Source organism: Bombina bombina, chromosome 3, assembly GCF_027579735.1.
Source record: "Bombina bombina isolate aBomBom1 chromosome 3, aBomBom1.pri, whole genome shotgun sequence".
Classification (NCBI taxonomy): Eukaryota; Metazoa; Chordata; class Amphibia; order Anura; family Bombinatoridae; genus Bombina; species Bombina bombina.
Genome location: NC_069501.1, coordinates 843,085,316 through 843,229,494, shown reverse-complemented (window position 1 = coordinate 843,229,494; position 144,179 = coordinate 843,085,316). Strand labels below are relative to the sequence as shown.

The 144,179-nt window shown below is 38.4% G+C and overlaps 1 protein-coding gene across 1 annotated transcript; it reads left to right on the top strand.

Annotated features, from left to right (window-relative positions):
• The first annotated feature begins 25,393 nt into the window (after positions 1 to 25,393).
• Positions 25,394 to 140,566, top strand: POGLUT2 (protein O-glucosyltransferase 2). Its single transcript, XM_053707796.1, has 10 exons — positions 25,394 to 25,854; positions 42,756 to 42,961; positions 56,022 to 56,227; positions 61,297 to 61,374; positions 79,134 to 79,303; positions 88,048 to 88,285; positions 101,634 to 101,843; positions 107,740 to 107,829; positions 138,813 to 138,917; positions 140,370 to 140,566. The coding sequence occupies exons 1-10, from the start codon at positions 25,688 to 25,690 to the stop codon at positions 140,385 to 140,387; spliced, it is 1,488 nt and encodes a 495-aa protein (XP_053563771.1). The 5' UTR covers positions 25,394 to 25,687; the 3' UTR covers positions 140,388 to 140,566.
• Positions 140,567 to 144,179: the final 3,613 nt, after the last annotated feature.

Genomic DNA, 144,179 nt, shown 5'->3' with positions numbered 1-144,179 from the left:
TACTGTTCATGTCCTACTAATTTCCTGAATGCTTTGTAACTCATATTTGCATTGCTATCCAGGGGCCCGATCCGATATGCAGCATCGCCCGCAAAAGCCGGCGACGCCAAATTTTGCGCGGGTTTGGTATCACATATATGGCGTAACATAGAAGTTACGCTCGTATATTTCTGCCTTCGGCCGTAGTTTTTTGGCCCATAGACAGGTATACCAAACCCGCGCAGTTTGGTATCCAATATACAGCGTAAGGACTTACGTGGCGAAAATTGAGAAATCTTACTCCATTTTCACCTCGCCACAAATTGCAGGCGTAGTAAGCCTTACGCTTAGTATTGGATCCCTGTAACTCCCTAAACTGGCTGCAAAATAAAACCTAACACCTAACGCATGGGCAATGTCTATCTACCTGTCAACTGCAATCCCCCGCCGCAATCCCAAATAAAGTGTTTAACCCTTAAACCGCCGCTCCCGGACCCCGCCGCCAGCTACATTAAATGTCTAACCCCCTAATCTGACCCCCCAACACCTATTGTAAAATTATTACCCCCTAATGTGAGCCCCCTACCCCGCCGCCACCTATATTAAAATTATTAACCCCTAATCTAATCCCCCTACACCGCCGCCACCTATTTTAAAATTATTAACCCCTAATCTAACCCCCATACACCGCCGCCACCTATTTTAAAATTATTAACCCCTAATCTAACCTCCCTACACCGCCGCCACCTATATTAAATATATTAACCCTAACACCCCCTAATGTAATTATTATTATTAAAATAAATCTAAATAATATTAATAATATTAACTAAATTATTCCTATTTAAAGGGACACTGTACCCAAAATATTTCTTTCGTGATTCAGATTGAGCATGAAATTTTAAGCAACTTTCTAATGTACTCCTATTATCAAATTTTCTTCATTCTCTTGGTATCTTTATTTGAAATGCAAGAATGTAAGTTTAGATGCCGGCCCAGTTTTGGTGAACAACCTGGGTTGTCCTTGCTGATTGGTGGATAAATTCATCCACCAATAAAAAAGTGCTGTCCAGAGTACTGAAACCAAAAAAAATCTTAGATGCCTTCTTTTTCAAATAATGATAGCAAGAGAACGAAGAAAAATTGATAATAGGAGTAAATTAGAAAGTTGCTTAAAATTGCATGCTCTTTCTGAATTACAAAAGAAAAATGTTGGGTACAGTGTCCCTTTAAATCTAAATACTTACCTATAAAATAAACCCTAAGATAGCTACAATATAATTAATAATTACATTGTATCTATTTTAGGGTTTATATTTATTTTACAGGTAACTTGGTATTTATTTTAACTAGGTACAATAGCTATTAATTAGTTAATAACTATTTATTAGCTACCTAGTTAAAATAATTACCAAATTACCTGTAAAATTAATCCTAACCTAAGTTACAAATACACCTACACTATCAATAAATTAATTAATTAAACTACAATTATCTAAACTAAAATATAATTAAATACACTAAACCAGTGTTTTTCAACTAGTGTGCCATGAGAGATCCTCAGGTGTGCCACGGCAGACTGACAACAGTGTGACATATTTTTTAAACTTTGCTTGTTTTTTACTCCCAGTGCAGGGGTAGTTAGTAGGAGGCATGGCATAACAGCACAATACATACAGTATGTGTGTGTTTGTGTGTATTTGTATTTGTATATATATATATATATATATATATATATATATATATATATATATATATATATATATATATATATATATATATGCTGTATTAGGCTACAATGTGTGATTTTTTTAAAATTTTGGGATGGTGGTGTGCCACAGGATTTTTTAATGTAAAAAAGTGTGCCACGGCACAAAAAAGGTTAAAAATCACTGCACTAAACTATATTACAAAAAAAACAAACACTAAATTACAAAAAATAAAAAAAGATTACAAGAATTTTAAGCTAATTACACCTAATCTAAGCCCCCTAATAAAATAACAAAGCCCCCAAAATAAAAAAATGTCCCTACCCTAAACTAAATTACAAAAGTAATCAGCTCTATTACCAGCCCTTAAAAGGGCCTTTTGTGGGGCATTGCCCCAAAGTAATCAGCTCTTTTACCTATAAAAAAAAAAGAACAACCCCTCCATTACAACCCACCACCTACACACCCCTACTCTAAAACCCACCCTATCCCCCCTTAAAAAAACCTAAGTGTAACCCCCAAGTGGTCCTTACCTGTCCTGAAGACCGGCGGAGAAGGTCCTGTCCCAGGCGGAGAAGTCTTCTTCCAAGCGGCAACCTCTTCTTCTTTTAGGAACCAGCTGGCGCAGAGCGGAGGAGTTGAAGACAGATGACCGCAGAGCTGAAGACCGTCCTCTCTGGAACTGAAGACCGGTGATGCAGGAACTAAAGATCGGCAACGCTGGAACTGAAGACCGCGGAGCCATGGAGCGTGGAGGATCCTCTTCATACGATCGCCGCTGTACACTGAATAGGAATTCAAGGTACACGATTAAAAATGGCTGATTAGAATAGCCAATATAATTACAGTAGCTCTTATTCTATTGGCTATTCAAATCAGCCAATAGAATTAAAGTAGCTCTCATCCGATTGGCTGATTTGAATTTGAAGGCTCAAATCAGCCAATAGGAATTCAAGGGACGCCATTTTTAATCGTGTACCTTGAATTCCTATTCAGTGTACGGCGGCGATCGTATGAAGAGGATCCTCCACGCTCCATGGCTCCGCGGTCTTCAGTTCCAGCATCGCCGATCTTCAGTTCCTGCATCGCCAGTCTTCAGATCCGCGGTCATCGGTCTTCAACTCCTCCACTCCGCGCCGGCTGGTTCCTGGAAGAAGAGGTCGCCGCCTGGAAGAAGACTTCTCCGCTTGGAACAGGACCTTCTCCGCCAGTCTTCAGGACAGGTAAGGACCACTTGGGGGTTAGACTTAGGTTTTTTTAAGGGGGGATAGGGTGGGTTTTAGAGTAGGGGTGTGTGGGTGGTGGGTTGTAATGGGGGGTGGTTGTTCTTTTTTTTTACAGGTAAAAGAGCTGATTACTTTGGGGCAATGCCCAACAAAAGGCCCTTTTAATGGCTGGTAATAGAGCTGATTACTTTTGTAATTTAGTTTAGAGTAGGGATATTTTTTTATTTTGGGGGGCTTTGTTATTTTATTAGGGGGCTTAGATTAGGTGTAATTAGCTTAAAATTCTTACAATCTTTTTTTATTTTTTGTAATTTAATGTTTGTTTAATGTTTGTTTTTTTTGTAATATAGTTTAGTGTATTTAATTATATTTTAGTTTAGATAATTGTAGTTTATTTAATTAATTTATTGATAGTGTATTTGTAACTTAGGTTAGGATTTATTTTACAGGTAATTTGGTAATTATTTTAACTAGGTAGCTATTAAATAGTTATTAACTAATTAATAGCTATTGTACCTAGTTAAAATAAATACCAAGTTACCTGTAATATAAATATAAACCCTAATAGATACAATGTAATTATTAATTATATTGTAGCTATCTTAGGCCTAGATTTAGAGTTTGGCGGTAGCCGTGAAAACCAGCGTTAGAGGCTCCTAACGCTGGTTTTAGGCTACCGCCGGTATTTGGAGTCACTGAAAAAAGGGTCTAACGCTCACTTTTCAGCCGCGACTTTTCCATACCGCAGATCCCCTTATGTCAATTGCGTATCCTATCTTTTCAATGGGATCTTCCTAACTCCGGTATTTAGAGTCGTTTCTGAAGTGAGCGTTAGAGCTCTAACGACAAAACTCCAGCCGCAGAAAAAAAGCAGGAGTTAAGAGCTTTCTGGGCTAACGCCGGTTCATAAAGCTCTTAACTACTGTACCCTAAAGTACACTAACACCCATAAACTACCTATGTACCCCTAAACTGAGGTCCCCCCACATCGCCGCAACTCGATTAAATTTTTTTAACCCCTAATCTGCCGACCGCCACCTACGTTATACTTATGTACCCCTAATCTGCTGCCCCTAACACCGCCGACCCCTGTATTATATTTATTAACCCCTAACCTGCCCCCCTCAACGCCGCCGCCAGCTACTTACAATAATTAACCCCTAATCTGCCGACCGCAAAGCGCCGACACCTACGTTATCCTTATGTACCCCTAATCTGCTGCCCCTAACACCGCTGACCCCTATATTATATTTATTAACCCCTAATCTGCCCCCCTCAACGTCGCCGACACCTGCCTACACTTATTAACCCCTAATCTGCCGAGCGGACCTGAGTGCTACTATAATAAAGTTATTAACCCCTAATCCGCCTCACTAACCCTATCATAAACCCTACCCTACCTGCCCTCCCTAACATCGCCGACACCTAACTTCAATTATTAACCCCTAATCTGACGACCGGAGCTCACCGCTACTATAATAAATGGATTAACCCCTAAAGCTAAATCTAACCCTAACACTAACACCCCCCTAAGTTAAATATAATTTACATCTAACGAAATTAATTAACTCTTATTAAATAAATTATTCCTATTTAAAGCTAAATACTTACCTGTAAAATAAATCCTAATATAGCTACAATATAAATTATAATTATATTATAGCTATTTTAGGATTAATATTTATTTTACAGGCAACTTTGTAATTATTTTAACCAGGTACAATAGCTATTAAATAGTTAAGAACTATTTAATAGTTACCTAGTTAAAATAATAACAAAATTACCTGTAAAATAAATCCTAACCTAAGTTATAATTAAACCTAACACTACCCTATCAATAAATTAATTAAATAAAATACCTACAATTACCTACAATAAAACCTAACACTACACTATCAATAAATTAATTAAATACAATTCCTACAAATAACTACAATTACATAAACTAACTAAAGTACAAAAAATAAAAAAGAACTAAGTTACAAAAAATAAAAAAAATATTTACAAACATAAGAAAAATATTACAACAATTTTAAACTAATTACACCTATTCTAAGCCCCCTAATAAAATAACAAAGACCCCCAAAATAAAAAAATGCCCTACCCTATTCTAAATTAATAGAGTTAAAAGCTCTTTTACCTTACCAGCCCTGAACAGGGCCCTTTGCGGGGCATGCCCCAAGAAAATCAGCTCTTTTGCCTGTAAAAAAAAACATACAATACCCCCCCCCCAACATTACAATCCACCACCCACATACCCCTAATCTAACCCAAACCCCCCTTAAATAAACCTAACACTAAGCCCCTGAAGATCTTCCTACCTTGTCTTCACCTCAACAGGTATCACCGATCCGTCCTGGCATCCGGTGCTGAAGAGGTCCAGAAGAGGCTCCAAAGTCTTCCTCCTATCCGACAAGAAGAGGACATCCGGACCGGCAAACATCTTCATCCAAGCGGCATCTTCAATCTTCTTCCATCCGGTGCGGAGCGGGTCCATGTTGAAGCAGCCGACGCGGATCCATCCTCTTCTTTCTGCGTCTCCCGACGAATGACGGTTCCTTTAAGGGACGTCATCCAAGATGGCGTCCCTCGAATTCCGATTGGCTGATAGGATTCTATCAGCCAATCGGAATTAAGGTAGGAATATTCTGATTGGCTGATGGAATCAGCCAATCAGAATCAAGTTCAATCCGATTGGCTGATCCAATCAGCCAATCAGATTGAGCTTGCATTCTATTGGTTGATCGGAACAGCCAATAGAATGCAAGCTCAATCTGATTGGCTGATTGGATCAGCCAATCGGATTGAACTTGATTCTGATTGGCTGATTCCATCAGCCAATCAGAATATTCCTACCTTAATTCCGATTGGCTGATAGAATCCTATCAGCCAATCGGAATTCGAGGGATGCCATCTTGGATGACGTCCCTTAAAGGAACCGTCATTCGTCGGGAGACGCAGAAAGAAGAGGATGGATCCGCGTTGGCTGCTTCAACATGGACCCGCTCCGCACCGGATGGAAGAAGATCGAAGATGCCGCTTGGATGAAGATGTTTGCCGGTCCGGATGTCCTCTTCTTGTCGGATAGGAGGAAGACTTTGGAGCCTCTTCTGGACCTCTTCAGCACCGGATGCCAGGACGGATCGGTGATACCTGTTGAGGTGAAGACAAGGTAGGAAGATCTTCAGGGGCTTAGTGTTAGGTTTATTTAAGGGGGGTTTGGGTTAGATTAGGGGTATGTGGGTGGTGGGTTGTAATGTTGGGGGGGGGGGTATTGTATGTTTTTTTTTACAGGCAAAAGAGCTGATTTTCTTGGGGCATGCCCCACAAAGGGCCCTGTTCAGGGCTGGTAAGGTAAAAGAGCTTTTAACTCTATTAATTTAGAATAGGGTAGGGCATTTTTTTATTTTGGGGGTCTTTGTTATTTTATTAGGGGGCTTAGAGTAGGTGTAATTAGTTTAAAATTGTTGTAATATTTTTCTTATGTTTGTAAATATTTTTTTATTTTTTGTAACTTAGTTCTTTTTTATTTTTTGTACTTTAGTTAGTTTATGTAATTGTAGTTATTTATAGGAATTGTATTTAATTAATTTATTGATAGTGTAGTGTTAGGTTTTATTGTAGGTAATTGTAGGTATTTTATTTAATTAATTTATTGATAGGGTAGTGTTAGGTTTAATTATAACTTAGGTTAGGATTTATTTTACAGGTAATTTTGTTATTATTTTAACTAGGTAACTATTAAATAGTTCTTAACTATTTAATAGCTATTGTACCTGGTTAAAATAATTACAAAGTTGCCTGTAAAATAAATATTAATCCTAAAATAGCTATAATATAATTATAATTTATATTGTAGCTATATTAGGATTTATTTTACAGGTAAGTATTTAGCTTTAAATAGGAATAATTTATTTAATAAGAGTTAATTAATTTCGTTAGATGTAAATTATATTTAACTTAGGGGGGTGTTAGTGTTAGGGTTAGACTTATCTTTAGGGGTTAATCCATTTATTATAGTAGCGGTGAGCTCCGGTCGTCAGATTAGGGGTTAATAATTGAAGTTAGGTGTCGGCGATGTTAGGGAGGGCAGATTAGGGGTTAATACTATTTATGATAGGGTTAGTGAGGCGGATTAGGGGTTAATAACTTTATTATAGTAGCGCTCAGGTCCGCTCAGCAGATTAGGGGTTAATAAGTGTAGGCAGGTGTCGGCGACGTTGAGGGGGGCAGATTAGGGGTTAATAAATATAATATAGGGGTCGGCGGTGTTAGGGGCAGCAGATTAGGGGTACATAAGGATAACGTAGGTGGCGGCGCTTTGCGGTCGACAGATTAGGGGTTAATTATTGTAAGTAGCTGGCGGCGACGTTGTGGGGGGCAGGTTAGGGGTTAATAAATATAATATAGGGGTCGGCGGTGTTAGGGGCAGCAGATTAGGGGTACATAGGGATAATGTAAGTTGCGGTGGTTTACGGAGCGAAAGATTAGGGGTTAATAATATAATGCAGGGGTCAGCGATAGCGGGGGCGGAAGATTAGGGGTTAATAAGTGTAAGGGTAGGGGTGTTTAGACTTGGGGTACATGTTAGGGTGTTAGGTGCAGACGTAGGAAGTGTTTCCCCATAGGAAACAATGGGGCTGCGTTAGGAGCTGAACGCTGCTTTTTTGCAGGTGTTAGGTTTTTTTCAGCTCAAACAGCCCCATTGTTTCCTATGGGAGAATCGTGCACGAGCACGTTTTTGAGGCTGGCCGCGTCCGTAAGCAACTCTGGTATCGAGAGTTGCATTTGCGGTAAAAATACTCTACGCTCTTTTTTTGGAGCCTAACGCAGCATTTTTTTGGACTCTCGATACCAGAGTTAAATTTATGGTGCGGCCAGAAAAAAGCCTGCGTAGCGTTAACAACCCATCTACCGCCAAACTCCAAATCTAGGCCTTAGGGTTTATTTTATAGGTAAGTATTTAAATTTAAATAGGAATAATTTAGTTAATATTATTAATATTATTTATATTTATTTTAATAATAATTATGTTAGGGGGTGTTAGGGTTAGACTTAGGTTTAGTGGTTAATAATTTTAATATAGATGGCAGCGGTGTAGGGGGATCATATTAGGGGGTAATATTTTTAAAATAGGCGGCGGCGGTGTAGGGGGATTAGATTAGGGGTTAATAATTTTAATATAGGTGGCGGCGGTGTAGGGGGATCATATTAGGGGGTAATATTTTTAATGTAGCTGGCGGCGGTGTAGGGGCTCACAATAGGGGGTATTCATTTTAATGTAGCTGGCGGCGGTGTAGGGGCTCACATTAGGGGGTATTCATTTTAATATAGATGGCGGCGGTGTAAGGGGATCAGATTAGGGGGTAATCATTTTAATGCAGTTAGGTGGCAGCGGTGTAGGGGGATCAGATTAGGGGGTTAGACATTGGGAGATTTAATATTTTAGTCATTTTTTGAGGCAGCGGCAGTTTCTAAAGTGCCGTAAGTCACTGGCGACTCCAGAAATTTGTACTTACGCAGATTTCTGGACATCGCTAGTTTGTCAGACTTACGGCACTTTAGCAACTGCCGGAGCTGTATATGTGATAGCTCGCTGTGCGAGCTGAAACTACGGGCGGCGCAGGTTTCCACGCTTGCGCCGAAACCTGCGCCGTATATCGGATCGTGCCCCATACCTTTATACTATTCCTTTTTTGCTCATTTGTAATGTGTATTCTGTGTTCATCTTTGTAAATTTATTAACTCAAAATATTTCAAAATAAAATGGCTGTCCGGAGTGATAGTTGTGCAAAAATTGTGCCACTTCTAAAGGTTGTTTTTTTATTACACAGTGTATTTATAAGTCATTGCAAAACCGTTTTATGGCAATATTGTAGCTGCTGGCCTGTAGTTCTGTTTCAACTTAACAAAACAGCTGTTACAGCTACATAATAATTAGTAGTGTTTGAAGTTACAGACTATGGTATTTCAATAAAAATGAAGGAGATTCTATACTACAGCAGTGCTACCTAGTGGACACTTTTGAAATACAAGTTTTGCAAGTGGGGTAAATTAAATATTTACTAAATTTAGATTTGTAACTGCATTCCATCCCCTAACACTGAAAGAAGCTGAATGTTACAAAATAAAATGGTTTAGTGCATTAAAGCATATTATCAAATACATTAATATTTCTTACTGTGTGTTTATTAAAGGGATATGAAACCCCAAAATTTTCTTTTGGGATTCAGACAGAGCATACAATTTTATAAAAAAAGTTTCCAATTTACTTCTATTATCAAATTAGCTTTGTTCCTTGTTATTTTTTTGTTGAAGAGATACCTAGGTAGGTGTCTGGAGAACTACATGGCAGGAAATAGAGCTGCCATCTAGTGCTCTTGCAGATGAATAACATTCTTGCAAAACTGCTGCCATATAGTGCTCCAAACATGTGTAGGCTCCTGAGCTTATGTCCTGCTTTTCAACAAATGATACCAAGAAAACAAAGAAAATTTGATATGCATGCTCCGTCTGAATCATGATAGAAACATTTTGGGTTTCATATGCCTTTAAATTTACTTCACTTTATAACCAGTGAGTGTAAGCTGTATAAATACATGTAATTAATGTCTTGCGCCCTGGTAGGTTCTTTAATCAATGCATGACAATGTATTTGGTAGTTGACATGCAAACTATCACCAGTTCTAAAGGGTTATATAGATATACATACATATATATATATATAATATTAACAAAGTGACCGCACCACCTAATGAATGTTAAGTGCTCAGGCACGGGATGGAGTCTGGTCCATGACTCAATAATAATAAAAAAAACAATAATCCCAGCCAATGAGTCTTAGAAATTACAGCAAAACGTTTTTATTATTGGATTCACACTATGTCATAATTTATCTGACATTCCTTAGAAAACCTTAGGAGAAGACCAGAGATCTACTCATTCAAATTCACACAAACCCCTTCCACCACACACATCCGCACCATATAATATTTGCTGCATACAATACATTGGATACAGTTCATTCTTTTTTCAAGAAAGAGAACTATTTTGTGCTTTTTTGTAATGAAATTGCTATAAGACTGTTTACAGGTTATGTGACAGGTGCTTTTGTCCTTCACTCCCTGGGGACGCCCTGGGGGTGTTTTTCTTTTTTTTCTGTGTTTTTTTTGTTTCTTGATATTTTATGTTTCATTTTGCTACTTTAGGATTATATGGTGCGGATGTGTGTGGTGGAAGGGGTTTGTGTGAATTTGAATGAGTAGATCTTTGGTCTTCTCCTAAGGTTTTCTAAGGAATGTCAGATTAATTATGACATAGTGTGAATCCATTAATAAAAACGTTTTGCTGTAATTTCTAAGACTCATTGGCTGGGATTATTGTGTTTTATATATATATATATATATATATATATATATATATATCTATACTATAATCGCGTTTGTAACGCGTCGATCACCGTCGCCAGTTGCACACACATCCTCAAAGGAATGTTGGCTGTGCTCGCAGCCAAAAAGAATCCACCTGGATGCCCTCAAGAAATAAAAAAAAAAATGAACCGCCTGCACAAAGTATTGAGAAAAAAAACTAACCGCCCGCACGAAGTATAAAAAAAATAAAACTAAACTCCCGGACGAAGTATTAAAGAAAACCTAGTAAAAACAAATGATAATTGATTGCGCAAGAGGGTGCTAAAGGTGGATCGGAATATGGTTTACATGTGTCTAGGAAGGGATAAAGTGATTTTAATACCTAGGTAGAGGTATAATTTTTAATCATTTTTAATTTTTAATAAAATCTTGTGATATAAATTAGGACGTGTATAAATCTAGTTATGGGTTAATAATACCTTACTAAGGGAAGAACTCAATGTTGGTTTAACTGATATATTGATTTCGGAAAATCGATTCGATTATAAAAAAAAAAAAAATATTTTGGTGAAAAAAATATTTTTATGAAAAAAAAATATTTGTGAAAAATATATATATATGTGTGATAAAAATTTGTGTATATAAATCAGTTTGTGTCTAAATCATTTTAAGAAAGAAGATAAATCTAATATATTGGTTTCTATAACATTCTGGACAATCAATACATGTATCTTCCTAAATAGGTTAAAATCTTTTTAATAAAATTCACAATTTACACATATAAGCGGCCGCATTAAAAAACTAAAATAATATAAAAAAGAGATAAAATACAATCGTACTAATTTCTACAGCAGTACGTGCTAGATCATATAGCAAAAATTAAGGACAAAGTTCTCAATAGTCTCCTTGGTTAGATCTTACGAAAGGGATCTTCCATAAACAGAACAGTTCGTGCCTAAGAGAAATGTTCAGTCAAATGAAACGACCAAATCCGGAGCCTCTTTGGTGTGTTGGACACCCTCAGAGTACCGCCACCGGGTTCTGTTAATGGGAAAGAGGATCTCCTTAATGTAATACCAACAGCACAGATTTGGATGTAGTTTCAGAGCAGAATACCATTTAAGTCAAAGGCACTGCATGGCGGTAAAGATTATCTCGTATAATTTGTTGTAACTCGTGGTCTGGTGATGCTTTCTGAAATCTTTGATTCAGATAATGTCGTAAATCCTTGTTTAATCTGCTTCCTGTATTCCTTTTTTGCAAGACCAGTCTCCCCTTCCCTGTATCTTCTGTAACGTCTGTTAAAAAAATAAAAGTTTTTTTTAAAAAACTAACCACCCACAAGAAGTATTAAGAAAAAAAAATAAACATAACCGCCCGTACTAAGTATTAACAAAAAAACTAACCCTGAAATCACTAAAGTCCCACAACAGAAACTACCTAACCCTTACACCGCTAACCCCCCACAAAGCCAACTAACTAATTATAATATTGACCCCTAAACCGACAAACCCCCATATTGCAATAAACCTAATTAACCTATTAACCCCAAACCGCCAACCCCCCACATCGCAATAAACCTAATTAACCTATTAACTCCTAAACCGCCAACCCCCACAAAATGCAAATAACTAATTTAATTACTAAGCCCCTAACCTAACACCCCCTAAATTAACCCCAATTAGTACTAAATTACAATTAAAATAAAAAATCCTAACATTAAATTACAAAAAATTAATCTAACATTACAAAAAATAAAAAAGTGGATGAAGATAGTAGATGATGGAGCCGTCTGGAAGAAGACCTTCTACACCGGACTTCAGGAACGGTGAGTACCTATTTGGGGCTTAGTCTTAGGCTTTTTTTTATTTTTTGGGGTGGCTTTTTATTTTTAGATTATGGTTTTGTTGGCTGGAAAAAAAGCTGATTGCCCTTTTAAGGGCAGTAAAAGAGCTGAATGCCCATACAGATGCCCCTTTAGGGGCAATGGGTAGTTTAGTTTTTTTTAGTGATATTTTTTTTTATTTTGGGGGGTTTGGTGGTTGGGGGGGATGTACTGTTAAACTTAGGGCAATGCCCTACAAAAGCCCTTTTCAAGGGCTATTGGTAGTTTAGTATTAAATTAGGGGGTGTTTTTATTTTTGGGGAGATTTTTATAGGGGTATTAGTTTAAGCTTTAATTATTTATTTTGGATAGCTTTGTTTATTATTTTCTGTAATTTTATATTTTTTATTTTGAGTAATTTTAGCTTTGGGGTTTGTAGTTTTTTTTAAAATAGACTGCCCTCTGGGCAGGCTTACCACAGCAGCACTCACGGTTTCTTCAATCATCTACCAAGGGTGCTTCCACGATATAGATACAACTTGCCAAAGAACGGATGCACTCACTAGGATTTTTAAGTTTGTTACCATTTATTGTATCATTTCAAGGTGTCACCCCCTTTGTCAAACATTCAAAAATAATGATATCTACTTACTTACCACCATGACTTTTGAGTGATGCAGAGCCAAGCCACAACCAGAAGCACCACTCCCACCGGCTGACGTCATCCGGTGGCGACCCGGGATCTGTACTCCCCAGTGCTTATAAAACTAACAATAATAAACCACTAAATCCCAATAACAAAGTGAGAAAATCTGTGTACAGTAGAGCAACAGAACTGGAGAATACCAAATGCAAGCGAGTGGCGTGCCATAATCCAAATCGGCTGTCAGATGGTTGTCATAGCAACCACAATACACATACAGCCTGTACACAAAGGTAAATAACCAACAGGGTATGACATCGATCAGTCACTCACAAAGCGAGAGCAAGAGAACCAACCCACTCCCAAAAGATCAGATGGAGAAGCAGTAACTAACAATAATACACAATAATAGACACAATAAACATATCTTTGTAACTGGACTATACCACAGGACTCATCAAGGGAGTCACGGCTACCACATACAGCCGATCCAAGACTCCTTCCCATAGGGGAATACTGCGGTCAATACATACGCTCAGCCAAAGTTAATGTAGCGTGAGCAATAAAATTATGTATATTACTACTGTGAACTTCAGAATCCTATATCAATCAATTGAACAGTGTTGTCACAGCCAGCCAGAGGATCCGAAAGTAGGTGGGTAGTCATAGCAACCGGAAACATTTCAGCTCGCCAACCAAACAGCATACAACCAAACGAAGGTATGGCAACATTGTCCAATCACATATCATTAAATGCTAAGCTAAACGGAACCTAAATTGGTAAAACAAACATAAACATAGTCACTGAAATAAGATCACTAAAATAAAAGAAATGGTGGATATATTGTATGTTAGCAAAACAACGAATGTTAGTAAAAAATATTAAATGCTAGCAAATTTTTTTTTTTTAAATATTAGCAAAAAAAGGCAGAATATACTAAAGCCCTAACTAAAGGACCCAAATTTACCAATTAATCATAAGATACATAATTAGAGAAAGACAATCCACACCCTACAAAATCAATAGAGTACCATTTAAGCAGAATCTATAAAAAGCAGACATTACATTTTTGGATGTGAGGGCTTATATTTCTGGCTAAAGAATCTCATAGCATCCGAACATGGCTTATAAAAAGCAATGCCAATCTAAGTGTGAGCCAAAGTCTCCAATCTATAGGTCTATCTGGCTTTCTTTTGGAGCAGGACCCTCCCTCTATCTCCCCCTCGGAGGAGGGGTGGGACATGATCAATAATTGCATATTTTAAGTCAATCACAGTGTAGCCCATCAGGACAAAATGTCTGGCCACAGGTTGGTCTGAGATCCCCTTCTGGATGGCCAACCATATAGCAGATCTATGGTTGGCCATTCTGGTCTTCAGATCGTCAGTGGTTTTTCCCACGTAAAAGAGGCCACAAGTGCAGTGCAGAAGGTAGACCACATATGTGGTGGTACAGGTAAGTCTATACTTGTATTTATATTTCATCTTTCTTGTCGGATGGGTGTAATATGGGCCAGTCTGTAGGGCACTACAAGTTGTGCAGCCCAGACACCTGAAACAGCCAGGTTTGGTGTTATCTAGCCAAGTCTTATTTTGATAGCTCAAACGAGGATCCGTCTTGACTAACATGTCTCTTAGGGATGTGACTGTCCGAAAGCCCATCCGGGGTGGTCCCATCTCCCTAAACGGGAGAGTTAGATCACTCTTCAAGATGTCACAATGTTTGTCAAAAGTGTCCCTGATATGTTTCTTGTCGCTTGTGAATGTCGTTACAAAGGTCAGTTGTTACTGGGCTGTCCTGATATTTGGGATATCAAGTTTGATAGGCACTGGGGAGTACAGATCCCTGGTCACCACCGGATTACGTCAGCCGGTGGGAGTGGGGCTTCCAGTCGAGGCTTGGCTCTGCATCACTTGAGACAGCTTAAAAGTCACGGTGATAAGTAAGTAGATATTGTTATTTTTGAATATCTGATGAAGGGGGTGACTCCCCCACCCTAAACATTACAATAAATGGTAACAAACTTGAAAATCTTAGTGAGTGCATCCGTTCTTTGGCAAGATATATATATATATATATATATATATATATATATATATATATATATGTATACGGGCTGACTGCTAGAGTGCCAGGAGGGAAATATGTGAGGGACTCTGAGACGCGGTCCGGAGCTGTCACATATGCAGCACAGTCAGGCTGTCAGCACACAGACCAATCAGTCCATCAAAGGATGCAACTGGATCATGTATGTCCCTGCACAGCAGCACAGCAAGTGAGTGAAGTCTGGCTAAAAACGTGTTTTCTTTTTAAAGGAGAAAAATCCAGGGAGGAGAAAAAGGAGGACACTCCATTCAGCATATTCACATTATCTTAAGAGATTCCAAAAGGGATTCAGAGAGCTTGACCCTATTACACACATCATACATCTTCCCAGTTTGTGACCTGCTGCTTGTACAGCTTCACTTTCAAACTGCATATCTGCCGCTCAGTGCTGTATGTTAATGAAACATTTCTAAGCACTGTTAGAGGTGAGATAATTTAAAAAAAAAAAATATTCCTTTAATATACAAACACATTAAACATGCCAGTAAGTTAGGAGCAACGTTTTTGGCCAAGACACTATACTAGACTTACCATAATTTTTAGAGGTGAAACTGGGACCACCTGGTGCGGTGCCAGTGGGGGTGGGGTCAGGAGCGTGGTCAAGGGGGCGTGGCAATAACCGGTCCTTTTAAAGTAGTAGCTTTTATGTGTGAAATGTTTTGTGGATACACTACCCTTCCTCAGTCAAACAAGTGAATCACACAGTTTAAATAGACCATAACACCACCCCCTTGTGAAAAAGGCACCATTACATTGTTATGGCAAATAAATCATTAATCTAAATCTCAGATTCTAAATAATGCAAAACATCAAGCATAATTATCACTTTCATAATGATCAATTTCCCAATTTAATATCTGCATGGTAATATGGGTTTTATTTGTCTAATTAAGGAACAGAGCCAAATACTGATAAGGCATAAATACAACATTGAATGAAAGTAAAAAAGAAACACGTACATGCTAAAGCTGTTTAAGAGGCTACTCTATACCATAATGCAGGAAGATTATAGCCAAAATGCTATCCTGCATGAAGTAAAGAAAAGTGTAGGACCTATTTAGGGACGAAACAAATTAAGGGGGAATTTATGCTGAAGGAAGGAAAGAGTGGAAAGGGTTAAAATGGGAGTGTAGTTTGCTGACAGTGAGAGAATAAGGGGAGGAGATTCAGAAGTGATAAAAGGAAAGTAAAACAGAAAGTAAATCACTGACCTGTTTCTTGTCTTGCAGGTGACACCATGGAGAGATCCAAAAGGTCTGCTAAGGCTCCAAGGAGGTTTGATGAAGAGGAGGATTCATCTGGAAAGAAGAAGAGGGCAGTTGTTACAGCAGCTGGTGATGTTGTGGTCATCTGTGACCCCCCTATTGTCTTTACGCTGTCTTCTGTACCCATTTATATTTCTTCCCCTGCAGACTTTTCTGCTGCTGGGGCCTTTCCTGTTACTACAGCTTTTCTCCCTATCTATTCTATCCCTGTTTCTAGTCCTTCTTCTGGGCCTATCTTTTCTGCCCCTGTCTCCCTTCCTAGCCTGGTTTCCTCTTCTGTTACATCTTTCCCTACTCCTACTTTAACCCTGGGGCCTCTGGACTTTCCCACCCGTTTTTCTATCCCTAGCCTTTCTGGTTTTTCCCTCCCTGCTCCCAGTGTTCCCCCTCCCAGGTCCCTGGTGGCAGCATTTGCTTCGGACCTGGTGAGGGGGGCAGCAGATGACCTGCTGTTGCACTCACCGGAGCTCCGCTTTTCTCAGCGGAGCCCGGTTAGATCACCCTCACCAGCATTTATTTCTGGTCAGCAGGACATGGAGGGTAGGTCGGGGGCTCCGTTCCTGGAGCCACATGGCCATCCGGGTATTTCCTCCCCTGCTGCCTGCTCTGCGCGCGCGCCCGGCTTTGCTCCACCCTCCTCTGTCTCGGCCGCCATCTTGGATCCTGTGTCTGCGCAGTCACATCGCGAGGAGGCAGCGGGCATGTCGGGTGCGGTGCAGGTCGCAGGTGGACCGAGTTCCAGTCAGGTAAGTGGAGCACCGCAGGGAGGCAGGGGGTCCCGCGGGTCTCTTACCCACTCAGTTAGGGCTGATGCTGGGGGTGTTAAGGGAGGGAGGGGTCGGAGCAGTAAGAGAGGGGCGGGAAAGGGTGTCGCAGGACGGAAAACGTCTAAGTCAGGCGTAGATAAGCCTGTTTCCCCTACGCAATGAGCAGTTGATGGGGCTGGATTGTCAAGTATGATACATGCGAGTGCAGGCGTAGATAAGCCTGTTCCCCCTAGGCAACGAGCATTTCAAGGGAAAGAAAGTTTAAACTTAATTGAGAGGGAGTTAGGAGGTATAGCAGGAAGTGCTAGGAGACCTGTTGCAGGCGTAGATAAGCCTGTTCCCCCTAGGCAGCGAGCAGTTCAAGGGAAAGAAAGTTTAACTTTGGAGAGGGAGTTAGGATGTCAAGCAGGAGGTACTATGAGAGCTGTTGCAGGCGTGGATAAGCCTGTGTCTAATAGACAAAGAGCAGTGAAGGGGCCAGTAGGGAATTTTGTAACACCTAGGAGAAGTTTGGCAAGTGTTAGAGTGGGGCACATGGATTTAATGTCTAGCCTTCAAAAAAGGCTGCTAGCCAAGAATAGGGTTAGGAGATGTAATGTGGGCACTGGTCTTGCTGAGGAGGTGGCTGGGGGGTCCGCTGGGCTGTCTGCTTCTGCCTGTGGTGCTCCCTCTGTTTCTTTTGTTTTGCAGGTAGGAAACAATAACAGGCCCATGGAGGAGGTGAATAGTGGCGTGCAGGAGAGGGCGATGTCAGCGCACAGTGAAGCAGCCTTGGGAAGCGGGGTAGCAGTGACAACGGCAGGGGCGGCAGCGGCAGCAGCGGTGCCAGGAACTGGTAAGTTGTTAATTGCACCACACCTTAGGGAGAGTGAGTCCTCCACGTCTGGGGATTCGGATAGCTCCATGAGCCTTAAGGATGAGGGACATAAGAAGTTGTTTAAAAAAATTCATAGATTGGTGGGTAAGATGCCCAAAGTAGGTAGTGCGGGCAAGGGGCCGTTAGGTAGTGAAGTCGTGGGGTCTTCAAGTTTGACAGTAGGGCAGGAGCCTAGTAAGGGAATGAAATCCAGGGTAGCAGGGACAGCGGACACTTATCCCTGCATAATTAATTTGTTGCATTCCCATTTGAAACCTAAGATAGCTATGAAGATTAGGGAAGGGCGGTATGTTAAAATTTTCGAATTATCTAGGGCAGCGTATCAGGTTAGGGAAATGGCAGAGGACGGGACAGGCGATAAAAAAATAAGGAGGCCTGAGACCTATCAGGAATGAATGAGGTGCTTTAGAGTGCTTGCTTCTTGCTATATAGAAGCAAATCCAGGCCAGGCTGTGAATATACTTAAATACATGGAGGTCATTGACGACATCCATGAGCGTGGGAAGGGTACTGCTTGGCGTCAATATGACGCCCAGTTTCTGCGAACGTTAGAGGCGAATCCAGTCCTGACGTTTGGGATGAAGGAGATGGACTTATGGTCCAATCTTGATCTTATGGAAGGGTCAGCGGCAGTTGCAGAGAAACCGATGGTTTCTGGGCAGCAGATTTGCCCGTTTCGTAAGAGAGGGGGTAGGGAATGCTGGCGGTTTCAGGAGAAACTGTGTGACAGGGGTATGCAGTGTCTTTTTAGGCACGTATGTATATATTGCGGGGGGGCACACCCGGGGAATGAATGTACTCGGAAAAGGGACAGTTTTAGTGGCGAGCAGCAATCCAGACAGGGTGCGTCGGGCAGGGGAGCGTTCTCCGGTGGGCACCGTAGCAATAGTTAAGGTTCTGGTGTTTAAGGAAAGGGGCATCCTTAGGATCTGCGGTTGTTTGAAGTTGTGAAGTTAGGCACTACTGGTGTTCAAAGTTTTGAGTTGTTTCATAGAGGTTAGTGTTGACGTTTGTTTGGCGTGTTTTAGATAATTTTGGGGGGTTTTTGGAATAAAGGTTAAATATGCCGGCGGTGGAGAGGGAGGTAACGCTTGTCCAAACATATTTCTGGCAGGTGGCGAATTCTGGGGAGCGGCGTTAAGACTACTAAAGGGCGCATTGGCTCCTAGGACTTGGCAGGCTTACAGCGTTGCTTGGAGTGAGTGGGGTACATTTTTGAGGGTTTATAACGCCACATGGAGGACTCCTTCGGTGCCATTGTTTATTAGTTGGTTAGGGGCGCTGGAGATAGTGGGGGTTTCTCCTGGGGCTATAGGAGGGAAGGTGGCAGCAGTTGCGTTTTTCTCAAAGTTATATGGGGTGGAGGATGTAACCAGAAGCTTTATAGCTAGGACAGCATTAAAGGGGGTTCGTAGGTTAGGGGGAAGAAGTAGGGATCTGAGGGAACCAATTACCAGGACTAGGTTGGCGCAGCTGATAGGGCAACTAGATGAGGTTTGTGATTCCAAGTTTGAGGTGTATTTGTTTGCAGTAGCATTCTCTTTAGCATACTGTGCGGCTCTCAGGATAAGCGAGTTGGTGTCCAGATCCAGAAGTTTACAGGGTGCAGGACTGTTGAGGGAGCATGTGAGATTAGAGGATGGGGCAGTGTTAGTTTTGGTTGCTAGATCTAAGACAGATCAGGCAGGAAAAGGTAGATGGCTCAACTTGCTGTTGCAGGTGGAGCCGTCTATTTGTCCGGTACAGCTATGCAGCAGGTTTATGGCAGTTAGGCCCGATGTGAGTGGCCCCTTTTTGGTACATGAGGATGGCTCTTACTTATCCCAATTTCAGTATAGGGCGGTTTTCAAAAGGGTAGTGAGTAGATTGGGATGGAACCCGGCAGTTGTGGCGCCGCATTCGTTCCGTATAGGTTTGGCCACGGACGCTGCTATGGCAGGACAGTCTGAAACTCAGATAAAGGCGTTGGGGAGATGGTCGTCAGCACAATACAAGAAATATATTAGGCCACTTAGTCAGTGTTAGTTTAGATTTAGAGTTACTTTGGGTTTTGAAATGTTGTGGTAGGGTTGGGTGTTGGGGAAGCCAGGACTTTATGGTTGTTAATGTTTTTCAGGTCAGGTTGCAGCTTGCAGGCGGATATGGATTGTCGGACATTCCTATATCCATTGGGCGGCTAATCGGGCTGCGTCACAGCCGGGAGGACAGCAGTTGGGACTGCCGTCCGTGAAATTGTCAATTAGGTGGTTAGGCAGGAGAGGCATGATGTGGCAGCATTTACCAGAACAAGTGGCAGAGGCTAGGAGAAGATGGGGCAAGCCTCACGTCATTCTTCTACATCTAGGTGGAAACGATGTAGGGACAATGCCTATGGGTGATTTGTCGGACATTATGGTGTCGGACATTAAATGGTTGCAGACTCAGTTCCAGGGAGTAACTATTATTTGGTCTTAGATTGTTTCACGAAATGTGTGGAGACACATGGCTACCAGGAAGGCGGGTTTCCGGGTGAAACTGAAACTTAATAGGGATGTAAGTAGGGTTGTATTGGCAACAGGTGGTAAAGTGGTGGCACATGAGAACATCAAAATTGATGATGTGGGTCTGTTTAGAAGGGATCAGGTACACCTGTCAGATAAGGGTACAGACTTGTTTTTGGAGAATATCAGGCAGGTCCTGGCTTCCTGTGTGTGTTAGTGGGGGCAAGAGTACCGTGTCCTCTTTTGGGGTGGCGGAAAGGGGTGTGGCAACAAGGATAATTCTTAGGACAAGGATAGAGGGAAGGGACAGTGAGCGTTGAGGACCCTAGTCGCCGAGGGGCTAGGGATTGGTCGGCTCGCTGGGCGATCTTCCTTGAGCGAACAAGTAGGCGGAATAAGGGCGCCCCTCATTCCCAGGGCGGCCACACCCCTTAGTGGGTTGTTAGGACAGGGTATCTTGCCAGCTAGTAGCAGTTGTTATTTATTTAATTATTTAATTCTGTTAATAAAGCAACCCCTCCCCCCGTTGGGGGAGGTTGTTTTTTTCTTCCCAACCCTGAGTGTTGTGTCTTTATTGATGGTATGGGTTATTAAGTTGTTGGGTTTGTATTATCTTGTATGGATTCAGGTAAGAAATGTATCCCCTTAGAAAAGTGTAGGACCTATTTAGGGACGAAACAAATTAAGGGGGAATTTATGCTGAAGGAAGGAAAGAGTGGAAAGGGTTAAAATGGGAGTGTAGTTTGCTGACAGTGAGAGAATAAGGGGAGGAGATTCAGAAGTGATAAAAGGAAAGTAAAACAGAAAGTAAATCACTAACCTGTTTCTTGTCTTCCCTCCCAGCCCTCCCTGGATTTATGTCATTCCTTTACAGGCGCTGATGCAGATGGACGGTGGTTTGTGATTTAAGCTGGCTTAGTTTCCCTTGGCAGGGGGCTGCATAGTCATGTGGACCTTTGTAAGCCCAAGGGCGGTAATAGTAGTATGGGGTCTCCTGTCGGGACTAACAGTCTTTTGGCTGGGGGACCGATGTCTATCCAGTTTGGAGACCCGCAACCCGGTAGGTAGTTGGGAGTTTGCATGGCGTCATGCTTTCTCAGGGCGGAAAGGGGTGTGGCAACAAGGATAATTTTTAGGACAAGGATAGAGGGAAGGGACAGTGAGCGTTGAGGACCCTAGTCGCCGAGGGGCTAGGGATTGGTCGGCTCGCTGGGCGATCTTCCTTGAGCAAACAAGTAGGCGGAATGAGGGCGTCCTCATTCCCAGGGCGGCCACACCCCTTAGTGGGTTGTTAGGACAGGGTATCTTGCCAGCTAGTAGCAGTTGTTATTTATTTAATTATTTAATTCTGTTAATAAAGCAACCCCTCCCCCCGTTGGGGGAGGTTGTTTTTTTCTTCCCAACCCTGAGTGTTGTGTCTTTATTGAGGGTATGGGTTATTAAGTTGTTGGGTTTGTATTATCTTGTATGGATTCAGGTAAGAAATGTATCCCCTTAGCAAGATTCAGGCCAAAAATCCTGCCTGTCTGTACTTCCTAGTCATACCCATATGATTCCCCTAAAGGTGTATTTCTGGCAATGTCACCAGGGGTCGAGGGGTGGGGGGGTGTTAAATTCTTAGAAAAATAAACCAAGTAGTACTACAAAATTAAAAAAAACCTATGCTGCTCACTAAGCCTGTATTACTAAATGTAAACTTTGAAGGACACAAACGTTAAGCTAAGCAGGGCTGTATGTAACAAAGTACCAGCATCCAACTATGCTGGAGAGCCACAGTCCAGTCATTTTGAATAATGTGTCTGGGTTTCAGGTGGTCTGAAACCTGGGCACATGATTTGAAACCTGGAGGTGGCAACCCTACTGGGACAGAATGAACAACTGGGTGGGGCACTGGGACAGTGCCTCCAAACTGGGACAATCCCAGTAAAAGTGGGACTTCTGGTAAGCCTACACTATACCCCATGTGGATTTTCCTAAACCTGTCACAGAGAGCTGCACGGTCTGAAATCCCATCCCCCTTCTTTCTGCTTGAGAGCCATGCTGACTCTCTCACAGCAGAACGGCAAAGATGTAATAAACACAGACAAAGATCAGAGGTAAGAGGACCAGAGGTTATCTGTTTATGATGATTTTAGTCTGTGTTTAAATCGTTCTGCTGTGAGACCCTCAGCATGGATGACATCTGCTTCTCTTATGTGCTGGCCTGGGCAAGTGCTGTCAGTCTCCCTCTCTGCAGCTTACACATTGCTCAGTTTATGTAATCAATTTGCTCCTACAGGTTATGAGCAAAATGAAATAAAAGGCAATATTTGTGTGTAAAATGTACAGTGTCCTATATATATTTGTAGCAAGTGACTGTTCCTGTGTTTTTTTTATTTATTTACAGAACATTTATATTTTAAGCTTTGTATTTAGTTATTTTAACTGCCCTGAAACTATTGCCCATGAAATGCATGCTATAAACCAGTCCCAATAGCTCTGCTGCTCAAACATATTTTTTTATTAAATGTATTCCTTTTTAACCACTGCATGGAAAGCAAATGGTGGAAACTCACTTAAGTAAAATTTCAAAAGATAAAATAAATTTAAAAAAACATAATTGTTATTTATTTTTTGTTTAAAACTCTTCTGTTATTGTGTAAAATAAAAGATTAAAAAGCTAACATTTCCTGTTTCTTTGAGATATATATACACCAAGAAAGAAACCAGGAAATGTGTTTTATCTTACTTTTACAATAGTATGTATAATACACTAGCACTTTAGAGTACTGTTGTAGCTGATACACCTCCTTGCTTCATATACATAAAATCAGAAATTTGTGAGACAGGCTTTTAATTATCAAAGACTGTGTAATGTGTTAACATTATGTTCACAGTAACTGCCTACATAATGTTAACACATTATGCAGTCTTTCATTATCAAGAACCTGTCTCACAAATAATTGAATTTTATGTGCCACAGTTTAATCACCCCCAAATGCATCCCTCCCTTTTACTCTTCCTCCCTCCTCTCTTCTTTCTTCCTCCTCCTCATTTACTTTCCAAAACCCATTAAATTTTTTATATATATAATTATGGCTAAAAAATGGGGGGTGGGGCAGCACAATTTTAAATGCCTAGGTCAGCACAAAACCTAAATATGCCACTGTGTGGAATTATATATATATATATACAGTATACTTTTATATACTCCCTCTCCCCCCTCCCTCTCTTTCTCTCTATATATTACACCTCCCTCTCCTCCCCCCCCCCCTCTCTCTCCCCCTCCTTCTCTCTCTCCCCCTTCTTCTCTCTCCCCCCCCCTCCCTCTCTCTCTCCCCCCTCCCTCTCTCTCTCCCCCCCCTCCCTCTCTCTCCCCCCCCTCCCTCTCTCTCTCCCCCCCTCCCTCTCTCTCTCCCCCCCCTCCCTCTCTCTTTCCCCCCCTCCCTCTCTCTCTCTCTCTCCCCCCCTCCCTCTCTCTCTCTCCCCCCTCCCTCTCTCTTTCCCCCCTCCCTCTCTCTCTCCCCCCTCCCTGTCTCTCTCCCCCCTCTCTCTCTCCCCCCTCCCTCTCTCTCTCGCCCCCTCCCTCTCTCTCTCGCCCCCTCCCTCTCTCTCTCGCCCCCCTCTCGCTCTCTCCTCCGCCCCCCTTCCTCTATATGTTCTCAGGAGTATCATAGCCAGCGCCTCACCAACCTGTGACCTCACCGCACGTCACTGTTTCACTTATATGCAGTGGAACTCCGCAGTATGTAATTCGATGACCAGCTGCAGCAGGGGCAGCACCATCACCATGGACCTCAGCAGCAACTATAGAATCAGCATGTGTAGACATAACAACAGGGGATTGTAGGGCTTCCAGCACCCCTTGTGCCCCATGATGACCCCTTGTGCCCCATGATGACCCCTTGTGCCCCATGATGACCCCCTTTGTGATTGGTTTGACAAACTTGCAGGGGCAGGAATAATAAATGCTTTTAAGAGGTTAACTATTTGTGATCTAGCTGCTGATATGTATGTTGTTAAGCATGCACTTGTTAGGCCTTCAGAGAGTTACGTTGGTTTCTAAGTCAGTGCAAGGGTTCCTGCGGCTGAAATTTGTGGCGAGATGAGAATGGAGTAGATTTTCTGAAATCTGCGCGCATAAATACTTACGCCGTATATTGAATACCAAACTGCGCGTGTTTTGTATGTCAGTCTATGGGCCAAAAAACGACGGGCGAAGCCAGAAATATATGCGCGTAACTTCTAAGTTACGCCGTATATAGGATACCAAACCCGCGCAAATATTGGCGTTGCCGGCTTTTGCGGGCGACGATTTATATCGGATCGGGCCCCAGATTTGGGGGATCAAAATTAGAAAAAGTGTGTTTTTTTCCATTTTTTCCTCATATTTTTTTTTTTTTATAATAAATTATAAGATATGATGAAAATAATGATATCTTTAGAAAGTCCATTTAATGGCGAGAAAAACGGTATATAATATGTGTGGGTACAGTAAATGAGTAAGAGGTAAATTACAGCTAAACACAAACACCACAGAAATGTAAAAAATAGCCCTGGTTCTTAAAGGGACATGAAACCCAAATTTTATCTTTCGTGATTTAGAAAGAGCATGCAGTTTTAAACAACTTTCTAATTTACTTCTATTATCTAATTTGCTTCATTCTCTTGATATCCTTTGCTAAAAAGCATATCTAGATAGGCTCAGTAGCTACTGATTGGTTGCTGCACATAGATGCCTCATGTGATTGGCTCACCCATGTGCATTGCTATTTCTTCAACAAAGGATATTTAAAGAATGAAGCAAATTAGATAATAGAAGTAAATTGGAATGTTGTTTAAATGTGTATTCTCTACCTGAATTATGAAAGAAAATGTTTAGGTTTAATGTCCCTTTAAGGGAAAGAAATTGAAAAATGGCCTTGTCCTTAAGGGGTTAACAAAGCTAAAGAAAATTGCATAATCACTAAAGTATGCTACAAACCACGGGTAATAATGCTTACTTATCTCAGTATACAGAAGCATGGCGTATAAAGGGTTAAGATCCGTGGGAATTAGCAAACAGATGTTCCTTTGCAGGAGCAGCTATGGGGGTGGGCACTAGCTGCCTCAGACATTAGCTTGTAACATGGGAATGTCTCTGAAAGTTTGTTGCAGATTAGCAAGTCTAGACCCAGCATCCCTTTTTAGCTCTTATTTGCTGTTCATGGCTAGTTTGCGTTATAACCCAACGTGTACAATATAACTCATGCTTGTTGTACACCTCAAGGCTCCGCAGGATAACTGACACTATAATAGTAAATAACTCCTTGTCCTGCACCGGGCACTGTTGTCCCTCCCATATCCTCTGCACACTTCCAGGGCATTTGGAACGCAGACAGTTCCTACTGCTTGGCATTGACATGAGAGAAATACAGCTTTAGCCCAACATACAGCATTTTGGAGGTGACATAGGTGACCATGATTTGGCAGCTTCTGCTTGTGGCAGCCCCCCTATGCTGCTGTGACACCGGTGTCTCATCTGTGAGTGCACAGCTCAGCCGGGTATGGGGTCCTGGGCTCAAGGCACAAGCAGTGCTTCCTGCACGGTATTTCTACATCCAGACTGTGGACACAGAGGGCAACAAGTGAGTAGGCTGTGGGACTTTATTTATTTATTTTTTTATGTTGTTCTTTCCAGGGATTCCTGTCCATGAATGATCTCTTCCGTAGGGGAAACGCTGTAAAACACACACAAAAGCTACAGCAAATCAGTATTTGGCAACAATTCTAGATTAAAAAGAGCACACTATGTATGAAAAACAGAGGCAGGGTCTGTAGCTCATTTTATGTAAATAGGATGTTAAACAGGGACTTCTTAAAGTAGTAGTACATCTTAAAGTGACAGTAAAGTCAAAATTAAACATCTGAGATTCAGGCAGAGCATGTGATTTAAAACAACTTTCCAATTGACTTCTACTATCAAATGTGTTTTGTTCTCTTGATATCCTTTTTCAAAGAGTAAAGCTGGGTGGTCTTATATGAGCTCAGGAGTATGCAAGTGTATTAAGTGTGCCAGATCTGAAGAGTAGACTTCTCATTGCCTGTGTACAGTAACCCCTAAAACTTCTCAGTACCTTTGTACAGTAATACCTAAATGTGCCAGAGCTACAGTAAGACTTCTCAGTACCTGTTTACAGTAATACCTGAGTGTGCCAGAGCTACAGTAAGACTTCTCAGTACCTGTGTACAGTAATTCCTGAGTGTGCCAGAGTCACTGTAAGACTTCTCAGTACCTGTGTACAGTAAACCCTGAGTGTGCCAGAGCTACAATAAAACTTCTCAGTACCTGTGTACAATAATACCTGAGTGTGCCAGAGCTACAGTAAGACTTCTCAGTACCTGTGTACAGTAAACCCTGAGTGTGCCAGAGCTACAGTAAGACTTCTATGTACCTGTGTACAGTAATCCCTGAGTGTGCCAGAGCTACAGTAAAACTTCTATGTACCAGTGTACAGTAATCCCTGAGTGTGCCAGAGCTACAGTAAGACTTCTATGTACCAGTGTACAGTAATCCCTGAGTGTGCCAGAGCTACAGTAAGACTTCTATGTACCAGTGTACAGTAATCCCTGAGTGTGCCAGAGCTACAGTAAGACTTCTATGTACCAGTGTACAGTAATCACTGAGTGTGCCAGAGCTACAATAAGACTTCTATGTACCAGTGTACAGTAATCACTGAGTGTGCCAAAGCTACAGTAAGACTTATCAGTACCTGTGTACAGTAATACCTGAGTGTGCCAGAGCTACAGTAAGACTTCTATGTACCAGTGTACAGTAATCCCTGAGTGTGCCAGAGCTACAGTAAGACTTCTATGTACCAGTGTACAGTAATCCCTGAGTGTGCCAGAGCTACAGTAAGACTTCTCAGTACCTAAGTACAGTAATTCCTTAGTGTGCCAGAGCTACAGTAAGACTTCTCAGTACCTGTGTACAATAATACCTGAGTGTGTCAGAGCTACAGTAAGACTTCTCAGTACCTGTGTACAGTAATCTCTGAGTGTGCCAGAGCTACAGTAAGACTTCTCAGTACCTGTGTACAATAATACCTGAGTGTGTCAGAGCTACAGTAAGACTTCTCAGTACCTGTGTACAGTAATACCTGAGTGTGCCAGAGCTACAGTAAGACTTCTCAGTACCTGTGTACAGTAATCCCTGAGTGTGCCAGAGCTACAATAAAACTTCTTAGTACCTGTGTACAATAATACCTGAGTGTGCCAGAGCTACAGTAAGACTTCTATGTACCAGTGTACAGAGTAATCACTGAGTGTGCCAGAGCTACAGTAAGACTTCTATGTACCAGTGTACAATAATCCCTGAGTGTGCCAGAGCTACAGTAAAACTTCTCAGTACCTGTGTACAGTAATCCCTGAGTGTGCCAGAGCTACAGTAAGACTTCTCAGTACCAGTGTACAGTAATCACTGAGTGTGCCAGAGCTACAGTAAGACTTCTATGTACCAGTGTACAGTAATTACTGAGTGTGCCAGAGCTACAGTAAGACTTCTCAGTACCAGTGTACAGTAATCACTGAGTGTGCCAGAGCTACAGTAAGACTTCTATGTACCAGTGTACAGTAATCCCTGAGTGTGCCAGAGCTACATTTAGACTTCTCAGTACCAGTGTACAGTAATCACTGAGTGTGCCAGAGCTACAGTAAGACTTCTATGTACCAGTGTACAGTAATCACTGAGTGTGCCAGAGCTACAGTAAGACTTCTATGTACCAGTGTACAATAATCCCTGAGTGTGCCAGAGCTACAGTAAAACTTCTCAGTACCTGTGTACAGTAATCACTGAGTGTGCCAGAGCTACAGTAAGACTTCTCAGTACCTGTGTACAGTAATCCCTGAGTGTGCCAGAGCTACAGTAAGACTTCTCAGTACCAGTGTACAATAATCCCTTTATGTGTGAGCCCCAGTGATCCAGGAAGCAAAGTGTCTACTTAATTTTGTTGCTTGTCCCTGAGTTTTCAATTGCCATTTGACAAAAACTACTCTGCATCATGCCTTATGACAAAGTTTGTGCTTAAAGCATGGGTGTCCAAAGGAAGTGGGGCAAGAGGAGTCAAATGCCCCCTGATTTTTTTTTACTTATATCTAACCCTAAGCACTTACCTGAATAGTATTTTTGATGGCAATCAGGCACCATATTTCAAATGATGTGCAACTTGTGTACAATAATCAGCTCCCATACATCACATGTTGCCATGGACATTATTATGTTTGAGTCATCTTATTTGTTTTGCCCCATCCTGTAAATCAAAAAAAATCTCTGAACACCCATGACACAGCGTTCCATTACTTTTTACACTGCTCCTCTCTTTGCACCCAGACTTGTGTTGGATAAATTATTCTTAAATTTAACAGTATCTGACTTTTGTTTATATGAAAAATCTTACTGGCTGGTTCAGTGCTCCCAGGCTGAGAGATGGATATGCTGTTGAGTTTGGGGTTATTACTGCACCTTAGTTTGTATATTTGCAACACTTATACAGATTCCTAGTAATCTGATAGTTGTGTGGCAACAACCCTTTTGAATATATAATGGTTTTGTGTAGCTACTAAGTAGCAAATACAGTTCAACACACTGAGAACTATGGAAAGCTACTATGCAGCACAAATAATAAATTCACTTTAAGAAGAAAAAAATATCCTTAATGCAATAATGACTTGTACACTAAAGAAAAAAGTAAATAAACCTGAATGTGCCAAAGCTACAGTAAGACTTCTCAGTACCTGTGTACAGTAATCCTTGATTGTGCCAGAGCTACAATAATACTTCTCAGTACCTGTGTTGTGTAATCCCTGAGTGTGCCAGAGCTACAGTAAGATTTCTCAGTACCTGTGTACAGTAATCCCGGAGTGTGCCAGAGCCACAGTGAGACTTCTCAGTACCTGTGTACAGTAACCCCTGAATGTGCCAAAGCTACAGTAAGACTTCTCAGTACCTGTGTACAGTAACCCCTGAATGTGCCAAAGCTACAGTAAGACTTCTCAGTACCTGTGTACAGTAACCCCTGAATGTGCCAAAGCTACAGTAAGACTTCTCAGTACCTGTGAACAGTAACCCCTGAATGTGCCAAAGCTACAGTAAGACTTATCAGTAGTACCTGTGTACAGTAATCACTGAGTGTGCCAGAGCTACAGTAAGACTTCTCAGTACCTGTGTACAGTAACCCCTGAATGTGCCAAAGCTACAGTAAGACTTCTCAGTACCAGTGTACAGTAATCACTGAGTGTGCCAGAGCTACAGTAAGACTTCTATGTACCAGTGTACAGTAATCACTGAGTGTGCCAGAGCTACAGTAAGACTTCTCAGTACCAGTGTACAGTAATCACTGAGTGTGCCAGAGCTACAGTAAGACTTCTATGTACCAGTGTACAGTAATCCCTGAGTGTGCCAGAGCTACAGTAAGACTTCTCAGTACCAGTGTACAGTAATCACTGAGTGTGCCAGAGCTACAGTAAGACTTCTATGTACCAGTGTACAGTAATCACTGAGTGTGCCAGAGCTACAGTAAGACTTCTATGTACCAGTGTACAATAATCCCTGAGTGTGCCAGAGCTACAGTAAAACTTCTCAGTACCTGTGTACAGTAATCACTGAGTGTGCCAGAGCTACAGTAAGACTTCTCAGTACCTGTGTACAGTAATCCCTGAGTGTGCCAGAGCTACAGTAAGACTTCTCAGTACCTGTGTACAGTAACCCCTGAATGTGCCAAAGCTACAGTAAGACTTCTCAGTACCTGTGTACAGTAACCCCTGAATGTGCCAAAGCTACAGTAAGACTTATCAGTACCTGTGTACAATAATCCCTGAGTGTGCCAGAGCTACAGTAAGACTTCTATGTACCTGTGTACAGTAATCCCTGAGTGTGCCAGAGCTACAGTAAGACTTCTATGTACCTGTGTACAGTAATCCCTGAGTGTGCCAGAGCTACAGTAAGACTTCAATGTACCAGTGTACAGTAATCACTGAGTGTGCCAGAGTCACAATAAGACTTCTATGTACCAGTCTACAGTAATCACTGAGTGTGCCAGAGCTACAGTAAGAAGAAAAAAATATCCTTAATGCAATAATGACTTGTACACTAAAGAAAAAAGTAAATAAACCTGAATGTGCCAAAGCTACAGTAAGACTTCTCAGTGCCTGTGTACAGTAATCCTTGATTGTGCCAGAGCTACAATAATACTTCTCAGTGCCTGTGTTGCGTAATCCCTGAGTGTGCCAGAGCTACAGTAAGATTTCTCAGTACCTGTGTACAGTAATCCCGGAGTGTGCCAGAGCCACAGTAAGACTTATCAGTACCTGTGTACAGTAACCCCTGAATGTGCCAAAGCTACAGTAAGACTTATCAGTACCTGTGTACAGTAATACCTGAGTGTGCCAGAGCTACAGTAAGACTTCTCAGTACCTGTGTACAGTAATCCCTGAGTGTGCCAGAGCTACAGTAAGACTTCTCAGTACCTGTGTACAGTAATCGCTGAGTGTGCCAGAGCTACAGTAAAATTTCTCAGTACCTGTGTACAGTAATCCCTGAGTGTGCCAGAGCTACAGTAAGACTTCTCAGTACCTGTGTACAGTAATCGCTGAGTGTGCCAGAGCTACAATAAAACTTCTCAGTACCTGTGTACAATAATACCTGAGTGTGCCAGAGCTACAGTAAGACTTCTATGTACCAGTGTACAGTAATCACTGAGTGTGCCAGAGCTACAGTAAGACTTCTATGTACCTGTGTACAATAATACCTGAGTGTGCCAGAGCTACAGTAAAATTTCTCAGTACCTGTGTACAATAATACCTGAGTGTGCCAGAGCTACAGTAAGACTTCTATGTACCAGTGTACAGTAATCACTGAGTGTGCCAGAGCTACAGTAAGACTTCTATGTACCAGTGTACAGTAATCACTGAATGTGCCAAAGCTACAGTAAGACTTATCAGTACCAGTGTACAGTAATCACTGAGTGTGCCAGAGCTACAGTAAGACTTCTCAGTACCTGTGTACAATAATCCATTTATGTGTGAGCCCCAGTGATTCAGGAAGCAAAGTGTCTACTTAATTTTGTTGCTTGTCCCTGAGTTTTCAATTGCCATTTGACAAAAACTACTTCGCATCATGCCTTATGACAAAGTTTGTGCTTAAAGCATGGGTGTCCAAAGGAAGTCGGGCAAGAGGGGTCCAATGCCCCCTGATTTTTTATTTTTTTACTTATATCTAACCCTAAGCACTTACCTGAATTGTACTTTTGATGGCAATCAGGCACCATATTTCAAATGATGTGCAACTTATGTACAATAATCAGCTCCCATACATCACATGTTGCCATGGACATTATTATGTTTGAGTCATCTTATTTGTTTTGCCCCATCCTGAAAATAAAAAAAAATCTCTGAACACCCATTACTTTTTACACTGTTCCTCTCTCTTTGCACCCAAACTGGTGTTGGATAAATTATTCTTAAATTTAACAGTATCTGATTTTTGTTTATATGAAAAATCTTTCTGGCTGGTTCAGTGCTCCCAGGCTGAGAGATGGATATGCTGTTGAGTTTGGGGTTATTACTGCACCTTAGTTTGTATATTTGCAACACTTATACAGATTCCTAGTGATCTGATAGTTGTGTGGCAACAACCCTTTTGAATATATAATGGTTTTGTGTAGCTACTATGTAGCAAATACAGTTCAACACACTGAGAACTATGGAAAGCTACTATGCAGCACAACTAATGAATTCACTTTAAGAAGAAAAAAATATCCTTAATGCAATAATGTCTTGTACACTAAGGAAAAAAGTAAATAAACCTTAATGCAATAATGACTTGCACATTAAAGGGAAAAGTAAAATAATCCTTTATATCAGCAAAAGGTTTTCAGCAGAGGCTTGAATGATACTTGCAGTTTTAGTTGAATTTTTCTTAGGTCTGTGCAGCCGAATTCTGAATGAAAGCTGGAGGATGGATCTCAGGATTGCCTTTAAGGAGTGATTGAAGAAATTTAAAAGATATCCTTGTGCAGCATGCAAAAATAGTTCCAAAAATTGTTAACTGTTAATAAGAAACAGAGCATTCCCAGACTGGCAGTTGTTTTCTCACTGTAGCAATGGATCAGAATATAACTCAAACTGGGAGTCTTTATTACTTCAGGAAATAGATGGCTAGCTTGCCACAAACTTGCATTCATCAAGCAATGAATCAGGTGCTTGCTGGTGATTAAGTACCTGTCTGCATACTTTGAACTTCCCCTTTTCTTAAAGGTGTAGTAGTCTCTATTTTCTGAATATTACAGTATCCCCTCCTAAAGGAATCTTCTATGAAGATTCATGTTTAGGTTTATAAGGATGTAAACAATGGAATCGGGATGTAAGTCTAGGAGCATGGACTTCAGAATAATGGACCCAGGAATCCTCTTTTGGACCATAACCTTGCCAATGTACGAGGTAATTAAGACTTCGATTTTTTATTCTGGAATCGAGAATCCTTTCTACTTCATATTCCCCTTGGTTGTTAACTAGAAGTGGAGGTGCTGGAATGAGTTGACGTGCTGGACAGATATCTTTTTTGCATGGTTTAAGCAAGGAGACATTCCACGGACGATTTGGAATAGGAAGTGGTGTAAGAAACCTGAAAGGCTTTTGATGTTTAAGCTTATTCCTGGCACAAACTGTACAAACTGTACAAGTAGATACATATTAATAAATACTTTTATTCATCAAGTTCCAAAGTTTTGGTGATTCCAGGATGTCCTGATAATGGAGAATCATGGCAATGTTTGAGAATTTGGTTGCGTAATGAAGAAGGAATGTATAGAAGATCAATGTGGTAGTACAATCCTGTGTCATGGTGCTGTGCTGAGCTATTAGGATCTCTTCTTCGAATGACGTTAGAACCCCAATTATTTTCTCAGGTGGTATTATAGCTGTAGGAATTTCTGAACCTAAAGGAATTTCATATTGCTGTGAGAGAGAGTCAGCCTTTATATTTTTTGCTCCAGGCCTGTATGTTATAAGAAAATTGAATCTGTCAAATAGAAGACTCCATCGCACTTGTCTAGATCAGTGGTTCTCAACCAAAGTGACCTCAAGGCCCGGTAAATTTTAGCTAGACATGTCCATGGCCCGGTAGTTTTATATATATATATATATATATATATATAAAGTGTGCAGCAGGTGAGGACTGATCAGCCAGGCAAATAGGACCTGGGCCGAGGGACCAGCAAGTAGGGGGGCCCACAAATGGCATCTCCACGGATCCTGGTGCATTCCTTAAGCTGTAGTTTTCAGTTGCCCTATCAGTAACTAAGCAAAAAAGTGTGGGTTTAGAGGGGCCCTGGCAGGGGTCTGTCGCTGTGAGGGCCATGGAGTGTGGGGTCTGGCCCTGGAGGTTGGGTACCCTTTCTCTGGACCTTAATGTTGGGGGTCCTGGCTCTGGAGGTTGAGGGGCCTGTTGGGGGCAGGGCAGGGAAACTACTATGTTCATTTACATAATGTACATTTTGGTCAGTGTGAGACAGTGTTCCTGGGACCTTGATTGGTATCAGTCTGCCCTTGGTGTGCAGTGGGGTAAGAGTGTGCAGTGGGGGCATGACAGGCCGGGGCCCACCAGCAGGGCTATCACGGCCCGGTACTGGGCCACGGCCCGGCTGTTGAGAAACCAGGGTCTAGATGACAGAGTTTTGTTGCTTTTAAGATATTGCACATTTTTATGATCTGTGAAAATAATGAAAGGTAATTTAGTGCCTTCAAGAAGATAACGCCAACATTCCAGGGCAGACTTAATTGCTAGTAGCTCCTTATCTCCGATGGTATAATTTAGTTCTGCAGAATTCAGAGTTCTTGAGTAGTAGGCTATTGGGTGTAGTGCTGATGAAGAATTTGATCTTTGAGAGAGAACTGCCCCAATGCCACAACTGGATGCGTCGACTTCTAGAATATACTGTAGTTATGGATTTGTTAGCTGAAGGATGGGTGCGGAGATGAATTGAGATTTAAGATGATCAAATGCAAGTTGTGCATCTGCATCCTATTTAAACTTGGTATTGGTTCCTGGTAATCTAGTCAAGGGTCTAACAATACTAGAGATTTTTTTTTATAAATTTGCGGTAAAAGTTAGCAAATCCCAGGAAACGTTGTAATGCCTTGCATGTGGTAGGTGCAGGCCAAGTGGTAATTGCTGAAACTTTTCCTGCATCCATTTGTACACCCAGTGGTGAGATAACATAGCCCAAGAAGTGGATGGTATCTACATGGAACTGGATTTTTTTTTTTCAGTTTGGCATATAGACGATGATCTTGAAGTCTAGCTATTACCCATCTAACATGCTTTCAATGATCTTGTAGAGTTTTGGAGTATATTAGTATGTCATCTAGGTAGATGACAACGTAGACATCAAGTAGATCTTTTAGGAAGTCGTTTATGAAGAATTTAAAAGTGGCCGGGAGTCAGGATGCCAGGAATCAGACTGAGACGAGAAGTGCAAAAATAATCACACCTTTATTAATAGCAAAAAATTATAAAATGTCCACAAGTCAAATAACAAGCCAGGAGTCAAAACCAGAGCTGGTAGTCAGACGAGCCGAGTCAGGAGCCAAAGCGAATAGTCAGATGAGCCGGAATCAGGAATAAGGAGAACAGCAGAGTCAGGAACAAGCCAGAGATCAGGAACCAGGAAGGACGTCAGGCAGCCAGGTAATACACAGGAACACTCACAAACAGGTCTCAGACAACGCAAAGGCAAAGCATACTGAACAGAGGCCCTTTAAATAATAAATGATGACATCACAATTCTGAGACTGCATCCTGTCTCACATGGATGATTCACAACAGTCTGGCCATAAAAGGAAGTGCAGGAAGTGAGCAGCATCCCCCACAATGCACCAAGTCAGGAAGAGAGGTGAGTAAAATGGCTGCCAGCAGCACATGGCAAACACAACAGGGAAAAACCCTGACACCGGGGCGTTGCATAAACTGAACGGCATCACTTTATAGTCGAATAAGCCGTAGCGAGTCCTGAATGCCGTTTTCCACTCATTCCCCTCCTTGATACGTATGAGGTTATAAGCCCCTTTTAAATCTAGTTTGGTGAAAAATGTTGCCTCATGTAAGCGTTCCAGGAGCTCAGGAGTCAGTGGTAGAGGATAACAATTTTTTATGGTTAGGTTATTCAATTCTCTGTAATCACTTATGGGTCTGAGAGTTGCGTCTTTGTTTCTCACAAAAAATATTCCAGCTTCAGGTGATGATGTGGATGGATGGATGAATCCTTTTCTGAGATTATCATCCAGATACTGTCTAAGATGCTGAAGTTCAGGTTGTGATAGAGAATATATTCTTCCAAAAGGGATTGTTGAACCCGGTTTAATATAAATAGGACAGTTGTATGACCTATGGGGAGGTACATTTTCAGCTTCTTTAAGATCAAATACCTCAGCAAAATCTTGATAAGCAGTAGGAATGGAGTTAACAATGTGTAAAATTGGTACATGTGGAAAACATGTTGATGAACAAAAAGTGGACTAAAATGCAAGACTGTTTTCAGACCAATTAATTATAGGGTTATGCTTTTTTAGCCAAGGGAAACCCAGAATTATAGGATGGATAGAGGATGGAATAACATCAACTGATATATATTCTGAATGTCCAGTATTAGTGGTTACCTGAATTGGAATAGTGTGATGCGTGATTGACTCTTTTAGGAAGTATGAACCATTAATTACTTTCACAGGGATAGGAGTAACTTTTTTCACACAAGGTATTTTATTTGTTTTAACAACATTAGCATCAATGATCAAACCAAAAGTTCCGGAATCAATCATAGCTTCGGCCTTGACCTGGACTTGATCCCATTGCAAAGATAGCAAAAGAGTTAGAGACTTGAAGAGAGAAAATTTTACCCTGCTTCTGACAGGTTAGGTTGGGACAGGTAGCAACAACATGATCCTTGCTAGCACAATATAGGCACAAATTTGCTAATTTTCTTCTGATTTTCTTCTCTTTAGAGAGAGGCCCTTTTACAGTTCCTAATTCCATAGGTTCAGATGGGGTAGTAGTCTTTTCAACTAACATATTAGATTGCCTTCTTGTGTAGAATTCAGGTACATACTTTTCAGCACGTCTTTCTCTCAGACAGAGATCCATGGTAATAGATAATTTGATGAGTGAATCTAAAGTATTTGGAAGATCAACTCATGATAACTCATCTTTAAGCTGTTCAGAGAGACCTAGGCGAAACTGATTTTTGAGACTGATTTGATTCCATTGTGAGTCAGATGACCACATTTTGAATTCTATCACATAGTCCTCAACAGGACGCCTGCCTTGTTTTAAAGCTCTCAGATTGGTCTCAGCAGTAATCTGCCTATTGGTATCCTCATATAAGGCTGACATGGCAGAGAAAAAAGCATCCAGTGAGTTAAGAATGTCATCTTTATTTTCAAAAAATGTGTTAGCCCAAGCTCTTGGCTGTCCCTTTAAGTAGGAAATGGCTGTACAAACTTTTATTCTATCAGTAGAGTATGTTCTGGGTTTTAGTGTGAACAGGAGCATGCAAGCATTCTTAAACTCTGTATATTCACTACGAATTCCTGAGAAAGGAGTAGGTGGGTTAATATTTGGTTCTGGGAAATCAGCAGAATTAAAGAAAAGCTGATACTTCCTTTGTGTTTTTAAGGTTGAATTATCTTCCTGCACTTCCCTTAACCCCTTAATGACCGGACCATTTTTCAATTTTCTTACCCTTAATGACAATGGCTATTTTTACATTTCTGCAGTGTTTGCGTTTAGCTGTAATTTTCCTCTTACTCGTTTACTGTACCCACACATATTATATACCGTTTTTCTCGTCATTAAATGGACTTTCTAAAGATACCATTATTGTCATCATATCTTATAATTTACTAAAAAAAATAAATGATAAAATATGAGGATAAAATGGAAAAAAACACACCTTTTTCTAACTTTGACCCCCAAAATCTGTTACACATCTACAATCACCAAAAAACACCCATGCTAAATAGTTTATACATTTTGTCCTGAGTTTAGAAATACCCAATGTTTACACGTTCTTTGCTTTTTTTGCAATTTATGGGGCAATAAATACAAGTAGCACTTTGCTATTTCCAAGCCACTTTTTTCAAAATTAGCGCTAGTTACTTTGGAACCCTGATATCTGTCAGGAATACTGAATATCCCTTGACATGTATATATTTTGTTTTAGAAGACATCCCAAAGTATTGATCTAGGCCCATTTTGGTATATTTCATGCCACCATTTCACCGCCAAATGCAATAAAAAAAAAAAATGTTCACTTTTTCACAAATTTTGTCACAAACTTTAGGTTTCCCACTGAAATTATTTACAAACAGCTTCTGCAATTATGGCACAAATGGTTGTAAATGCTTCTCTGGGATTTCCTTTTTCAGAAATAACAGACTTATATGGCTTTGTGGTTGCTTTTTGGTAATTAGAAGGCCGCTAAATGCCGCTGCGCACCACACGTGTTTTATGCCCAGGAGTGAAGGGGTTAATTAGGTAGCTTGTAGGGAGCTTGTAGGGTTAATTTTAGCTTTAGTGTAGTGTAGTAGACAACCCCAAGTATTGATCTAGGCCCATTTTGGTATATTTTATGCCACCATTTCACCGCCAAATGCGAGCAAATAAAAAAAACTTTACATTTTTCACAATTTTAGGTTTCTCACTGAAATTATTTACATACAGCTTGTGCTATTATGGCAGAAATTGTTGTAAAAGCTTCTCTGGGATCCCCTTTGTTCAGAAATAGCAGACTTATATGGCTTTGGCGTCGCTTTTTGGTAATTAGAAGGCCGCTAAATGCTGCTGCGCACCACACGTGAATTATGACCAGCAGTGAAGGGGTTAAATTAGGTAGCTTGTAGGGAGCTTGCAGGGTTAATTTTAGAGATAAGCCTCCAACCTGACACATCCCACCCCCTGATCCCTCCCAAACAGCTCTCTTCCCTCCCCCACAATTGTTCCCGCCATCTTAAGTACTGGCAGAAAGTCTGCCAGTACTAAATAAAAGTTTTTTTGTTTTTTTTTAAATAAAAATAATAAAATATTTTAGTTGTGATGGACCCCTGCCTTAGCACCAACCTCCCTGATCCCCCCCTCCAGCTCTCTAACCCTCTCCCCTACCTAATTACCGCCATCTTGGGTACTGGCAGCTGTCTGCCAGTACCCAGTTTGGCCCCACAAACCAAAGTATTTTAATTGTATTTATTTTTATTATAACTTTTATTTTTATTTTTTATTATTTCTGTAGTGTAGCAGCCCCCCCACAATACCCCCACCCCCTCCCAGATTTTTTTATATGTAAAAAAAACCCAAAAAACTTTTTTTCCCCTTCCTTCATTGGTGTCAGTGTGGCTAATGTGTGCACGTGCACGCGCGCCCTTGTGCACGCCCCCCGTGCACACGCACCCCCGTGCATGTGCGCACGCATCGTACACGCGCACACACGCTCCCTCCTCCCACCCGGACAACGGCACCATCGGCACCATCGCTACCGGTGCAGAGAGGGCCACAGAGTGGCTCTCTCTGCATCGGGGGCTTGTAAAGTGGTATTGCAGGATGCCTCCATATCGAGGCATCACTGCAATACCCTCAGAGCTGCTGGAAGCGATTGTGATCACTTCCAGCACTCTGTTAGACAACTGACGTACCAGGTACGTCTATTGTCATTAACAGTTAGTTTTTGCATGACGTACCTGGTACGTCAGTTGTCATTAAGGGGTTAAACCTTGAGTTGAGTTTTCCACTTTCTGTGTTAAAGTGGATATACAGTGAGGCATATTTAACAAATGTCTGTCAGACCTGATCTGACAGTGCGGATCAGGTCCGACAGACATCGCAATACGCTGTCCGTATTCAGCATTGCACCAGCTGCTGGTGCAACGCCGCCCCCTGCAGACTTGCGGCCAATCAGCTGCCAGCAGGGGGGTGTCAATCAACCCGATCGTGCTCAATCGGGTTGAATTCCGGCAATGTCTTTCCGCCTGCTCAGAGCAGGCGGACAGGTTATGGAGCAGCGGTCTTTAGACCGCTGCTTCATAACTGGTGTTTCTGGTGAGCCTGCAGGCTCGCCAGAAACACGGGGCCTCAAGCTCCGTCCGGAGCTTGATAGATAGGCCCCCTCATGTTTAGTTAACTCATTTAGATCCATCTGTGAGACTTTTAGGCTTGATGAAACTGCAACACTTATACAGATTCCTAGTGATCTGATAGTTGTATGGCAACAACCCTTTTGAATATATAATGGTTTTGTGTAGCTACTATGTAGCAAATACAGTTCAACACACTGAGAACTATGGAAAGCTACTATGCAGCACAAATAATAAATTCACTTTAAGAAAAAAAAATATCCTTAATGCAATAATGTCTTGTACACTAAGGAAAAAAGTAAATAAACCTTAATGCAATAATGACTTGCACATTAAAGGGAAAAGTAAAATAATCCTTTATACCAGCAAAAGGTTTTAAGCAGAGGCTTGAATGATACTTGCAGTTTTTAGTTGAATTTCTCTTAGGTCTGTGCTGCTGTAAAAAAGGGTTAAGATTCTTGTGCTGCTGAATTCTAAATGAAAGCTGGAGGAGGAATCTCAGGATTGCCTTTTAGGAGTGATTGAAGAAATTTAAAAGATATCCTTGTGCAGCATGCAAAAATAGTTCCAAAGGCTGTTAACTGTTAACAAGAAACAGATCATTCACAGACTGGCAGTTGTTTTCTCACTGTAGCAATGGATCAGACTATTATTTAACCCCTTATGGGCAAGGCCATTTTTCAATTTCTTTCCCTTAAGGACCAGGGCTATTTTTACAATTCTGCAGTGTTTGTGTTTAGCTGTAATTTTCCTCTTACTCATTTACTGTACCCACACATATTATATACCGTTTTCCTCGCCATTAAACAGACTTTCTAAATATACCATTATTTTCATCATATCTTATAATTTACAACAACAACAAAAATATGAGGAAAAAATGGAAAAAAACTAACTTTGTCTAACTTTGACCCACAAAATCTGTTACACATCTACAACCAACAAAAAACACCCATGCTAAATAGTTTCTAAATTTTGTCCTGAGTTTAGAAATACCCAATGTTTACATGTTCTTTGCTTTTTTTGCACGTTATAGGGCAATAAATACAAGCAGCACTTTGCTATTTCCAAATTATTTTTTTTCAAAATTAGCGCTAGTTACATTGGGACACTGATATCTTTCAGGAATCCCTAAATATCCCTTGACATGTATATATATTTTTTTTAGAAGACATCCCAAAGTATTGATCAAGGCCCATTTTGGTATATTTCATGCCACCATTTCACCGCCAAATGCGATCAAATAAATAAAATTGTTCCCTTTTTCACAAATTTTTTCACAAACTTTAGGTTTATGGCATAAATGGCTGTAAATGCTTCTCTGGGATTCCCTTTGTTCAGAAATAGTAGACTTATATGGCTTTGGCGTTGCTTTTTGGTAATTAGAAGGCCTGCAAAATGCCACTGCGCATCTCACGTGTATTATGCCCAGCAGTGAAGGGGTTAATTAGGGAGCATGTAGGGAGCTTCTAGGGTTAATTTTGGCTTTAGTGTAGTGTAGTAGACAACCCCAAGTATTGATCTAGGCCCATTTTGGTATATTTCATGCCACCATTTCACCGCCAAATGCAATCAAATTAAAAAAAAAGTTACATTTTTCACGAATATTAGGTTTCTCACTGAAATTATTTACAAACAAATTCTGCAAATATGGCATAAATGGTTGTAAATGCTTCTCTGGGATCCCCTTTGTTCAGAAATAGCAGACATATATGGCTTTGGCGTTGCTTTTTGGTAATTAGAAGGGCGCTAAATGCTGCTGCGCATCACACGTGTATTATGCCCAGCAGTGCAGGGGTTAATTAGGTAGCTTGTAGGGAGCTTGCAGGGTTAATTTTATCTTTAGTGTAGAGATCAGCCTCCCACCTGACACATCACACCCCCTGATCCCTCCCAAACAGCTCTCTTGCCTCCCCCACCCCAGTCTGCCAGTACTAAAATAAAAAGGTATCTCTTTTTTTTTTTTTTTAAAGCATATTTACATATGCTGATGTGTAGGGTCCACCCCTTAGCCCCCAACCTCCCTGATCCCCCCAAACAGCTCTCTAACCCTCCCCCTCTACCTTATTTGGTGCCATATTGGGTACTGGCAGCTGTCTGCCAGTACCCAGTTTATACAAAAATATATTTATTTTTTTATTTTATTTTTTATTTTCTGTAGTGTAGCTTCCCCCCCAAAAAAGACCATCCCCCACCCCCTCCCAGATCCCTTCACAACTTATTAACCCATTCCCTCCCCCCTTTTCTCCCACTTAGGAGGTTTTTTTTTCTGTAGCGCAGCGGTTCCCACCCGCTCCCTCCCCATGCACGCGCCCGCCCGCCACCTCCCGTGCACACGCACTCGTCCGTGCGCACCCCCGGCGGTCACACCCCCAATCCCGCCCCCCTCTTAATCATTAGAGCCATCGATGGCTGCACACCCGCCTCCGACTTTGGCTCCCACCCACCAACGATTTTCAGCCATCGATGTCCGGTGCAGAGAGGGCCACAGAGTGGCTCTCTCTGCACCGGAGGGGTAAGAAGTGTTATTGCAGGATGCCTCGATATCGAGGCATCACTGCAATAACCAGAAAGCGTCTGGAAGCGATCAGGATCGCTTCCAGCAGCTTTAAACCCCAATGTCGTACAGGGTACGTCTCTGGTCTTTAAAGACCAGCTTGTGCAAGACGTACCCTGTAAGACATGAGTCGTTAAAGGGTTAAACTGGAGTCTTCAGTACTTCAGGAAATAGATGGCTGGCTTGCCACAAACTTGCATTCATCAAGCAATGAATCAGGTGCTTGCTGGTGATTAAAGGGCCACTAAACCCAAAATCTTTCTTTCATGATTCAGATAGAGAATAGAAATGTAAACAAAATTACAATTTACTTACAAAATTTATTTTGGTTCATTTTTTACATATCTTTATTTGAATAAAAAGCAATGTACATAGTGATCCAATCACATGATGCTTCTATGTGCAGCAACCAATCATCAGCTAGTGAGCATATCTAGATATGCTTTTCATCAAAGAATATCAAGAGAATAAAACAAATTAGATAATATAAGAAAATTAGAAATATGTTTAACATTGCATTATCTTTCTAAATCATAAAAGAAAAAATGTGGGTGGCATGTCCCTTTAAGTACCTGTCTGGATACTTTAAACTTCCCCTTTTCTTAAAGGTGTAGTAGTCTCTATTTTCTGAATATTACAGTATTTGAGGCTTTCCTAAGTATAATTAGAATTTTGCTTGTGTGATTTTATGTAAAACATGAATTAGTTTTGCATAGTCTGTTGTCTTTCTGAATTATCTTTTACAGAAATTATTGTGCATTATGATTCTTTCACAATTTGAAATAACAATTGCATTAAATATTTTCCCTCTATTTTTAGTTTTACTTGTTCCCCTCCAAAACATCAGTTTCAAGTACAAATTACTTCACCTGGAGTACAATATACCAGAGTAGGAACTCAAATACTTGATAGAAAAGATGGCTCCTTCATTGTAAGATACCGACTGTATGCCAGCTACAGAGATCTGCGCATAGACGTTACCATCAATGGCAGACACGTTGCTAAGTCTCCTTACATTCTAAAAGGTAAGATTTATTGAGGGTGGATACAATTTAGTGTTACTAAGGAATGTAATAAAACATTGTAAAATATCACTTATAAATATACAAACTAATTCTGTGTACAAAATATTTTCAATATGATAACCATGTGACAATAAATGTCCTGTAATAGGGAAAATCACACCATCCAAATGGTGATTTAATTCACAACTCGTGAAATTGGGTTTGCTGTGAGGCAGTGTGAATGACTTGTTATACCAGTTGCAGAGTATAAAATGTATGAGGAATTGCTCTGTTATGTTTATTCTTATAAATTAAATAGCTGGATTTGCTCTTTGAAACAACACCATATTAAAATAGGCTAAACTCGTAGAGAGATCAGACATCCTTATCTTATCACTCTAATACTACCCTTTCTTATCTCTGTCTCTATACAATACTTAGAAAGAACAATTAAAAAATGAACATTTTAGAACATTATCTTTCCCACTCCCCACTGGGCGTGTAATTTCTTCTCCTGGCTGTATTTACATAGCTTGTCTATAGCCTATACTTACGTATTAAAATATTCAGTGTAGGTAGGGATACAACAGGCAAAATCAACTATTTCAGATGACAACATAAAGCTAAATACACTCAGGTAAAAAATATTATTAGGAACACATTACAGGCAAGAACATTTTTGAGTGGCCCTTTTAAGGGATAGAAAACTCACAAAAAATCTCTCTCAGCATCCAAAGTTATATTGCAATATAATGTTATTAGCAAATATTTATCATTTTTAAGTATTTTACCTTTGATTGTAATAACCTAGCCCAAGCCCCCAGAAGCAAATGGTAAACTGCCAATAAGTGTGATCGTATGCACATATCAATACCTTCCATCATGGCTGCCAGCACATGCGCACAATAATCCGTATGCCTTTGCAATGTCAAATTAACGCTAATGTAGTTCCATACAGGGCGTTACTGTGATCAAGTACGTTGGAGTATGGGCTGGACAAAGGGGTGTGAACAAAGAGTGTTAGACACAGGAAACAGAAAAATGCTGATCATCATGATCTTAGCAATGCAGTGAATCTGCAAACAAAGTTGTTGTTTTTTTAATAAATTGGTTTCAGATATAAAGGCTATTTACATTTTAAATACATAAACTATAAAGACAACTATATTAGTATTAGTCAATATTAGTCAATATGCTTGGAAATACATCGTTATTACCCACACAATTTTGTGCCATAAATATATATCATTTAAATACATTTGATAAAAAGGATGACTAAAACTCACCTTCAATATTTATGTCGAATAAAATAGTTGAAAACATTTCTATATTCTTTACTGAAAAATGGGCCGATCGTCACTATCCTAGCAATGAAGTGCAGCTGCTAACACAGTGTACTTTGCATGCTGTTATCCAAAGATTTTATATGCAACATTGCTTTCTTTTTAATTATTTATATGTGTAACAAAGTTGCTGTTTATGGAGATCGTACCTCACACCTGAGGATAACACTGGGGACAAGGGAAAATTGCACTAAGACCCTGGATATTGTTATAGACTTATTTGTGAGCTTTAGGTTCTGCTCAGTTATTATTCTGGCATTGAAATAATAATAACATTCACGTAGAGGTGCCACGTAGAGGTGCCAAATCTAAATAATGAACTACTTGGCATGAATATGAAGTTACTTTGCAATAAAAAAAAAACTAGCAAATTTTTCTGTATGTGTGTACCATGTATGTTATTAGGAGCTTCCCTGCATTGCTAGAATTGTGACGATCGGCCGTTATTCTGTAAAGAATCTACTTTTTTTTCAACTTTATTTTATTCTGCCTTAATATTAAAAATGAGTTTAATTCATTCTTTTTATCAAATGTCTTAAATTATATGTATTTATGGCACAATGTTGTGTGGGATCATAACAATGTATTTCCAAGCATAATCTGTAAATAGCATTCCTATTTAAAACAATCTAATTTTCAGCTGTAGTTAAATATAGGCAATTTATATAAATATAAGTGATGGGGCATATTTAACAATGTGCAAGCGGACATGATACAAAGTAGAGTATCATGTCCGCTGCACATCGCTGCCCATTGCTAAATGCCGACAGCATACACTGTCGGCATTTATCATTGCACCAGCCAGCAGTTCTTGTGAACTGCTGGTGCAATGCCGCCCCCTGCAGATTCGCAGCTAATCGGCCACTAACAGGGGGTGTCAATCAACCCGATCGAATTTTATCGGGTTGATTTCTGTCCGCCGCCTCAGAGCAGGCGGACAAGTTATGGAGCAGCGGTCTTTAGATTTCTTCATAACTTCTTGATTTTCAGGCTCGCCGGAAACAAGGGGCCTCAAGCTCCATACGGAGCTTGATAAATATGCCCCTATGTCTATAAAATAATGAGAGGATTATTGTCCCTAAATGACATGTCATTGCAGATCGTGAATCAAACTTAAATACATGGGGCTGTCAATCACTTTACTGAAGAACGGCTCAATATGAAACGTCACTAACAATAATATTCTAACTGCACTGCCCATACGACCTACGTCAGTATTGACAAAAACGCCCATATAAGATTATTTCTCGGGCAAAATAGGGCTAAAAAGCAAGTACTTTGTGATTGGCTGAGGATCGTATAGCACCAAACTACCACTTTTCTAAAGGGCGGATCAGACACTGCAGCCAGGAACTATTTGACGTTTTAAACTGTAGGTTTTTCTATATTAAATGATAATCGAAAAGAAGGTTTGCAAGAGTAGGGCACTTGTTTGAACAGTGTAGTATATTTACATGCTTATTTTTGGACACTTACGGCTAGATTACGAGTTGTGTGTTAGGGTAAAAAAGCAGCGTTAACAGGTCCTAATGCTGATTTTTTACGCCCGCTGGTATTACAAGTCTTGCAGGTTTAGGGGCCCCGCACACTTTTTTGGCCTTACCGCAAAACGACTTACGTAAACTTCGTAAAGTCTTTTTTATATGGGACTTCCATAGCGCCGGTATTACAAGTCTGTCCTGGGAGGACAAAAAGTGAGCGGTACAGCCTCTACCTCCAAGATCCGTAACGCATTCTAAAGTCAGTAGTTATGAGTTTTACACTACAACGCCGTAGCATAAAACTCATAACTAAAGTGCTAAAAAGTACACTAACACCCATAAACTACCTATTAACCCCTAAACCGAGGCCCTCCCACATCGCAAACACTAAAATAAAATTTCTAAACCCTTAATCTGCCGCTCCGGACATCGCCACCACTATAATAAACATAATAACCCCTAAACCGCCGCACTCCCGTCTCGCAAACACTAGTTAAATAATATTAACCCCTAATCTGCTATCTCTAACATCGCAGCCACCTACATTATATTTATTAACCCCTAATCTGCCGCCCCCAACGTCGCCGCCACTATATTAAATGTATTAACCCTTAAATCTAAGTCTAACCCTAACACCCCCTAACTTAAATATAATTTAAATAAATCTAAATAAAATTCCTATCATTAACTAAATTATTCCTATTTAAAACTAAATACTTACCTATAAAATAAACCCTAAGCTAGCTACAATATAAATAATAGTTACATTGTAGCTAGCTTAGGGTTTATTTTTATTTTACAGGCAAGTTTGTATTTATTTTAACTAGGTAGAATAGTTATTAAATAGTTATTAACTATTTAATAACTACCTAGCTAAAATAAAGACAAAAGTACCTGTAAAATAAAACCTAACCTAAGTTACACTAACACCTAATACTACACTACAATTAAATAAATGACCTAAATTAAATACAATTAAATAAATTAAATACAATTAGCTAAAGTACAAAAAAACAAACACTAAATTACAGAAAATAATAAACAAATTACAAGATATTTAAACTAATTACACCTAATCTAATAGCCTTACCAAAATAAAAAAAAAACCCTAGCCTAAACTAAACTACCAATAGCCCTTAAAAGGGCCTTTTGCAGGGCATTGCCCCAAAGAAATCAGCTCTTTTACCTGTAAAAAAAAAATACAAACACCGCCCAACAGTAAAACCCACCACCCACACAATCAACCCCCCAAATAAAAACCTAACTAAAAAAACCTAAGCTACCCATGGCCTGAAAAGGGCATTTGGATGGGCATTGCCCTTAAAAGGGCAGTTAGCTCTTTTGCGGCCCAAAGCCCTAACCTAAAATTAAAACCCACCCAATACACCCTTAAAAAACCTAACACTAACCCCCTGAAGATCGACTTACTGTTCTGAAGACCGGACATCCATCCTCAAGGAAGCGGCAGAAGTCTTCATCCAACCGGGCCGAAGTCCTCAACGAAGCCGGGAGAAGTCTTCATCCAAGCCGGGCGAAGTGGTCCTCCAGACGGGCAGAAGTGTTCATCCAGATGGCATCTTCTAACTTCATCCATCTGACGCGGAGCGGCTCCATCTTCAAGACATCCGACACAAAGCATCCTCTTCATCCGGAGTCTTCTTACTGAATGAAGGTTCCTTTAAATGACGTCATCCAAGATGGCGTCCCTTAGATTCCGATTGGCTGATAGAATTCTATCAGCCAATCGGAATTAAGGTAGAAAAAATCCTATTGGCTGATGCAATCAGCCAATAGGATTGAAGTTCAATCCTATTGGCTGACCCAATCAGCCAATAGGATTGAGCTCACATTCTATTGGCTGATTGGAACAGCTGAAGTGCGGAAAGAGCTCAATTTTGCTCAACGCTCACTTCTTGGCTTTTAACGCCGGGTTTGTAAAAATAGCAGCACTGTAGGTAAGTGAGCGGTGAGACAAAATTGCTTGTTAGCACCGCACAGCTCATAACGAAAAACTCGTAATCTGGCCGTTATTTTCTATACCTTTAAAAATTAATTATTCAGATAGAGCTTGCAATTTTAAACAACTTTACAATTTACTTCTGTTATCAAATTTGTTTTGTTATCTTGATATACTTTGTTTAGAATAAACCTAGGTTGGCTGATAGGAGCTTAGGATTGTGCACGTGTATATAGGAGTCTATGGCAGCAATTTTTGTAACTATTTATAACATTGCTATAAACATTGTAGAAAACACTGCTGCCAGATGACTAAAGACACATGTATGCTCCTGAGCTCACCTAGGATTACTCTTTAACAAAGGATACCAACAAAACTAAGCAAAATTAATAATTAAAGTCACTTGTAAAGTTTTTTAAAATGTAGTGCTCTATCCAATCCATTTAGGTTTACTTTTTAATCTACTGTCTCTTTAAGGGAAAACAACTGTATACAACACCATTTCCTTCTTAATATAAGGAGAGGGTTAATATCTCCTGAGGGAGCGTTTTTTCTCCTAGCAGGGGTGGTCCTGCCTTGCGCACCACGTGACCGGGAGTGGTCACACTTTCGTTTTCTCTTTCCTGACTGAGCTAGCTGACGGAGAAGACGTTTGTTTCTCTGTTTGCCTGAGTCTAGTAGGTGGTGAGTGCCTCAGCCACTGGGAGTATAAAGGTGCCGTTTCTGTGAGAAATAAAAGATTGTTTTATTCTGTGTCCTACTGTCATTAGCACAAGCTATGGAGGATTCTGATATTCTTGAGGGTACTCCTTCTATTCCTAATAGTAATACCTGTCTATATTGTGAGGAGGCCTTGGTATGCCCGCCCTCTCAACTATGTTCCATGTGTATCAACAAGGTTATTATGTCTAAGAAGGCTAACCCCTTTAGTACCACTGAGCCATCCACCTCTTTTGGAGTGACTTAAAAAGTAAAAATAAAGCCAAAAAGTGAAAAAAATGTGTAAAAAGTATCCAAAAAATGTGGAAAAAAATGTGTAAAAAATATGATGGTGGAAAACTGTATGTTATTTCCCAAACTGTTTGGAGGGTATCCCAATAAAAAATAAAAAGAGTGTGTGCTTTGGGAGGAAATTAAACTAAACTTCTGGTGTATCCTAATAGTAAAGTTCCAAAGGTGTCTTCCTGAAACCTGTGAAAAACAAAAAGTGCAATAGTGCAATAAAGTTTAAAACACCTTATTAGGGTATTGGAAATAGGCTTACCAGTGGTATGTCGTTGCGTTTCGGCCTCTCACACGCCTTTCTCAAGACTATACTACTGTGTATTTACTGGTAGCTTTTAAAGGATAAGAGCTAGGTTCAATTAAGACTGTTTGGGCGCCAAAATTATTTAGGACCAGCCACTTCCGGTTTGTACTGATGCCTGCTGGGTGTTTCTTGACAAGCAATAATTTATCTAAAGTTGTAAAGTAAAATATTAGAGATCCTAAGTGCCGTTAGTTGTCCCATGTTCGATCTAATTCTTGTGGGAATAAATGTATAACATCAGTAAGCTCACATTTGTTGATAATTATTATGTCCGTATTAGCGCGACGTCACTTCCGGTTTTGGATTTATGACGTCACTTCCGGTTTTGGTAATACCGGATGTCTACTATGAGACAGACTTGTATTATGTTTAGGATCGTTTTATCTTAAACATGTTGTCTTTCAGGAGCCTATTTGGAATAGAACTGTGTGATGAAAACAGATATATATGGTGTATATATTTTACCATTAGTGAATCTAAAAAGAATATAATCAGGCTTCTGTGTTTAGAACGGTTACATAGATGTAACAGTAATGCCATTTTTATTGGAACTTTCTATTGGATTCTTTTATTGGAACTTTGAATTTTTTCACATTTATTTGAACCCTTGGATTTGTCACTCCTACACACGGATTCAACACTACCAGGAAAGACTCTTTATCACCTGTAACACTATTAGTTCTCCTTTATCAGATAGTGAGGATTTTTCTTTGAAGGCACTTTATAGGAACACCATCATACAAAGACAAGCGCTTTAGAGACATTGTGTGTCAGCATCTATTTGTAACACATCTGTACACTGCTACGGAGTGTTTTATCCTGTGACTACCTCATTGTGAACATTATATTGTATTGTATTTTATTGTATTTTACTGTTGTTATCTGTATCATGGATCCATTAAGTTTTTTTAACATATGTTAGATATTGCGATTGATTAAATAAATTTCAGTCTTTCACCACATCCACCATAGCCTTCTTTTGTTGGCGCTCTCTTCCCCAGACCCCCACCCAAATATCTTATTTAGTCCAGGCCTGGACTCCTTTATATCCATGGTTACAGGGGGCAAGGGTGTGTTCCTACCTCAGGATAAGAAGAACAAGTCTAAGGGACAAGGATCTAATTGTCAGGGATTTTTCCCTGTTGTGTTTGCCATGTGCTGCTGGCAGCCATTTTACTCACCTCTCTTCCTGACTATGGTGCATTGTGAGGGATGCTGCTCATTTTCTGCACTTCCTTTTATGGCCAGACTGGTGTGCATCATCCATGTGAGACAGAATGCAGTCTCAGAATTGTAATGTCATCACTTATTATTTAAAGGGCCTCTGTCCAGTATGCTTTGCCTTTGCGTTGTCTCAGACCTGTTGGTGAGAGTTCCTGTGTATTACCTGGCTGCCTGACGTCCTTCCTGGTTCCTAATCCCTGGCTTGTTCCTGACTCTGCTGTTTTCCTTGTTCCTGATTCCGGCTCGTCTGACTATTTGCTTTGGCTCCTGACTCGGCTCGTCTGACTACCAGCTCTGGTTTTGACTCCTGGCTTGTTATTTGACTTGTGGACTTTTTATTATTTTTTGCTATTAATAAAGGTGTGATTATTTTGCACTTCTCGTCTCAGTCTGATTTCTGGCACCCGACATTATGCAAAGGCCATGAATCCTGATGCTGCTAATTATCCACCTTTACCTGCCATCATTTCCAGGACACTTTGGTCCAAATGTGCATTGCGAGTCAGCAGGGTTTGCAGGGCTAGTGCAAATTGATCCAATCGGTGATCCTGTACAGGATCACCGCTTGGATCAATTTGCACTAGCCCTGCAAACCCTGCTGACTTGCACTGCACATTTGGACCAAAGAGTCCCACAAGTTATGGCTGCTCTTGTTTCCGCTGCTGCACCTATGCCTACCAGGAGCATGTCCGGTTCTGCACCTCTACCTCAGCGATATGGAGGCGATCCTATTCAGTGCAGAGGGTTTTTGAACCAGATGGGCATTTACTTTGAGATGTTACCTCAGGCGTTTCCCTCTGACAGAGCTAAGGTGGGATTTCTCATCTCGTTATTCTCTGACACAGCTCTTGCCTGGGCTAATCCCTTGTGGGAGACTAATAAACCTGTGATTTCAAATTACCCTGAATTTATGGCCTCCTTTCGAAGGGTATTTGATGTTCCGGCTCGCTCCTCCTCTGCTGCTAAACGACTCATGTCGATTCAGCAAGGTACAAGATCTTTTGCTCAGTATGCTATTGAGTTCCATACGCTTGCCGCAGAGGTAGGTTGGAACAATGAAGCCCTTGTTGCCGCCTTCTTTCATGGGCTCTCTGATGCGATTAAAGACGAAGTTACTGCCAGAGATTTACCAGAGGATCTCGAGGCATTGGTGTCTTAAGTAATGCTACTGCTGTTTTTCAGGAATTTATTAATGATGTCCTATGAGATATGTTGCAACAGTGTGTTGTGGTGTACTTAGACGACATCCTCATACTCTCACCCACACTTGAGGCTCATCGTTCTGATGTTACACGGGTTCTTCAGAGACTTTGTGAGAAAGGCCTGTTTTGTAAACTTGAGAAATGTGAGTTCCATCAGACTCAAGTAACCTTCCTAGGTTATCTTATCTCCATTGCAGGGTTCTCCATGGATCCTGACAAGTTATCTGCAGTTCTGCAGTGGCCTCGCCCAGTTGGTCTTCGGTCTATTCAACGTTTTTTGGGGTTCGCCAATTACTATAGAAAGTTTATTAAAAACTTTTCTTCCTTGGTTAAACCTATCACAGACATGACCCGTAAAGAGAATGATCAACTCCATTGCTCACCTACTGACATTAAGGCCTTTGATAGTCTTAAGACTGCCTTTGCTGCCGCTCCAGTTCTGGCTCATCCTAACCCTGTTCTGCCTTTCGTTCTTGAGTTCGTTGCGTCTGAGACTGGAGTAGGTGACCTCTTGTCTCAATGTCCTACGCCTGACGGTTCCTTGCATCCGTGTGGTTTCTTCTCTAAGAAATTGTCTCCAGCGGAGTGCAATTATGAAATTGGCGACAGGGAATTACTGACCATAATTTTGGCACTCAAGGAATGGAGGTTTCTTCTCGAGAGTACTAGCGTGCCAGTGCTCATTCTTACTGACCACAAGAATTTAACTTATCTATCTGAAGCAAAATGTTTGTCGCCCCGACAGGCCAGATGGGTGCTATTTTTGTCTCGGTTTAATTATGTGGTCTCCTACTTGCCTGGTAGTAAGAATGTTAGGGCTGATGCCCTGTCTCGACAATTTTCGCCTCTGTCCAAGGAGGAGTCTGTACCTACTCCTGTTATACCTCCTGACCATATTTTGGCTACCATACGTACTAATTTGACTTCTCCCTTGGGGGAGGAGATCCTGGCTGCACAAACCAATGCACCTTCTGAGAAACCTAGTGGTGTTTTGTTCCTGAGAATCTTCGAACTAAACTTTTGCACACTTACCACTATCCTAAAGCCGCAGGTCATCCAGGCAAGAACCAGATGATTTGGTCTGTCACTCGACAATGCTTTTGGCCAGATCTTCGCTCTGATGTTGCTGGGTATGTTGCCTCCTGCTCAGTTTGTGCACAGAATAAGACTCCTCGACATCTTCCTGTGGGTCTTCTTCAACCTATTGCTAATGGTGAGCGTCCTTGGACACATCTTTCCATGGACTTCATTGTCGAGCTCCCTGTTTCCAATGGCAATACTGTTATCCTTATGGTGGTTGAACATTTTTCTAAAATGTCACATTGCATTCCCTTGATGAAGCTACCTACTGCTCAGGAGTTTGCTTCGATTTTTGCCCGGGAGGTCTTCCGTTTACATGGGTTACCCAAGGAGATAGTGTCGGACCGGGGTAGCCAGTTTGTCTCCAGATTTTGGCGTTCCTTTTGTGCTCAAATGGGGATCCAGCTTTCCTTCTCCTCGGCATATCACCCTCAATCCAATGGGGCTGCGGAACGGTCTAATCAAGCTCTGGAACAGTTCCTCCGTTGCTATGTCTCAGATCACCACAATAATTGGTCTGAACTGTTACCTTGGGCAGAGTTTGCTCGTAATAGTGCTATTAAAGCTTCCTCCAAGTTATCCCCGTTCATGGCAAATTATGGGTTTCAACCATCCTTGTTGCACAATTCATTCATGTCTCAGGGTATTACGGTTTTGGAGGAGCATCTCCGGCAACTCCATTCCACATGGGTGCAGATTCAGGATTGCCTTCATCGTTCTATGCAGCGCCAAAAGTTCCAGGGACATCCTTTCCAAGACCATCCTGGGAGATTGTAACTATGAACGCGAGTCTATCAGGATGGGGAGCGGTTTGGGGTGCCAAAAAGGCACAGGGCCTGTGGTCTCGGGAGGAATGCTCCCTCCCAATCAACATTGTAGAACTTTGAGCAATCTACAATGCTCTGAAGGCTTGGCCTCTTCTGGGTTTGTCCCAGTTTATCAGATTCCAATCAGACAATATAACCTTGGTGACTTACATCAACCATCAGGGGGGAACGAGAAGCTCCCTAGCAATGAGGGAAGTATCTCAGATTCTGGAGTGGGTGGAGACCCACAGCTGTTTGCTGTCAGCGATCCACATTCCGGGTTTGGACAACTGGGAAGCGGATTTTTTAGCAGGCAATCCTTTCATCCGGGGGAATGGTCTCTCCATCCCGAGGTGTTTGCAGAGATATGCAACAGATGGGGGACGCCGGAGATAGATCTCATCGCATCCCGTCTGAATACCAAGCTACGCAGATATGGGTTGAGGTCCAGGGATCCTCAGGCGGAGCTAATAGATGCATTAGCAGTGCCTTGGAGGTTCAGTCTAATCTACCTTTTCCCGCTGTTACCACTTCTTCCTTGTGTAGTGGCCTGCATCAAGCAGGAGCAGGCGTCAGTGATACTGATTGCTCCATTGTGGCCGCGATGATGTGGTTTGCAGATCTGATGGGGATGTCATCTTCTCCGGCATGGAAGTTACCTTGTCGCAGGGATTTGCTGGAACAAGGTCCTTTTGTTCATCAAAATCTAGATTCTCTGAGGCTGACTGCTTGGAGATTGAACGCTTAGTCCTATCCAAGAGGGGATTTTCTGAGAGAGTTATTGATACTCTCATTCAAGCTCGTAAGCCGGTTACTCGTCGCATCTATCATAAGGTGTGGAGAACCTATTTATTCTGGTGTGAAGAGCGTGGTTTTCCCTGGCATAAAGTTAAGGTTGCCAGGATCCTATCGTTTCTCCAGGATGGACTGGAGAATGGCCTTTCTGCTAGTTCACTGAGGGGACAGATTTTGGCTCTGTCTGTTTTACTGCACAAGAGGCTCTCAGAGCTTCCAGATGTTCAGTCTTTTGTTAAGGCTCTGATTAGGATCAGACCTGTGTTCAGATCTTTGGCTCCTCCTTGGAGTCTGAATCTGGTTCTTAAGCTTTTGCAACGGGCTCCGTTTGAGCCTATGCATGAAATTGACATTAGTTTGTTGTCCTGGAAAGTTCTGTTTTTACTGGCTATTGCTTCTGCGCACAGAGTTTCTGAGATTGCTGCTTTGCAATGTGAGCCTCCTTATCTGGTATTTCACTCTGATAAGGCTGTCCTACGTACTAAGTTAGGGTTTCTCCCTAAGGTCGTGTCAGACCGAAACATCAATCAAGAGATTGTGGTTCCCTCTTTGTGTCCTAATCCTTCTTCTTTGAAAGAATGTTTGCTTCATAATTTGGACGTGGTTCGTGCCTTGAAGTTTTATCTTCAGGCTGCTAAGGATTTTAGACAAAACTTCTTCCTTATTTGTTGCCTATTCTGGGAAGTGTAAAGTTCAGAAGGTCTCTTCGACTTCTTTATCTTCTTGGTTAAGGAGTGCTATCCACGTGGCTTATGAGACAGCGGGACATAAACCTCCTCAGAGAATTACGGCTCATTCTACTAGAGCAGTGGTTTCCTCTTGGGCCTTTAAGAACGAGGCCTCTATGGATCAGATTTGTAAGGCGGGTACCTGGTCCTCCTTACATACATTTTCTAAATTTTACAAGTTTTTGATGTTTTTACTTCAGGTGAAGCAACCTTCGGGAGAAAGGTTTTACAGGCTGTGGTGCCCTCAGATTATGGTCCGCCTCTCTTTTTATCCCTCCTGTTTTCATTCAGTGTCCTCTAGAGCTTGGGTGTACGTTTCCCAACAGTAAAGAATGAAGCCATGGACTCTCCTTATATTAAGAAGGAAAACATAAATTATGCCCCTAAATTCTAATTTTCTTCTGGCACCTTTTATACCCTGATATTTTTCCTACTGTTCCTTGTAACCTCGGCAGAATGACTGGGGGATAGGGGAAGTGAGAGAGGTATTTAAAGGGACACTGAACCCAAGTTTTTTCTTTCATGATTCAGATAGAGCATGCAATTTTAAGCAACTTTCTAATTTACTCCTATTATCAATTTTTCTTCGTTCTCTTGCTATGTTTATATGAAAAAGAAGGCATCTAAGCTATTTTTTGGTTTAGAACCCTGGAAAGAACTTGTTTATTGGTCGGTTAAATTAATCCACCAATCAGTAAGAACAACCCAGTTTGTTCACCAAAAATGGGCCAGCAGCTAAACTTACATTCTTGCTTTTTAAATAAAGATACCAAGAGAATGAATAAAATTTGATAATAGGAGTAAATTAGAAAGTTGCTTAAAATTGCATGCTCTATCTGAATCACAAAAGAAAAAATTTGGGTTTAGTGTCCCTTTAAGCCTTTGACTGGGGTGTCTTTGCCTCCTCCTGGTGGCCAGGTTCAGTATTTCCAAACAGTAAGGAATGAAGCCGTGGACTCTCCTTATACAGAAGGAAATTAAATTATCTGGTAAGCATAATTTATGTTTTTTTCCTTTTAAATAGTAATACTGTTAAATTTTATGTAGAGAACATGGTTACATTTATTATAAATAATATAATTTTAAGTATACATTGTCATGAATCTTAATAGAGAAATGTGTAAATTTTTTAGATTATAATTTACTGTATGTTTAGGTCCAGTTTACAGTGAGGAGTGTTACTGTCCGGAGCCAAACAGCCATGTTTGGTTGGAACACATGTCTTGTAAGGAATCTATTCCACAAATCCAACGTGACCTTGAACCTTTCACCTCGGTTGACCCTGACAAGATTGCTGTGGAAATCCCTAAAAGATTTGGTGAGCGTCAGAGCTTGTGCCATTATACAATCAAAGATAACAAGGTATGGGTTTTCATCCACATTATAGTCAGAAAACATACAAGCCTGTCTTTCTAAAATGACCTAACAACAAATTCCAGTTAAAATTTGGGTATCATGGGGAGAAAATACAACTTGACCAGAATTTCATAAACACCAATGGCGGATCCGGGGGGAGGGCAACAGGGACAGACAGGCAGCTGTCATAGTGGCAAATAGTGTTAATGATCAGCACTAAGACAGGGAAAGATGAGGCACACGCTCCCCTAAATTGAAAATTTTTGATACAAAGGATTTTCTCTTAGAGGTCAGCAGATGGCGCTGTTAGATGAAGAGCTTCCTTGCTCCGCAGTGGTATTTGCTCTCTTGTCTTCACATAATGTAATGTAATTAGGGTTGCCACCTTGGCCATGTTTTCCTGGACACTTATGAGTTATGAATGCTGCAAGGTAAGCAGGGCGGAACATGTATTGTGCCTCAGGACATCACATAAATAGAGCACAATACATGTTCCTCCCTGCACACCCTACAGCATGTGTAATTCATAAGTGTCCAGAAAAACATGGACGAGGTGGCATTCCTAGATGTACTGCTGCATGCCTGTGGATGAGATTCTACTTCATTAGGTTAATGGATTTGGGATGGCTGTGCTGTAATGTGTGCAGGGTTATATAAATTTAAGTTGTCATTGTAAAGCAAGCAGTGTAATCCTAATGTAAACTCTTATGTGTGTGTCTGGGCATGTATATGTGTATGTTTGTTTGTGTATATATGTTTGTTTGTATGTATATGTGTGTGTGTGTATGTATATGTGTGTGTGTGTATGTATATGTGTGTGTGTGTGTGTGTGTATATGTGTGTGTGTATGTATATGTGTGTGTGTATGTATATGTGTGTGTGTGTGTGTGTGTATATGTGTGTGTGTATGTATATGTGTGTGTGTGTGTATGTATATGTGTGTGTGTGTATGTATATGTGTGTGTGTGTATGTATATGTGTGTGTGTGTGTGTGTATATGTGTGTGTGTATGTATATGTGTGTGTATGTATATGTGTGTGTGTGTGTGTATGTATATGTGTGTGTATGTATATGTGTGTGTGTTTATGTATATCTGTGTTTGTGTGTATATATGTTTGTATGTATATGTGCATGCATGTGTATATGTTTGTTTTTGTTTATATATGCATGTGTGTATGTTTATGTATGTGTGCGTGTGTATGTTTGTGTCTAGGTGCATGTTTGTTTATATGCGTGTGTGTGTATATATATATATGTGTGTATGTATGTGTTTGTTTATATATTCATGTGTGTGTATGTGTATATATGTGTGTGTGTATGTACATGTTTGTTTATGTGTGTATATATATATATGCATCCAAAATCAGAAAGCACTCACCGGGTAAATTAAACTTATTTATTACAGTAGTGACGTTTCGGTGTTGCCCCCGTCCTCAGACAATATTTACAGTACAACAATAACTCCCGCTCGTGTAGCTGTTAGCGGCGTTCCGGAAGTCCAGCAGGCGCGTGGTGTACACCTACGTCATTAGTTGCTATGGCAACCGGACGCCGTACAGCAATTCTGTGCTCAACATTTTTTTAAAAAAAAAAACATCAACCGCTAGCATATAGGCATCAATAGGAGACATACATAGGGTATTTCACATATTATGCATAATATATCCCTATTATATATAGGCATCTATGTAAATACTGATAATGATTACACAATATAGAAAGACAAATATACTAATGATACAGCAACCAGGGGGATATATTAAAACCTAACTATGGTGCCGAATAGAACCAGTATAAGGATATCTAGTGTGTTATCTGGGAAATATCAGTTAAAGGCTATAACGCTATCCTCTACTTAGTTGAACAATAGGCCAAGTAAATACTGCCATGTTGTGGCCAGGTAACTATGCATGATTATAGATAATGGGAGAGGGGCATAATTATATGAAGGCTGGACATGAAAACAAAAATTATCTCAGTGGTCCAGAGTAGCAAGACATCGTTAGTATATAAGTGTATATCACAGATAACAGTGCCAGTCCAGGTGGACATTCAAACCCTGGGGGGTCATAGTCCCCAGGTCGTAGATCCATCTGGATTCACGCTGAAGTAGTATTTTAGCTCTGTCCCCCCCTCTAGTCAGAGGGGGGACATGGTCAATAATAATATACTTCAAGTCAGAAACCTTATGTTTTGCCAAGGCAAAATGCCTGGCTACCGGCTGGTCAGAGGTTCCTCGGTCTATGGCAGTTCTTATTGCTGATCTGTGGTTCGCCATTCGGGTGCGCAGATCGTCTACTGTCTTTCTGACATAAAATAAACCGCATACACAGTGTAAGAGATACACTATGTAGTTGGTTGTGCATGTTGTGCATATATTGTAAAGCAGGCATGCACTCTCACCCCTTCATCAGACTGAGTGCCTGCTTTACAATATTTACATTTTTGCTTGCACTATGGTGGATGACTAGGAGGTGAGAGAGCACATTTTCTGGACCATATACTGTGTGTGTATATATATATATATATATATATATATATATATATATATATATATATACTGTATATAGTGTATATATATATATATATATTTTTTTTTTTATTTTATTTTTTTTTTAAGGGTTGCCATACAATAATCTGGCACATTGTCCCTCTCGAAATAAGGCTCTGGATCCGCCACTGATATACACATTCTGCACATCAAACCTAAAGTCCTATGCAAACTATTGTTGACTATTTCCTATACTTAATTGAATTTTGCTTGATAAGAAGTTCCATAAGAAGGCTACAGTTACATACAATATTATAATTATATTAGGCAAATAATTTGGTGATTTTGGGGGAACACTCATATAATCTTTTATTTTAATGTGAAAGGCTCCAAATTGGAGCTACTTGGTGATGCCTTATTTGGCTGCCAGGAATCTCTAGGGGCACAATTTTTATTATAAAGAGGAGAGAACTGGCAAAACTCCTTGGAGCCCACTAGACCGTTGTGTAATAGAGCGTCACAAAAAGGGTCAAGTGACCCCCATTGACCCCACTAAACCACTAAGGAATTTCACACAAAAATTGGACAGCAAAGGGGTGCATTTACATTTCAGAATGTCCACTAGACCAAGGATCCACCTAATAATAAAATGGGACACATAACAATACTTTTCCCCCACCAGAGACCCCTAAATAACTCTGATTGTTGAAGGGGGTACATGTAGGGACCATGAACCTACAATAGATTCCAAAAATTGGTAAACTGTAAAAAAAAAAAAAAGTTTGTATCCATTAAAATCTTATATTCGTGTAAAAATAAAGCTTTAAGGATTATATTCTAGCTTTTATTTATCTAATTTATCACTGATAATTACAAAATGTATAAACAGAGTAGGTCAGAGTAGGTGATTGTGCAAAAAAACACAATACAAGCTTATAAAAATATCACCTAGGATGATTTTGTGGACACCTTACACCTTTCATGATTCAATTAAAAAGAATATTTCTATTAATTGTAATTATCAAACTTAGAGGTTGATCACTATCCTTTAGACAAACATATCAAATGATTTATGTACACAAATCTCCATAGATTGGTGATTGTCTGTTGAAAACCATTTTTTTCTAAAGGATTGTAATCAACCCTTTCGTTTGTTCTTTTGGTATCCTTTGTTAAAAAGCATTTAGTTTGGCTTAGGAGCATGCACGTGTTTGTATATATATATATATATATATATACATATATATATGTGTGTGTATGTATGTATGTATATACAGTGTGTGTATATATATATATATATATATATATATATATATATATATATATATGTCACGTTGATTGGAGTAGCCGTGTTAGTCCAGTGATTTAGATAACAAAGTAACAAGAGTATTGCATTAACCCCTTAATGACCACAATGTACTCTGTATGTCACTGGTCATTAAGGTTTTTTCAGGACATAATAGCACAAGTCTAGCAAGAAGACGCTATTAATACCCTCCCTCCAGCAGGCTTTGTGGAATAGAGCAGTCTCAACGCTGGTGGCAAGACCACACTATAAAACAATCAAGTCCCAAAAAAGGCCAGTGACATACAGGGTACAATGATAATTTTTTATTGGACTAACTTTGCATTTATAAGTTGACAAGTTTTTGGAAGTATTGCTTCCTTTTTCAAGTCTGAAGCAATACTGGTAACAATTTCTGTCCTTTTTTAGCCATTCTGTGTTCCAAGATACAATCTGTAAATTCCATTGAATTGATCAGTATTGCTTCAGATTTGAAAAAGGAAGGAATGCTTCCGTAAGCTTGTCATCTTATAAATGCATAGTTAGTCCAATAAAAAAGTATCATTGCTCAATGCAACACTCTTGTTATTTTGTTTTATATATATATATATCAAAAATGTTTTTAAGAATATCATACATTACCAAGAGCACTAGATGGCAGCAGTGTTTTGCACAAACTGATGAAATGCATTGTTCCAGACATGTGCCTGCTGCCTATATTATATAAGTATGCTGTTAAAAATAATACCATAGAAACAAAGCAAATGTATTAATATAATTAATGTATCCTCTATCTGAATAAGACAAATGAAAATTGTGGGTTTCTTGTCCCATTATTGATTACTTTGGAATGACTGCTTTAACAAGTTACATACTGAGCGTCTTCTAAATGCTGGGTGGATGCTGAGTGGCAAGTTATTGTAGAGGTGTGTACTTCTTTAATTTATTTTACTGTTTTGGACCATACAGAGAATCTTGAATGCACTACATTATTTTACAGAAAATATGGTCCCTGTCATACGTTTCTTTCTGTAAAAAAAGACATCAGTGACTAACAGACACTGTACCCTGGACCAAAACTATAAAGCAGCACAAACTGGGAGATTACTGGGTTGTACAGGCTTATATAAAGAGGCATTTTGTGTGTCTTTTGTGGGTATGCAGACAATTATGTACACACAAAACTGTACAGCTTACTTACTAATTGCACAAACACTACTGAAAAACAAGTGCTCTGAAATCTGAATTGCTAAAGATTTTCATTTCTGTGTAATATTTATTATATACTTTTGTTAATAGGTTTATATAAAGACTTACGGAGAGCATGTGGGCTTTAGAATTTTCATGGATTCCCTTCTTCTCTCTCTAACTTGTAAAGTAAGTACCCAATCAGTTGTATTTTGTAGCATGAAACACTTCTTAGGTGCAAGTGATGTGTTTGATATGGTGCCAGTATCTACCTATTTGAGGTTCTCACCTGCTGACATTAAACAGCATGATATGCACACAGCCTTGTTTGCACTTTTTTATATTGCCTGTTTATATCTGTTCCAAATTGTAGAAACTAAAGAATTTTATATAAACTAAACCTTTACAGTTATAGCTTAAATATTTAATACACTAATATAATTGTAAAAATACATCTATATATCTACATATTATGCTCAGGCTTCACTTTACTTTTAAAACATAATTATGTCTAGCATGTATTTACTGTTTAAAATCCCTTTAAGATAGGACAGACACTGAAGGCTACATTTGAAGTAGGAAGAAAGCTTGGGAAGTTTAGTGGAAAGATACTTGAAAATAAACTGTGAAATTTAGCACAGAGCTTGTGTTTTTAATCACAGGCCTTTTGTTCTTGCAATGTGATGGGGGGAGAATGTGTGCTTTATGTGAACTTTTAGAGGATATAAGCCTCATTTAAAGGAAAATTCCAGCCAAAATTGGAATCCACATGAATGCATTTCACTTTTGAATAGAAGCATTTTTGTATTATACTTGTATTAGCAAAAATGATTCTAATAAAAGCTATAGCTGTTTCAAAAGTGCGTTTAAAGGGACAGGAAACTCCAACATTTTCTTTCATGATTTGGATAGAACATACAGTTTTAAACAACTTTCCAATTTACTTATATTATCAAATTTGTTTCATGCTCTTTTTATCCTTTGCTGAAGGAACAGCATTGCACTACTGGCAGCTAGATGAACACATCTAGTTAGCCAATCACAAGAGACAAATGTGTGCAGGCACCATTCAGCAGCTAGCTCTCACTAGTGTAGGATATGTGCATATTATTTTTCAACAAGGGATACCAAGAGAATGAAGTGCATTTAAAAATAGAAGTGAATTTAAAAGTGTATTAAAATTACGTGCTCTATCTAAATCATGCAAGTTTAATTTTGACTTTCCTATCCCTTTAAGTATGCACTGTGAACCAGCATTTTAAACACAGCACTTGCTCAGAGAGCCTAGGCTGCTTGTATCATCTGGTAATGACTCTATTTTTTAGTTGCCTACATGACACAAGCCCCACTGGTGCTCTGAGCAGCTGTATTATTTAAAATGCTGGTGCAAATGCAAGTCCAGAGAAAAATGTTAACACTAAAACAGTGATAACTTTTCCTATAAGCATTTTTGCCAATATATGAAGATTGCAAATATTTTCTATTTAAATATGTAATTCATCTATGTACATTTAAATTTTGACTGGAATGTCGCTCTAAGTAACAGACGAGGCAGGTCTAATAAATTACATTAGGATCCAAAACATATTTTATATACCAGGTGCTCCATTACATGTGCGGCATCGCCCGCAAAAGCCGGCGATGCAGGCTTTTATGCCATTTTGGTATTATATATACGGCGTAGCATACAAGTTATGTGCGTATATTTCCCCCTTCGTCCGCATTTTTTACTCCCATAGACTAACATAGAACTGGTGTGCAATTCGGTATCCAATATACAGCGTAAGGACTTACGTCTGCAGAATTGAGAAAATCTACTCCATTCTCATCTCGCCACACATGGCAGGCGCAGCAACCCTTGCACTGACTAAAAAAGCAACGTAACTCCCTGGAAGCCCTAACAAACACATACATTTAAGCAGCATCTCAAATAGTTAAAGCAGTATACTATAAAATAGTTTTTCTCTTTCCAATTACTTCTTTTACTAGCTGCAGAGTATAAAATGTATGAGATTTGCTTTTTTAAGGTTTATTTGAAATAGCTGATATACGTCTGGATTTAGAGTTTGGCGTTAGCCATCAAAACCAGCGTTAGAGGCTCCTAACGCTGGTTTTGGGCTACCGCTGGTATTTAGAGTCTTGTAGGTAAGGGTTTAACTCTCACTTTCCAGCCACGACTTTTCCATACCGCAGATCCCCCTACGCCATTTGCGTATCCTATCTTTTCAATGGGATCTTTCTACCGCTGGTATTTAGAGTCGTGGCTGAAGTGAGCGTTAGAAATCTAACGACAAAACTCCAGCCGCAGAAAAAAGTCAGGAGTTAAGAGCTTTCTGGGCTAACGCCGGTTCATAAAAATGCTCTTAACTACTGTGCTCTAAAGTACACTAACACCCATAAACTACCTATGTACCCCTAAACCGAGGTCCCCCCACATCGCCGCCACTCTATTAAAATTTTTTAACCCCTAATCTGCCGACCGCACACCGCCGCCACCTACGTTATCCCTATGAACCCCTAATCTGCTGCCCCTAACACCGCCAACCCCTATATTATATTTATTAACCCCTAATCTGCCGCCCCCAACGTCGCCTCCACCTACCTACAATTATTAACCCCATATCTGCCGACCGGACCTCACCGCCACTATAATAAATGTATTAACCCCTAATCCGCCTCACTCCCGCCTCATTAACCCTATAATAAATAGTATTAACCCCTAATCTGCCCTCCCTAACATCGCCAACACCTAACTTCAAGTATTAACCCCTAATCTGCCGACCGGACCTCACCGCTACTCTAATAAATTTATTAACCCCTAAAGCTAAGTCTAACCTTAACCCTAACACCCCCCTAAGTTAAATATAATTTAAATCTAACGAAATAAATTAACTCTTATTAAATAAATTATTCCTATTTAAAGCTAAATACTTACCTGTAAAATAAACCCTAATATAGCTACAATATAAATTATAATTATATTGTAGCTATTTTAGGATTAATATTTATTTTACAGGCAACTTTGTAATTATTTTAACCAGGTACAATAGCTATTAAATAGTTCATAACTATTTAGTAGCTACCTAGTTAAAATAATTACAAAATTACCTGTAAAATAAATCCTAACCTAAGTTACAATTAAACCTAACACTACACTATCAATAAATTAATTAAATAAAATACCTACAATTATCTACAATTAAACCTAACACTACACTATCAATAAATTAATTAAATACAATACCTACAAATAAATACAATTAAATAAACTAACTAAAGTACAAAAAATAAAAAAGAACTAAGTTACAAAAAATAAAAAAATATTTACAAACATTAGAAAAATATTACAACAATTTTAAACTAATTACACCTACTCTAAGCCCCCTAATAAAATAACAAAGCCCCCCAAAATAAAAAAATGCCCTACCCTATTCTAAAATTAAAATAGAAAAGCTCTTTTACCTTACCATGGAATCAGCCAATCAGATTCAAGTTCAATCCGATTGGCTGATTGGATCAGCCAATAGAATGCGAGCACAATCTGATTGGCTGATCCAATCAGCCGATCGGATTGAACTTGAATCTGATTGGCTGATTCCATCAGCCAATCAGAATTTTCCTACCTTAATTCCGATTGGCTGATAGAATCCTATCAGCCAATCGGAATTCGAGGGACGCCATCTTGGATGACGTCCCTTAAAGGAACCTTCATTCTGTTTTAGGACATCGGAAGAAGAGGATGGATCCTCTCTGGAGGTCTTGAAGATGGAGCCGCTCGTCATCGGATGGAAGAACATAGAAGATGCGGCTTGGATGAAGATGTTTGCCGGTCCGGATCTACTCTTCTGCCCGGATAGGATGAAGACTTCTGCCCGAAGATGAAATTCTTCAGCTGCCGCTTGGATCAAGACTTCAGCCGGAGGATGGACGTCACTCTTCAGCCCCCGCTTGGGCTTGGATGAAGACTTCGGAGGCTCTTCTGGACCGATCGGTGAACCCGGTGTGGTGAAGACAAGGTAGGGAGATCTTCAGGGGCTTAGTGTTAGGTTTATTTAAGGGGGGTTTGGGTTAGATTAGGGGTATGTGGGTGGTGGGTTGTAATGTTGGGGGGGTATTGTATGTTTTTTTTTACAGGCAAAGGAGCTGAATTCTTTGGGGCATGCCCCGCAAAGGGCCCTTTTAAGGGCTGGTAAGGTAAAAGAGCTTTTCTATTTTAATTTTAGAATAGGGTAGGGCATTTTTTTATTTTGGGGGGCTTTTTTATTTTATTAGGGGACTTAGAGTAGGTGTAATTAGCTTAAAATTGTTGTAATATTTTTCTAATGTTTGTAAATATTTTTTGTAACTTTAGTTAGTTTATTTAATTGTATTTATTTGTAGGTATTTTTATTTAATTAATTTATTGATAGTGTAGTGTTAGGTTTAATTGTAGATAATTGTAGGTATTTTATTTAATTAATTTATTGATAGTGTAGTGTTAGGTTTAATTGTAACTTAGGTTAGGATTTATTTTACCGGTAATTTTGTAATTATTTTAACTAGGTATCTATTAAATATCTATGAACTATTTAATAGCTATTGTACCTGGTTAAAATAAATACAAAGTTGCCTGTAAAATAAATATAAATCCTAAAATAGCTACAATATAATTATAATTTATATTGTAGCTATATTAGGGTTTATTTTACAGGTAAGTATTTAGCTTTAAATAGGAATAATTTATTTAATAAGAGTTAATTTATTTCGTTAGATTTAAATTATATTTAACTTAGGGGGGTGTTAGGGTTAAGGTTAGACTTAGCTTTAGGGGTTAATAAATTTATTAGAGTAGCGGTGAGATCCGGTCGGCAGATTAGGGGTTAATACTTGAAGTTATGTGTCGGCGATGTTAGGGAGGGCAGATTAGGGGTTAATAGTATTTATTATAGGGTTATTGAGGCGGGAGTGAGGCGGATTAGGGGTTAATAACTTTATTATAGTAGCGGTGAGGTCCGGTCGGCAGATTAGGGGTTAATAAGTGTAGGTAGGTAGTGGCAACGTTGGGGGCGGCAGATTAGGGGTTAATAAATATAATATAGGGGTTGGTGGTGTTAGGGGCAGCAGATTAGGGGTACATAGGGATAACATAGGTTGCGGCGGTGTACGGAGCGGCAGATTAGGGGTTAAAAAATATATGCAGGGGTCAGCAATAGCGGGGGCGGCAGATTAGGGGTTAATAAGTGTAAGGTTAGGGGTGTTTAGACTCGGGGTTCATGTTAGGGTGAAGACTTAGGAAGTGTTTCCCCATAGGAAACAATGGGGCTGCGTTAGGAGCTGAACGCTGCTTTTTTGCAGGTGTTAGTTTTTTTTTCAGCTCAAACTGCCCCATTGTTTCCTATGGGGGAATCGTGCACAAGCACGTTTTTGAAGCTGGCCGCGTCCGTAAGCACCGCTGGTATTGAGAGTTGCAGTGGCGGTAAATATGACTACGCTCCCTTTTTGGAGCCTAACGCAGCCCTTCTGTGAACTCTAAATACCAGCGGTATTTAAAAGGTGCGGGGGAAAAAAAAGCCAGCGTTAGATACGCGGGTTGTTACCGACAAAACTCTAAATCTAGCCGTTAGTGTTTTGAAGCCACAACTTAATCAAATGGATTGGGCTTGTAGGTATAATCAGATCTCATTACTTTATCACATTGTGTACATAGACTTGCTTCTTTACTTTATATTTGTTCTTAAAGGGACAAATATATTTATTTTGTGATTCAGATAGAGCATGCAATTTTAAGCAACTTTGTAATTTACTCCTATTATCAATTTTTCTTTGTTCTCTTGCTATCTTTATGTGTAAAAGAAGGCATCTAAGCTTTTTTTTGTTTCAGGCCTCTTGACAGCACTTTTTTTATTGGTGGAGGAATTTATCCACCACTCAGAAAGAACAACCCAGGTTGTTCACCAAAAATGGGCCGGAATCTAAACTTACATTCTTGCATTTCAAATAAAGATACCAAGGGAATGAAGAAAATTTGATAATAGGAGTAAATTAGAAAGTTGCTTAAAATTACATGCTCTATCTGAATCACAAAAGAAAAAATTTGGGTTCAGTGTCCCTTTAAACCAATCACCAATACTTGGATAGAATAATGGAAAATTATAATTGTATTACCTTATCTCTTCTGAACCCACTGGGAGTGTAATTTATTCTACTGACTGTGTTAAAGTCAGTAAAATAAATATTTAAAGGGACAGTCAAGTCCAAAGAACTCTTTCATGTTTCAAATAGGGCATGTAATTTTAAACAACTTTGCAATTTAATGTTAACATTAACTTTGCTTTGTTCTCTTGGTATTCTTAGTTGAAAGCTAAACCTAGGAAGGCTCATATGATAATTTCTAAGACCTTGAAGGCTGCCTCTTATCACATGCTTTTTCATTTGCTTTTCACAACAGGGGAGAGCTAGTTCATGTAAACCATATAGATAACATTGTGATCACGCCCGTGGATTGTGGCAGACACTGCACTAATTGGCTAAAATGAAAGTCAATAGATAATAAATACAATGTCATGTGATCAGGGGGCTGTCAGAAGCTTAAATACAAGGTAATCACAAAGGTAAAAAGTATATTTCATTAATGAAACTTTACATTGCACCATATTTGTAGAAATACTTACCTCTTCGTCTTGAAAGCCGGATTGCTGATGATGTCGCTTCCCCCGCCCGTCGCAAGTCTCTTCCTATGTCAGAAATTACGATTCCGGCCTTCCTCCAATCACAGCGTTGCTTTAGGCAATGCTTCCCCCGGGTAGGGAAGCCGTGATTGGAGGATGCCGGAATCGTCATTGCTGACGTAGAAAGAGGCTTGCGACGGGCTGGCGAAGCACTGGAGCGGCTTTCAAGACGAAGAGGTAAGTATTTCTACAAATATGGTGCAATGTAAGGTTTCATCAATGAAAGTGCCCCTGTTTTTAATAGTATTTTTAAAAACCGGGCACTACTTGATGAAACGTTACATTCACTTTAATTATTATAATCAATATTTCTCCTCTGCAATTGTGTCAAACCAATCACAAACAGCACAACTTCTCACCTGCAGCCTTAAAACACCTGAAAATGCACACCCTATGAGTAACATCAGTATTATATATACCCATGTGTCAATTTATATTGTATGTGAGATACATTGATTTACATCTTATAAGTGAATATTACTATATGTACCCTTCATAGACATCTATGTGGATGTGAGTTATAGTACAAGAATATGTCATAAACATGATAATATTACCTGTTTTTATTGCCATTTCAACACAGGTCATATTATATGTTTTAACAATATTAGTGTAATAAAACACACCTCACATCGATGTGTATGACAATTACATAGTAAATAACAGGACAAGGTTTATGGTAAACTATAATAATATTTATTTATTGTTTGGCTTCTTGGATGAGGGAGCTGAGTTGCCTGTAGTGGATTGCCTTGTTCTCCTTGTTTTAGCATATTCTGGTGTTTCTGCTGGTGTGCTGGCCACAGATGATAGGTTGGAGGCAGTGTCTTGCTGGTGTGTAAAGTGCTCAAGCAACACACCCAAAGGTTGATTTTTTTCTCTCCATCTATTGTCCATCTGCATCTTCATATCAGACAGAATTAATCATCTGTGACTGGTTTTGAACACTTGCACTTAACAATGCTGCCATGTCCCTCTGCAGCTCTACGCTACGTTTGTGTAAGCTCTCTTGGCCACTGAAGAACCTCTCTTGGCTCCTGATGAACCTTTCTTGGTTCCTGAAGAACCTCTCTTGGCCTCATTGTATGCTCTCAGTGCCTCTTCCTTAGGCACAGGGATATGATTATCCCATGTATTTTAAGTATGTTACAATAATAAAAGTTAATTTTAATCAAAACGGACTCCTAGCAATCTTTTTCTTTGAAGTGCTCTCAGTGCTTGTCATGAGCCTCCTCTGAATTGCAATGTATTCTTCACCCAGGGTAGAATACAATGCATCCACAGGCTCTTGAGCAACAGGGCTGCCAGTTGCTTGAGGGACAGGTTCAGCTGTAGCTTCTGCTGCTTGAGGGGCAGGTTCACCTGCATCTTCTGCTGCTTGAGGGGCAGGTTCACCTGCATCTTCTACTGCTTGAGGGTCAGGTTCACCTGCATCTTCTGCTGCTTGAGGGTCATGTTCACCTGCATCTTCTGCTGCTTGAGTGTCAGGTTCAGGTGTATCTTCTACTGCTTGAGGGGCGGCTGTAGTTTCTGCTGTATTTTCATCTGCAGATGTTGGAGCTTATCCCATGGATGAGGATGGTGGAGCTTGTCCCATGGATGAGGATGGTGGAGCTCGTCCCATGGATGAGGATTGTGGAGCTCGTCCCATGGATGAGGATGGTGGAGCTTGTCCCATGGATGAGGATGGTGGAGCTTGTCCCATGGATGAGGATGGTGGAGCTCGTCCCATGGATGAGGATGGTGGAGCTCGTCCCATGGATGAGAATAATGGAGCTCTCATGGTTGATTGGTAGTCCCACTGATGACCAGTGTGTGACCACTCAGTCTCTACAATCAGCACTTCTTGTGACATAGTCTGTGGGTAATATCCATGACTGTTATGAGATTGTGTTGTGGGGGGTGTAAGTACATGAACCCTTTGTGGCTGTCTTGGCTCCCCTACAAAACCAAAGGAAGGATATTCCTCTGGCAAGGAATCTTGCGGCAATGGCGGTGGCATCACTCCCGGGTCCTCAACTGAAGCCATTCAACCATGCTTATGCCTGGGAGCATACTGTTTGTGTGGTTACCTGAAGACTGGTGGTGGTGGTGGTTGTTGTGGTGGTGGTGGCATGGCTGTTTGTATCCTTGTGACAGGAGGTTCTGTGGAGGAGTCAAAGGATGAGAGGGATTAGTACAGTCAGATATATATCCATGTAGGCATACAATGTACATTAAAACATGCTAGGGTCTATACTAATTCTCATGTCAAACTCTATAACATGCATGTGAATTGGTCTATGAAGGATTTGAATATGAGCAGTATACAGGGATGTGTTTCATACAATGGTTATGTGTACATGTCAATGATGAAATAATGTGTTCTTTAAATGACACTATGGTCACACAATTTACTTTAGCCGGATTTAGGCACCAAACCTGCTTTATTGAGCTAAAGATATTGGGATGGCTATAGTGTCCATTTAATGAAAATTCTACATGTGGCTTGTGTCCTGTGTTACTCTGAGACATGTTAATATTGCACTATTCCACCTCACATCATGAATTGCATTGTAGAAGTAAAAAGAATAAATCTGGAGCTCACTATCTGAATCCTGTCTGCACACTCCTAAAAAACGTGATCTTCTCACTCACGTTTAGATTGAAATAAAATCAAATAGGTGGAGTGGCCCCCATATACCTAATAGGCTAAAGGAATACAATTAAATTAAACTCAAATAGGGTTAACTTAATAGCCCTTCTAAACACTCGATAGTAAAAAAAAATGACAATATATAAGATAGCAATATGTATTGCGCTTTAAATAAATAGTTATAATGAAATACAATATTTAAATGAGAACAAATTCCTGCATTAGTGAAAAAAAATAAATGCAATAAAATCTAGAATTATTAAAATATTTATTATATAAAATACATATCCTAAATAAATATATATATATGTTGTGGCCACAACAACTAACCAATAAGTGCGGATTATATCAGCAATGTCTATAGACATATAAGGTACCTTATGAATGTCCGCTCTTTAAGCTATAGAATAAGGGTAACGTCTTTTTGCTTGTATAAGTAATGCTTGAAATACAGAATATCCCGATAAAACAATGTAGCAAAATACCTTTAGTGTTTAGAAAGTTGGCATTCTCCGGCCGTTACTTCTCACAGAAAAACACGTGAAATACTTTAAACCTATCATCAAGCAGGTCTGTGTTAGCGTTAACGCTGCTTCTATTTTAGCGAAGCTTCAAATCCAATTTGATGTTGATCGCTATTAATCACCTGTAGGATTTGGTGATTCAACTTTGTCTCCGTTGTCCGTTGAATTTCAGATCAGCTTGCACTCTGCTGTCTGTTTAGTTCCAGGTCAGTTCGATTTTAGTTCAGCTTCCAATCCGCTGGCTCTGACGTGTATCCACTACCTTTTAGGTCCGTCTGTGTCCAAATAGACCAGGTATGCCGGGTATAGTGGATATAGCGTGCGATGACCAGGCTGGCTGTTCCCCAGCTTTTAGTCAAATATCTGCACTTCTGTCACTAGTCTACGCGTTTCATCACCTGTGCGATGCCTTTATCAAGAATAATAATTGTAGATGTTTTTGTTAGTACGCCAAATACCATGCTCCTCATTGTGTACATGAATGTGTGATATTAAAGGATATTAAAGGATGGGGGGGTGGAGCAAGCCTTGCATCGGAGAGGTCGCAACTTACAATAGCTCCGGACTTATTTGGACAATTTACATATCTTTGACCGCTCAGAGCAGCTAAATTTCCATTTAAACGAAGGGGTATGTTCTAGGAAGCTTACATAAGTTCCCTAAAGCCCGACTACTGAAGATCTATATTAGCTATTACCGTGACTAAGGCTGCAACAGCTATCTGGGACCGGCAATTTTCCTGCCCACGTGGAGCGCTACTTACTGTGAAATATGGAGGATCTTAACGCAGCTATGCTATCCCAGCTGGCAGCTTTTGACGATCTGATGTCTCTTCGATTCACTGAACTAAGGGAAGTGCTTAGGGACTGCTCTAAACGGCCAGCACCTTTGGCGGAATCAGAGACGGATCTAAAGTCTCCAATGGCCCGCTTTCCTACGCCACAGCATACTGAGCCAGAACTCATGAAGAGCCTCAATGAGTCTACTCACATAGCGGCAGATCTAACAGAAAAGTCCTTTTCAGACCTGCCGGACACTGCAGGAGCGATCTTACCCCTGACTGCCCTGGATGGGGATGCGGCCGGCCTCCCTGGCGGAGTCAGGGATCTCAATTTTCTCCGTGCGGCAGAAGAGGCTTATATGCTGGATCACGAGACATCTGATTTTATAGCCCAAGTCTCACAGAGCACTGCAGCTCAAAAGCCTAGCTCACTAGCTCTAGGGAAGAGGGACACACGCAGCCTACTGAGTGTCAGACGACAGATGGAGGGCCAGAGCATATCCGCAGGAAACGTATCGCAGCAATCTCACCTATACGGGAGGTTCCTGACACTGCATGCCTCCATAACAAGAGACAAAACTATGATGCTCACTATTAAAAATGGTATTGGTTAATAACTTGGTCATAAAACTCACTAATCTTGCCACTCAGCCCCCGGAACAATGCTCTGGATTGTTTGTCTAGGTTAATTCTATTGAGACATTTTGTTGAGAGTAACCTTACCTGGGAAACGTGTTTGGTTCACTGTCTATGGTTTATCTTTATTATATATATTCTCTCAGCCTTGCAGTTTCTATCTACCCCGTTAGCGCAATTTTTCATATGTTTCTTTTAGGCTGCTGAATTTTACACACCTACATTTATGATAACTCGTTGGGTTCTCCAGAACTTTCCCCTTCTTCACTTATAAATTAAATCACTCATTTTAAAACAGCAGGGAACTATGCAGTGAGTGAGAGACAAGTTTATAGTTTTTCTGGGACCTTCCTTCACCTAAGGTATAGACAGTGGCACTTATCAATACCATTATGGATACGATATGTCAAATTGCATACCGACATTTGCATGCTGCCCAGATTCACACTGCAGCCGGACTCTGATCTCTCCTTAGGCCGCTTCATATGGGCAGGAGTGGGATGATCTCAGGAGCTGCGCAGCTGGGGCACCCGCTTCAAGTTCAGGCTTCTTTTCAGTGGTAACTCTTTGATGTCCACATGAGCCTAATGTTTGAACTATTAACCCAGCTTTAACTTTTACTGACATTCTGAAATTCTCCTGTATCTCCCCCCCGTTGGGATAAACCTTGAACTGCCTTAATATTTGTATGAAACACTTAACTGGAGGGGAGAATTCTGATGCCCACAATAGTTTTTAACATGTCTGTATTCAGTACGCTTCTTATAGCTTAATTTCATATACTGTCCTATTTGCTACTTGTCCTCTATGCTGGCACGGTGGGGGTTTATGTAGTATATACAGTCAGTCTATCTACTAAAGTTTGGTTTATTATAAGATCTATTCTTTAACACGTTGATAGCGACACGTTTTAAATGTTTGGTATGCTGTATGATATGCATAAGCTATGTTTCTCTGCTTATCCTGGGGGCAAAAGGTCTCAGGTCAAATTTTTTTTTCTTTTTGTGTATGTACCGCAGAGACTCCACTAATCATGACGACTGTACTGTCTGATTCCTAGCGGCCTCTCTGCTTTGGATCTCAACATACATAGAACGGTCAGACCCTACTATGTATTATAACACAAAAATTCTATTCTTATAGGGCACTATATATATCTTATGGGGTACTATATATATGGGACTTATGATGAATACCTCACAGGTCCAGTGATTATATAGTTTATTGTTTCCTCCTCAGACCTCCCACCTCCAGGAGTCGGATAAAGACATGCATTGTCTGAGATATTTGTTGTTTTTTTTATTATTTTTTTTCATAGATACTATGCATGTTAATATAAAAACTAGTTATTGATTGTACATTACAATAGTAATATATTTTGTTAGATGTTCCTGAGTTATTAACTAATTTCTACCTGATAGTCTAAAACTATAAATATGATAATTTGAACCACCTTATATTGACCTTGGGTAAGGCTTTTTTTAAAGTCAACTCACTTCACATAATATACCCTACTTCACTGTTAGTAACATCCTCACATAGGTACCCTTTTAAAGGACACAAAGAGGGGGAAGCATGATCAATGCCTACTACTATTTACTCTAACTAATGATTACAAAACCCTTTTTTTAGTAAGATACATCACAATGTGTTCAGTCCTAGTCAGGACACAGCTCTTAGCATTCATTTTAATGAACTCCAGCTCTAACTGTAGTCAATAATTTTCATAAGCCTAGATAGATTTGTATTGCATTATATTCAGTCATATGAGATATGTTACTCTAGCTCACCCGAATTGGTCACATCTCAGTAGTTGAGACACTGTCTTCTATATATACCATAAGGCGTAACTCTGTCCCCAATAAAATGAACAGCAATCCGATATTCATGACTAGCTGCTCTGGGTATAATTTCTACTATCCCATACTGGCCCTCTCTTTCACCAGATGAATGATTATGCCCCTATAGGGTGTCCATGCATATTTCTTTACAGCTTTTATTATACACAAATCACCTCAAGCTTGAACTATGGTACTTTTATCAGGTCAAAATAATATATCTTTAGTGTGACTCAAAATTGTGATGTATCAGCTGTTATATAGCAATAGAAATGTAACTGTACACTTAGCTCTCCACTACTATGCTGAAATCCTATTTAGAGTATAGTACCATGGAGGCTACTCCCTGACCACCTCCTCTCTTACACCAGGTCCTATGTGATAAGGTGGATATTAGCCTAAAAGTCTCATATAACCTCATTTAATAATATTTAGAGTGCATACGTTTAAACATGTACATTAAGTTATATATATCCCACATTATCCTATTTATACAAACATTATCTGTTCCACACTTGACTGAGCATCCACACTAAGTTACATATGGTAGGTATTAGCTTATCACCCTATGCGTAATTTCTTCAGGAAGCTATACCCGGAGATCCAACAGCCCCTTCAGAGTCTCTTTCTATCAGGCTCCGCCCCCCCTTCTCCCCTCTTATATTTAGAGCGGCTCTTGCCCGCTGAACTTCCCTTCCCCCAAATAAAACCATCATACTAACCCCCATTTTGCTCCAACTTCTTTGGAATAGACAAATTACTATATGTCTTTCATAGTAATATGGGGACCATTCTTACCTTCACTTTGCCAAAGGTTATAAAAAGAGGTTTCGTTATTATATGTCTTAGCTACCCACATCTTTCACATACAAGTCCTCTCTATTACTCTCAATGCTATATATCATACAGTTTACAATTTACTCTTTAGAGATACTCCTATAATCTCTGCCAGAAATTATATCCTTACTGATGATCTTCATATTCTGCATGATTAAAACCTTTATTTATTTGTATCCAGTAGACATGGCGCTCACTATTGTAATATTACTGTTTTAAAGGTTGGATCCAAACTTACTATCTGTAGGAGATTTGTAAAGATGTATTCTTCAAGCTTGTGATGTAGCTGGACATATTTTATGTTTTCCTTGTTGTAATAACTCATTACCTCAATAAAAAATATTATAAAAAAAAAAAAAGGATATTAAAGGATGTTTTATGTCGCAACTACATATAATACAGGTGTGTGGGATGTTACTCACCAGCATGATGTGCTGTGGTTGCAGCCCCTGAGTCACGAGCCCCTGGAAGTTCACGGACTGCTGTGATACTCAGGGACCAGTGTATCATCTCCTGCCAGTTGTTGTACTCTATGTCCAGGGCTGGCCCACCACCTGTTGCCTTCTGGTGAATAGCTTCCTGCCCCATCTTTTCTTTGACCCACCTCTTGCAGTCATTCCACCTCTTTTTCAGGCCCTCTACAGTCCTCCTCTGCGGGGTCACACTGTTGATGGCATCCTCTACTGCCAACCATGCAGTCTTTCTTTTTTTGGCACTGCCTTTGCCCTTCTCCTGCCCAAAGAGGGCACTGTAATTGTCCATGATGGCCTAGACTAGGGCAACATTTTCATCAAATGAGAAGTTTGTACATTTCAGCCTCTTATCCTCCATGGCCACTTGGCCTGTGATGTCCCTGGCAGTGTGGGTCCCTCCCTATCCTCTCCCTCCTCCACCCTTCTGTCCCCATGTGCACCCTCTGTCCCTCTCCTGGATGTGCCTGCTCTCTGGGAGCCCACTGCTCCTCCTGTCCTCTCCAATACTCCTCTCCCTGCCACTCCTCTCAGCTCCTCCCCTCTCCCCTCCTCCCCTCATCCCTACCTCTCCTTGCCATCCTCACACTAATCACACTACACACACTCCCACTCACTTTGTGCCTCTCTCTCTACTCTCACTAATTCTCCACTCCTGGGACTTGTGTTGTAGCTCAACAAACAATGCAAACACACTGAAGAAAATGGAGGCTGCGCATGGGTTTATATATGAATTTGAATAGCGTAATTACGTGTCACAATTTTATTTCAATTACGGTTTTGTTTTTATGCGTGTTATCCTCATTTGCATAAAACTACTCTTTATTGACACTTTCCGCGGACATAATCCTGGCGTAAGTTACTTGCGACAACAGAAATGTGTATTTGCGCACATATTTGAAGATCGCCAGTTTGTCCTACTTATGCTAGTCTAGCATCTAATGGCGCCGTATATGTAATACCCCGATGTGCGAGGTGAAATTATGGGCGGTGCAGGTTTCAGCGCTTGCGCCGAAGCCTGCGCTGTATATGTAATCTCGCCTCAAATCTAGAGTAAGTTGCATTTTTAATCATTTCCATGACTGTGACCTGAATTTACTTTACATAAAAACAAGAAAGCAAAACATAAAATCTAAGTAACTTTTTAGACATGAACTAAGCAAATGTACGCAATAGACAGTCAAACTAAGGATATCTATTATGATCTTAGCATAACATACCAAGTGCCTTTTTATCTAATCTCTATCCACTACCATATTGTGAAATTACTGCCATTATCTTTTAACTGCAGACACTAATTTAACAAGACAACACTTAACACTACTGTATCTCATTGTATCTTCATGGTTCAAGGAGATTTTAATTCTAAACTTAATTTGTTTAGTGTTTTATATGAATTTATACAATAATTTATAATCGCACTTAATTACTTAAAAGCTCTTCAGTGAATCTCTATATGTTAAAAGGTAGGTGGATATATATATAAATATATATATATATATATATATATATATATATCTTTTTTTTTTTTTTTTACTAAACTATGCCCCAAATTTGACACTCCCCATTGTACTGTAATGGGTTTCCAATTACTTTTTATACTTGCTGCAGAGTGTTACATGTATGGGAAATTGTTTATTTAAGTTTATTTTTTATTTGAAATATCTGTTTATACTCATTGAAACCACAACACATTGTTTTTAAGAACATGGCCATTCAAACGGTCTGAGCCTGCAGGAAGAGCAGGCATGGCCAATACCAGGGTACTGAAATTTCATTATAGATGGTATTTTTAATGGGCAAAACCAACTATTTCAATTATAAGATTTATTCTTATGTATTAAATACTATGCAACTGGTATAACAAGTCATTGGGATCACATTTGGGGGAAAACTTATAGTACAGTGTCCATTTAATCTACATCTTTATATACAGGTTCAGAAAAGCACATAATAAACATCATCATTATTTATACATTATGTATAGTTATATAGGCAAGAAGATGCCCTCTTAAGTGGCTGCATCGCTAGAACAGAACCTAGAACTGCCACCTTGGCCCTGTTATCCTGGACAGCTATGAGTTGCACGTGCTGCAGGGAGGGACAGTGGTGCAGCATCACATATTACTCAAAACTGCTGAGGTGGCAGTAATACTAGTACCCTGTACCACTGGTAGTAAAGCTCAGCTATGCTCTAACCCAGCGGTCGCCAACCAGTGGTCCATGGACCACTGGTGGTCCACGAGAAGATGTTGGTGATCCCTGACACCATCAAGCAGGAATTAATCTTCTCTGATGGTGTCGCTGCAACTCCCTACAGTGCCTGGCTGGACATCAGTGAAAACCGACAAAGGAGGAGTTAAGTTACAATTTTCCTACGCACGTTGCGTAGTACTGTGCAACTTGTGTAGCTAGAATGTATATTTAACTCCTCCTGCCCGGCGCGCTGCTCAGAGAGATTGATATAGCCTTGGCTTGAAATAGTGGAATTATAGTATATAAAAAGACAAAATCTTAAAAAAATATTCTCTCTTATATTGCATTTATTTTCTTCCCTTTACCTGTCTCTTTGTAGTAGTTTTCCTAATTCCTTCAGATGGATTTAGATCACTGTTTGTGATTTTTTTTTATTAAATATGAATTATTTTTCATTCTAATAATTTTCCAGCACACAAAGCCATTCCACCTATAAACTTAATTTATAACTCCAATGTCTGTCCATGATCATAAGTAGTTTTGAACAATTCCTAACTGGGGAAGTAACTTGGAAGTCTTGTGGTCCTTTTAAACATAATTATTTTTCCCCACTTTCTGCCTCTCTGTTTGCTGCTCAAAAGTTGGCAATCACCCTTCATCTGTCATTTGGAAGTATTCTCTCAGTTCTGTCATTCAGTTAGTTAATTCCAAAAAATTATTCTTACAAATGTGTAAATATATACATAATGTAAACTTAGCTATGGTTATACTAGTTATGTACAGTATGTTTGTGTATATATATATATATATATATACAGTATGTATATATATATATATATATATATATATATATATATATATATATATTTATATATATAAATTATAGAAGTTTGTACCTTTTTGGAAAAAAAAATCATGTTAGTGGTCCAAGGGATTCAAAATTGTGAGTTTAGTGGTCCCTGAGGTCCAAAAGGTTGGCAACCCCTGACTTAGATAATGATGTGATACAGCTTTGTTTTGCAGCACTTTATAGTGTTTATTTTAAAAGCTGTCAGTAGGTGGCAGTGTATCCTATGCAAAAGCTATAGCATTAGAATTCCTTTAACTGTCTATAGACAAGACTGTTCTGTTAATAATGACAAATATGTAACCCATAAACTGTTTATTCATTTATTGGTGGTGGCTGCTGGAAAGGTATTATGGTTATATAAATAACTTTTGTCAGATCAGCATATATCTGCTAGTTTATTTTATTGCATATACAAACAATTATATCTTTTTGCAAGCATAAATTCTAAATTCGTTCTTATTTGTGTTTTCCCAGGTAAAAGTTCCAGATATAGAATTTTTTGTTAACTTGGGGGACTGGCCTTTGGAGAAGAGAAAAGTTTCGAGTATTCACCCCATCTTTTCATGGTGTGGATCCTCAGAGACTAGGGATATTGTAATGCCTACATATGATCTCACAGATTCTATTTTGGAAACCATGGGACGGTAATCCACTTTTTGTGTAACTATGCATTTATGTTATTATGATTTATGAATACTAGCATAGAACGCTGTGTAAGTTCTTATAGATAGCCTTGTGCATACAGTTTTACTAATGTATTTCATACACCGTTAGCATAAACTTAACTCAGTATTAAAGGGACATTCCAGTCAAAATATAAATGCACATAGATTTATTGCATCTTTGAATAGAAACATATTTGCAATATACATGTATTGGCAAAAATGCCTCTATTTAGAGTTATCACTGATTTAGTGTTAACATTTTTCTCTGCACGTGCATGTGAAGCATAGCTAGATATTTTCACTGCACCCACATTTTAAATAATGCAGCTGTTAAGATCATCAGTGGGGCTTGTATCATGTCAGCAATTAACAAATTGAGTCATTACCAGATGGTACAAGCACCTTAGTATCTCCGAACAAGTGTTGTGTTTAAAATGCTGGTGCACGGTGCATACTTAAATACACTTTTGAAACAGCTATAGCTTTTATTATAAGCATTTTTGCTAATGCATGTATATTACAAAATTGCTTCTGTTCAATACAGAAATTCACCCATGTGGTTTCCAATTTTTGGCTGGAATATCCCTTTAATACAAATTGACGTACCCCATTGGGGCAATCTCATAAATGGTGAGTAATTGAAACAGCTATACAACTATTTTCTACATATTAAAAAGCAACAATTTTTCATGAAATTTTTTTTAAAATAATATATATATTAATATATTATATTATAAATATAAGCTGTAACTAGTGGTGAATGTGTGTAGCATACCTAGTTATCAGAGGTATAACTAGAACTCACTAGCTCCCAGGGCAAAGTGTGTGGCAGGGCCCCCTCATTTGAACAGCACCCCTTTCAAAGCATAGCTAATGATATATAATACACATATATACACAATATACACTCTCAAACACATATATACACACATACAGATACAGTATATACACATGCGCGCACACACACCCACACATAGACCCAGATATGCACATATACAGGGAGTTCAGAATTATTAGGCAAGTTGTATTTTTGAGGATTCATTTTATTATTGAACAACAACCATGTTCTCAATGAACCCAAAAAACTCATTAATATCAAAGCTGAATAGTTTTGGAAGTAGTTTTTAGTTATAGCTATTTTAGGGGGATATCTGTGTGTGCAGGTGACTATTACTGTGCATAATTATTAGGCAACTTAACAAAAAACAAATATATACCCATTTCAATTATTTATTTTTACCAGTGAAACCAATATAACATCTCAACATTCACAAATATACATTTCTGACATTCAAAAACAAAACAAAAACAAATCAGTGACCAATATAGCCACCTTTCTTTGCAAGGACACTCAAAAGCCTGCCATCCATGGATTCTGTCAGTGTTTTGATCTGTTCACCATCAACATTGCGTGCAGCAGCAACCACAGCCTCCCAGACACTGTTCAGAGAGGTGTACTGTTTTCCCTCCTTGTAAATCTCACATTTGATGATGGACCACAGGTTCTCAATGGGGTTCAGATCAGGTGAACAAGGAGGCCATGTCATTAGATTTTCTTCTTTTATACCCTTTCTTGCCAGCCACGCTGTGGAGTACTTGGACGCGTGTGATGGAGCATTGTCCTGCATGAAAATCATGTTTTTCTTGAAGGATGCAGACTTCTTCCTGTACCACTGCTTGAAGAAGGTGTCTTCCAGAAACTGGCAGTAGGACTGGGAGTTGAGCTTGACTCCATCCTCAACCCGAAAAGGCCCCACAAGCTCATCTTTAATTATACCAGCCCAACCCAGTACTCCACCTCCACCTTGCTGGCGTCTGAGTCGGACTGGAGCTCTCTGCCCTTTACCAATCCAGCCACGGGCCCATCCATCTGGCTCACCAAGACTCACTCTCATTTCATCAGTCCATAAAACCTTAGAAAAATCAGTCTTGAGATATTTCTTGGCCCAGTCTTGACGTTTCAGCTTGTGTGTCTTGTTCAGTCGTGGTCGTCTTTCAGCCTTTCTTACCTTGGCCATGTCTCTGAGTATTGCACACCTTGTGCTTTTGGGCACTCCAGTGATGTTGCAGCTCTGAAATATGGCCAAACTGGTGGCAAGTGGCATCTTGGCAGCTGCACGCTTGACTTTTCTCAGTTCATGGGCAGTTATTTTGCGCCTTGGTTTTTCCACACGCTTCTTGCGACCCTGTTGACTATTTTGAATGAAACGCTTGATTGTTCGATGATCACGCTTCAGAAGCTTTGCAATTTTAAGAGTGCTGCATCCCTCTGCAAGATATCTGACTATTTTTTACTTTTATGAGCCTGTCAAGTCCTTCTTTTCACCCATTTTGCCAAAGGAAAGGAAGTTGCCTAATAATTATGCACACCTGATATAGGGTGTTGATGTCATTAGACCACACCCCTTCTCATTACAGAGATGCACATCACCTAATATGCTTAATTGGTAGTAGGCTTTCGAGCCTATACAGCTTGGAGTAAGACAACATGCATAAAGAGGATGATGTGGTCAAAATACTCATTTGCCCAATAATTCTGCACTCCCTGTATACACACACAAACACTTCTCACACACACATATATACACATACAAATGCATATACACACTCAAACACAATCAGACATGCAAACAGACACATGCATACAAAGATAAACAGATGCACATACACATATACACACATGCACATACATATACACACACACATGCACTTCTCCCACACACACATATATACACATACAAATGCATATACACATTAAAACAAGCAAACGCACACATGCATACAAACATAAACGGATGCACATACATATACACACATGGACATACATATACACACATGCACATACATATACACACACGCACTTCTCTCTCACACACACACATATACACATACAAATGCATATACACATTCAGACATGCAAACGCACACATGCATATAAACATAAACGGATGCACATACATATACACACATGCACATACATATACACACAAACATATGCACATACACATATACACACACATGCACATACATATACACACACACGCACTTCTTTCTCACATATACACATACAAATGCATATACACATTCAGACATGCAAACGCACACATGCATACAAACATAAACGGATGCACATACATATACACACATGGACATACATATACACACATGCACATACATATACACACACGCACTTCTCTCTCACACACACACACACACACACACATATACACATACAAATGCATATACACATTCAGACATGCAAACGCACACATGCATATAAACATAAACGGATGCACATACATATACACCCATGCACACAAACATATACACATACACATATACACACATGCATATACATATACACACACACACGCACTTCTCTCTCTCACACACACACACACATACACAATATACACATACAAATGCATATACACATTCAGACATGCAAACGCACATATGCATATAAACATAAACGGATGCACATACATATACACACATGCACATACATATAAACACACACACACAAACATATGCACATACACATATACACACCTGCACATACATATACACACACACGCACTTCTCTCTCACACACACACATATACACATACAAATGCATATACACATTCAGACATGCAAACGCACACATGCATATAAACATAAACGGATGCACATACATATACACACACACACACAAACATATGCACATACACATATACACACATGCACATACATATACACACATGCACATACATATACACGCACACACACAAACATATGCACATACACAAGAGGGAGGTGATGCATAGCCTAGCAAACACCTCTAACAAACACTACAGCACTAAGAAAAACGTACCATAGCAAACCTCTTGCTTTCTGTGCAGAGCTTTCTTTTCCCCGGTTGTTTTTCAGTCACCACAAGTTTAGGAACCTCATGTGGTGGTTATAAAAATTGAAGCCCCATAAGCAAGCTGCTTGAGCAGCTAAAGCCAGGCTCCCTAAAAGGACAGGCTTAGTAGCAGCGGAGAGCCCCTGTAGTTACACCCCTGCTAGTTATCCATTATTTAGGGAAAACTCTCACAGTTCTATCAGTGGAAAGACAGAAGCCACTACAATTATTTTTAAGAACAAGATTTAATCGGCATCCATATTGAATACTATATTATTTACAGTAGTAATGAGGAGTGTTAGAATTCAGGTAATGAACACAATGTTTTTATAAGAGCAAAGTTACAGGTGATATTTAGCATGGAGCAGTATAGGTGCACTGCCACTTGTAAGAATCAAAAAATCATTTAAAAACACTTTTTCCCCCTAAAACAAATGTTTGATGTTTACATCCTTGTGTCAGTGTGATAGTAGGGAACTGTGCCACAAATAGGCATGTATTCAATTCTAGCAAAACCATACAAGGTACTTGCCAATTTAATGAAATCCCACATTTAGGCGTATGCTTGATACTTGTTCTGGAAGGATTGGCTATGAGAAGACTTAAACAAAACTCATTTGGTAACATGATAATGTTAGCAAGGATCCCTGTGCTGCTTTTTTCTGATGACAAAAGTTAATCTGGGTGGGAGAGTGTATGTTTAAACTGGCACTTTTCCTTCATACAAGGGTACATCTGCATTTCATTGCAAAGATGGGAGAGTCCTGCAGTTTTAAAGGGATATGAAACCCAATATTAGTCTTTTGTGATAAACCATTCAAATTTAAACAACTTTCTAATTTACTTCTATTGTCAATTTTTCATCATTCTCTTGGTATCTTTTGTTGAAAAGCAGGAATGTATGCTCAGGAGCTTGTCCATTTCTGGAGTACTATATGACAGCAGTTTTGCCTGAATGTTATCCATTTGCAAGAGCAATATATGTCAGCACTATTTACTATTACACCATGTAGTGTCCCAGATGCCTACCTAGGTATCTCTTCAACACAAATTATCTTGTGAATGGAGCAAATTTGATTATAGAAGTGAACTGGAGACTTTTTTTTTTAAATGTTTTGTTCTGTCTGAATCACAAAAGAACATTTTTGGGTTTCATATCCTTTAACTAAAGCATTTGGTTTGTGAAAAAGTATAAAGTTTGCCCAGTTTTAACGTTTAAAAATGAAGCTAACTTGACCTCAGGTAGCTAAAGGGAAAGTGAGATGCAACATTTGTAATTGTTATTTGTTGCAAGTTACATTTCAAGTCAGATTGACATAATGGGAGTTGCTTTTAAAGGTCCTTGAGTTTACACTAAAGAATTGCACCAATTGCACTAAAGAATCACAACAATATATGTTGCAGTAATATATTAAATTTGATTTTTGTTTGATAAATTGCGCATTAAGACTCTCTGTGCTAGAGCTCCCATTTGTCTTGCTGTTTGCAGAATTGTGTTATTGTACAACTGAACCCTGTGTCTTTCATTCCATGCTTCATGTCTTGGTTTGTTTAAGAAATCCAGGACTACCCAAATGGCCAAACCACAACCCTCAGGTTCTCGTCCCCACCTGGAGCACTCAGAGCCAGCGCCTGGGTTTAAAGGTCATATACCCAGGGGACTTGACTTTACTCTGTCGCACATTTGTTCCTTCACCCTGTTGTGTGTTTTGTTATATAGTGTGCTACTTGGAAACTAGCAGGCCAATAAATGCAGCAAGTTTGTTCAGAAATACAGCTTCATTGCACCCCCAGCACGTTTTAGCTATATTCTAAAACTTGTTAATGCTTATTCTAAAAACTTGTTAATGCTTATTCTAAAAACTTGTTAATGCTTATTTGCACAGAAAATATTCTTTAGTGCTGATGATATCAATGTAAAAAGCAGCAAAACCACATCTCATTATGTAACTGGAGAAAACCTATAAATAAATGAATACTTATTTGGTCCCAAAGAGACATTATCTGTAAATAAGACAATATTCTGAGAAATTATTAGATTGCAGTTTTAAAATGTATAATTGAATGCATATTACAGCAGTCCGGCCATTTTAGTATAATAATATTCTGTGCATAAAATGATAATGTAAAAATCATCTAGCAGAGTCTATGGGGTAGATTGAGCAAGCAGTGGATACTGCAATCTACCCGCGTAGTTTCAGGTTCCCCTGAAACATAAGTTAAGAAGCAGCGGTCTTAAAACCGCTGCTCTTTATAACTCATTCGCCACCTCTGAGGTGGCAGCAGCAATCATACCGATCAGATACGATTGGGATGAGTGACACCCCCTGCTAGTGGCCGATTGGCCGCGAATGTGCAGGGGCGGTATTGCACAAGCATTTCACATTAAATGCTTGTGCAATGAGAAATGCAGACAGCGTATGCTGTTGGCATTTATTGATGTCGGGCGGACATGATACGTTACAGCGGATCATGTCTGCGCGACACTTGATAAATCGGCCCCTGCATTTGTCAAAGTAACCCCATATAAACATGTATATCCTTCACACAAAATAAATCTTTATACCCTAACGTTATAAGAATAAATATTTTGATAATATGGACTCTATATATCCTGCAGGCTGCAGCACAACATCACAATCCCGTTTTAGTTTTGTAGTGAAATAAATATGAAAGTTCTTTTCTCTCTACAATGACTTTATTAATGAGAGAATTCAGAATATATTTTAGTGAAGATGTGTAATTGCTTTAGAAAAGTAGTGTAATAGTTAGTTGGTAGAGAGCATTATCATATGATGCACAAATAATATAGATACAGATATACTGTGTGTGTGTGTATATATATATATATATATATATATATATACAGGTGGCCCTCGTTTTACAACGGTTCAATTTACACCGTTTCAGAATAACAACCTTTTTTTCCAGTCATGTGACTGCTATTGAAAAGCATTGAGAAGCAGTGCATTTATTAAAATAGACAGTAGGTGAAGCTGTCCGCTTGTGTTGCAGCAAAGCCAAGCAAGCTGAAATTAATCAGTTTAACCAGACCTGAGCTATAGAGCAGATTTCAAAGGAACAAGATCTTCCTGTCTAAAAATCAGTCCAGTTTGGAATGCATAGAAAGAACTGTTTGCAGAAAAATGCAAGTAAAGTGTGTGTTGCGTGATTATTTTATTAGGTTTACAATGCTGTGTAGCAAATGTTTTTGTTCATTTAACTTTAATTATATATTCTGTGTTGTGTGATGATTTTATTAGGTTTATAATGCTGTTTAGCATTTAAAGTCTTCATTTCAAAGCTTTAAAAATAATGTATTAGGTGTTAATTATGACAATTTTGAAAGGGGCCTGGAACCTATCTCCCTCGCTTCCCATTGACTTACATTGTAAACTGGGTTTCAATTTACAACGGTTTCGATTTACAACCATTCCTTCTGGAACCTAACCCTGGCGTAAACTGAGGGCTACCTGTATATACAGATCACTGTATTAGGAAAATAATGTGTTTGAAATGTATTTGTGTTTTTCAAGTAAAAGAAGTATAAATCTTGCTGCATTGTAGAAATGATTCTATACATATAAACTCTACTGTAACATTAGGGTACAGCAAGTGAAGAACTAAGATTCACTCAGGAAGCATTGTGACTTTGACAAGAATCAATAACTACATGATTTAAGGCACCCAAACAGGCTAAAGTGTAATTCTACTTTAGCAATGATGACCAACATTGCTTTTCAAAAAAGCTAAGCAATGTTTAGAAATAGGCTGCTGAATGTTGAATGGGATTTCAACTTAAAGGCACATGAAGCACATTTAAATTGTTATATATACATGTTTATTTATGCAAAAAAAACAAAAAAAAAACAGGTATATTTCATTATTTATTTTTCCAACCTCTTCCTGAAATTTGTGAATAATGCAACTGCACTTAAAGGGACAGTGTACTGAAAAATTGGTTTTCCGTTAATGTGTTTCCAGTGACTTGTTATACTAGCTGCACTGTATAAAATGTATGAGAAATGTATTCTTTAGTTTTATTTCTGTATATGAAATAGCAATTTTTGTTCTTTAAAATCACATCCCTTTAAAATTGGTTGAGCTTGCAGGGAAATCAAATTTTCTTATTTTATCACTTTCTGCACACACACGTGCTACTTTATATTATCTCTGACTGTATACCAATGCCCAATACCAATTGAAAATTAACATTTTAATGCTTATCGCTTCTACCTCCCACTGGGAGTGTAATTTCTTCTGTTGGCTATGTTTACACAGCTTTTCTATAGCCTATATTTAAATATAGAAACTTTCAGTATAGGTAGGTATACCACAGGCAAAAATAGCTATTTCAAATATCAGTATAAAGTTAAAGGAGCTATTTGTAAGCAATGTAATACACTCCAGCAGGTAAAATAGATCATTGGGAACAAATTAAAGGGGAGAAAAATGTATGGTAAACTTTTACTTTAACAAGTATAACCCTACCATATATCTGTTCCTATTTGGCCTCAGCAGAGGTGATAACATACTGCAAAAGAGCTAATGCTGCTAACAAAATGACTGTGACTACTATACTAGTAGACTAGTAAGAAAACCCTGATTGCCTCTTCAAATTAAGGTAAGTGGCTTGCCTATTCAAAAACAATTACAGCAAACAAGGTGATTATTCATTCTGAAAAATTTTACACTTAAAGGTTTTATTAATTTTATTGTAAGACTAGCGAAAAGTCTTGTACTTAGATTGTGTTTTATGTCCCTTTATCTCTGGGTAATATACTGTAAACTGTATTTTACTCACCGATTTTAATTCCTGGCTTTGATTTCTTAGGGTGAGCCTGGATTTAATGTCGGTCCAGGCTAATACTGGTCCAAAGTGGGAAGAAAAGAACAACACAGCATTCTGGAGAGGTCGCGACAGCTGTAAAGAGCGGCTGGAACTAGTGAAAATGAGCAGGAAATATCCTCACTTGATAGATGCTGCTTTCACTCATTTCTTCTTTTTTCAACATAATGAAAGTCTTTATGGTCCTATTGTTGAACCTATACCATTTTTTTACTTCTTTAAGGTAAGTTATGGTAAAATAAATATTTCAGATAAGACTTTATAGCACATATTTCATTATTATTTATAGGGTTGCACTGATACCATTTTTTGTACTTCTTTAAGGTAAGTTATGGTAAAAAAAATATTTCAGTTAAGATTTTATAGCACATATATTTTATTATTAAAACTTTAAATAATTGGTCTTGTCTACTGTGGCCAAGGCAGTACCCAAAATGATGAATTAGGCACATTTCAAAAATAAGTCTGACTGTTGTTAAAATGTAATTTGATAATCAAAATGACCGGCAAACTCTATGCTAATCTAGATCAACCTACCACTTTGACTGACTTGGAATACTGTATTGATATATCCAGAATGTCATTATTGGAAATGTCAACTAACTCTGAACTCAGTAAGTTCTGTTTTTTCATGCACACAAATAAATTTACTTTAAAGCTTTATATTTCTGGAATTAACATTATTTTTTTAAACCAACATAGGAATATACTGCCTCAAATACCCATCACTCTACCAAGATTCATAAAGATTGATGGAGCATTATTTTTTCTATAGCCCTGTTAAATATTATCCTTTCTCTCTTTTTCTCCATTAAAAATGTTCCTACTAACTAATTGTGATTGTCGCAATGTTATACATTGTTGCACACACTTGCGCTACAGATTGATAAAGACATATTTATGCTTCAGAAGACAAGAGCCTATTCTTCAACAAAGGATTTCAAGGGAATGAAGCAAATGTGAAGTAAATTGGAAAGTTCTTTAAAATTACACTTTATCTGAATCATAAAAGTTTAATTTTGACTTTACTGTCCCTTTAAAAATGTGACCAAAAAGTAGATAAGAGTTTTTCATCATGAGTTTCTTATAAATGATGGTTTCAATATATTTATACAGCTTAAATTATATTGCTATGTATTCAGGTTATGAATAGCTAATGAACAACACCTTGACTGTAAAAAGATAATGTTCTTTTAGTTATCTTAATTGATATGTAATATAACAATTAACAAAGATTGTGTGTCATAATAATAAACATAAGTAGAAAACGGTATTAAAGTTTACTTGAAAATAGTGCAATAAATTGGTGAGCAATGACCAAAGACTTCCTGACTCAAGATTACCACATAAATAAATGGGAAGATTTTTACTAAACAATTTAGGATTGAAACAAACTTTAAAAATAAAAACTTTTCAATTATCTAGTTCAACCAATTCTGTTCTTCTTAAAGGGCATAAACCCAAAATGTGTCTTCCATGACTCAGAGCATACAATTCGTATTTTAAAAATATTACAAAAAGAATAATTGAACGATTCACTCAAAAATATGCAGGAAGGTGCATCAAAAATTGTCACAAAAATATATATTATAAAAACATGTAAAAATTTGTATGTAAATTACTCAGGAATAAATCGTATTAAATAGGCACAGCATAAATCTTAATTTAAGTACACAGGATGTACAAAAATCACTTAAAGGGACAGTCTACACCAGAATTTGTATTGTTTTAAAAGATAGATAATCCCTTTATTATCCACTGTTATATTAATATACTGTTTACCTCTGTGATTATCTTGTATCTAAGCCTCTGCAAACTGCCCCTTTATTTCAGTTCTTTTGACAGACTTGCAGTTTAGCCAATCAGTGCCTGCTCCCAGATAACTTCACGTGCACAAGCACAGTGTTATCTATATGAAATACATGAACTAACACCCTCTAGTGGTGAAAAACTGTTAAAATGCATTCTGAAAAGAGGTGGCCTTCAAGGTCTAAGAAATTAGCATATGAACCTCCTAGGTTAAGCTTTCGACTAAGAATACCAAGAGAACAAAGCAAAATTGGTAATAAAAGTAAATTGGAAAATTGTTTAAAATGACATGATCTATCTGAATCATAAAATTTTATTTTGGCCTAGACTGTCCCTTTAACAGAAATGAGTATTTTGAATTACAAAATACAAAGCGTAATTGTTGTTTTTAAAGGGACATTAAACCCCAAAAATGTCTTTCATAATTCAGATAGAGAATACAATTTTTAAAAAGTTTCCAATTTACTTCTATAATCAAATCTATTTAATTCTCATGTTATTCTTTGTTAAAGGGATACCTAGGTGGGTAGCGTGCTCATGTCTGAAGCCCTACATGACAGGAAATAGTGCTGCCATCTAGTGCTCCTGCTAATGTATAACATTGTTGCAAAACTGCTGCTATATAGTGCTGCAACACTCTTGAGCTTACATTTCTGCTTTTCAAATAAGGATAACAAGAAAACAAAGAAAATATGATAATAGAAGTAAATTAGAAAGTTGTTTAAAATTTGATCTTTTATCTAAATCATGATAGAAAAAAATGTGGGTTTTATGTCCCTTTAAGTAAAATGGGCTAAACATAGGCATTCCATGGGCTCGATCACAAATGCAGCTTCGCCTGCAAAAGCCGGCGAAGCCAGATTTTACGCAATTTTGGTATTACATATACGGCGTAGCATACAAGTTACGCACGTATATTTCACCCTTCGGCCGTATTTTTTTTAACCATAGACTAACATAGAACAGACGTGCAATTTGGTATCCAATATACAGCGTAAGGACTTACGCGAGCAAAATTCAGAAAATCTACTCTATTCTCATCTCGCCACAAATTGCAGGCGCAGCAACCCTTGCACTGACTAAAAAAGCAATGTAACTCCCTGGAAGCCTTAACAAACACATACATTTAAGCAGCATCTCAAGGTTAAAGGGACAGTATACTATGATATTGTTTTTTTAAGGTTTAGTTGTATATTTGAAATAGTTTGAAGCCACAACATAATCAAATGGATTGAGCTTGTAGGTACTTTATCACATTGTGGACATATACTTGCTTATTTACTTTAAATTGGATTACCTTCATCTCTTTAGAACCCACTGGAGTGTAATTTATTCTAATGCTAACACAGCTTGGCACTGATGCCAAAATATATAAAGGGACTGTCAAGTCCAAAGAAAACCTTCTTCTTTTAAATAGGGCATGTTATTTCAAACTACTTTCAGATTTAATTAAAACACTTGCTTTGTTCTCTTGGTATTCTTAGTTGAAAGCAAAACCTAGGATGGCTCATATGATAATTTCTAAGACCTTCTTGAAGGCTGCCTCTTTGCAATTGTGTCAAACCAATCACAGACACCACAACCTCTCACCTGCAGACTTAAAACACCTGATAATGCCCACCCTATCAGTAACATCACTACTATATATACCAATGTGTCAATTTATATTGGATGTGAGATACATTGATTTACATCTTAGAAGTGAATATTACTATATGTACCATTCAGAAACAATTATTGTGGATGTGAGTTATAGTACAAGAATATGTCATAAACAGGATAATATTACCTTTTTTTGCCATTTCCACACAGGTCTTATTATATGTCTTAACAATATTAGTGTACTAAAACACACCTCACATGGATGTGGATGACAACTATATGGTAAATAACAGAGGACAAGATTCATGGTGAACTATAAGAATATTTATTTCATTTTTGGCTTCTTGGATGAGGGAGCTGAGGTGACTGTAGTGGATTGCCTTGTTCTCCTGGTTTGAGAAGATTCTGCTGTTTCTGCTGGTGTGCTGGCCACAGATGATAGGCTGGAGGCAGTGTCCTGCTGGTGTGTAAAGTGCTCAACCAACACACCCAAGAGTTGATTTTGTTCTCGCCATCTATCGTCCATCTGCATCTGCATATCAGACAGAATTCACATCATCTGTGATTGGTTATGAACACTTGCACTTAACGATGCTGCCATGTCCCTCTGTAGCTCTATGCTACGTTGTTGTCTCCTCTCTTGGCTCCTGAAGAACCTCTCTTGGCCTCTTTGTCTGCTCTCGGAGCTTGTTATGAGCCTTCTCTGGAGTGCAATGTATTCCTCACCCAGGGGAGAATTCATTGCATCCACAGGCTCTTGAGCAGCAGGGCTTCTAGTTGCCTGAGGTGCAGGTTCAGCTGCATCTGTTGGTTCTGTTGGGACAGGTTCAGCTGCATCTGCTGGTTCTGTTGGGACAGGTTCAAGGGGGTTGGCTCCCCCTCAAAGCCAAAAGAAAAATATTCCTCTGGCCAGGAATCTTGCCAGGGGTCATATGGCAATGGTGGTGGCATCACTCTCGGGTCCTCAACTGAAGCCATCCAACCATGCTCATGCCTGGGAGCATACTGTTCATGTATTTGCCTGAAGACTGGTGGTGGTGGCTGCATGCCTGTGACTGGTGGTGGTGGTAGCAGCATGCCTCTTTGTATCCTCGTGACAGGAGGTTCTGTGGAGGAGTCAAATGATGAGAGGGATTAGTACAGTCATATATATGTCCATGTGGGCATACAATGTACATTGATACATGCTAGGGCCTATACTGATTCTCATGTCAAACTCTATAACATGCATGTGCACATTGTGATTTGTGATATGAGGGATTTTAATATGCGCAGTATACAGGTATGTGTTTCATACAATAGTTATGTGTACATGTCAATGATGAAAAAAATGTGTTCTTTAAGTGACACTATGGTCACACAATTTAATTTAGCCTGATGTAGGCACAGAACCTGCTCTCTTGAGCTAAAAGTATTGTGATGGCTATAGTGTCCATTTACTGAAAACTCTACATGTGGCTTGTGGCCTGTGTTACTCTGAGACATGTTAGTATTGCACTATTCCACCTCATATCATGAATTGCATTGTGTTAAGTAGCATTAATGTCAAATATAATTGTAGATGTTTTTGTTAGTAGGCCAAATACCATGCTCCTCATTGTGTACATGAATGTGTGATATTAAAGGATGTTATATCTCAAATACATACAATACTGGTGTGTGGGATGTTACTCACCAGCATGATGTGCTGTGGTTGCAGCCCATGAGTCACGAGCCCCTGGAAGTCCACGGACTGCTGTGATACTCAGGGACCTGCGTATCATCACCTGCCAGGTGTTATATTCTATGTCCAGGGATGGACCACCGCCTGTACCCCTCTGGTGTATAGCTTCCTGCCCCATCTTTTCTTTCACCCGCCTCTTACAGTCATTCCACCGCTTTTTAAGGTCCTCAAAAGTCCTCCTCTGCAGGGCTACACTGTTGACGGCATCCTTTACCGCCAACCATGCTGTTTTTTGCCTTTTGGCACTACCTTTGCCCTTCTCCTGCCCAAAGAGGGCACTGTAATTGTCCATGATAGCATGGACTAGGGCAACATTTTCATCGAATGAGAAGTTGTGACATCTCAGCCTCTTATCCTCCATGGACACCTGGCTTGCTCCCTGTGATGTCCCTGGTGTGGGTTCCTCCCTATCCTCTCCCTCCTCCCCCCTTCTGTCCCCATGTGCACCCTCTGTCCCTCTCCTAGATGTGCCTGGTCTCTGGGGCTTTTGGGCATCTCCCCTCCCATCATCCCTTCTAGCTCTCCCTCTCCCCACTCCACATACTCCCTGACAGGGACCCCACTGCTCCTCCTGTCCTCTACAATACTCCTCTCCCTGCCACTCCTCTCCCCTCCTCCCCTCCACCCTACCTCTCCCTGCCATCCTCACTCTTCACACACTCACACTCACTCCCAGTTCAATCACACATAATCACAACCAAACACTCAGCCTATCGCACTGTAAAATTTAAATAAAATGTGTGAGGTGTTAGAAAAAAAAGTGTGGTGTATTTCTATATGTATGTATGCAAAATGTGTGCAATATGTAAAAATATGTGTAAGTGTACAAGCTTAATCAAACAACAATGCGACCTAACTAACTCCTCTGTTTGCGCCTCTCTCTCTACTCTGACTAATCCTCCACTCCACTGTAGTGTGCTGTAGCTCAACGAACCATCCAAACATATTGAAGAAAATGGCGGCTGCGCATGGGTTTATATATGAATTTTGAATAGCGTAATTAGCTGTCGCATTTTTACATTTTTACGAGTGTTAGCCTAATTTGCATAAAACTCTTTATTGAGACTTTCCGTGGACAAAATACTGGCGTAAGTTACTTGCGACAACTAAAATGTGTATTTGCGCACATTTCGTAAGATCGCCAGTTTGTCCTACTTACGCCACTTTAGCATCTAACGGCACAGTATATGTAATACCCCGATGTGCAAGGTGAAATTACGGGCGGTGCGGGTTCCCACGCTTGTGCCGAAACCTGCGCCGTTTATTTGATTGCGCCCCATGGGCATATGTGAAATTTTCTCTCTAATTCCAGTGTAATTCTGTAAAGAATTTTGCACTACAGATCTCACAGTTTTTTATTGCCAACTAAATGGTGGTGAGCTTTTCTCAAAACACTGAAAATACTTATTACCCTACCTAATTGACAAACACATGCATATGAAAATATAGGCAATTGTAAGATGCTATACACAGAAAGCAGCGTAATGTGATTTATATTGGCTGCAGGATTTAATTTTTGTATGCCCCCTGCTCACTGCTAACTTTGCTCCATGGTGCAAAGTTTCCCTTTCCAGCAAGCTCCATTACTTCCAATAGGAGACATCTCATCACTCGCAGGGACTGCCCTTTTTTTTACAATAACTCCACCAGGGCAGCCGCTGGGAGGGTAGACTAGAAAAATTGCAAGGTTTAGATCATTGGGCCCTAAAAGTGCTCCCTCTGTCTGAATCACGAAAGAAAAAAAATGGTTTTCATGTCCCTTTTAATAATCATCATTTTAATTGGAACAAAAATTCTTGACATCATAAACTTTGTTTGTTATTATTATTTGTTTAATTGCTAATGTTCTTTTAAAGCTCTTCATCTTGAATTGTGCTATTTGACGTCTTTAAAAAAAAAAAAAGGATGGTATTTTAAAACAACATCCTGTTAAATATCCTGATACACATTTGAATCAATTGCTTCCTCATTGATTTCAAGGGGTTGTTGGTGTGTAGTGTCCTTTTTCCTTTACTCATAGCATTGTGAATTTTGTCAAAAAGTTAAACTTTTGTCTCATCTGTCCACAGCATATTTTCCCAAAATTATTATGGAACATCAAGGTGGTCTTGGGAAAACTTGAGACATGCCACAGTGTTTATTTTACCACAAAATTGCTCAAACCTCAAAGTGAATTGGTCACTGCACAACCCCAGGAGAATGTCCACAAAATCATTCCAACAGCATCTTCTCCTAAATTGCCTCTTTATTGGAACATAGGGTCACAGAACAGCAGACAATGTTTCAGGCAGCTAGCCCTTAATTATTTCATGATGGCATGATTAAGGGCTAGCTGACAAAATGTCGCCTGCTGTTGTGTGACCCTATGTTCCATCTAAAGAAGCTATTTAGGAGAAGGTGCTGTTGGAGTGATTTTGTGGACCTTTATCTGGGTTTGTGCAGTGACCCATTCCTTACTTGCACAGTACAAGGATTGTAATTGGTGTGTTTACTGGATCCAACTATACATATTGCAATGTTTATTTTAGACAGTAGTGGTTTCCTTCATTGTGTTCTTCCATGAAGACCATTCTTGTTTAGTAGTTTTCTGATAGTGGACACATGAACAAAAACTTTTACAGTTTGTAGATTTTTCTGTAGGACTTTTGCTGTTAGCCTTGGATTCTTTCTCACCTCTTTCAGGATTGCCCATTGTGCTCTTGGAGTTATTGTTATTATTAGGTATTTTTAGAGCACCAACAGATTCCGTAGCGCTATAAGGATGCTCCTTCCTAGGGAGAGTATCAACAGTCCTGAATTTTCCCATTTGTAGACAATGTGTCTCACTGTGTTTTTAGCAATGCTTTTGTAACCTTTTCCAGCTTTGTGCATCCCCATAATGCTTTTTCAAAGGTCCTGTGAAAGTTGCTGAGATAAACAAATGGCTCACACTAACCAATCTTTCTTCAGAAGGTTTATGTCAGGGACCAGGCTTTGTGTGCCTCTAAAAGGCAAGACACATGTGCAACCCACACTTCCAATCTCATCTCCATAGTCGAAAACGCCTAACTCAAACCAAATTTTAAGACTAATCAATGCAGAAATGTTTTTATATAAAATAAATGTAAAAACATATTAATTTTTTGTTAAAAAAGCAATACAAGGTGTGTTTACTTATTTCAAATGCACAATTTGTATAATTAGAAATATGGGATAGGGTTAAATAGGAAAGTGAAATGTGTTGCTATAGTAGAAATTGGTTTAATGAAAATATTCCAGAGAGATGGTTGAAGGTTGAGAACAAAAGCATTTCAATTAGGGTTCATTAAAGGGTCATACAAGTCAAAATTAAACGCTTTTTAGACACTTTTAAATTCTTACTTTGTTCTCTTAGTATCCTTAGTTGAAAATCACATGTATGCACAGCAGAAGCAATGCACTACTGGGAGATAGCTGGTGATTGGTGGCTATACATAACTGTCTCTTGTCATTGGCTAACCAGATGTGTTCAACTAGATGATCCCAGTAGTGCACTGCTGTTCTGGAGCTGACGGAATCTGTGTTTAATCCCTATGCAGGCAGCAGTGCAATAATAACATGTTCAAACATATTTTTCTTTTGCACTTTTATGTCCTTTTACGTTAAGTTTTTTGGAACCAAGTATGTATATGTGTTATATAGTAATGTTATACATTTTAGCACTGTTGATACAATAACAGAAGATGTTAAGTCTCTGATCTATTTTTTATCTTCATATTCTATATTGTTTTTATACTAAATCTACTGAAGCTTCCTTAGAACATACTTTAGAATCTTTCTGAAAGTTGTGAGGTCAATAACCTTTTTTACAAGCATTTAAAAACTAACTCCAGAATAATGACTAAGCGAAGCTTGATGTCTCACATTCCCTAAGCTATAAATCTAAACTGTTTCTTAGAAAATAAAAGAATCATTTACCCTTCCTTGAAGCAACACATAATTCCATTTTATGTTGTCAAAGCAGAATTTGCTGACGTTTATGGATCAATATATTTCTTTTCAGCTGAAATGCTTTAAGCTGTGCCATAATAGAGAAGATCGACATGGGGAATAGCTTCCTACTCTATGCTCATATATCACTTTGTCTGCGCTTCTGTAGCAACTGTTGTCAATGGTGATGATACCCAGCTAAACTGCTCTATCTGTATAAGAGGAATACAGCTGAGCATTTAATGCAGGAAAGGATTCTCACATCACTGTCATCTTTTAACAATCTGGTTCATCAGTCTTGCAATCAGCTTTGATGGCAAATTAACTATATAAAATCCAATCCAATCATAATTAGAAGAAATTCATCTCTTTGCTGATTAGAATACCATTTCATCATTGTTGCCCTCATGATGCATGCAACTAAAAATTGACACTAGCAAGAATTATATTTATTTCTAGTTGATTCTCAAGGATAATAGAACAGTTGTTTGTTCTTTTTTATGCAAATATTATTCTGATTTGGCTATAAATGAGAGTTGACCTGATTTTAAAGGGATATGAAACCCAAAAAAATGTCTTTTGTGATTCAGACAGAGCATACAATTTAAAACAAAATCAAATTTATTGTCAAATTTGCATTGTTCCCATGGTATTCTTTGTTGAAGAGATACCTAGATACTGTAGGTGTCTGGAGCACTGCATTGCAGCAAATCGTGCTGCCATCTAGTGCTCATGCAATGGATAATATTCTTACAAATTCCTGCCATATAGTGCTCCAGATATGTGCACGCTCCCGAGCTTACATCCCTGCTATTTAACAAAATTATAAAAAAATTATACCAAGTAAACGGAGAAAATCTGATAATAGAAGTAAATTAGAAAGTTATTTAAAATTGCATGCTCAATCTGAATCATGAAATAGAAATTTGGGGTTCCAAGTCCCTTTAACATATTATGTAATTAGAAGAACATTAGCAAAATATATATTTTTTAAACTGCCTGCATGCGTTTTTAAGATATATCCTATACATAGCTTCTAACAATTTTGGTGTAGTAATTCATTAAAAGAAATTGTTAATAATAAAACTAACCTTTGATTTTCTCTAAATTTTTAAAGTTTATGTATTTCCCTAAGTAAAAACCTCTTGATTTAGGCCAAGACTTACAAGTGTTAGTCTTATTACTGTATAGTGGCTAATGTGTTTACATCTGTCTTGTAACACATCTATTGCAACCTTCTAGTTCAATACTGAACTTAAATAAATTTGGAGGCTAAGAAACCTCTGTACTGTATCTTAAGAAACATAAAGAGCCAGATTACCTATAGAACCCATGCAAACAAATCCAGTATGTGAGCACCCAATGCAAAAAAATCCCTAACGTGTCATAACCTTCACTGCCATAACCCCCTAACCTCTTAGACCACCCCTAAGCTGAACACATCAGGTGAGCCATGAGAAGAGGCTTTATGTGCAGCCACCAATCATTAGTTTGCAACCAGTTTTGCTGTTCCTTTTTTTTTTTTGCTTTTCAACAAAGGACAACAGAATGAAGCAAATCAGATAATTGAAGTAAATTGCAAAGCTGTTTGAAATGTATATGCTTTAACTGAATTATGAAAGAAAAATGTTGGTCCCTTTAGATCCTAACCTTCTGTCCTTTGCCAAAAGTACCTTAACTGCCTTAAAGGGACAGTATACACTCATTTTCATATAACTGCATGTAATAGACACTACTATAAAGAATAAGATGCACAGATACTGATATAAAAATCCAGTATAAAACTGTTTAAAAACTGACTTAGAAGCTTTCAGTTTAGCTTTGTTGAAAAGGTAGCTGGAAAGCCCACTGCAAGTGGGAAATAAGACACTTTTCCCCCCTCCCCCTTCTTTTGCATATGAAAAGACCCTTTACACAAACAGGAGCAAGCTGGAGAAGGTATACATCAGTACTCACATAAAACTTTGGGGCTTGGTTAGGAGTCTGAAAATCTGAGCAATGTTATTTAAAAATAAGCAAAACTAAACATTTTTTTTTTTTTTAAAACTTCATGGGCTATATAAATAGATCATCTACAAAGCATTTATGCAAAGAAAAAATGAGTGTATAATGTCCCTTTAACTTTCACTGCAATTAACCAACAACTTCCAAGACCACTGCCACTATTAATAATAACAAACATTATTTAACCCCCCCTCTCCCTCCTGGAAAAATAAAATCATTCCAATTTACTCACTGTCCAAAGCTTCTCTTCCCTGCCAAAATCTTCATCCAGTCGAAGAAAGGTCCCCTTTCTTACGGTCTCTTGCCTCACTCTAAATCTGCTCTGGTATTGCTCTGTTAATACAGAAGCATTCTGGAAGTTTTTTATTCATATTGGCTGATTTAATTCAAACCATTGAATAGGATTGGTCATTGATCTTCTTTGTTTATTTAAAATTCAAATCAGCCAATAGTATTACTTTTAATTTCCAAATCAACTTATAGTGATAGACATCAGTCCTATTGCTTGATTTGAATTTTTCTTAAAGGTTTTTAGGCATCTTTTAACTGGACTTTAAGGCATTTTAAAAACTAAGGCCTAGATTTCGTGGGGAGCGCAAAATTGTGTGCGCTCCACTCAGTAATACCAGCGCACACAAATGTTTGCACACAAATCTACAACTATTGTTCCCCATCAAATTTGTGTACCTTCTACTAAATGACAAAGCACAAAGAGCAGACAAGATCTGTCTACTTACTTTTCATGACATGGTCAATTATTGTAATGCCCCAGAACATACCCAGTTAGAAGGTGATCTGCTCTAGAGGCCATTTTCAAAATGGCTTAAAAAATAAATAAAACTAACACACATTTAGCAGGGATTTTATTGATTTTTACCTCCTTGTTCGCATGTCTATTAAGTGCTTACTTTGTAAATACATGCTATACATTGGAGCAGAAATATCTCCTTCTATAAATATTCTCAGGTGTACATCAATGTACAAACCACCCTTGGATAAGAAGTGTTCCCCGCACTTTAAAGAAAGATTAGAGTGGTAGTTTACTGAAGGTATCATTTTAAAAACAGATATTTTCCTTATAGTTTTGGGTGTGTACCTGATTATTTTGTGGTAAATGCACAAATTTTCCCCAATAAAATATAATGAATGCAAGTGTTTAAATAGGATTTTCAAATGCAAGTTTTAATCTCCATTGCGACATTTTACACAATAGCAGATGTAATTCAAATAAATGGTATAAAAAATAAAAGAACAAAAGAATAGGTTTATTAGTAATAGAACATTTGTATTTGTTTTAACTGAATTTTCAAAAATATTCTTAAATATCTTCTTTGTGGGGATATTTTGCTTTCTTTGCAGTTAGAGCATAAAACAGGCAGGCAATGTGCATTTTTAATAACTGTCAGAATTGTTGTTCACATGGGTGCCTCGCCCTTCAGAGCACGCCATTACATTTTGGCATCTAATTCATGTATTCATCATGAGTTTATTTTATTAGGTTTTTATTAGTTAGGTTGACATATAATATATGAATGTTATGTCACAACTTTATTGCATTCATATTTTTTATTAGGTACACTGTACATGCTCTGTAGTAATCGTATGGCAGTGAAAGTTATTCTTTGAAGGACCTCATAATATTTTTACACAGTTCTTGTCCTTGAAGTGGTGTAGGTTGCCTGCAGTAAATGGCCATTTGATCTTATACTTTCTCATATGTCTATTTTATATTCTAGTGAAGGGTTTCATTTGCGTATAGATAAAGTGTCATGCATTTCCTTACTTAGTTTGTGCAATTCCAAGAATGTGTAATCTTAGTGTGTACTTCACAATATTGTGACTCTAATGTTTATAGGTTCTGTCTTTTTTCCTTGACAGAATACCATGAGTATGCGCAAGGCAAAGGATTGCCAGAAATAGGGGTGTTTTATTGCACAGTAGTTTTGCTTGTCTAATGTTTCATAGTTATTGTAAAGCTTCAGCTATATCCTCCCTTATACTTTTTCTGATTCTCCCATTCTTTTTTTTTCTTTTTTCAACTGTACTGCCATAATGAATGAAGCACTTTAAATAGTAAAGTTTTATGTAGATCCTGTTGATTGCGAGCTCTTGTAAGCAGACCCCTACTCCTTTTTTATTATGTTTTTTTTGTCTGTATTTGTGTTACTTTTTTTGCCATGAACCAATGTCATTTTGTATCTCTACTTTTACCTAGTACTATGGAATTTGGCAAAACTTTACAAATACATTTTAATAGTAATAATGATTGTGAAAATACTCTTACAAATTCTACCATGCTATATTTTGTGTTTAATTTGATATCCCTAGATATATAGAATATGCATAATCCTGCATCACCTCTCTGTAACAAGTGAGATTCCTTTAAACATATACAATGTATGAGAAACAGTCAACCAATTATATCGCTGTGTCAATATAATGTTTTTGTTTTTTTTGTGTTTTTTTTTAAATCTGTGTATTTTAGTACAAGTACCAAATCCTAATTGATGGCACAGTGGCAGCATACAGGATGCCCTATCTTCTTGCTGGGAATTCTGTGATACTTAAGCAAGATTCCATTTATTATGAGCACTTTTACAGTGAATTAAAACCATGGAAACACTATGTACCTTTCAAAAGAGATCTCAGCGATTTGTTAGAGAAAATCCAGTGGGTAAAAGATCACGATGAAGAGGTGAGAAGTAAACACAAATTTACATATTTACTTATAAATTGAAATAGTGATTTATAAATGGTGTAAGTATTTCAATTAAATGATGATATCTATATTGTAATGGAACTATTCATGCAGTAAAAGGAAGCTTATTTGGCAACATATTTGTGGAGAATGGGAAAGGGTATGAAAAAGAATGTGATACTTGCAGTTGCACTTAATTCTTAAACTACTCTGTGTCATGCTAATACTAATTCTTATAACTAAAATATGAACCTCATTGAGCCTTTACAGTATATGATAAAACCTAACATACTTCTACTTATATAGGCAGAGGAATTCAAAACAAAAGTTATATTGGTTAATTGTTGCTACCTTAAACACGATTAACATTTTTTGAATTATTTGTACATAGGTTGTTTTTTCTTAACATGTATAGTATGTCAACAGATAATGTATATCTTGACACCATAAATATATGTAGGATTTTTTTTATAAATGATTGTATTACAGAAAATTCTAACAGCAACTGAGAAATCAGACACACATAATGTTATATTGAGTGCCCTGCCCAAAAGAGGAATAAAGGAAATACTTTTCTGTCCAATAAGATGGAGACAAATAGAGAAGTGGACATGTGGAATATATAGGGTTAAATGCAATGTTAAGAGAAATTGAAGTACAAATACAAAGGTCTAATGGAGGTTTTTTGTATGTCAGGATTGGACATATGTTGTTCTTGACCATAGGTTTTGTAAAGTTTACCCTTTGGATTAAGCGTGTGTAAAAACATTCTAGGCCTAGGGAGACAGCTTGAAAGAACTTTTGTATTCATGTGTAGATCAGTATTTGGAAGTGCACTTGAGCCTATTCTGATTATACCCAACCCCACTGAAAGATGCTAATTCTAAAACAAAACACCTTTCTACTAGATCTTCCATACCTCATCCAGATTATATATAAAGATCTTAACTCCTCTAAAATAAATCACAGTTTAGTATCACTCAATATCTTCTGTTATGTGACTTCAAAATCAGATGTTTACTCACATGACTGGGGTTGCTGCTTCTGTAATTAAATCTGGGATTATGTTAACAAATGCACCTCATGATATCCTTAAAGATCAAGTAAACGTAACTAAAAAAAAAGGCTCTATTAAACCAAAAACTTTATTAAAAATCTATCACATACTGTGAAGATGTACTTATTAAACGTATGAAATGTATTAGAAGCATTTGTTTAAACTGAGCAGTGATTTGAGGTTGCCTTTATGGTTAGTGCAGATTCTACCAGTACTGCATATGACACCAAAAGATAATGACTTTTTGTTGTGCACAAGATGGTGCTTTATCAAGACCCACCATGACACACCACTTTAAGTATGTCATTTGCTTGATTTGTTTCCTTGGTTCATGTTTAGCCACTTCTTGTCCTCAAGGGTTTTTTTGTTTCCACTAAGACAAAAACAGACATTTATATTTTAACAAAAAAGCTGCCCCACACTTATTAGATAATTAAGCATGAGTATGTATACCACGTTTAGTACATTTGTGTAGTATTATTATTATTATCATTTATTTGTACAGCGCCACAAAATTCCGTAGCGCTGGGTGTAGTTAAATTCATTAGTAGTAACTCACTTCTGTAGTATTTTTAAATACAAATGTGATTTTGATCAACATTTTTTTTTTAAATAAATCTTTTTTATTGAGGTTTTGCATAGCGATAAACAGACAGAAATAAATACCATATTTCACATATAACATAATACAACAGTAAGTAAATGGCAAAATATACATAATTTCAGGTAAATAATATGGTATCTGAAACCTCAGTTTTATATTTAATAGTCAATAAATAAAAACACCTCTGCAATGCTCAACAGGCCACTCATGGACCCATGGGAGCCAGATGGCTTGTTTGAGGTGCTCTAATGCAACACACAGTCTCTTTTGGACCTTGAAATAAACATAACAAGATAAACTATTGACGTTAATGAGTCTTGGAATGACTGTGAAATAGAAAAATATATGTTAATCAGTGAGGACCAACCCACCATAGAGAACAAATGCTGTTTTCAGAGTCTAAAGGAGTGACATTTTAAGTATCTATATAAATTTAGTACGTGCCCTACAAAAGTCTGACTTAGAAATATATTAGGCTTTTCTACAGTTATAACTGAACTCAATAAAACACACATGCCATAAATCAAGCCACTGTCCGCAGAGATATGTAGTCTTAGGGGAGCGGATAATATAAGCCCAGTAAGGCATATCTTGTTAAAAATTGACACATATAGGCTTCCCAGTCACCTAATAGTGAAAAGTAGTAGATAATGTAATTGTGGCTATAGGTCTGTGATAAAAAACTACCGCTGGATGGAAAATTCTGAGTTCCCAAATTTTCTTATTGGATTATTAGATAGAAAATACCATAATAATTTAGTCCATTATATATTGGAGACATATTGTGTTGTAAGCCTATCATGAGGTGTGAGGCAACATAGTGAATTGAGTAGGGTGGAAGATCAAAATTTTACAGGAGGCAAAGCTTCTCTACCATCTTTAAAGCTAGGGTACATTATACAGAGGATCTAGATTTTTCTATACTAGAGGGTGTTCATTAACTCTCTGATAAATTAAATGAATGTCAATTTACAAACTATGCTGGAAATAGGAGTACACTTGGGATATGATATTATGCGTATATGGGGCGAAAATAAATGGAAAAATATGGCCATAGGTTACCTATTCAGCGCCCCATGATATGTACAAATAAATGTGAGTGGAATGTGAAAGATATTAGCAACACACCTCCCCTTGGACATACAGGTATGAGGGTATAATATCTTTAGGATAATACAGAGCAACTAAGCCCATATAAAAAAAACAACAACAAAAAACGTTGAATAGAGTAAATGAGCTTCAGAGTCTCAAACATACTGGGAAATAGAAAAGTAAAAATGGTGACTACATTATACTGATAGCATATAACCTAACCAGGGGGATTCGTCTATCTTATGGGGCACTGTTATTAGGTGCTTGCAGCTATAGGTTATAGACAGTGAGATTAAAACATAAAAACGGAACGTCTACAAACATTTAGGAAATAGACCTAATCATATGCACTTCCCAGATTTGGACATCCGTCATTAAAAATAACAACATCCTGCACATAACCAGAACCTGGAAATACTGGCATAAATAATCATGGGTTAAATCTCGCTAACATTAGGGCAGGGTGTATATCTAACAGCGGAAGCAATTATGGTTATACTTCTCTGAAAAATTGCAAGTGTCCGAGTCTAAACAAAGTGATAACTCCCAATGCTGGAAGCCATAAGTATACCAGTTTATTCAATCTCTTAGCCGACACCAGTTCTTTTGGAAGGGCTGACTTGCATGTCTCGGGACCTTCCAAGCAAAGTGCCGATTCAACGGCCAAGCTAAATGCGATCCCTAGTAGCGCCTGGCTCCAGCAAGTAAAGCAGAGCAGTGAAACTCCCACCGTTGAAGTAGGTAATGCAGAGAGGCAGACCGCAGCGACTGAAGGGGCAGCATTTCTGATAGACATCCTCTCCGCTGTGCAGGGCTCCGTAGGGGGTGATGTCCCGTTCGGCTGTTGATCCCCATGATGTCCCACATGCATTCAGGGCAGCGTCTCCCATGTAAGCTCCTTCACCCTTGCGTATGGATCTGTCCTCACGGAATAGAGGGCCAGTCGCGCCCTCAGGGTCATTGCACAGCATGCGAGTACTGACAAAAGAGACCGGTAGGTCAGGTTCCAGGTGATCTTCTGCCATTTTTTGCCCAAGACATATAGGTAGATGCACTCCTAGTATAGATGAGATGGCGTCTCCCTCTACTTCCGCTCTGAAAGTATTACACTGTGTCACCATAGTCTTAGCTAGACATGAGAAGCTTTCAAACTTAGCCGCCATCTCTAGCTCAAACACCGCTAAGCATTTTTGCATTGTTGAGAGGATTTCCTCTTGGGTTACAGCCATAGTAGCTTGAGACTGCACACTTAAGGCACAGCTAGTTGTGGGGGCAGGCTGAGGCTTCTATTGTAGGGGAAGGCCTCACAATGAAAAGTCCGGTACTGAGGGCATGTAAGCCCGGTCGCTATCCAAAACCCTATATCTGGAATGCGGACCTCTTCAGGCAAGCCTCTTGACTATTTTAGCCAAGGTATTGCTAAAAATGTAAAGTTAAGTTGAGAAACAATAGAGAGAACTTGAAGAGCTGAAGCTCAGTGCGACCTGCAAGATGGCCACCGCCCGGATGCCTCCCTGATCAAATTTTTTTTTACCGATGTGCTATCTTTAGCATAGGGTGACCAGATCGAAGTAAGAAATGTATAAATGACACTTTGATGACTCACAACGTACTGAAAATAAATAAGGATGCATTATTAGCCAAGGTTTTGGTTGTAGCATTCCAAACCATTTATTTTAAATTAAATAATGAATGAAAATAATAGCTGCCACCATTATAGCTGTCATTTATTAACACCTTCACATACAACATTGCTGAAAACAGTATATTGAAAACAATATATATCAGGCACAATCAACTGTAATTCCTTCCAGTGGTAACTGTTGATTTGGTAAGACAGAAGTCTGCAACTATTTATAACCCTCTTTATTTTATATTTTGAAAGGTTTGTGTTCATTCTCTCACACACCCAAACACATTTGGTAATATAAACATAATTTTTTTACAACAGAACACAGATGTCACAATAAAGTACATTAGTATTTATTAACCATAAACTCGGGACTAATAGTGGGGTCTTGCCACTCGGGGCAAGACCCGCACTATTATAGGCACACAATCCATTAACGACCAGCAATGTACAGGGTACATCACGGTCATTAAGGGGTTAATGTTTAACTGCTCTTGGATGTTCAGTTGCTCTCTCTCAGCAGATAAACTTTGTAGATGGACATAAAAATAATATCAGCACGAGCATTGCCCATATAGGATAATAAATTAAATAAGCAGTCATGATAAGAAAACGGGACATCCCTTCAAAAAGTTCTGGGGACAAAGGGACAGTGTGTTAAAAAACGGGACAATCCTAATAAAAACTGGACATCTAATCACCCTTCTTTAGCACAACTGTGTATTGCCACCACCAGTGACTTCATGTATCATGAACACTTCCAGAAGAATTTATCTACTATGTGAAGATTCAAGACTATACAAACCACCAGGAAGAAGTTGTATATTGTTGTAAATATGTCTTGTTTTTTAATTACATTCTTCTTCTTCAAGGAAAAAAAGGATACTGTAATACAATTTGATATGTTTAACAATAGCATGTTGTAAGACATGAATATATCTTCATCACTAAACTCTCTTCATGGTGTTTTCTATATTATGATAATACTTTCTTCTGTATCTTTGGAATCAGTTGGCCCTCTACAAATAAATGATTATTATAATAATAATATCTTTGATTTCTTCCAAAATTCCTTCCACACAAGTAGAACTAAGCCTATGCTATCATAATAAAATATAAGCAAATTATTTCCATATTTTTCATTGAAATTATCTAGTTTAATAATAGATATACTATGTATGTGAATAGTCCAATAACAGTATTACAACCAAAACATACACAGCACTTTAAACTTTTAAACAGAGAACACTTACAACCAAAAAATCAAGTTCTTATTTAAAAACAAGAAAGAAAAAAAAAAAATACCCCACCCCCGCTTTATTTTACTAAGAGCAGTGCATTATAGAGAATAATATGAATAAAAAGTATACTTATGTTTGTAACATTATCATGTAGATCTACAATTCTTAAGGGGACCTTAAGGGGATTCTGATGTTTTTGCTGTTTAATAATTTATTAATTGTTATGGCACTTATTTTGGTTGATACATTTTATGTTTCTTATTCCATAGGCCAGAAAAATTGCAGAAGCAGGAAATGAGTTTGCAAGGAATAACCTTATGGGGGATCACATATATTGCTACTATTTTAAGCTCTTTCAAGTAAGTATGATGCAATAGTATTTTACTAGAAAGAAAAAATTTATAATTTTGAAATTGCTAACATTTATTAGTTTGAAGGCTATCCGACTTATCTGTGCAGGATAACACTCATCATTGTATATTAATGAACAACTGACTATATAGATTCTTTGCATTGCCTTTTATAATATAAGTAACAGAGCTGTGAAATCACACAGATACTGGAATTAACTGGCCCACACTCTGATTGTTAATTGACATCAGTGATATTTCTCAGATCGTCTGTTTCCTTCTTCCATTGTCTATAGAAGCCTTTATCACATTCTGAGAAATACAGTATAATTAACTCCCCAAACCATGCTAGCAAGGTTGTGGACTCAAATCGCATCACTTAGTCATAAATCTCAAATTTGATGACTTGCAACTCAAGTTGACATAATCAAAGAAGACTTGACTCAACTTTGACAACAATGACTCGTGATTTCACTTGGACTAGAGCCCTCTGACATGGAATGACTTTATACCTTCTAAAACCAAAGATAAGGGTTGTGATCACTCTAGGCTGGTCCTTGGAGTTCAACAAAAAAAAAAACAAATATATATATATATATATATATATATATATAGTTTTCACTAATGAGAATGTGGCTGTCCCTCAGAGACTCTGTATGTGGACTGTAATTGACATGGCATGAGCACCAGGAGTGTTGTGTTGCAAGGAGCGTGCCATCTATATGAAAAGTGTGTGTGTATGTATGTATGTATATATGTATATATATATATATATATATATATGATGTGTGTATATATCTATATATATATATATATATATATATATATAGATATATACAGTTTATATACATATATATATATATATATATATATATATATTGACTCTCTATCAAAGTCTAAAAAGTATGGTATTACAGCATTTTTAAATGACTCACTTCATGTGTTTGTCTGCATCTATATTTCTTCTCTCACTTGTAAAATGTGGTGAAGTATGGTAGCAGTTAGTTATTTCTTCTACATCTGTTTCCTCTCTCACATGTTTTTCTTAATCGATTTCCTCAAGGAACCAAATAATTGTTCAAAGGTTTAGATATAACAACACTCACTGACACACATTCACTCTCACACACACATGCATGTGTGTAGCAGTTGTGTTATTTTTTAATAAAATTATTTTGTCTTTATTACTCTGTTACCAATAAATTAATGTTTCTTCACTGCTTTTCACATTTTCAAGCACATACCTAGACCGAGAAACTGAACTTAGATAGATGGGTGCCCTTCGTAAAAATATTCTATACCTAATCTCATATGAAATTGAACTGGGAAGTGATAAACATATTTTAAAAGCCTTCCTAATAAAAAAAATAGTATACATTTACTAACAATTAATACTCTGATACTACATTGGTAAAAGAGCACTAATTACTTAAGTCATTAGCTTAAGGTTAAAGTTGAGGACTTGCAACTTGACTTTGACTTAGCTGGGAATGCAAAGACTTGAGACTTACTTGTGACTTGCAAAACAATTACTTGGTCCGACCTCTGTAATTCTCGTGGGATATTCCTCTATCAGACCAGTAGTCTTCTTATCTCGGCGTCAAGCTGAAATGATAGGAAATATCCCAGAGCAGAGAAAGTTTGTAAAATGAAGTAAGTAGTACTTACAGTAGGCAACAGGAAGGAAATCCAGCAGAATGGCAGTTCAGGGATAAAACAATAGAAGGACCGGAAACGGGCAGGAGTCAGCAACAAAGGAAACCCAGTATAACAGTTCAGGGATAAACCAATAGAATGGTCAGGCAGGCAGAGTTCGGTAACAGTATAGCAATCCAATAGTTCAGGGGTTAAGCAGGCAGAGTGGTCAGACAGGCAGAGTTCAGCAACAGTATAACAATCCAGTACTTTAGGGGTTAAGCACTCAGAATATTCAGACAGGCAGAGTTCAGCAACGTTATGGCAATCCAGTACTTTAGGTGTTAAGCAAGCAGAGTAGTCAGACAGGCAGAGTTCAGCAGCGTTGTGGCAATCCATTACTTTAAGGGTTAAGCAAGCAGAGTAGTCAGACAGGCAGAGTTCAGTAACGTAATAACAGTCCAGCATAAACAGATAATAGCACCCAGGAGCACACACAGTAACACCTATACTTGGGCAATGATGTAAGGTGAATGGAGTACTTACATAGGCGCATATTGGCACCAAGGAGGACACACAGGTGTAATCAGGAGCAGCATCCAGAAGAGAGAGACAGCATGTGGCAATGGAGGGATGAGCAGCATGAAACCTGGAGACCAAAGAAGAAGCATGCACATCACAGGCAGGATTCCAGGAAGGATCTGCCACAGAGTAACCCTTCCAATGCACAAGGTACTGCAGTTGCCTGCGCTTGTATCTGGAGTCCAGGATCCTAGCAACCTCATACTTAGGTTCACCATGAATTAAGAGCGGAGGAGGAGGAGGTCTGAGTCAAGTATATCTGTTCCTGTTGTAGGGCTTCAGTAGTGAGATGTGGAAGACTGGGTGTATGTGCAGGGTTCTGGGCAAGGCCACTTTGTATGTAACAGGAGACAGTATTTTAAGTACCTTGTAAGGACCGATAAACCTAAGCCCTAATAACTGGGTTGACTTAGACGCATATGTTGTGTAGAGACCCAAACACGTTCACCTACCGAATAGGCATGAACAGAAACTCTATGGTGATCAGCAAACCTCTTGTATCTAGAGACAGCTGAACATAACTGAGAGCGAATACGTTGCTAGTGAGGTTAGTAACGTGCCAGTCTGCAGCAGGAACCCCTGTGGACTGAACAGAAAGAGGAAAGACATGAGGTTGGTAACCTGCTGCAGCTTAAAAAGGAAAACATCCTTGTGAGAGGAGTGGTAGAGAGGAGAATGTGCAAGCTCAGCTAGGGGTAACAATTCAGACCAGTTGGTATGGAGAGAATTAACAAAAACTCTGAGATAGGCTTTAATATCTTGATTCACTTTCTGTCAGCCCATTAGTCTGAGGATGTTAGCCAGAAGACAAGGAAACAGTGTTTCCAATCAATTTGCAAAAGGCTTTCCAAAAACTAGAGATGAATTGTGGACCTCTGTCGGAAACAATATTCACGGGAATGCCATGTAGTTATACCACTTTTAAAAGAGATGATAATTCTTGGGCAGATGGCAGTTTCTTTAAGGGTACAAAGTGAGCCAATCTGGTAAATCGATCCACCAGAAGGAGGGAGATCCACAATGAAATCCATTGTTATGTGTGTCCACGGTTGTTTGGGAATGGACAATGGTTGAAGCAAGCCAGGAGGTAAGGATCGGGGAGTCTTATTGGCAGCACAAGTCGTGAAGGCTTTCACATAATCCTAAGCATCAGACTTCATGGTAGGCCACCATACATGTTGGGAAAGAAGCTTAAAAGTTCTTGTCAAACCTGGATGTCCTGACAATTTACTATCATGAGCCCAGGATAGCACAGGAGTACGTAGGTTCAGAGGTACAAAGAAGACATCGGGAGCCGTGGGGACTTCAGGAGGCTTTCTAGACTGGGCACGTTGCAGTTTTCGAAGAAGAGATGTGTTAAGTTGAGCAACCACACAAGAGGTGGGTATGATATGATCAATAGGAGCTTCAGAGGAATCACTAAACTGAGGAACCTGACGAGAAAGGGCATCAGCCTTTTTATTTTTGGTCCCAGAAAGATAAGAGACCACAAAGTTAAAACGGGAAAAGAATAAGGCCCACCAGGCCTGAGCAGTCTCTAGGTACATCAGATTCTTGTGGTCAGTGAGAATCTGAATGGGATTGGCAGTACCTTCTAGCCAATGACGCCATTCAGTCAGGGCCATCTTAATGGCTAAAAGTTCACGATTACCCACATCGGAATTCCTCTCTGCAGGAGTAAAGTGTTTAGAGAAAAAGGCTAGAGGGTGTAACTTGGAGGTTGAAGGATCCCTTTGAGTTAAGACTGCTCCAGCTCTAATCTCAGAGGCATCAACCTCTAAAGTGAACTGCAGGTCAGGATCAGGATGGTGGAGTACAGGAGCAGAACAAAAGGCCTTTTTCAGAAGAGAAAGGCATTCATGGCTTCAGGAGGCCAATTTTTGCAGTCTTTGTTCCGTTTAGTCAACTCAGTGAGTGGAGAAACTATCTGGGAAAAGTTCTTTATAAACTTGCAGTAATAATTTGAGAACCCCTAGAATCTCTGTAGTTTCTTTAATGAAGTTGGTTGAGGCCATTCCAGAACTGCTCTGAGCTTAGAAGGATCCATGGCAAAACCCTCCTTTGAGATAACATAGCCAAGAAACGCCCCATGCAGGTCCAGCTTGTTGAAGTAGCAAGCATTCTGAAGTGAAACATAAAGTTCAGTGATCAGAGGAATGGGATAGTGATTCTTGATAGTAATGGTGTTTAAGGCTACATTGTCAATACAGGGTCTGAGCCCACCATTCTTCTTACTGCTGAAAAAGAAGCCAGCCCCGGCAGGAGAGGAGGAAGGGCGAATAAAACCTTTAGCTAAGTTTTCTTGAATATAGTCCTCCATGGACTTGGTTTCAGCTTTGGAGAGTGGACAAGTCCACCCTTTAGAAAGTGGAGCTCCAGGAAAGAGGTCAATTTTGCAGTTGTAAGTATGGTGGGGTGGCAGCACATCAGCTGCTTTCTTTTCAAACACATCAGAGAAATCCGCATATACTGAGGGAAGGCTTGAAAGGGTTTGTAGACTGGCTATGGGGATGCAGAGCAGAGGAGTAACCTTAGCAAGGCATGAAAGGAAGCAGGATGTACCCCAGGAGGCCAACTGGATTGTGTATACGAAGCCAAGGAAGACCAAGGATGACAGGTTGTGCTGGAGAATGAATGACATTGAACTGCAACTGTTCGGTATGAAGGAATCCCACAGTCAGGGTTAGGGGTGCTGATTCAAAATGGATCAAACCTGATCCAAGGGGAGTGCCATCCAGAGCAGTTATCTTCAGACATTGTTTTTTCTGCAAAAGAGGTAAGCCGTAATCATAAAACGGTGATCAAGAAAATTTCCAGCTGCCCCTGAATCAATAAATGCTTGAGCATGGACAGAATTCTGAAGGAAGGTCAGGGTAACAGGTACCAGGATCTGAGAGGAGTAAAGGGTGATCACGCTTAGAGGTACTCCAATATTATCCTATAAGCATTGGCTTTTCCTGGAAGAAAATCACAATTCGTAAACTGGTTTGAGTTAGAACCACAATAGAAACATAGTCTCAATCCCCTTTTTCTCTGTCTTTCGGATTCAGAGGGCTTGAGGGTGGAGAGATCCATGGGTTCCTCTACAGAGTTTACTGGAGGTGCTGAGGGGGAGAGGATAGTCTAGATACCGGACGAGTAAGAGGACGAGAGGAAAGGATTTTACGAGTTCTGTCTCTCTCAGCTTGTCTCTCCTGGAAGCGAGAATCTAGACTGATACAAAGTGTTATAAAGTCATCCAAGGAAGAAGGAACATCATGATAAGTAAGTTTGTCCTTGATGCGTTCATGCAAACCTCTCCTAAAGGCCGCTTTGAGAGCACTGCCATCCCAACTGGTCCCAAGTGCCAAGGTGCAAAACTCAATGGCATATTGTTCCACAGTTCTATTGCTCTGGCGGAGATCCAGGAGAGAGTATTCTGCAGCAGAAGCACAGCCAGAAGTCCCAAACACAGTAGATAATGCAGAAATGAAAGCATCAGCATTGTTCAGGAGTTGAGCACTCTGTTCCAAAAGGGGGGAGACCCAGGCCATGGCCTTGTCTTTCAATAAGGAAATGATAAAGGTGACTTTTGACTGATGAGACTGGAAGATGCAAAAGTGCAGCCTGCACTGGTTAAGAAAACCCCTACAATCAGTAGTACCTTCATATTTGTCAGTCAATGGTATCTGGGGCATACTTCCAGAAGCAGGGAAAGAAGTTGCAGCACTAGGAGCAGAGACCAGCGGTGTAACAACAGGAGCAGTATGCTTCTCTGCAACTAGTGAGGAGAGCTTAGCGGTTATAGAATCCACACTCTGCAATTGTATGGTATGGGTTCCCAGCATCTGTCCTTGAAGATAAACTGCTCCTGCTACCTCATTTGGGTCCATGGACCAATTATAATGTAATGCTCTTGGGATATTCCTCTATCAGACCAAACTTATCCCGGCTTCAAGCTGAAATGATAGGAAACGTTATGGCAATCCAGCACTTTAGGGTTTAAGCACACAGAGTAGTCAGACAGGCAGAGTTCAACAACATTATGGCAATCCAGTACTTTAGGGGTTAAACAAGCAGATTAGTTAGACAGGCAGAGTTCAGTATAAACAGTCCAGCATAAACAGATAATAGCATCCAGGAGCACACACAGTAACACCAATACTCGGGCAGTGATGTAAGGTGAATGGAGTAATTACATAGGCGCATATTGGCGCCAAGGAGGACACACAGGTGTAATCAGGAGCGGCATCCAGAAGAGAGACACAGCGTGTGGCGATAACATCATCGCAGCACGCCTTGAAACACCGCCTGCGTCTATGACAACAGCCATAGCAACGAGTCACCACCGCTGCATCTATGGCAACAGCCATAGCGTGTGACAACCTCTTCATTCTAGTATTTCTGTGGGTTTATTGTACATGCCACTGATTGACATCCCCTTTGTTGCTTCATCATGAAAATAACTTCATTATCTAATTTACCCTCTAACTGCTGGTAAGCTCCACCGCAATACTCGATCCTTATCTGTCAATACCACAACAGCAAATAACTATTAACTACACATCATATTTTCAGTCTTGAACGAAAGAGCTGGGTTTTGTCTCTCCCCTGTCTGTTTATATTTCTTTCATACAGGTGGTGAAAGTCCACGATCCATTACTTCTGGGAATTACTCTTCCCTACCACCAGAAGTAGGCAAAGATTCCCAAAGCCCAAGAACGCTTTAAAACACCTCCCACCTCAATGGCAACTCAGTCTTGTATTTGCATCTGCTAGAGGAGGTTGAAGAATGTAGATGTGCATTTGTTTCTTCAGTGAGAGGGGTTCTCAGACTGAGTTGAGGTCCATTTCCTCTCAGAGTACAGTGATCGCTAGAGGGATGTATCTGGAGTATTGGTAGTGGCATGTATTTCACCTAATGGGATTTAGTCACAAGCCTTTTGACGGATGTAGCAGGCACTCGTCCTTTGACTCCTTTTGTTGGTTTGTCGATGTACTCCTATTCCAGATTCTCTGCTATTATGTTTCGGCACTGGTTTATTTTGCACTCTATAAGCCTGTTAGGTTATTGTTATATACATTTATTATATATGTATATGACCTTGGGACAGTTATACATTTTTAAGGTAATTCCCCTTTATTATTAAGTATTTATAATTTTGCTTCATGTTTTTGGCCGCATACATTTTTGTACGCTTAAATGACCAGTAAACTTTTATTTGTTTATGCTCTGTTTTAATGTAATGTTTGAATAGTGCTATATTTAAGAACAGTATCCATATGATTATACTTTAATAAAATAATATATTGAAGGATTACTACTTACTTAAAATCTTCATACTATTGCAGAGTGACAAATTTAAAGGGACAGTCTAGGCCAAAATAAACTTTCATGATTCAGATAGGGCATGTAATTTTAAACAATTTTCCAATTTTTTTTTATCACCAATTTTGCTTTGTTCTCTTGGTATTATTAGTTGAAAGCTTAACCTAGGAGGTTCATATGCTAATTTCTTAGACCTTGAAGGCCACCTCTTTTCAGAATGCATTTAAGTTTTTCACCACTAGAGGGTGTTAGTTCACGTATTTCATATAGATAACACTGTGCTCGTGCACGTGAAGTTATCTGGGAGCAGGCACTGATTGGCTAAACTGCAAGTCTGTCAAAAGAACTGAAATAAAGGGGCAGTTTGCAGAGGCTTAGATACAAGATAATCACTGAGGTTAAAAGTATATTAATATAACTGCGTTGGTTATGCAAAACTGGGGAATGGGTAATAAAGTCCGGAATAAATCCAAGCAGAATAAGAAGCCCACTGAAAACAAATCATCATGAAGGGGCATCCCCCGATCTGGGATCGGATCATGTAGAGGGCAGACTATCTCTTTTTTAAGATGCCTGGTTGAAGGACGTACAGGATCCGTGGGTCCTGGAGGTGGCATCTCATGTATACAAGATAAGCTTCAAGTCTCATCTGCCAAGGGGCAAATTCCTTCTCTCGAATCTGTCTACCAGACCAGAAAAGAGGGATGCCTTTCTAGGGTGCGTTCAGGATCTATCCTCCTTAGATGTTGTTGTTCTGGTGCCTATCGAAGAAAGAGGTTTGGGGTTTTATTCAAACCTTTTTGTGGTCCCAAAGAAGGAGGGAACTTTCCGCCAAATTCTGGACCTAAAGTGCTTAAACAAATTTCTCAGTGTCCCTTCCTTCAAGATGGAGACGATGAGGTCCATCCTTCCTTTAATTCAGGAAGACCAGTTTATGACCACTATAGATCTGAAGGACGCTTAACTTCATGTTCCAATCCACAGGGAACACTTTCAGTTTCTGAGGTTTGCATTCCTTGAACAACACTTCCAGTTCATTGCCCTTCCATTTGGCCTAGCTACTGCTCCAAGAATCTTTACGAAGTTTCTGGGAGCTCTTCTAGCCGTTGCCATAATTCAGGGTATTCCAGTAGCCCCATACTTGGACAATATTCTGGTGCAAGCACCATCCTTTCGTCTTGCATAAGAATTCTCGGAGTCCCTTCTCAGTCTTCTTCGATCAGATGGATGGAAGATAAACTTGAAAAAGACCATGCCCTGGAGGTTCAAACTCATATATCTTTTTCCTCCATTACCCTATCTTTTTGGTTAAGGAGTGTCATCCGCTTAGCTTACAAGACAGTGTGACATCGTCCTCCTGAGAGGATAGCGGCTCATTCCACTAGAGCAGTGGCTTCCTCTTGGGCCTTTAAGAACGAGGGAGAAGGTAATAATAAGCGCAGGGTGGAATCACCAAACTCCTGATACACCTCGGGGTCCCTATCATAGGTATGTGAAAGTTGTGTACAATGTAATTAAACAGGAGCGCTATAGCTAAAGGTGAATAGGGAATATCTTATTAATAGTATTCTAAAATGCAAACCTATAAACGTGTCTAGACACAAGTGTTACAAAATTGGTAATAATAAAAAATCTCTGTATATCTCAGATATAATGTGAAACTAGGATAAAAAATGTGGATACAATGTGACAAATATTAATATCAACACTGACTAATATAGTGTAGGTGCAGAATTAAAATAATAATGAATGTTCAAAAATAAGTGAATAATAAGACTCTGCCTAAAATTTAATCAGAACACCAAGTGCAAACAAAAAGTAATACAATATATGATTAAAAACGGACGTCTCCGTGCAAAAAATAGGTTGCAACCACAAAAATTAAAAGCATATAAGCAATCAATGAGAAACTATCTTTCAAAGTTAGAAACGCCAGTGGTCCGGATAAACAGTTTTTATTATAAAAAGAAATCTTGGCTTACCCCCAAGCAGTTCAACGGTCGGTTCCGTAAATTGAAGTTACCGCCGTGGCGGAGTGACGTCACTTTTATAGGCGCTGTCCTCAATGCGCAATCTGATTAGCCCTCGGACGGACGGCTTGAGATTTTTTTGCTGCCGTGTTCCTTAAGATAGAGTATCCGCTCTTAAGTGCCAGAAAGCACGCAGGATACTTCTTGGATATGTGTTTTATGGAGCAGGTAGTAGAGTTGATGAGAGATCTTTAGTCTCACCTAAAAGGGAGTACAGTATAGATCAATTTATTACTTGCAATAGCAAAAACGTAATTTACATGTTACGATGCTCATGCAATTTAATCTATATAGGGCGTACCTCTAGATTTCTGAAAATTAGGATGAATGAGCATATTTACAATATTGAAAAGGGTTATGCTAATCATACAGTATCGTCTCACTTTGATAAAAAGCACAATAGAAATGTAAAGGATTTGGAATTTCTGGGCATTAGGAAATTAGAACTGAATTGGAAGGGAGGAGACACACAGAATAGATTGGGACAATTGGAAATGAAGTGGATCCATATTATGGATAGCTTGATACCCAATGGTCTTAATAAAGATTTTGAAATCCATCACTTTTTGTGAAAGTTATTTATAAGTACAGCTTCGAAGGCTATAAAATCTATATATGTCTTGTTTTATTTTTATTTATTTATTTATTTTTTTTTTTAAATTTATAATATATATATATATTTTTTTTTTTTTTAAAAAAGAAAAAAAGAGGGAAAAGAGAAAAAAAAAAAAAAAAAAAAATTTAAAATTTTTTTTTTAAGTTTTAATATTTTTTTTTTTATTATTTATTTTTTTTTATATATTTTTTTTTTTTTTTAATATATTTTTTATTTTTTTTATTTTATTTGTTTATTTATTTATTTATTTATTTTTTCTCTTTGTCCACACTCATATTGTCAGTGCTAGGTAGTTTTAGAATGTTTCACAAACTTATTTTCAATATATGGAACCCCAAATGTAAAATTAAACACATAGTTAGAAACAGTAACCTCAACATCCTATCATAACTTTTCAGCGCAAACACATACAAGTACAATATATGTTTTTAAACATGCCACATGCTAACAAATAAAATCTATTTTTGAAAACATTACGATACAACTAGGTTTATAATAAGGCTAGTAGTTTAATTATGGTCCATAGGACATATAGTCAGTAACATCACTTAAACTAAAAAAGATATAACTAATACCTTCACAATAAGGGGTAAAAAAAAAAAAAAAAAAAAAAAAAAAACAACAAATACCTACATATACCATCAGTATAGACACCAATTGCAGGCACAATGTGATTATGTTTTTTGAAGTTTTGCATATATGTATAATGCTATAACATTATAATGCATAATTTACCAATTCTGGTTATCCATCTTAACATCTATGCATATATCAACAAAATGTATAAAACTGAAAGAAGCTGAAAAACATACTAGTTGTTTAATGACAAATTACCTAAATGCCAACTTCCAAAATGGAGGATGGAACTACAAACCTGGCAGAAACTCATCAATGGATTGTTTAAAAGGACTCTTGGACATGCGCACAAACATTCCTTGACAAAGCATACCTGCGAAACGTACGTCGGAACTGAACTGTTCTATATTGAGTTTTATCACGTCTCTACACTAGCCAGGACACCTGGGGGCTTAGCGCTACTGTCTTGCTACTAAAGAGGTTTTGGTTTCGGCGGTCACACTCCTGCTGATCCATTTACCTCTTTGCAAGTTTGGCTATTTGAAGCATTTATTACAGCATATCTGCTTTTGTACCCTTACATTGTGGTGTTATCAAGGCTTATGTGACGCTTTTATATATTTTAAAATAAATTTGTATCCAAGTTTTGCCTAGTGTACTGTTTTCCCATCAGTATAAAGTGGGAGTGCGCATATCCTTGAGCTTAGTGGAAAGCTCCAACAAATGTGAGTAGTCATTTGTTACAAAACAACTACTTCCTCAAAGTGCCATTACAGATTCACACTATGTTGCAATTTTCTGTTTCCTTTTTTATGGGATCTCACTGAGGAATGCTAACAAGCTGAAAAACTCATCCAGAGGACACAGACATATCCTTTATTCAGAACTTTATTTGGTTTTCCTTTTATGATTTTTGTTATCACATTTATTTCTCATTCCACTAGAGCAGTGGCTTCCTCTTGGGCCTTTAAGAACGAGGGAGAAGGTAATAATAAGCGCAGGGTGGAATCACCAAACTCCTGATACACCTCGGGGTCCCTATCATAGGTATGGGAAAGTTGTGTACAATGTAATTAAACAGGAGCGCTATAGCTAAAGGTGAATAGGGAATATCTTATTAATAGTATTCTAAAATGCAAACCTATAAACGTGTCTAGACACAAGTGTTACAAAATTGGTAATAATAAAAAATCTCTGTATATCTCAGATATAATGTGAAACTAGGATAAAAAATGTGGATACAATGTGACAAATATTAATATCAACACTGACTAATATAGTGTAGGTGCAGAATTAAAATAATAATGAATGTTCAAAAATAAGTGAATAATAAGACTCTGCCTAAAATTTAATCAGAACACCAAGTGCAAACAAAAAGTAATACAATATATGATTAAAAACGGACGTCTCCGTACAAAAAATAGGTTGCAACCACAAAAATTAAAAGCATATAAGCAATCAATGAGAAACTATCTTTCAAAGTTAGAAACGCCAGTGGTCCGGATAAACAGTTCTTATTATAAAAAGAAATCTTGGCTTACCCCCAAGCAGTTCAACGGTCGGTTCCGTAAATTGAAGTTACCGCCGTGGCGGAGTGACGTCACTTTTATAGGCGCTGTCCTCAATGCGCAATCTGATTAGCCCTCGGACGGACGGCTTGAGATTTTTTTGCTGCCGTGTTCCTTAAGATAGAGTATCCGCTCTTAAGTGCCAGAAAGCACGCAGGATACTTCTTGGATATGTGTTTTATGGAGCAGGTAGTAGAGTTGATGAGAGATCTTTAGTCTCACCTTAGATCAGAATAACACTGTTTCAATGCACAAAAAAGTCCAAATGTGCAACAAGTTCGTCTTTGCCTGTTGGAAAAATACTGGTATATCAGAGGAATGATCCACAGCTTTGTTTTTAACCAGTTACCAACCGTAGCACTAAGACAAATTGTGTGCAACATTCTAATCTTGAAAAAGCCCTGTATAGGGAGAAACGCTTTGATGTCAGTTGCTTATGAACTATAGCTATTTCTTTTGTAGTTGAAGCTACAATTTCGTCTACAATGTTTTCCACAATTTGTCTTAGTGCTACGGTTGGTAACTGGTTAAAAACAAAGCTGTGGATCATTCCTCTGATATACCAGTATTTTTCGAACAGGCAAAGACGAACTTGTTGCACATTTGGACTTTTTTGTGCATTGAAACAGTGTTATTCTTATCTAAGGTGAGACTAAAGATCTCTCATCAACTCTACTACCTGCTCCATAAAACACATATCCAAGAAGTATCCTGTGTGCTTTCTGGCACTTAAGAGCAGATACTCTATCTTAAGGAACACAGCAGCAAAAAAATCTCAAGCCGTCCGTCCGAGGACCAATCAGATTGCGCATTGAGGACAGCGCCTATAAAAGTGACGTCACTCCGCCACAGCGGTAACTTCAATTTACGGAACCGACCGTTGAACTGTTTGGGGGTAAGCCAAGATTTCTTCTTATAATAAGAACTGTTTATCCGGACCACTGGTGTTTCTAACTTGGAAAGATAGTTTCTCATTGACTGCTTATATGCTTTTAATTTTTGTGGTGGCAACCTATTTTTTGTACGGAGACTTCCGTTTTTAATCATATATTGTATTACTATTTGTTTGCACTTGGTGTTCTGATTAAATTTTAGGCAGAGCCTTATTATTCACTTATTTTTGAACATTCATTATTATTTTTATTCTGCACCTACACTATATTAGTCAGTGTTGATATTAATATTTGTCACATTGTATCCACATTTTTTATCCTAGTTTCACATTATATCTGAGATATACAGAGAATTTATTATTATCAATTTTGTAACACTTGTGTTTAGACACGTTTATAGGTTTGCATTTTAGAATACTTTTAATAAGATATTCCCTATTCACCTTTAGCTATAGCGCTCCTGTTTAATTACATTGTACACAACTTTCCCATACCTTTAAGAACGAGGCCTCTATGGATCGGATTTCTAAGGCGGCTACCTGGTCCTCCTTACATACTTTTTCAAAATTTTACAAGTTTGATGTTTCAGTGCCCTCAGAATAGGGTCCGTCTTTTCCTTTTTGTTCCCTACCGTTATTCATTCAGTGTCCTCTGGAGCTTGGGTATAATTTTCCCAACAGTAAGGAATGAAGCTGTGGACTCTCCCTATCTTAGGAAGGAAAACATAATTAATGCTTACCAGATAAATTCCTTTCCTTCCGAATAGGGAGAGTCCTTGGCCCTCACCCGTTTTTTCTTGTCTATGGGTGGTCCCCTATTATTTATTTTATTCTTCTGGCACCATTTATACCCTAATGTTTCTCCTACTTTTCCTTATTCCTTTGGCAGAATGACTGGGGTAATGAGGAAGTGGGAGGGATATTTAAGCCTTCGGCTGGGGTGTCTTTGCCTCCTCCTGCTGGCCAGGTGTTGTATTTCCCAACAGTAAGGAATGAAGCCGTGGACTCTCCCTATCCGGAAGGAAAGGAATTTATCTGGTAAGCATAAATTATGTTTTTTGTGCAGTTTTCTGATGATTCTGCTAGTAAAGATTTTTTTTAAAACCATTTTGGAAAATGTTAAATGTGTTAAAATAAAACTTCCATGATTCAGATATAGGGCATGCAATTTTAAACAACTTTACTTTTATCAAATTTGCTTTGCTCTCTTGGTATTCTTTGTTGAAGGCTAAACATAGGTAGGCTCATATACTAATTAGTGGGCAGTTAACAAAGAGTTTAGTGTAGATATTTTTATTTCATGTTTATATGTTTGATGTATATACATTTACCATACTTAACATTGTTACATATGCATATGCCCAATTAGATTTATTTCCCTATATGTATTGAAGTAATTAATTGCATTATATTTGCACCTACATTTTATTAACAGTTATTATAAAAATTCAAGTGCTGCAATCCAGAATTAGAAGGAAATAGTTTGGTTGAAATTTGGTATTTTATCAGCGCTGGACAGTAATAGACATATTCCAAAATTTGAGCTAATTTTAGTTAAAAGGCATATAATACAAACCTATGAGAAGTATTAAAGGGACATTAAAACACTTTGAGATGGTAATATAAAATGATAAATTGTATATATATATATATATATATATATATATGTTTAAAAAAAGCTCTGCAATATACTTTGTTTATTTATTTTGTCCACTTTTCCTGTAATTCCATTCTGAAATTGTGAGCTTTCAGTTCCTATTAGAAATGGAAGTGCAGAACACTGTTATATTCCACACAGCCATTGACTGCACACTCTAGTTACCTATTTATAACTGTCCCTAATTGGCCACAGCAGAAAAAGTAACCTAAGTTACAACATGGCAGCTACCACTGTTTTACACATTGGGGTCAATTTATCAATGTGTGGGTAAACATGATCGCTGTAGCGGATCATGTCCACCCCACATCAATAAAATGCACAAGCATTTTCGTGTGAAATGCTTGTGCAATGCTGCCCCCTGCACATTCGCAGGCAATTGGTCGCTAGCAGGGGTGTCAATAATAACCCTGATCGTATCCGATCGGGATGATTGCTGTCTGCCGCCTCAGAGGTGGCGGATGAGTTAAGGAGCAGCGGTGTCAAGATTGCTGCTTCTTAACTTAAGTTTCCGATGAGCCTGAAGGCTTGTGCCGAAACAGCAGCATACGCTACTTCTTAAATCGGCCCCTTAAAGTTTACATTTATTTTTGTCAAAAAACAGCTAATGAAACTTTAAAAAATACATCTAGATGTTATTCTCAGACAAATCTTTACGTTGAATGCATCATTTTATCTAGCATTTAATGTCCCTTTAAGCTACACCTACAGCCCAAACCAAAGAGCTGAATGAACTGTTATACTATATAACTGCATGTAATAGACACTACTATAAAGAATAAGATGCACAGATACCAATATAAAAATCCAGTATAAAACTGTTTAAAAACTTACTTAGTAGCTCTCAGTTTGGCTCTGTTGAAAAGGTAGTTGGAAAGCCCACTGCAAGTGGGAAATAAGACCCTCCCCCTTCTTTTGCATATGAAAAAACCCTTTACACAAACAGGAGCAAGCTGGAGTGGGTATCTGACGGTATTCTCCTAAAACGTTTGGGCTTGGTTAGGAGTCTGAAAATCAGAGCAATGTTATTTAAAAATAAGTAAAACTATAAATTTAAAATTAAAAAAAAAAAAACACTTTATGGGCTATATAAATAGATAATCTACAGAACATTCAAAGAACAAAATGAGTGTATAATGTCCCTTTAATAAACTCTAAAATCCAATATACTAGTTTTGTATAATTGTTTAGCATTTGTTAGCTGCAGTTAATATACCATACAACTTGCTGGAATCTACAGTTTTACTTGTCTCCCTTTATTTTGTATACAATTCATTCAACAAAATTACAAATAGAAAACAAATGCTTTTTCAAACAGCATAATACACATACATTTAAATGTGTTAATTGATGGGATTTGCAAGTTGTTATGGCTGTTCATAAAGACTGTAGTTTTATCTTATCTGTATATATTTCAAGCCTCTGTTGTTAGCGTTATATCTGTTAAATAAAGATATATGGTAGAATTGCTTTGTTTTATCTCCAGTACTATCAAGATTTTTTGAACTTTAACCATCATATCAGTTATGAAAGTAGTATTAACACGATTGCAATAGATTATTGCAACACATCTAATGGTTATCTATACACAGTAGTCTTGATAAGATGTATGCGATACCCCTGCTCTTATCATTGTGAAATCTAGATACAACGCAAGCTTTAGATAAAAGTATATGAATTTAGTACAAAATGATGGAACACCTGAATGAATACACTGAAAATACAGTACATATTGCTAGCTGGTTTACAGTACTTCCTATTAATTAAATAAGAAGTGTTACAAAAGCAATGCATTGTAAGAAGTCACAAAATATCAGGCTATCTAAAATGAAAAACAATTCTATAGTCTTTTGTCAAAATTTGATTCAGGTTACTAAATAATAGTTTAGACCTCTTTTGGGGCAAGTTCTTAATTTTTATATTTTTCTGTGAAAAATGCAGGATTTTTTCTATTGCTGAAAAACAATTTGCAAATACGTGTAAATATATATATATATATATATATACTGTATATATGTCCACTATGTATACACACACACAGTCCCACACATACTTTTACCAACATTAAAACACCAAAATTATTATTATTTAAATTTATACTTTATATTATAGCATTATTATAAAATGCAGTAATATTACCATATATTACTTGTTAGAATAAATATTAGCTATAATATATATTTTTTCTTAAATGGTATGCTCTAAAAGTCGATTGTATTGATTTTCTCCATATGTTTCCAGCATCCTGATTATTGTGTCTCGTGTTAAGCTAAATTGGGTTGACAAATATATATAATAAGCAGTATCAAAATGTGTTAATTTGTAATTTACATAGGTCCTATTATTTTCACTTGTAAGATGAAGATGAATTACGGTATATTGTGCGTTTTAACACATTTTTACTGACACTCACGCACATAAATAATTTATGCTCTTCACTCAATTGATGAAGATTAATTTTACTCCAAATACTGTATATTAATTCATATATTCATATTCCATAAGAGAATCTTCCAAAAATGTGGCAAACACATAGGTAGTTAATATAATTTAAATGTAACGACATGCTATTACTATATGTGCAATATATGTTGTATAGTTGTACTGTTGCTTTGCAAATCTATTTAGTAATTCCCACAAACAAAATATACTACTCATTTTGCAATATGAACCTGAATTCCAAATACCTAGTTCAGTTTGGTCTTGGTATTCAACTTTTTTTCTTTCTCAAGTTACTTAAAGGGACAGTATACACCAATTTTTAATAGACACTACTATAAAGACTAATATGCACAGATACTTATATAAAAATCCAGTATAAAACCTTTTAAAATGTACTTAGAAACTCCCAATTTAGCACTGTTGATGAGGTTAGGCTGGGACACCCACTGAAAGGGTCTGAGAGTAGACCCTCCTCCCACCCCTGCAAATGAAAAGACCCATTATACAAACAGGAGCAATCTGAAGTCTGTATGCATCAGTATAAATATAAAACTTTGGGGCTTGGTTAGGAATCTGAAAATCAGCACAATGTTATTTAAAAATAGGCAAAACTATACATTTTTACATAGACTCCCCCAGATGGGCTATACAAATGGATCATCTACAAAATATATATGCAAAGAAAAATCTAGTGTACAATGTCCCTTGAAATGTACAATATTTGAATAAGTAAATATCCCACTAAGAATATAATGGTTTTTTTTTTCATGCTTAGATTTGACGTACCCTGTAGGTTACTGGCCTCATGATGTGTTCTGTCTTTCTCTCTTTACTTTTTTAGATTTATATTTTATAGCCTGTAGGTTACTGACCTTGTACTACATTATTACAGAATTTTTTCTCTACATTTATTGGCCAATCATTAGATTTATTTTTTTGACACTCATTACTTTCCCATTCACATGCATTGCTAAATGTTACCTGTTTAGATACTTCAGTCTGCTGCAGGTTCTGCTGTGATTCTTTTTATAGCCTTTTTTATATATATATTTATCTGGGAAGTTCAAATGGCACCAAATTGTTTGGCATGCTGCTATCTGCTCCATAGGACTTGCTGGAATGCCTCTTTGTCTCTTTAACCTTTCACATCCTCCCTCACCTTGTTCAAAAGTGATGGGACCGAAATCTGCACCACTCCCTGCAATGAAGACCCTTATTAATTTGAAAGTTTCCTTCCTCTTTTAAAATGTAATCTGGACTTAACATTATCCTGTAATAAACAGACACAGGGTCAAGGATTCTTTAGGATGTTCATTTAAGTTTGTATTTTAAGTTTGTTGTGTAGGTTGATAATTTGTAACCTAGAAACATTTTTCTTTCCAAAGGCTTAACGCAACTAGTTCAAATTTTACTCTTCTGTATAATTTGACTTTTACGATCTACAAAGTGAAATCCATTACCTTGAACCATTTAATATTTAACATACTTTTTTATTACTTTAACCTTTATGTTTACGATGTTAGCGTGTTCCGTGTAAATTATCTAGAAAGTTAGGGGTGGAATGTCGGTTTCACTTGGCATGCTGGAATTTGCTGGCCATTTATTACATCTATCGATTATTCCAAAGTATGTGGTTGGACTGCATTTTTTCAGTAAAATATTCATTTCATGCAGAATTTTGATTTCTCATTATCAATGTGAATGTCCATAAGATATTTGTTTTAGACTACCTAACCCTACACACAAATACGGCTTCTATGCAGGTTACAAATAATGACGAATGCGTCCTGCAATCATCCTCCCATCTTACCACCTGGTTCTGTTGATCTATTCCCTCCCAAGTGATACCCTCCTTTACACCTGTCCTTATATGCATATTTAATCTCTCCCTTAAAACATTCATATTTCTATAAACCATTTTTATTAGTCACACAAATCCTTTAGAAATCTTCACTTGACCCAGGTGACCTCTCTAATGGGTGGCCACTCTCTCTCCTCACCTTTAAATTCTCTTCTGACTCTATGCATTTAGATGTTTCTTCTCAACGCTCCACAGAGACTTCAGTTACCAAAGTGACATACTGCTTGGATCCATGTCTTAAGGTCATTTCTCTCTGCTATCATACTCAATCTATCTTCAGTCTTTTGACAGCTTTCTGACTCTAAGGCCTTCAGGCTTTTGACATTTTGCAGCACAGAAACTATACTTTGGGGCCCATTTATCAAGCTCCGAACAGAGCTTGCGGGCCCCTGTTTCTGGCGAGTCTTCAGACTCGCCAGAAACAGCAGTTATGAAGCAGCGGTCTAAAGACCGCTGCTCCATAACCCTGTCCGCCTGCTCTGAGCAGGCGGACAGGAATCGCCAGAAATCAACCCGATCGAGTACGATCGGGTTGATTGACACCCCCCCTGCTGGCGGCCCATTGGTCGTGAGTCTGCAGGGGGCGGCGTTGCACCAGCAGGTCTTGTGAGCTGCTGGTGCAATGCTGAATACGGAGAGCGTATTGCTCTCCGCATTCAGCGATGTCTTGCGGACCTGATCCGCACTGTCGCACTGTTATTTATTGGTAACACGTGATTGGAAGGTCTGACCAATACGTACGTGTGAACAGGCAATACAATTTGTGTAGTTACATTTATAGTGGCCTTTTATTGTAAGCCAACTACTCATGTGTGTTCCTGTTTTTTTCAGTTGACTAGGAGATATTAAATTTCCAATAGTGCACCCTCTCCTAGATACATAGTTACAACCTCCCTCTACATAATCCTTAAGGCTATCTTCAGCCGACACTATCGGTAGATGCTTCCTGATGATACCACAGATATAATTAAATTGGGGACTGTAGGTGGTAGAGAAGGTAGGTCTTGAAAGATCAAATCTTTTTGGGCGTTTCTTTTAATTCGCATAAACTGCCCTTTTGCCACCCCAAAGCCTGTATGCTTTGGGTGGTTACTTCTTGCGTGTAATATTGTGTTTGACATAATCGGTTTTCTATAAAGCGTAGTTTTGATATTATTAGTTTCAGTAACTCCTTCTAAGACTATGTCTAGGTAAGGAATCTTCACTTTTTCAAACTGATATGTGAACTGCAAACCTGCTTTGTTCGCATTCAGATAATCAACATATTGCTTGGCCTCCTCCTCAGTACCCTGCCATATGAAGAGGAGGTCATCAATAAAGCGTTTCTAAAGTTTGATCTTGTCATGAAATGGGTTTCCACCTCCAAAGACGTGGGACCGCTCCCACCATCCCATATAGATGTTGGCATATGATGGTGCAAACTTCGCACCCATCGCGGTCCCACATCTCTGGAGGTAAAACTCACTCTCAAAACGAAAAAAGTTATGTTTTAAAAGGAAGTCCAATGCTCTGCAAATGAACATCCTTAGGGTATAATCATAGTTACTGAAGTCTTTTAGAATTTCTGCTACTGCATCCACTCCTAAATTGTGTGGGATTGCCAAATATAGGCCAACCACATCTATTGTTAACCAGGAGGATGTAGTATCCCAAAATATCTTATCCAAATTAGACACTAAATGTTTGGTGTCACGCAAATATGAGGGAAACTGAGGGACCAAGGGCTGTAAGAGAGTTTCAACCCAATTAGAGAGGTGTTCAAAAAGGAAACCTATACCAGACACAATAGGTCTACCTTTCACCCCCTCCAAGGATTTATGCACCTTGGGGAGGTGATGAAAAATCGGTATGACTGGATTAGTTATTTAGTTATCAGTAGATAGTTAAATGTGTCTTGGTCAAAGATTCCCTATCTATGAGATCCCTCTTGAAAGGATCTGTTGGATTCCTCACGAGTCTAGTATAAACATCTTTATCATTTAACTGTCTCATGGCTTCTTGTATATATGAAGCTCTATCCAGAGCAACAATACTACCGCCTTTATCGGCTCGCCTGATGACGATGTCATCATAAGATTGCAAATCCATCAATGCTTGGCGAAGCTCAGGCCGTAGGTTTGGATACGTTACCTTATTGTTAGACAGCTTAACTAGATCATGCTCCACCCTGTGGTGAAAGGCCTCCAAAAAGGGACCTCTCATAGCCACAGGATAAAACACAGATCTAGGTTTAAAATTACCATGTGAAACCTTTACATGTGCAGGATCTCTCAAATAATGAGAACCTAGATCATGTAAAACGTAATAGTCACTAGCCTTCTCAAAATCAAAAATATCTGAAATACTAGGGTATATGTCTGTAGAGCTATGATTCACATCACTGTCAGGCTGACTGTCCATGCCGCAATTGATATTATTATGCCAGAAATATTTCTTTAGGGTGAGATCCCTCACTAACCTATTAACATCTGTGATAGTCTCAAACAGATTAAAAGATCTGGTAGGGACAAAACTAAGGCCCATACTCAAAACTTCCAGTTCGTATGAAGTTAAGACTCTGCCAGATAAATTAATCACTTTTATATCTGGTACTTGTTGTAATGCGCTCGGCCTCTTTGGGTCCTTATATTTCGACCTCTTCCTCTTCCTCGAGGTCCCCCTCCTTCTCTTTGGTGCTGGCCCTGATAAAAAACCTGAGGTTCTTGGGGTTGTGTTAATGTGTGTACCATTGCACTACATGCACCAAGATCACCATCATTATCACTCAAAAAAACTGCTTTACGAGAGGTGGGCAAACTAGCTGGAATACAGCTTCTACTATCTCTAGTTTGTTGCCGGGTCACAATACTGTCTGTTCTTAAATTATTCCTCCCTCTGTGTGATGTTACATTACTATTTCTGATGATGCTCTTAGGGGGGGTATATAGTCCTCCTCACCACTAGAGTCACTTCTTGCTGAAAGTACCCCAGCTTCATCATCAGTGCCCTCTGTATCAGAGAATGTGACTCTCTTTTTAGTTTCATTTAAGGGTATACTGACAATATTATCATTAGCTGTAAAATTTGTTTGGGTCTTAGGTTTAAACCTCCTTTGTTTATGACCCTTGCTGCTTCGATTGTGCCATGTATAAACCTTATTATTAAAATAATCATCATTGTCTCTTTTAAACTTCCTCAACTTGAAATTGTCTAAATCAGTTCTAAACTTTAAAACAGTATCACTTAGAAGTTTGTCCAATTCATTATACTTAGAATTATCAACAAAGCTATTAAGTTGTGTTTGTATATTTTCTAGCTCTTTTCTGATTTTAACAAGTTGAGTAGTTTTAAATTTGACAATAAGCATCATTAGTTTTTTAGAGCAGTCACTCAAAATTTCATTCCAAGTAGTGATAAAGTTAGGATCTTCAACTAAAAAAGTGGGGTGTTTATGAAGTCGTAGTCCTCTTGGGATCATGTCAAGTTGAACATATTTATCTAGGGCCCTCTTGTCCCACCATGTTTTGTATTCTTTTAGCAAAGTCCTTTCTAGCAGTAAAAAGGTTTCGCTTATCCCCAGGACCTCATCCTGTTTTACAAAGGTATCCTCAAGTGTTAAGCGCTCCAAGTCAAATGCAGTGAGCGGTGTCAAGGAAAATAAGCTTTGTAGATCCATTTTGTTAATATAATTGAAATAATGTCAAAGTCTATAAGGGGCAAGTCTGCAGGAAAAGAGAATATACAGCAAATGCTAGGTCAATCAAAGTTCAATCCTGCTCAGACTCAAGCCCCTGCACATAGCCCACAGTGAAATTATAAAGCATATATGTATCGTTTCACATATAGATCCCTCTCAGGTGGTTTGCAAGCGTATTTCGATGTCAGTCTAGAGCAACAGTGCAGCTTGTTATGCAATGAGACAGTCTCTGTATGATCACAACCCTCTCCAGAACTATACAACAAAACAGGTAAATACTTCGGTACTCACAACTTTGCCGTTTATCCTGATGAGAAGTCTGGGTCGTGGGGCTGTGTGGCTCTACAAGCAGCTTTAATCGTTCCAAATTACTCTGCTGCTCTACCCGGTCTCAGCGTCTCCAAGCGTCTTCATGCACCTGTCTGAGACTCTGTAATTTCCGGCAAGGTGACGTCACTTCCTCCATTGGGCTCCGTACCTTGAACTCCAATTCCTCCGGTGTCGGCTTGCAATCTTGAAGATGAGGGGTAAGTCCCTTCAACACTGTGGCTATTAGGACTGCGCTGTGACTCGAGCTGGTAATTAATCAGGTAACACAAAAAACTTTAGAACACCAGCGAGTCAAACATAGCGCTTGAATTAAAAAGTCAAAGCTTTATTCAAAGTATAAAACATGCTTAAAATCCTCTGTACTAGAGCTCTTTTGTGTCACTAGCTGTCTCATCCAGCATGCTATATTTTGTATACATCATTATCTAAAGCCATAGAAAACTCCTAATGCCATCTCTTCCACTCAAATCTTGATTACATTTGATAATACCATCATCACTACCTTGGAGTATTGTTAGTTTCAGAAATTTAATTTGCTTCACACATTCGGTCCTGCCTCTCCCACCTTTGTAATAACTATAAAATTCACCACTTCCTTACAGGATACAACTAAGAGTTTAATACACTCTTTGAGGATATGTCTTTTTGACCATAGCAACTCCCAAGTTTCTCCCTGTCCTCCTAAAGTCTATCATAAATGCCCTTGACAGATTTTGTTTTTTTTACATACTACTCATCTTCTGCATCTATTTATTACTCCACTGGTTTCCCTTGGTTTCAGGGATACATTTCAGAATTGTGACCAGAAAGAGCCCTTAAAGGAACATGGAACTCAATTTTTTTCTTTCATGACTCAGAACATTCAATTTTAAACAACTTTACAATTTACTTCTATTATAAAATTAGCTTAATTCTATTGGTATCATTTATTAAAGGAGCAGCTATACACTACTAGAAGGCAGCTGACACATCGGGTGAGCCAATAACCAGAGGTATATATGTGCAGCCACCAATCAGCAGCTAGCTCCCAGTAGTCCATTGATGCTCCTGAGCCTACCCCGGTATTTTTTTCAACAAAGGATACTAAGAGAACAAAGCAAAGTACTCTGCATTTGGTATAAAAAGTAATTGAAAATACATTAATATAAAAACTTAGTGTGTACTGTCCCTTTAAGATTACATTCCTGCTTGATTAAATAAAGATACCAAGAGAACGAAGAAAAATTGATAATAGGAATAAATTAGAAAGTTGCTTAAAATTGCATGCTCTATCTGAATCATGAAATAAAAATCATGGGTTTAGTATCCCTTTAATCCAAATGCAACATCTCCAAACAGAACATTAAACAGAATGATTTTTTCAGGCATACACTTGGGAAGGACAACAAATACCTCTTCAAGGCTGAACACACCCCTTTCACAGAAGCAGGTAATACAAACTTTTTCTCCGTACATAGGCACCGCCAATCTTATCCTTTTTACAGCTTGCTCACCACGGTTGCAAAACAGAACCTTTTCTCCTTCTAGACGGAAACTTGGACAGCTATCCATGCATCCATAGGTATCGGCCACAGGAAAGTATGTTAGTCCAGTTACTCACTTAACAGCTGTGATGCATTTTGCCCCTCCCACTTTGGGGCTGACCAGGGCTTCGAAGCTTGGTGAAATGTAAATGGTGACATGTAGGTGGCAATATGTGTATCATAGACAACCTATTTTCTAGCTATGTAGTGGAGTCTGAGCTGTTCAATAATGTACTAAATAATTAGAAAAGTTAAACAATGATCATTATTAATAAGAACACCAAAATGGACTATTAAAGTACCATAACATTAAAGTGAACAAAAACATAATAATCATAACTGACATTAGTAGGGTCCCAGTGTTCTGGATATCTGGAATCCTTTAAAGTGAATGTCAATTTACATTGGTTTTATGCCTCATTATTATTCCAAATGTGTCTATGAGATAAACCGTAACTTTTTTTTTCAAAAAAATAAATGCCTATGTATATATTTATCTCACCAATTTGCTGCCGTTTACAAGCCCAACTCCTCCCAGCCCCTACTTCCTACTTCTCCTCAGTGTAACGTATAGAGTGTTCTCTATACATAGTCTCCAAGCGCGCTCCTGTGGACTTCATCAACAGCGCATGTGTTGAAAGGCGATAATATTGACTAGCTACATAGTATTCAATGAATACATTCATTGAATATTATCGTGGCATAGAGCGCAACGGCATATTTTTTACCTCCTTAGACTTTTATTTATCGAAATCGCCTTGTAATGAATTAAAATCTGTTTTTATATAGCGCATGCGCAACCTGTGAACGCGCGTCTAAACTGAGTACAGGATTTCAGCTTTACCGCATGCGCATTCGGAGCAAGTGACGTATAAAAAAAGGGGTTTGTCCCCCTGTGGTAGAAGCAATGATTGGGCTAAAGCAATTATCATAATCTGTCACTCAAACAGGAAAGATGGCGGGCGGATGAGCATTACTGAAAACGAGCAGCTAAAAAGGTAAATTTAAGCAAAAACAAAGTAATTCTTTGAAAATGATGAATTAAAGTTCATCTATTTTTCAGTGACGATTACTGTGGCATTCCCGTGAGAGGCTGACTTTACATTCACTTTAAGAAAGGACCCTCTGAATCAATTTAATGGATACAATTGGACAGCTAAAATGGGCTCCATAAGAGAGCCTTACTGTTCAGCCATCAATAAATTCAGTCAGGAACCACTGCCCTAAGGAAGTTGTTGAGCCGCCCCAGTAGGTCTCTTCCTGGGTTAGGAGGATCTATGAGGAAGTGATTGCAATTCTGGAGCACTGATTCATAGTTCAAGTGACGTTTAAGAAGACGTTTAAGAAGATTTCCTTTGTCGATCAGTGTCGCTTGGCAACAAATTACATTTTTGAAGAAGTAATTTTGCTTGTTGAGGATTAGAGGCAGTACAGTGTTGACCATCCTTGGTGATGAACAGCTTAACCGGGAACCCCCAGCAGTATTTAACCTCCTGAGCTCTCATAACTTTAGTGAAATCAGCGAAAGTCTTTCACAGAAAGAGGGTATGAGAATAGAGATCAGGGAATATTTGGACATTCTGCTTCGTGCTATTGTGTTGACCAATTTATTTTTTAAAGAAAAAATAGTCCAATCACACTACCACATTGCATGGTTTCACGTTAGAAAGGGATCACAGTCTAGAAGCCCTACGTGCCTCATCCATCATAGTATCAGCATCAGTGGCATCTTCCAATATCTAAAGAATTTCATTCAAAATCTTGCAGGAGAACTGTTTCAGGAATACCTCTGACTCTAAGGTTATTCCTTCAAGACCTGCCCTCTAGGTCAGCAAGTTTCACTTCCAATGATTCAATTTGAGCTGCTATATTTCCAGAGTATGAGAGTAGGCTACAGTGATCTATAATTAAGTCCTCTTGCTTCCTCTCCAAAGCGTCAGTACTTTCTCCTATAGACGCTATGTCTCTCTTCAATTCCGAAGTAGACTTGTCAAATTTCTTTGAAAGGGACTCATGGTGCCCCACCAAAAGGGTTTTAATTGTGTCTTGTCAATTCTGAGGAAGAGTCTTTAGAGACCGCTACATTTATCCCAGATGAGTGGAAAGAAGCTCCCAGTATGCCATCAGCAGAAGTATTTGAATCAGACACATCATCATCAGAAACATCTGGATGAGTTGCTGGAGTGAAATGATAGTGATCCATAACTGTATTCTTCTGAGAATTGGGTACCTTTTGCTTTTTCTTCAGACTTTGTGCCATTATGATAAAGCACTATAAGGGAAAAGTGAATACTGAAATTAGTGTAATAATGACAGGCCAGTGGTAACAAATAGGACCCAGATAGCACCACTTTCTTAAGATATTTCACTGTAGATACATAAGTAGAGGCAACCAGGGGAGGGTGGCTGTAACCTTAAGCAGGCAGATGTATATCTTACTGGAACCACTTAACCAACAAATAGCCTTATGGTAGGGTATGGCTTTTCCAAACCCCCCTCTAGGGACATATCCATTAAGGGCGACAGAAGGAACGGGTCAATTGGCATAGCTCACAAGAAAACAGTATATAGGAATGGGTAGGGGTATTACGAGAGCCAAACAGACCAGTAGTAGTTAATGACCATGTAGGAAGACAGGATAGCCCTGCAAACACTCATAAGTAAGACTTATTAGTTTGATGATTTCCAGCAGCAAGTTCCACTTTCTAAGAATGCCTGTAGAAACTTTCATTATCAGGGCTATGGGTTGTTCAAGAATAAAAAAAATTGTGAAAGGGACAGTCAATGAGATCACATAAAGTGCCCAATATTATCCACAACAGTATGCAGCACGCAAACTTCTATAGTTATGTTGGAAAGGTAGATATCACTCACTGTAACTTGCAGTTAGCCATGTGCAGGCAGTTTAGAGCCATGTTCCACCAACTAATATCCAAAAGGGTAGTAAGCCACATTGGGGTGGCTACCGCAAGGCCCCAGTTGCGCAGCAGGCACACCGCTACCAAAGTTGCTTTGTGCTGATCTGTAGCGGGGCAGGCAACTCCCCAATCGTCAATCCTCTTTAGTAAGCCAACCCAATCTTTCAGATTCGGGTTCCTAGACAAGGCTATATCCCTGTGTAAAAATGATAAATTACTGAAGCTGAGATTAAAGACGTCAGTGCACCTCGGACATCGGCTCTGATTGGATAACTTTGACTAGACTGTCCCTTTAACACTGAAATGATCAATTGTAGAAATTGCGACACTGGGATGTTATGTGAAGTAAAATTTGTGTATGTTTTTTAACTTTGTCCTCATCATTTCCGCTGGAAGACTGTGGATGGAAATATCATGGACGCACAAATGTTCTGATACATCTATAATTGATATTTTACCTCAAATTCCTTACATTCTTATCTGTTCACCATCTAAGTTCACTGGCCCACCTGTCCTGTTAGATTATGTCTCATATAAGTGTACTTGAGGTGTTGACTCTACCCTGTTAACATACAAGTAATTGCTTTAAAGGAACAATAAAAACACCTTGTAATTACAAGCCATATCTGTTGTGCTGTTATAGAATAAGATATCAACCAAGTCTAAACATTTTTAAAAGACATTAACATCCTTGTTACTGCAATTATTTTTCAATAGCCAGACTCCACCCACTGTTTAAATGATTACTTTTGTTCAGTCTTTACAACAGATGGTAAAGATAGTGAGATTCTATTAAGGGATGTTACTGTAAATAATAATGTGAGTAGTACTTTTCTTTTTACAAAGGAAGAGGTTTCAAGGGCTTTATCAAAAATAAAAGTTAATAAGTCTGTGGGTCCAGATAATATTCATCCAAGGGTTCTAAGAGAACTTCGATCCGTAATAGCTACTCCATTAGCTGATTTATTTAATCAGTCACGGAGTTGTTCCAAAAGACTGGAAAATTGCCAATGTAGTCCCTCTTCATAAAAAGGGTAGTAGGGAAGATTCTGCTAACTATAGGCCAGTCAGTTTGACCTCAATTGCAGGGAAACTCTTTTAAAGGAAAGACTTGTATCTTTCATTCAGACAAACAACTTAGAAGACAAAGGACAGCATGGTTTCACTGCTGGAAGATCATGCCTGACTAATCTAATTGATTTCTTTGACCATGTAACTAAAATAATAGACCAGGGAGGAGCCGTAGATGTTGCATATCTAGACTTTAGCAAAGCATTTGACACCGTCCCACACAACAAACTTATTCACAAAATGTATTGCCTTGGAATAGATGCTAAGATTGTTAAGTGGGTAGAATTCTGGCTTAAAGATAGACGACAGAGGGTTTCAATTAATGGAGTACATTCAAATGAGGCATCAGTTACTAGTGGTGTTCCCCAAGGGTCAGTTTTTGGGCCTGTTTTGTTTAACATGTTCATAAGTGATATTGGAAGTGGGCTTAAGGGGAAGGTTTGCTTGTTTGCTGATGATACAAAAATTTGTAACAGGGTAGATGTTCCAGGAGGAGTTGATCAAATGAACTGTGATATTAATAAACTAGAGGACTGGTCAAATAAATGGGATCTGAAATTTAATATTACCAAGAGCAAAATTATGCATATAGGATCCAAAAAAGGCAATTATAGTCTCAATGGTACATTACTGACTGTAATTAAAGAAGAAAGGGATTTGGGAATTATTATTTCAGATGATTTAAAATTTGGTACACAATGCCGCAGTGCAGCCAGCAAGGCCAGTCAAATGCTTGGTTGCATTGGAAGAGGTTTTAGTAGCAGAAATAGCAAGGTTCTTATGCCACTTTACAGATCATTGGTTAGACCAAATATGGAATACTGTGTACAGTTCTGGAGACCATATCTTCAGAAAGATAAAAATAAACTAGAAGCTGTCCAAAGGAGGGCTACTAAAATGGTACATGGTCTAAAATATAAAACGTACAAAGAAAGACTCTATGATCTAAATATGTATAGTTTAGAGGATAGAAGGGAAAGAGGTGACATGATAGAAACCTTCAAATATATGAAGGGACTTAATAAAATAGAAGCTGAAAGCATTTTTCACAAAAAAATAAATGCCAAAACAAGGGGTCACAATCTAAAGTTAGAGGGTAGTAGATTCAGGAGAAATTTGAGGAAGCATTTTTTTACAGAAAGGGTGATGGATTCATGGAATAAACTTCCATTTGAGGTGGTAAACACAAAAACTGTAAAGGAATTTAAAAATGCCTGGGACATGCATAAGGCTATCCTAAGGAAAAAGTAATATGTAATATGGGTAGACTTGATGGGCCTTTTTGGTTCTTATCTACCATCAAATTCTATGTTTCTATGTTTATTTGCCTTATTTGAAGGAGCCAATCTGGGCTTAAGTCCACAAAAAACAAGGCTAGTCACTTTAATAAAGATAGAATAAAATGCAATGTTTTGCAATTGTTTTCTGATAAAGCCAATTAAGGACATATATGTAGCAGGGTTAGACTTGAGAAGGCAGCAGGGTGCATGTCAAGCTCTAATAATTAGAAATTGCTCAATTTTTAGAGCACAAAAGGAGGCAAAATAAATAAGGAAATTATATCTCAAAGCTGTTTCATTATGTATAACTAAACATTTTATATAAAAATCTCAAGGTGTTACTGTCCCTTTAAGTGATTTGGACTACTTTGTTACATTATGCTTCTATAATGAACTTTCAACATTTGATGAGAAATAGATGTCACAAGAATCAGCTGCTATTTCATCATCATGAGTCTTCAGTCTTATTGCTTGGATTTTACTGTGAAAATTTTCACAAAACAGTTGTTTTAATCAATCTGTTAATTTAAAGGTAATATTAAATGATAAATTGTCTATATAAAAAAATACTCTGCAATATACTTTCATTATTTATTTTGTCCCCCTTTCCTGTAAATCCATTTTTGCAAGTGTGAGCTTTTCAGTTCTTGTTAGAAATGAAAGTGCTGCATTGGCTGCATACTCTAGTGACCTATTTATAACTGTCCTTAATTGACCACAGCAGAGAAGGTAACCTAAGTTCCAACATGGCAGCTCTCATTGTTTTATGGACACTAAAACTTTACACCTATTTTGTCAATATTTAAACAGCTAATTAAACTTTAAAAAATACATCTACATGTTATTCACAGACTAATCTTTTCTTTACATGCATCATTCTATATAGCATTTATTTAGTGTGTAATGTCCCTTTAATATTCTAGCTACAGTCCATATATTTTTGATACTTTGGTTCTTAGTCCCATTATCATTTCTGAGTGCTTTAATTTATATAGTCCACTTTCATATATTTTCTTTATTTATGTAGGCATATGCTCGTTTACAAGTGAGTGAACCCAGAATTAGAGATGGTATGGAAATTGTGGAGTTATCGTCTGATTACCTCTTTCCATGTGAATGTCAAAGAAATAAGGTTAGTAAGACTTATAAGAACAAATTAACATTATTTGTATCACAACCAATTTCTTGTATGCTAATCCCCCATATACCCTTGGTAGAAAGTGTGATTTATTTATTTTATAAAATCAGAACAAAACATTGTAAGGTAATGATCTGTATTTATAAAGCAATGTATTCATAAAACACATAAATATTGTTTATCTAATACTTATGTGATATATTTGCTTGTTAGTATATAGGTTTGATTTACTTATAATAGGTAGGAACTACCTAGAAGTTGTTATGCCCTTCCCTTCTATTATTTCAATTATCTGTTTGGAGCATGGTAGTGTGGGTTGTATCCAGCCTAAAGTTCTTAATATTTTCTGCAGATAAAGAACATAGTGACCCATTTTGATTATGAGCTTCTAATATTGCAAGAGCTTTGCCACCCTTTGGGTTCCATGATAATTTTTTCCTACATCGAGACCTCTGACATAGAAGAATCTCCACTGATTAATTCCATGTTTTTATTTTATTGGGGTGCTTGTCGTATTCTACCAGGAACACCTAAGGTTATATCCCTGGGCAAGCAAAGAATGTGTCAGGTGGTTTCCAACATTAGTTTCTTCGGTGCCTTGTGTATTACATGCCACAGGGACAATATCATAAACAACTGATCGTGATTCAGATAGAGCATGCAATTTTATGCAACTTTCCAATTTATTATCAAATTTTCTTCGTTCTCTTGGAATCTTTATTTGAAAAGCAAGAATGTAAGTTTAGATGCCGGCCCATTTTTGGTGAACAACCTGGGTTGTTCTTGCTGATTGGTGGATAAATGCATCAACCAATAAACAAGTGCTGTACAGTGTTCTGAACCACAAAAATAGCTTAGGTGCCTTCTTTTTCAAATAAAGATAGCAAGAGAATGAAGAAAAATTATTAATAGCAGTAAATTAGAAACTTGTTTTAAATTGCATGCTCTAAATAAATCACGAAAGAAAAAAAGTGGGTTCAGTGTCCCTTTAACCAATAAATAAATGTGCAGGTAATACTAAATATGTCATCTATAAAATTTAAATCAAATACAGAGGTGTAGTGCTAAACTTTCTTCTTCATCCCACAAAAAAAAGTCATATATTCAACAAATTTTTATATAAAGCCAATACTGTAGGATGAATAAAATAAACTAAACTGTAAAGAAAAGTTCAAATAAATAAATAAATGAGTGCTGAAAACAGTCTTCAAAAAAATGTATTGTATTAGAACATATCTTTACAAATTACCCTCTCTTCAAGTAGTCCTGAATAATGTGCATATAAGTAGAACAGTCATCTCTCTATAGACAGAAAGATATACAAGAGAGATTGATATTAATATTATAAAAATAGATATTATACGTTTTCTTTCCTATTTATCTTCATTGTCCTCATTTACATAAACAAAAGTTGAAATAAAATATAACTTGATTTTTCTATTACAGGTAAAAGATGAACTATGACAGTGGAGAACATTTCAAATGACTTGAATTAACTTTCCGTTTGTACTGGCTTACCTTCAATGCTAGATATATTTTGAATGATTTTATTTTTATTACCGAGTAGCAATTTTTCTAAAAGTATTGAAGTTTTTATTATACTGCTCAGTTTTTGATAATAAAAATAACATGTTTATTGTTAATCTGTGTTTATTTATGCCAGTATCCAGAGTGCTATAATCACATGCCTTAAAGGGACACTGAACCCAATTTTTTTTCTTTTGTGATTCAGATAGAGCATGCAATTTTAAGCAACTTTCTAATTTACTCATATTATCATTTTTTTTCTTCATTCTCTTGCTATCTTTATTTGAAAAAGAAGGCATATTAGCTTTTTTTGGGGTTCAGAACTCTGGATTGCACTTTTTTATTGGTGGATGAATTTATCCACCAATCAGCAAGGACAACCCAGGTTGTTCACCAAAAATGAGCCGGCATCCAAACATAGATTCTTGCATTTCAAATAAAGATACCAAGAGAAAAATTGATAATAGGAGTTAATTAGAAAGTTGCTTAAAATGTCATTCTCTATCTCTATCACAAAAGAAAAAAATTGGGTTCAGTGTCCCTTTAACCACTTTGCAGCAAACCATTATGCTTGCTCACATTGGAATGGTGTTTTCAGTCATTTTCATTTTAATTACACAAAGTTTATTTAGGGTGACTGTAAATCATGCAAACTAATCTGTATACTTTATCCATGTTCAAATGCTAAAAATATTATTGCCTCACAATCTTTATTCCAAAAATGTAATTAAATTGTAAGCTAGCTCAAAAGATCTGAATGGTAACCCACCCACCTCCTTTTTAATATTTTTATAAATGACTTGGAGGAAGGATTAAGTAGCAAAATCTCTATTTTTGCACATGATACACAACTGTGTAAGGTGGTTAGGTCAGTGCAAGCTGTATTTGCTTTGCAAAGGGATTTACAAAAAGTGGAGGAATGGGCTGGTAAATGGCACATGAGATTTAATATTGGTAAATGTAACATTCTAAATTTTTGGACATAAAAATAGGCAGGCTACCTATTATTTAAATAGGACTAGATTTAGCAAAACAAAGGAGGAAAGGATTTAGGCGTACTTAATAAAATTAGTGTGCAATGCAAGACAGTGGCTTCTTAGGCTAATAAAATAATAACGTATTAAAAGAGGCATAGGAAGAAAGCATAATTCTGTCACTGTATAAATCCCTGGTAAAACCTCACCTCTTGATTATGGAGTGCAGTTCTGGGAAACAATTTTAAAAAGGGACATTGCAGAATAAGAAAAAGTTCAGAGAAGGACTACTAATAAGGGGAATGGAAGATTTAAACTATGAGGAGAGGTTAGCCAAATTGGGTCATTTTACGCTAGAAAAAAAATGCGTTTGAGATGCAAAATCATTACTTTATAAATATATTCAAGGCCCATATACAGAGTTATCAGAAGAGCTGTTTATTCAAATGCAGTTGTTTGTGACCCAAAATTACAATTTATAGGGCTAGAGGAAAGGAAATTTAATCAATTTTTCCTAAGGAGGTAGTGACTGCCAATGCCTTAGACAAATTTAAAAATGTCTTAGATATATTTCTGGCAAAATCAGGGATATAAATGTTTGTGTTAGGTGGGTCAGCTTTCTAATTCTTTAATGTAAGTTTAATTGTCAGCTTCTAGTGTGAATCAGGTAGTCTCTGTATAGGTTGAACTCGATGGACTGGCATATATATTTTGACTTCAAGGATGCAATTTTGAACAACTTTCCAATTTACTTTAACAAAATGTGCACAGCCTTTTTATAGTAACACTTTTGGGTTACCAGCTCCTACTGAATATGTGCAATAATTCACAAAATATATGCATTTGATAGGGTTGCACCGATACCATTTTTTTAAGACCGAGTACAAGTACCGATACTTGTTTTCAAATACTCGCCGATACCAATTACCGATACTTTTTTTTAATATCATGTGACAGTTTACCAAGCACAATACAGACTAATTATTTAAGATTCCTTCTTTATAATTATGAAGGACTGTAACTCAAAAGACATTATGAAATTATAAAAAAGTTTTATCTGTCACAAAGTTCACAGAACATGTTTATAAATAAAAATATTACAATAAAATATATTAATAATAACAACAATAAATAACAAATATAAAATAACAACCAACCAAAAGTACAATACAATAAAAAATAGAACAGTGCACTGTTTAATCATGGGGAACAACACTATGGGCTAGATTACATTTGACTGGTAAGCTTTACCAATGCTCTCATTACATGTCCTACTCCATTAAAGTCTATGGAGTTGGAAATGTCAACAGAGCATTGGTAAAGCTTACCAATCAAATGTAATCTAAATCTAGTCCTATAATTGCAGGATGAGTGTTCATTGGAATTAACTTAATTCTTCCTATGAGTACTCTTCCTGCAATTATATAAGCTAAGGACAGGGCTGGATTGGCCTACCAGGATACCAGGAGATTTCCTGGTGGGCTGCAGCAGCTGGTGCTGGAAAGCTACAATTTAAAGGGGTGATGCAATTGGGTTGTAGGGCTGTTATATAACATCAATCTGACATTTGTATTTAATACAAAGTAATATAATTTAATTCTGAAAAAAATATTGGGGAAGTAGTGTCCCAGTAAGCCCCTTTGAGAAAATGGGACATGTGCATTCTACCGACTCAACGGAAAATAGGGCTGATGATCTTATTTTTCCAGTGCTGTTTTTTATTCCCAGTCCAGCCCTGGCTATGGATGTTCCTCAGAGTACAGTATGCTTTTAACATAATTTTGCAAGATGAGATTTAGCAGTATAAAAGGCAATCTAGCAATTAAAATAATTTTTCAAAAGTTAGTGGCAAGTTCTTTTTAAGGAACAGAACAGAATCATATCTGCATGTTAACTATTAGTCTGTTTTTGTTATCAGTAAGGAGGTTCGACTCTAAGTTGAACAGTCTTTCACTCTCCACAATACTGCATGGAGCAGAAAGATATTTTTGGGCCATTTTAGCCAGAGTTGGAAATCTCAGTTTATTAACTGCCCAGTACTTTAGGGGTTTGTCTGAACGAGGTACAGTGATCTCGCCTACAATAATACAAATAACAGCAATTTGTATTGGCAGAACAGTAGTAAACAATTTTTAGTTTAGTCTCCACTCCAGCTTAAAATGAAATGGGAACATGCAGTTTGAAAAAATGCCACAAGATAGCATATGGGTAGGAAGTGGAGGTATCGGTTTAAGTATCGGTGCATTTGCACGAGTACAAGTACTCATGCAAATACTTGGTATCTGTACCGATACCGATACTAGTATCAGTATCGATGCAACCCTAGTATCATGTGACAGCCATCAGCCTATCACACTGGTTTTCAAACCTTTCCTCAGGTCTCCCCAACAGGCCTAGATTTTCAGGATTACCTTGGTTGAGAGCAGGTAAAATAACCATTTTTACTAATCAGCTGATTATTTCACCTGTTCTCCAGTTCAGATATCTTCAATGATGATACAATGGAAATAGACATAACTTTGAAATCTGACAGAACAAAATCTACTACTCATTTGAAGTCTAGACTGAAGTGCTATTGCATTGTTTTTTATTATGCATTTATTAATTATGCAAATCTACTGTATTCACTGGATATTTAAAGGGATATATAACATAAATGTTTTCTTTCATGATTGAGATAGAGCATGCAATTTTAAGCAACTTTCTAATGTACTCCTATTATTAATTTTTCTTTGTTCTCTTGGTATCTTTATTT

What these genes read in the sequence shown, in the direction of transcription:
- POGLUT2 (XM_053707796.1), top strand. Translation starts at nt 25,688, where the DNA reads ATGATTTGGCAGCTTCTGCTTGTGGCAGCCCCCCTATGCTGCTGTGAC. An exon ending in ATTTTGGAAACCATGGGACG is followed by an intron (nt 79,304 to 88,047) that starts GTAATCCACTTT and finishes TTGATTTCTTAG; the next exon opens with GGTGAGCCTGGATTTAATGT. An exon ending in ACTATTTTAAGCTCTTTCAA is followed by an intron (nt 107,830 to 138,812) that starts GTAAGTATGATG and finishes TTATTTATGTAG; the next exon opens with GCATATGCTCGTTTACAAGT.